This window comes from Thalassophryne amazonica, chromosome 14, assembly GCF_902500255.1.
Source record: "Thalassophryne amazonica chromosome 14, fThaAma1.1, whole genome shotgun sequence".
NCBI lineage: Eukaryota > Metazoa > Chordata > Actinopteri > Batrachoidiformes > Batrachoididae > Thalassophryne > Thalassophryne amazonica.
In genome coordinates, this window is record NC_047116.1 from 10,302,170 (window position 1) to 10,446,348 (window position 144,179).

Genomic DNA, 144,179 nt, shown 5'->3' on the forward strand with positions numbered 1-144,179 from the left:
CGGATGTTTTGGTGGTGATAGCGGGTATTTTGGTGATGATAGTGCATATTTTGCTGGTGACAATGGGTGTTTTAGCAGTTATAGTGGATGATTTGGCAGGGATAGTGTGTATTTTGGCAGGGATAGTGAGTATTTTGGCGGTGATAGTGGTGTTTTTAGCGTGATAGGGGTGTTTGGCTGTGATAGTGGGTGTTTTGGCAGTCATGGTAGGTATTTTGGTGGTGATAGTGGGTATTTTGCTGGTGACAATGGGTTTTGCAGTTATAGTGGATGATTTGGCAGGGATAGTGTGTATTTGGCAGGGATAGTGAGTATTTTGGCGGTGATAGTGGTGTTTTAGCAGTGATAGGGGTGTTTGGCTGTGATAGTGGGTGTTTTGGCAGTCATGGTAGGTATTTTGGTGGTGATAGTGGGTATTTTGGAGGTGATAGGGAGTAGTTTGGTGGTGATATTGGGTGTTATGGCAGTCGTGGTGGTATTCTGGCAGCGATAGTAGATGTTTTGGTTGTGATAGTAGGTGTTTTAGCTGTGATAGTAGATGTTTTGGTAGTGATACTGAATGTTTTGGTGGTGATAGTAGGTGTTTTATCTGTGATAGCGGATGTTTTGGTGGTGATAGCGGGTATTTTGGCAGTGATAGTGGATGTTTTGGCGTCGTGGTAGGTATTTTGGTGATGATAGTGTATATTTTGCTGGTGACAATGGCCGTTTTAGCAGTTATAGTGGATGGTTTGGCAGTGATAGTGTGTATTTTGGCAGGGATAGTGAGTATTTTGGTGGTGATGGTGTTTTAGCGGTGATAAGGGTGTTTGGCTGTGATAGTGGGTGTTTTGGCAGTCGTGGTAGGTATTTTGGTGGTGATAGTGAGCATTTTGGCGATGACAGTAGTGTTTTGGCACTGATAGTGGGTATTTTGGCAGGGATAGTGGGTATTTTGTTGGTGGTAGTTGGTATTTTGGAGGTGATAGGGAGTAGTTTGGTGGTGATAATGGGTGTTTTGGTGGTGAGAGTGGATGTTTTGGTGGTGATAGTGGATGTTTTGTTGGTGATAGTGGGTGTTTTGTCTGTGATATTTGGCTGTGATAGTGGATGTTTTGGTGATGATAGTGGGTGTTTTGTCTGTGATATTTGGCTGTGATAGTGGATGTTTTGGTGATGATAGCGGGCATTTTGGGTGTGATAGTGGGTGTTTTGGCGGTCGTGGTAGGTATTTTGGTGGTGATAGTGTGAATTTTGGCTGTGATAGTGGGTGGTTTGGCAGGGATAGTGGGTATTTTGGCGGTGATAGTGGGTGGTTTGGCTGTGATAGTGGACATTTTGGCAGTGATAGTGCATACTTTGCTGGTGACAGTCTTGTTTTGGTGGTGACAATGGATGTTTTGGTGGTGATAGTAGGTGTTTTGGCTGTGATAGTGGATGTTTTGTTGATCATGGATGTTTTGGTGGTGCTAGGGCATATTTTGGCAGTAATAATAGGTTTTTTGGAGGTGACAGGTTCATCTAACAACATGAGCCCAATAAAATGGTTTCGCTTAATTGGGTTTCTCTGCTGTCTCCTGTCACTGTAGTGTTCCTATGTCAGCACACCCACACCGGACACAGGGAAGGTGCTCTGTGACACGAGGCGGGAGGTGACATTATTTCAGGGAACAGAAAGAATGACAGGAAAAAGGCGGTCAAGCTGTGGTCATGGTGAAACGCAAAGGAGAGCAGTGGCCCGAGTCCAGGTGTGAAGCACGTGGACTCTTTACAAGCCTTCACTTTTCTTCGTCCTCGATCCTCATCAGAAATGTTCAACCACAAAGACTTAATGGAGGTGATGGCCACAGGGAGCTTCTCGAGGAGGACAAATCCACGTCTGTGTGTCGACCAATCACACGAGGTGTGGAACGTGGACGACCGCGTGCTGCCGAACAGACCCGACAATCGGACGACTCGTTGATTAACAAGACGCCAACGCACAACGAAACGGTGTCACAACAAAGGAGAAAAACATCTGTTTAGAGTTTCAGAATGTTTAGTTTAATCGATATGTCCTTCTGCAGAGTCAGATTCTCACTCATGACAACAACCTCAAAACACAGTCCTGAGGCCTCACAGGAATTCAGGGTATGAGATCTCGACCCACGCCATCCAAAACATGAGTAGACCAGTAGATGGATCTCAGCAGACACCTGAAAGAAAATAAGCAACCACACAAAGACAAACAAATAAACGTGTTTTCAAAGTTCTAAAAATGAAATTCCAAAAAAGTCCTCGAATTCCACTAATGCACAAGGTTGAGCCACCCGAATGTTTGCAAAATTTATACTAAGAAGGCGCGTGCGTACCTACATCAAGAATTAATGGTATCTGCCAACTAACAGCCCTCTATGATGTCATAAAGTTAGAGTGTTTGACACTGTAAAATAAGCCACCAAAACTGGTTCCACTCTAGATTGACTCCATTCTCCACAAAATTTCACATCTATCAATCACTTTTTCAGTCAATAACATAGCCTCTGCTGCCCTCTGTCTGTTAGTGGTGGCAACTACAGGCGTGCTACTTATTAAATTATTCCATCTTTAAAAAATCCATCATTTTGATCACGTGCTGAGTGACATTATACCAACATAGTAACAGTGGTGCAGACAGTCACAGCTGCCATGTTGTGGTGGTTTTGCAAAAACACTGACCTTGATGTTTTTATGTCATAAGCGTCAAGACCAACACCAGTTCACCTCGAAGGCCAACAGATCCATTGATGATGCCATTGCATTAGCACTCTGGATAGCTCTCACCCACAGAGAAAACCTGTATGAGGATGGTGTTTAACTCCATCAGTCCATAAAACTGCTCCACACACTGCAAGCACTCAACATACAAACCTGTCTCTGTGGATTCTGCATTTCCTGACCAGTAGACCCCAGCAGATCAGACGGGGTCTCCACACTTCCTCCACAGTCACCTTCAGCATTGGTGTCCCCCAAGGTTGTGTCCTCAGCCCACACCTCCCACACTGTGGTCAAGTTTGCGGATCCCACGCCTGTAGTTGGTCTGATAACTCGGGCTGGGCCGATAATCGGACTATCCCTACTGATAACCAACAACAATGAGGTGGCACACTGGAAGGAAAATTATCTGAATCTCAACACGAAGAAAACCAAGGAAGTAAACACAGATTTCAGGAAAAAACAAGAAAAACACACCACACTGTGCTGTGCATTAGCGGGGCGAAGCTAAAGAGGGCCCAAAGCTTCAAATTTCCAGGAGTCCACATATCTGAAGATCACAGGTGGGACGAAATCACTGTCAAGTCATTCTCAAGTCATGAATCGGCAAGTCTCAATTCCAAGTCCAAAGTCTCAAGTCAGCTTGCAAACAACTGGTGATCATTATGACTTGAGACTTGACTTGGACTTGACTTGAGACTTGTAACTTGCCAATTCATGACTTGAGAGTGACTTGCTGGTGACTTTGTCCCACCTCTGCTGAAGACCTCACCTCTGGCCTCATGTATAAAGGCTCCGTACACACAAAAATGTGTCTTACATCCGTCTCCACGCTAACGTTCAGATGTATGAAAAGTGAAATTAATAAAAACAGATTCATCATGTGATGGCGCCATTATAGCAGTATGTGTGCAGACAATAGCTCCGACTACATTAAAGGGAAACCGGCTCTCACTGCAAATTGCACTGTAAAGTTGGAATGTGATGTACCCGGATGACATTTGGATGATCGTGTTCCACACAGCTGGCATGGCTCGGCTCAAGGTTGACTGGCACACTCCTGACCAATCTCCAGCTCCCGCTGGAATGCTGCTGTTGCCAGGATGCCCAGCGTGGTCAGCACCTGTGTCGGCACAGACAACCCCGGGTCCTCGCTGTACTGCTCTCTGGGCTGACTGCAGCTCTGCGTGCAACTCTACTAACTGTGGCCTTATGAGCCAATTATCATCATTTGCAAGTCAATCCTCGCATTCCCTGAATGCACACTCACCTCGGAGTGCACCATTTGCAAGGTCCTCTAACAACGCTAACGCAGCCATTGTTGGTACCATTTTCCTCATCACTTTGCATGTGCTTTATATCCACCCATATAACTGCAAACACTTGGGTGTGTTAATAGTTCATCATGTGTCTCTGATGTGCACATCACTCTAACTTCTTGTTTTCACACAATTAACAGTTCCCAGGATCACCTCTGTGTGTCGGCAGCGGAACAATAGCCGTGGAAATGTGCGTATGCCAGCCATGAACTTGGCTGGCATACGCACATTTCCACGGCCATTTCACTTTGATACAACTGAATGTTTGCGTGAAGATGGACGTACGCCATGTTTTTGTCCGTACACAGCCTTTCCGGTCGGCAGGAAGTCATGGAGACACAGACTGTCTCTTATGGGAAGGGGGCGTGGCTTCAAGCCTGAGACTAGGTTTAATTTTTTTGATTCATCATTGGTGGGATGTTTTTATACAACTGTAAGCTGTGCTTGTCAAGAGAAATTGCTGTCCTTCTGTCCGTTCTTTCGTCTGTATGGAAAAATCTTCCGCATCCTAAAACAGAACTTTAAAACGCTCAAAATTTATTTTTTTATACATTACTACTGGGAGGTCAAAGATCTGGCTGGCAAAAAAACATGCATTTCTGATATTTCTAAAGGCCTTTTTTGCTGTATTTGGAACGTGCAGAAGCTCTGACATGTTCACATCGCCCACTAGATGGCGATAAAAGCTACTCAAATATGAGGCAAGGCCTTAACTGTTTATTCATGTAAGAATTAAATTTTTGCAGAAAATAAGATAAGCTGACAGCCAAATCAAATCAAATCAATTTTATTTATATAGCGCCAAATCACAACAAACAGTTGCCCCAAGGCGCTTTATATTGTAAGGCAAAAGCCATACAATAATTACAGAAAAACCCCAACGGTCAAAACGACCCCCTGTGAGCAAGCACTTGGCGACAGTGGGAAGGAAAAACTCCCTTTTAACAGGAAGAAACCTCCAGCAGAACGAGGCTCAGGGAGGGGCAGTCTTCTGCTGGGACTGGTTGGGGCTGAGGGAGAGAACCAGAAAACATGTTGTGGAGGGGAGCAGAGATCGATCACTAATGATTAAATGCAGAGTGGTACATACAGAGCAAAAACAGGTGAATAAAAAAAACACTCAGTGCATCATGGGAAACCCCCGCAGTCTAAGTCTATAGCAGCATAACTAAGGGATGGTTCAGGGTCACCTGATCCAGCCCTAACTATAAGCTTTAGCAAAAAGGAACGTTTTAAGCCTAATCTTAAAAGTAGAGAGGGTGTCTGTCTCCCTGATCTGAATTGGGAGCTGGTTCCAGAGGAAAGGAGCCTGAAAGCTGAAGGCTCTGCCTCCCATTCTACTCTTACAAACCCTAGGAACTACAAGTAAGCCTGCAGTCTGAGAGTGAAGTGCTGTATTGTGGTGATATGGTACTATGAGGTCCCTAAGATAAGATGGGACCTGATTATTCAAAACCTTATAAGTAAGAAGAAGAATTTTAAATCTATTCTGGAATTAACAGGGAGCCAATGAAGAGAAGCCAATATGGGTGAAATATGCTCTCTGCTTCTAGTCCCTGTTAGTACTCTAGCTGCAGCATTTTGAATTAACTGAAGGCTTTTCAGGGAACTTTTAGGACAACCTGATAATAATGAATTACAATAGTCCAGCCTAGAGGAAATAAATGCATGAATTAGTTTTTCAGCATCACTCTGAGACAAGACCTTTCTAATTTTGAGATATTGCGCAAATGCAAAAAAGCAGTCCTACATATTTGTTTAATATGCGCATTGAATGACATATCCTGATCAAAAATGACTCCAAGATTTCTCACAGTATTACTAGAGGTCAGGGTAATGCCATCCAGAGTAAGGATCTGGTTAGACACCATGTTTCTAAGATTTGTGGGGCCAAGTACAATAACTTCAGTTTTATCTGAATTTAAAAGCAGGAAATTAGAGGTCATCCATGTCTTTATGTCTGAAACATTCCTGCAGTTTAGCTAATTGGTGTGTCCTCTGCTCATGGATAGATAAAGCTGGGTGTCATCTGCGTAACAATGAAAATTTAAGCAATGCTTCTAATAATACTGCCTAAGGGAAACATGTATAAAGTGAATAAAATTGGTCCTAGCACAGAACCTTGTGGAACTCCATAATTAACCTTAGTGTTATGTGTCGGACGCAGCTCGGAGAACCGACCAGCGTTTGAAGGACCCAGTACGAAATAAGCAGAGCACGGTACAAAGGCTAACTGAATTTAATACATAACAGTGATACATAAAAAATACAAAAGAAAGTGCGGTCTGGCGTGGTGCGCTCCCAGCAGCGCTAACGGTCCGGAGCCAGAAGCTGTTCGGACCAAGGACCCCGCCGACACCCCCAGGTGGCCGCAACAAACCGAGTCTGTGAAAGAAGGAACCATTATGTGAGTCCACACTCTACACACAGAGAGAACACTTAAACGTGTACAAACAGCAAACACTTCCTGGCTTGATTACTAATCAACTTCCCAACCTGCAGGCATGGAACATCCAGTTCACAAAACTCCACTGCAGGGAAGTCGATACATGACTAACATACAGCTCAATATAAAAAGGTGTGAGGGACACCACATTTACTGACTGTATAAATGTTAGTCACAAAATCTAACGTACCTCAGGAAGTGTGCTGACGAGCGTGAGACCTCACCCCCTCCTCTTTCACAGACCGTGCATCAAACCTGGACGTTCTCTGCATCCACTGATGATGAGATGGCTCCCGAGACGACGATCTCACCCGTCTGGTCACAAGGTCGAGTCTCTGGCAAATACACACTGTGCACTCCAGTCTTAAATGCCACCATGTTCCAATCCATGCAGATGCACCACAGCTGTGAGTCCTGAGCGCAGGTGATCAGCCTCAGGTGATCAGGGTGAGGTCCTGATAAACTCAGCAACACAGCCACTCAGTTCCAAATGCAAGCCACCTGGAAGGAAAACAAAAGACAGAAACAAAAAGGCAGCCAGGCCCCCCAGCCATACAACACTTAGTCTGTGAAGAAGAGTCCCCATTTACATGAACAAATTGTAATCTATTAGATAAATATGATTCAAACCACTGCAGCACAGTGCCTTTAATACCTATGACATGCTCTAATCTCTGTAATAAAATTTTATGGTCAACAGTATCAAAAGCTGCACTGAGGTCTAACAGGACGAGCACAGAGATGAGTCCACTGTCTGAGGCCATAAGAAGATCATTTTTAACCTTCACTAATGCTGTTTCTGTACTATGATGAATTCTAAAACCTGACTGAAACTCTCTTCAAATAGACCATTCCTCTGCAGAACAGAGGAATGGTCTCACCAAACAGTTGTGTCCCGCATTTATGGGCAACTTACTTGTGGAAGCAAACATTAAAATTCATTTCTGAAGCACTTGGTGATGAGGTTGGTAAAATATCAATAATGTGACCCCTTTAATCTTGATTCAGAATGGAAATGGGAACTAAATAAATAAAATGCATCACAGTGACAAAGATAACACACAAATGTAAATACACTTTGAAAAAATAGTGTTTCATTTTGTAGATTGGAGCCAATTGTGTGGCTGCAGTCTGGTTCAAACAAAGGTCAAGAAAACAAACCCCATAAAACAAAACCAATAAAACACAGACACGGTTCAAAAAATGTTTCAGTTAAAAATGTTTAATGTGCATAAGAAAAGTAACCACCAGAGGGCAGCAGGAACACACACACACACACACACACCACACACACACACACACACACACACACAACACAACACACACACACACACACACACACACACCACACCACACACACACACACACACACACAGAAGTCAAGAGTGTTTTTTGTCCTGAAACAGGTCACATAAGTGCAAATTCTTCTCTTATCTGCAGAGTCATTAAACAGTTTGGGGCTCCGGTGAGCAGGATGTCAGGAGAAGAAAGACTTCTGGTCCGATTTGACCCAAATTCAGTGGAATGTTTGAGAATCAGCCAAGAACAAAGTCATTAAATTCTGAGAAAAAATAGATAAAAAGTAAAGGTCACAGGTCAAGGTCAAACTCTGGACCAATGCTTGTGTGTGTGTGTGTGTGTGTGTGTGTGTGTGGTGTGTGTGTGTGTGTGTGTGTGTGTGTGTGGTGTGTGTGTGTGCGTGCGTGCGTGTGTGTGTGTGTGTGTGTGTGTGTGTGGAGGGGGGGGGAGATCCACTGTGGTGGCATCGAGGGGGTAAAAAAAGAGCAGCCAAATGAACATCATCTTAATATAATAAGTCATATCTGATTTCCATCCTGTTACACTTAATCAAATAAAAGGGCACTTGGAGCCTTCAGACCTCCGCCGAGCGCTTTCTGTGACCAGAAACTGAATTAAGACCTCATGAAAACGTATTTAGTTACACTGAGTCTGAATCCAGGTCAGCACATTTATAGAAGGATCCATGTTTCCAGACAAATTTTTTTATCTAGTTTTGGGGTAATCCCCCACACCACACACAACACCCACACACACACACACACCGGGACAGCAAAAAAATGAAATCATACGGTTCTTTACTATGGGTGGGCGGAGCCTGCGGGAGAGTGGGCGTAGTCGGCTCTTTAATACAGCTGCGCTGCTGCGCGCGCTCTGCGTTCAGCGGCGCAGCGAGGACCAGCAGCACCGAGCTCCACCATGACGGCACCGGACAGCACCTACGACGTCATCGTGATCGGCGGAGGCATCTCAGGTAGACGCTCGCGCGGCGGACGGCTGTCCGCGCGCACCGCCGGGGCGGCTCGTGCGGCCGGCGGACAACTGTTGCACGGTGTCTGCGTGCGCGCGCGCGCGCTCTCTCTCTCTGTCGGCGCTTTGATTTGCGGCTGTTCCCGCTCCCGAGTGTCCGCGTGCGCATCTGTTCCGCGAAGGCGTCCTGCAAAGAAAATAAAACTGGGCAAGCAAAATGTTCCCCAAATAACCTAGAATTATGCAAATTATTCATTCAGAGGCTTTAAAAAAGGAATTCGACCAATTTGGGATCTTAATTCCTCTTGGTATCTGTAAACTGTTGACCTGCTGGAAATCTGGGTCTGAATTAAAAAAAAAAAAAAAAAACTTCTTTTAATATAAATGTATTAAATGTTTGTAATAACTAGAATTTCTAAATGATTTTGTATTTTATATATTAAGTACACACTCTTCGAAAACATCAAGTACCATATTCTTTTACTTCGTACAGCATCCAATAACAATCCAGGCAACTCACAAACTTCAAGCTTTAAGTCTTGGGATTAACAGGGTGTGAATGAAATGCACAGTTATTCTGTCATGTAACATAATAATAATATAACAAAGTTTCTTTTTTTATTTGCCACAAACAATCACAGATTGATCTGCACATTGATTTGACACAAATTTTACATTGGCTGCAACTCTCCATGTAGTGTGGTCTTGAACTGAGAACCTTCTGCCCTGAAAACAATCTCCACTTGGCCACCACACCCACCTGGTTTAATTATAATAATGGAAATTACAAATACAATCTGTAATGCAGTATAACTGTTTGACCTCCTGACATCATGGGATGGAAGGTTAGGTTTGCCTTTATGACATCATAAGGCAGCATGTATAGCTATTTATTTGTGTTTTGCTGTGCCAAATACTAAGTCTTCGTTTTGGGGAGATGGTGGCTAATAGAAGCAGACTGTTGACCAGAGGGTCATAGGTTCAGTTCCTTGATCAGATAGGAAAATCATTAAGGTGCCCTTGAGCAAGGTCCTGAGTCCCAAAGCTTCTCTGTTGTGCAGCTTAGCCCTTGCGTGGCAGCACCTCAACATCGACATGTTAATGAGCACCTTTAAAGATATAATACAAGAATATATCATTTTTCATCATCATAATGTCCCTGCCCCACGTTTCATCAACTGCTAATTCTGCATCCATGTACAAATCACTTAATCCATAGGTCCATGCTGGTAATGTTTGTTTTTACTTTTTTTTTTTTTAAAGCCTTTAATAGCTAATTAGCTTAGCCTTGTCTAGTCAGTGGTTTTTCATTGATGTGTTTTGCTGTGGTTTATTTTTAACTTTTTAAACAACTGACAAGAAGGCAACTTCAAGTCATCCAGCAGCTCGAAACCAGAAGAAAACATTGCATGTTTTTTCATTTATTTTGTCAGGGATTCCATTTATGATCCTGTGAAGCCTTACGTACCGTCCTGTGCTTTACATTCTGAAACTGCAAGATTCCCATCTTACAAAGAATTCCCCAGGCAATAGGCTCTTTTTAAAATGTGTTGAGAGAGGCAGAGAGGGACTGTAAACTGCTTGACTTGTCCCGTCGGTGACTTGTTTGTATGGACATGGTCTACATGGACATCTATCTTGGACCTCGAACGTTTGACATTGGGTGCATTTCTAATTGTGGCCACCAGGCGGCTGATCCAAAGACAGGTCAGGTTCAGGTCAGTATTGTCCTCGCAACATCATGCTTTTTGTGAACTAAATTGCTGAAATTGCAGTTAAACTCCATTAAGACTTTAAAAATCAGAGATGAAACACAGGTTTTCTCAGCGTATGTTATGATTTCTTACTGTCATGAACCTTCGTAACAGTTTCATAAGTTCACGTGTTGTTTGTGACCTTTGCGTTTTGAAGAACCGGTTATGGAGAAGTTGTACTGGGGTGCATTTCATGACTGTAGATCTCTGGTTTCACATTGTGCACCCTTACAGAAACTTTATCTATTGAACCTGTGACCTTTCGGTTCCTGCTGCTGCTGTCTGTCTGTCTGTCTGTCAATCAGCTGGATTGACCACTGTCTTCCTGCATGACTGTCAGTGAAGAATTTAGGTTACTGTCACTTTAAATACCAGTCAAATGCTACCGGAAAAAAAAGTTAATTTAATCCTGCCGGCTTTCTGCTGCCTGCGGGTCACATTAGGCGGGCGTGATTGTGCCTTTATTTATTCAGCTGACCTTTACCGGCTCACAATAAGGCCCACAAATTCTAATCAGTGTCCAATCAAAGAGGAGATGAAACCAGGCGGAGGAGCATCGCTCTGTCTCTCCTTTTATCTGCACCTTCTGGCGGGTTGTGGTGCTGAAGCATCAACGTTTGGATTACAAAGTTCACTTTGTTTGAATCTTTTGAAGCTAATCTTAACACTTGTTTTCTGCTGTTCATCATTACTTTTATAATTTAAATTTAAAATTTGTTTCTGCTGTCTTTTATTTGCATTTGACATTTATTTTTGACTGTCCTTATGGTTCCAGAATTTCTCTTTTATTACTGTGGTTTAATAGTTTATGCTGTAAATTCTCAACCTAATGTGCACCATAGATTTGTTCTAAATAGCCAAGACATGTCTTGGTCAACCAAGGAAATACATTTTGCCTGGAGGCCTGTTTCACCAAGAAATTGTACCATTTGGAGCATTTTGGGGGGTATGAAACTTTGGGGAATGATCATACACAGACTGAAGTGTCAGCAAATTATCTGGATTTATTTGTGCAATCTGTATTTTATCTCTATATGAATTGAAATTTTAATCTGTATTTGAATTGTGCAACATCCAAATTCCTGCTCAGAGGCAGATCTACCATTAGGGGGTCAGGCATCTCCCCCCTGAAAAAAAAGTGTAGCTTTTTACTTGCAAACTGGTAAGCAATATAATGACTTTCTGTTTGTTGTTTTGTATTGTTTTTTTTATATTAAACACTAGAAATCTTGTAATTCTGTATGCAGCAGCATTAACCAGTCTTTGTTTACACAAAAACTTTACCATATTTTATCACATCTTTGGCTACTGGCCTCAGGGGTGGTGGGGTGGCGGCAAATTTCTTTCAGACCCCACCCACCCCCCACCACCCTCTTAGAGCCGCCAGTGCTGTTCAGCACATTCATGATCCAAAATATCTAAATTTCTAAAACTCAACAAGGATCCCTTGGTTGCCTTTGCACCATCCGTCACCTCTCGTGTTCGAAGCAAATTAACAAGGACAAGAAACAAGACAAAACTGCAACAGTTGGGTGTATTTTACAGTTATAAAAATGGTCATGTAGTCTCAGTAGTTTTCAATGTGTACTTTGCTTCTTTGCTTTATTAGGCAAATGCTTGCACCGCCACCTAGTGGCTATGTTTACATTCCTGTAGCTATGCAGTGGAACATCTGATGGGACCTTCTCTCAACATTAATCGTGCACGTCCGCCTGTAAAGCTTGCAAAGCTCTCGAACGGGGCCCTGTAGGGGCTGCAAGCATGTTCCCAGAAAACTCTATAAATACTTTTGACGGCCTATTTATCAGGCGGCAGCGGAAAAAATCACAGCAGCGGCACATGGGAAATCTCTTCAGCCAAACAGGAATGAAGATGAGATATAAGATAAAAGTCTGAGAACTGGGGAAGTGAGATGAGAAAGTAGAAAAGTTCAGGAGTGCTGTTAAAGTGGGTCAAAGTGTGGAAGCGGTGGTGTTTTTTTTAAATTTATTTTTTTTTTCTCTCTCTCACTTGAACTGAATCAACATGGCAACACAGTGACCTGAACAGGAGTAGAGTTTTGCCAGTTTGTCTGTGGGTCTATAAGACCAGCTGAATCCAGGTTCTCCAGTCATTCAGCTGTAAACGACAAAATTAAACAACTAATTTATGTGCTAATCAAACCTGTTGATTCTGCATTATGAAAGTATGGAGCAGGTTTTTGGGACAGTGTTGGTGTTTGCAAGTAAATGACTCAGAACATGCTGGACGTTAAGTGTATTTGTTGTGGTATACGTGCTTTCTGGGAGAAATGTTTGAGTATATGTGGCATAAGATTTAATTTGGACACGTTTTGGCTGCTTCTTGTAATCCGTATTTTGTGATAATAGGGGATTTAAGGTCAAATCTTCCAACCTGTGCTGTCCTCCTGACATGTTCAGTCCTAATCATGTCTGTCTGCGTCACTCCCAAAGAGAATCATTATCTTCAGCTCCTCTGAGACCGTAGCTACAGGCTTGGAAACTTTCCATTCTGCTCTTGCAGATATCCTTCTGACACAAATCACTTTTCACCGTTCTTCAACTTCTTCACCCCTCTACCACTCCATTACTTTGGATAGTTGACCCCAACTCATCAACCTTCATCATCTCTACTCCTTGTAACCACGCTATTCCACCAGGCTCCCCTTAATTCACACACATGTGCTCAGTCTTCCGTCTCCTGACTTTCATTCCCCTTCTCTCCAGAGCATATCTCCACCTCTGCAGGCTTGTCTCAACCTGCTCTCTACTCTCACTTACAGTTCACAATGTCATCTGCAAACATCGTAGTTCATGGAGACTCCTGTCTGGTAAGGGTAGACTGAGTGCAAGCCATGTTTTTGGTCTGGAGTGGAGTTGGACCTTCTACAGTCAGCTGTGGGAATCTGTCACCATCCAGATGAGTTAAAAAATTAATAGCGATTAATGTGCTGCCTCCAAAACTAAAGATTACTGGTTCAAAGCCCCCTGTGTAGAGGTGGGCGATACCGGGAATTTTGGTATTGAGTCGATACCAAGTAAATACAGGCCCAGTATCGCCGATACCGATACGTTTCATATTTAAGCTTCATAGATCCAAAGGATCCAAAAGACCTAGGATAGAATTTCGCCAAACATTGTACAAAATACAACAAAATACTTTATTATTACAATCAACATTTTTGTTTAAAAAAAAATCACTCAACACAACTTAAACTCTCTTGAGGAGAGGGCTGACAAACCACAATACAAGGGTACGCTGCTCCATGTTGTGTGACACAGCGCAGTGCTGCTCTTACAGACAGAGAGTAGACTTTGATAAATCTCCGTGCACAGCTCAGTGCATGCAGGAGAGAAAAAAAACTTGAGTATCGATCTTTTTACACAAGGATCATTCAATATCAATACTAGCGTTGGTATCTATCAGGATCAGTCCGCCCACCTCTACACCTGTGCTGCTTGTAAATCTGGAGTTTTGTCAGGACGGGCATCCGGTGTAAAATTTCTGCCAAATGAGCAAGCAGGTCATACCAGAGCTGCTGTGGTGACGCTGCAAAAAAAAACAAAAAAAAACAGAGCTGCCAAAACAAGGTTTATGGAAAAAAGATCTTCCTCCCTGTACTTGGCGTGATGTCTTTGCATTGTTTGTGGAGTTTTCTGCAGGAATTAAATTGTTTGCTTGCATTGCGTGTGTCTGTATGTTGGTTAAGATCATGATAAATGTGCTGCTGTTGCTCTTATGTGTGGCGACTGAGAAAAACACATGTAGCCGATGGCTGTTTGCACAACAGGAACCAAACATGTTTGTTTTGCTCTTTTTTTTAAAGGCCTGGATGTGGGATTTGACGCAGGTGTAGCCGTTTCTTCTTCTTTTTGTTTGTTTGTCAGTCAAAATGAGTTTTCAGGCATACGATAGTGTGTTTTTATGATAGCTTTGTTTTAATAAAGTCAGTTCTCAAACTAAAATGTCCCACTTTAAAGCAAATGTTTGACAAAACTAATTACCTGCCAGCTGTGGGAGTTTATATAAAGATAGAATTCATTACTTTTTGATTTATTGACAAAAATGACATAATGCCTGCGCTGATGATGGTAATCTCACCCGTCTGGTCACAAGGTCGAGTCTCTGGCAAACACACACTGTGCACTCCAGACTTAAATGCCACCATGTTCCAATCCGTGTAGATGCACCACAGCTGTGAGTCCTGACGAGCTGCACGTGATCAGGGAGGTCCTGATAACTCAGCTACACAGCCACTCAGTCCCAAATGCGCACCACCTGGGAGGAAAACCAAAAGACAGAAACAGAAGACACACAAAAGCCAGCCAGGCACGCCAGCCACAACACACACCCCACCCTCACGGGAAGCCTCCCGACCACACAAACCTGGCCCGGGAGAAACACCCCCCTCCAGGGACCATGGCTGGAAACCGTATCTGCATTCGTCTTCCAACAGAATCTTCATTTAACAGAACGGTTGATATCTTCTCCTCTGGCTGCATCTTTGCCTTTGTTTCTGTCCGTCACTTAGCACAGGTGTGGCCAGGAGTTCTTAAACCTGTGCGGTCAGCCTTTGTCCAACCATGTTCAGTCTGATTAGTCATAAAACAAAAAAGACAACCATAAACAACCAAACCACCCCCCCCCCCCTCCCCAGGGGACCGTCCCATCAAACCCCGGGAGGAGGAAAAGAAAACACAACCCAAACTTAAGCTTGCAAATAAAACGCTAACACCACCCCCACCCCAGAGGACCGTTCCATCAAACCCCGGGAAGGGGAGAAAAGAAAAACCCAAACTTAAGCTTGCAAATAAAAATGCTAACCCCCCCCCCCCCCAACGACATGTAGGGACCAACACCCCCCAGAGGACATCCCGCCAGCTCCAGGAGTAATAACCACAGCCGAGGTCCCTCTGGGATCCAACGTCACCCACGGGGACTCCCAGCGCCTCCCAGAGGACCATTCCATCAACCCCAGGAGACGCCTCCCCTCATGACCAATGGACCCAGCCCCAGCCGTCTATGGCTAGATGGACCCACAGCCCTTTCCCCCCCAGAGGACACCACAGTCACACCCTGAGGGCGGAAAAACAAAAGGAAAGAAAAAAAAACATACAAACAAAACAACCCCAACCCCACCCCCTTGGCGCAGTGGAAACTGGAAGCACGTCCAGCGTCACCAACCGTGACTATACCCCAGAAGCCAACCGGGAGGAGTGGAACAGCGGTTATGGCAGACGGCACAAAACGGCGCCACTCCTCCGACTCCCAAACCAGCCACGGGTATATTCCACTGCCCCAAACCTCAGCCACGCCGATGGCAGACGGCTCAAAGGCACGCTGAAGCCGGAGGCGGAACAGGGAATCAACAAACAAAAAAAACAACACCCCGAACCCCCCCCCCCCCAGGTGCAGAGGTTACCTGGAAACGCCGGCACAACCAAACTGCACCACTCCAGCAACGCCGACACGTACGGCTCACCGGCTGGAGTCAGAGGAGAGAGAGGGCACAACAAAAAACACAAACAAAAAAAAAAAAAAAAAGAAAAAAACAACCCAATTACCCCCCCCATCACCCCCCAGGGGACCGTCCCATCAAACCCTGGGGGTGAAACTAAAAGAAATAAAAGAAAGACTAACGACTAACATAAAGTTGCTTGGGTCCGTTTATTGCTCCAAACAGACTGCAGGGACACGACCCCAGACACTAATAGTGTAAAAAAAAAAAAAAAATCCCACACAAAAACCAACTCAAAAACACCTACAAAAAATGAACCAACACAAACCAATAAGTGATTTATACTGTCAAGCTCAAACAAATGGAACACACCTGTTCCAACTTAAGAGCTTGACGGTAATGTGACTCAGTCACCAACAGAGGAGCCAGAGTGCTAAAAATGAAAACCCCTTTGGTAACTGAGAAAACAAACTCAAGCTGCTCTTCTGTGCGCAGCTGTGTGTAACACAAACCAAAAATGTGATTCAACTAAATAACACCGGAGCTGACACAACAGACGCAGTAGCTACATTACCCGGGGAAACGGGGCTACGACTGTAACACAGGAAGCACCGCGACCCGTGCCACAGAGCTCCGCCGTGCGCGTTCACCATTACAGACCCACTCCTGCAGCTCCCGTTTAAACCTCTTATCCGGTCGAAGTGTGACGCGAAGCCGTCACCAGTCACACTCCACCACGACCCCGGATAAGGCACAAACACAGGAAACACGGCTGCATGAGGCGCTCAAATCAGTATTCAGTAATGGGTTCTCCAACACGCACCATCCGGGCGGAGAGCACCCGCAACTGATCCGGATAACTTCTGAACGTCTGCTGCCGCCTTCCGGCGCGTTACCGTCTCTGCTACTGCTGGGTCCGTGATGTTTGGCCAGAGACTACTGTTTATTGTGTCGGATCGCAGCCCGGAGAACCGACCAGCGTTTGAAGGACCCAGTATGAATAAGCAGAGCATGGTACAAAGGATAAACAGAGTTTAATAAATATAACAGTGAAGTGATACGAAAACAACAAAGAGTGCGCGGTCTGGCGTGGTGGATTGCGGTGCGCTCCCAGCAGCGCTAACGGTCCAGAGCCAGAAAACTGTTCAGACCCAAGGACCCCGCCGACACCCCCCAGGTGGCCGCGACAAACCGAGTCTGTGAAAGAGAGAATCATTATGTGAGTCCACACTCAACACACAGAGAGACCACTCAAAGGTGTACAAACAGCAAACACTTCCTGGCTTAATTGCAAATCAGCTTCCCACCCTGCAGGCATAGAACACCCCTGTTCACAAAACTCCACTGCAGTGGAAGCTGACCCAAACGACCAACATACAGCTCAATATAATAAGGTGTGAGGGACACCACATTTACTGACTGTATAAATGTTAGTCACAAAACCAAACGTACCTCAGGAAGTGTGCTGACGAGCGTGAGACCTCACCCCCTCCATCTTCACAGACCATGCATCAAACCTGGACGTTCTCTGCATCCACTGATGGGAGATGGCTCTAGAGACGACGATCTCACCCGTCTGGTCACAAGGTCGAGTCTCTGGCAAACACACACTGTGCACTCCAGACTTAAATGCCACCATGTTCCAATCCGTGTAGATGCACCACAGCTGTGAGTCCTGACGAGCTGCACGTGATCAGCCTCAGGTGATCAGGGTGAGGGTCCTGATAAACTCAGCTACACAGCCACTCAGTCCCAAATGCGCACCACCTGGGAGGAAAAACCAAAAGACAGAAACAGAAGACACACAAAAGCCAGCCAGGCACGCCAGCCACAACAGGAAGAAGATGTTGCAGTTCTTTGATTGGCCACTTGAGGCTGGCTCCAAAAGGGAGCAGGTTCTCATTTAAGTTCATGTTAAAATGTCCAACTTTAAAGCAGAAATAAAGTAGTTTACAGCCTGGTACAACCAAAAAAAAAAAAAAATTTGGGTCCCTATAGATGGTTTCCTCCTCTGTAACAACTGTACAGGGGAGGAGGGTCCACTGGTCCTAACCTCTTTATATTATTTGATGGGGTGTATTACAACCCCAAACTGATTTTAAAGTTTTGTTCAATTTACAAAAATAAAACCTATGAGTCTGACATACACCATTAATCATCTTTAATTGTGCTGTTGTCTATAAATCTGTTGAATTAAAAATCCACAAATAATGTTAGGTTAAGTCACCATAATAAGTTTTTTTTTTTTTTTTTTTTTTGGTAATTGCCACAGTTTTGTAACATTACTTAGCTTAACATACTTTAGTGCAACATATAGCCTACCATAAATTTAAAAACAGCTTCAATATGCTCTCCTTATTATTAAGACTAGGGGATCCCAGGACTAGTCAAAGTTCCCCTACAGGCTGTGACTTTTTTTTTTCTTTCAAACTTATCAGTTTAAGACATTTTAAGTCATGAGGTTAATCATAATAAGGGTGTGGTCAATTTGAGTGACAGCTGCTGAGCCCAGCGTCAGACGCTCATGGAGTCTTTAGCTCAGCATTTGCTTGACGCAGCCGCTAGCTGTTGTGGAGGATGTCTGTTGTTTTGAACATTTGTCCATTCACGTTATTTAATGTATGCTAATGGCATTGGCCTTTTCAGCAGCAATTGGTAGCTTAATACGGTAAGACCATTTAATGCATGATTACTGAGAAATAAGCGGCTCACAATTTTTCATGTTCACACCAAAACAGTTATGAGAACCACGTACACTCCCCCAAAATGTGTTTTAATAAACACCTGTACTGAGGTTAGCCTGTTAGCTGAGCATGTCAGTTTTTTTTTTTTATTACACACTGAGCCACCCACACTCCACCCCCTTAATCATTAATGAGTTCATTGTGACGCAGTGTAAGTGTAAAAAAAAAAAAAAAAAACTTGCAGATTTTTATTAGATTCAGCCTAAAAACTGGCCAGGTGTCTGATGCATCAGACGGTGTCCACTAATCCCTGAAGCAGTGCATTTGAGACCCAGTTTCATCATAGTGATGTGCCCCTGAGCAAGATGGTGAACATCATGTGTCCCAAGTGGTCTGAGGTAGGACAACAGTTTTACATATACTATTTATAAAAAAGACTTGTTCAACACTGGTTGTGTAAAACGATTGCGTGAAGCAGAACAGAATGATGGCCAGTGGCACAACATCCTCTGAGGGCAGTTGCATTAAAATGGGACCACTTTAAAATTTGATTGACTTGGACAATGTAGTAGAGTCCTCTAGTGGCGTTGATATCGAACCCCATCTTTGCACCCTGAAGTCGATGGTTTTTCCTTTTGCTTCAAGGACTAAATTCACATTTTTTTACTTGCACGTCACTATACTTTGGTACATTGTGTTGTCACGGTGTCTTTTGTCTTTCACTGGTGGGTGTGCGTCACCTCTGATCCTTGCTGTTAATGTGACTTAGTCCATTGCGACAGAAAAGCTGACTGGAGCAATTTGAAGTCAAAAGTTGGACGTGTGGGACAAAGTCAGTGTCAGAGTGAATGTGAAGTGAAATGCAACAAGAGTAAAACAAAAAGAAACTGGTCCTTTAGGGAGGATTGAGGACAGTTGTTCTGAAAACGAGGCTCATTGAAGAGGACTGGATTCTCTGGAGGGAACTGTACGAAGAGAGGGTTGGAGTCTGTCCCAGTTCTTGTGGATGAGGTGGGGTACACCCTGGACAGGGCTGTTTATTTAATCTGGCCTGCAAAACATTCTTTACCTCAATCCTTACGTTTTGCTACAATGGCTGCAATGGAGGAAGAAGCAAACGGGTTGGATTCTGATTTCAGGTTCCATCTGGTCAACAAGTGCACGTAGAGTAGGTTAGTATCTGTGTGATAAAGAGTTGGGGTACCAGTCCGTAGATCTTGGTTTGATTCCTGCTTGTGCTCCTTGTCTGTGTTCTTGGGCAGGATGCTTCATCTGTGATCTCTCTGTCTACCCAGCTGGTAATAGATGCCAGTCTTGCCTGTGTCAGTAACTTTTAATGACTGGTTTCATCCCCCCTTCCATTGTTTCCTGGATTTGAGTTTTCTGAACAGCCTGGTGTTTCTCTAGGCTCCCACACAGATGACGGGTACATGGCATACCTGTGGCATATCAGGGGCAGCCACTTGGTGAGAGAAGTTGAGTGTTGGGTGTTTTGAACCTGACCAATACGCCACACCCTGGCCAGTGCCAACGGCTTTTCGGAGTTGTGGCGAGTTGCTACATGCGAACTCTTAATGCCAACAACACACCAGGGCCTAGTTCATAAAGCAGTCTAATCTTTTAGTCTACTAAACTTACTTACTCGACGCGGTTAGTTGGTCAATATTATCTGTTTAATCTCCATTTCACGTTGACAGCTAAACCTGTAGATTACCCGTCTAATTTCATCGATGATTTTTACAGTCATAGCAGCCTTGTGAGTGCCGTTGCCAAGCAGCGCCTCAAATGCGTGACAGTTTTGTTTATTTCCACGTTGGTACCGTCTACAATCATGACAGATTCCACTTTAGCAGAGGAGAAGTGACCCCCCCCCCCCCAGCATCTGTAACCTCTCCAATGCATCATTCCGGTCCCTGACACCCCGCTTCCCCCACAAGTCTCTTCTTCCTTCCTCCTCCGTCAAGTGGTGGTACATGATAGCCACCTTTTTTTGGGCAAGATACTTAAGTTTATCAACTAAAATAAGATTAGCCTCCTCTGTACCAGGCTAAAAACTTTAGACGGGTAACGCAAAACTTTAGGCCGTTTAAGTGCTTTGTACAACAATAACGTTAAAAGATTAGTCAACTAAGTGAGTTTAATCCACTAAACAAGATTAGACCATTTTATGAAACCGGGCCCAGGTGTGTGAGAGTCTCTCTAATAAAGATCACGAAAACTGTGTGACCGCCACCCGTTAGAACGCTGGATATTTATTTATTTTCCTTTTCGCAATTCTTTAAATTGAGACTGCCAAAAGCGATCAAAGGCGCTGACATGAGTGTAAACACTCCGTATCGGGTGTCAATGTGAAACAATCAGGATGGCTCCTGATTTATGGATCTTCACATGGACACGGCGCACAAAATGTTTGCTCCGCCAAGTGGCTTCATCTTCACATTTACAGTTGTCAAGGAAACCATTTCTGTCCCCGTCTGTTCCTCAGGTGCAGTGATTTTGTGTGTGTGTGTGTGTGTGTGTGTGTGAATACTGTACTAAACATGTACAGTTTGTGAATACCTGCACAAACTGTACATTTTTTAGTTGTTTATTTTTTGAAACAAGTCCACCAGTGTCTCATTTCTTTATCCTCACAAACGTCAGAGGGAGAGCAGATAAGTGGGTCAACTGTCAACAGGAGGAGGTGTGGAGGAGAGAGGAAGGAGTGTGAGGAGGTAACAGAGGGGAAAGGATGCTGAAGACACAGATTTACCTCCATTAAAACAACCCACTTCATTTGTTACACGTGTGTGTGCTCCCCCCGCTAGGTTTTAAGAATCTGACATGAGGAGCAGGACAATTTGAATTTGCAACATAAATGCATATTCTCACCAATGTAATGTTCTTCTGGATCAAGGGCAGATTTTATATTATAGGTTTCCAAGTCAGAACAACCTCAAGTTGCTTTTTTTTTTTTTTTTGTGCAGATGAATAAAATACACTAAGTACAAATACAAAGTGGTCAAGTTTGTCCATCTAGAGCACCTGATTCTGGCGTCAGCATCCGCAAAACAAAGTGTGACTATTTTATAGTAAATTGTGTCGACCACAATGTACCAAACAAGAGTTGGACTACCAACCCACAGATTCTGTTCAGTTCCAGGTGTTATTGCCTGAATAAAACGTTGATTATTATCACTTACTAAGACATTTCCCTGGAGGTTTCTGTAACTTTACATGAAACCTGATACTCTGACTCGCAGACTGACCTTGAAAGGCGGGTGGTCGGCCGATAATGTAATTAATTATCAGGAACTTCCCACTAGTCCTAGCATTAAGGAGAGCATGTTGAAGTTGTCTTGACATTTACGTTTTGCTTATGTTGCAATGAAGTAGGTTATAAGTAATGTTACAAAAGTGTGACAAAAAAACAAACATGTATTTACCATGAATTACCATAATTGTGGTTTTCAGTTCAACAGATTTATAAACAACAGTACAATTAAAGGTGCTTAATGGTGTATGTTAACAAAATACCTATGTTTATATTTATATATTTTTGTTGTATGGATTGTCTGTGAAATATCTGTGTCTTATTTGTGTTGTTTATGTATTGTGTTGTAACGGACCTACTGAATATGGAAGGCAAATTTCAGATTTCTGATCTGACAATAAAGTATTATCTATCTTATTTTTGTAAAATGAACAAAACTGGATCAGATTTGTTAGTGATTTGAAAGTATTACATTTATTGAACTTTAAAATCAGTTTGGGGTTTTAATATACACCATCAAATAATATACAGAGGTTAGGACCAGTGGACCCTCCTTGTAATTATCGGCCCACTACTTTTGTACGCTCTGGAACAGAGTGTACCCCCCTCTAACGGTGCTCAGCAGCAGCACCCGTTAGACCTCACCGCAGGATTTCTGAGGGTATGTTGGTTGGTCGGTCCAACAATATAATCTAAGATGCTATGTTTCTGTATAAATCTAATATGGTTTGAAGTCTTCTTTTCTTCTTCTTCTTACATTTTGAAAGTTGCCAAGAAATAAATACTTTTAAATCTAAAACCTTGTGTTGTAACCAGATAACATCTCTGAGGTAAGAAATCTCTAAGAGATGTTAGCTAGCTAACTAGCGATCTCGGAGCATGACAGTGACACGGGTTGTACTGAAACCAATCAGACTTTAGTTCCTTCAAGCTAACAGTGCATGAAATGCACGTACGGAGCGACAGCCTCTGGGGTCTCTGTCCTGTCAGGAAGTAACCACATGTTGGCTATGCCCTGGGAACACCGCTCGGGCAACAAACATGACGTCTTGTTGCCCTTATTTGTAGGTAATCTGACCGTCTGGTTTGTTTGAGTAGTAATGGTGGATGTGGTTTGTGTGTGGTTGTGTAATGTAAGTGATAATAACCTGATGGCGTTCCAGGCCCTGTGGGGGGTTATCAGCCCCCCCATCTCTGGCTACTAATGAAATGGTGGGTTGCAAACCATAGATAGATGGTGTTGATGATCAACCATAGCGCCCTCCAAAGTCACGTTCTTATGTAATTATCTGTATAATATTGACCATCTCCCTTCCCCCTCCAAAAATGCTAAGATCACGTCCATATCAACAAATACGAGGTCTCTTAGATAATAAACCGACCCTTTTATTTTTTTTTTAACTATATGGATTTGAATGACATGCGATTACACCAATCATGCTTGAACCCTCGTGCGCATGCGTGAGTTTTTTTCACGCGTGTCGGTGACGTCATTTCCCTGTGGGCAGGCCTTGAGTGAGATGTGGTCCTGCCCTCTCGGCTGAATTCCTTTGTTTCACACGCTGCTCGAGACGGAGCGCATTGCTTTATCAAAATTTTTTCTGGACCTGTGAGGAATATCGAGGTGGACACTATTCGAGAAATTAAGCTGGTTTTCTGTGAAAAGTTTAACGGCTGATGAGAGATTATGGGGTGTTTCTGTCGGTGTAAGGACTTCCCACGGAGTGGGACGTCCTGCAGCGCTTCCAGGCGATGTCGTCGGCCTGTTTCGAGCTGAAAACATCCTAATTTAAGGCTTAATTCACCCAGGACATCGTGAAGAGAACAGAGAAGATTCAGAAGAGGCCGGTATGAGGAATTTATGCGGACATTCCACTGTTTAAGGACATTTTTTTAATGAAAGACGTACGCGCAAATTCGCCGAGTCGTTTCCGTGACGACTCGGCAAATCTGTGTGCGCACGACAGGAAAAACACCTCCGTGTTGAAAACCATTTGTAGAATTCAGGCGGCTTTAATGGCTTTCAACAAGTGAGTAACTGAGAAATTGTTTAACAGCTTGGGCATGTTCCAACTTGCCCCGTTAAGATTTCCAACGGAGGTGTTTTCCTGCCCGCGACCCCCCGCGGTCGGGTCCAGCCCGACATGCGACTCTGCCCGCACGTTCTTTCATTACAAAATGACCGTTAACAATGGAATGTCCGAATAAACTCCTCATGCCGACTTCTTCTGAAAGTTCTCTGTTCTCTGACGACTTACTGCGTCAACAGAGCCTGAAATGTGGAAGTTTTCAACTTGAAACGGCGAGACGCTGCCGCCTCGAAGCGCAGATCGCCGTCAGGCGCCGTGGACCGTCCTTAAAGCGACACTACCAGACCAAAATCTCTCATCAGCCGTTAAAATTTTTTAACGAAAACCAGCTGAATTTATTGAATGGTGTCCACTCAGTTGTGCCTTACAGTTTTGAAAAAATTTTTATCAAACAAAGCAACAGTCTCTGAGCCATTCATAAACAATGAAAAAAATCGACGAGCGGGTGGACGACTCCTCACTCAAAGACTGCCCACAGGCGAATGACGTAACCGACAGGCGTGAAAAAACTCTTGCATGCCCACGAGGGTTCAAGCATGTCTGATGTAATCACACGTGATTCAAATCCATATGGTTTTTGAAAAAAATAATAAGGTCGGATACTTTTCTAATAGACCTCGTATAGTTGTAGTAGTATAGAAATCATTCATGAAGGATTCGTGTGCTCCTTATATTGAACGTCGTTTCATTGAGATGCTGTGTTTTACTACTGTCGTGCTGTGTTGCACAGAATGGGAACACTGAGCGCTGGTTTATGCTGCCTTGTGGTACAATAACCAGGACATGTTGGTGCACCATATATGGAGAACATCAGAAGGCCAGCAGCTGATGTGCAGGGAGTCAACATTTCAAGTTAAACAGTTGATCAAAATCCAGCCCGTTTTCCCAAGTGTAGTCTGGAAGGAGATATGGTAAGGCTGCTGAACAGGGTTCCCCCCCACCGCCGCCTCCTCAGGCTCGGCCAGGTTTCTGCTACTTTATCTGATGGTGTAAATGGAGCCGCCTGCTCAGGCCTTTGGAGGAAGCATTATTCCCAACCAGGGGAGGCCAAGAGATCTATCCTGGAAAATCAATGCCATTAGCAGACGCTCAGTCAGCCTTTACAAACAAAGAGCATCTGTCTCCGTCTCCTGCTTTTTGCCAGCAGTGCTCACTCACTGCACAAAGCAGCCACACGTTGAGACAATGCTTTGATCACAGAGTCACTCGGTATAATAAAGCCTCGATACACATGATGGATTCAAATGTAGCGTTTTTCACTTCAAAGGATTCTGGCTGCAACACTTCTGGTTCTGGTTCATCTGTTCGCCAAAGTGCGATGAAGCTGAGGGAGGAACTGTGCAGAACCATATTCAGTGGTGTGCACACTTCGATAATCGATAACAGATAATTATCAAGATAATGTTTTCATTATCAGATTATCTTTTTAGGATAACTTTAAAAACCATTATCGGACAAATTATCTTCCGATTAATTCTGTCTGATAACTTTTAGACCAATAACAAAGAAACAAAAACTGAACATGCGATAAGCATTTTTTAAAATTTAAAAAAAGTTCAGCACTACCTGTTAAAGTTTTATAACAGATGGACAGTTCTTACTCTCTGCTAATAGAGAGAGCTGCTTCTATGAAAAGAATCTCTATCCTCTGTAGACAAAGGAGGAAATGGACAACAAAAAAAAAACATTTCCTTTAACACCATCCTGATATGCTGGCAATATCACCTAGTCATCCCAGAGGCATACATTTTTAATTTGGTTCAAATTTTAACCAAGCTAATTTTGGACAAGTTATTTAAAATTACGTCATGTCTGAAGTTTTATAAAGTGAAATATCAGATATATGTTTTAGTTTTAAAGTAATGTGCGAATTTTTAAGGTTTTGTGAGCACATGCTGTGCCCAGTGCATTATGTGTAGTAATCTCCAGTACATTCCGACAGGACAATGCATTTCAGACACTCTGTTCAGGCTCCACAGACAACAGCATTAAACTCTAGTGCCTAAAACTCTCATGAATATATTCTCTGGGTTTATAGACGTTATTGTATTTGCGTTTGTTAAATTCCACGCATTTTAAATGTAAACAGACAGGGATTATCTGGAATTTTGTTTTCAAGGCCTCTACTGCCATCTACTGGCCAGTAGTGTCATGGCAGTATTTGCCCTAAGTACTAAGCCTCTGGGAACCAGTAGATGGCAGTGTTGTATTTGTTTTGACCCTGGTTATATCAGATGATTGTCAAATCAACTTTTTGGCTTTGCACTGGCTTTTTTTTTTTTTTTTTTTTTTTTTTTTTTTTTTTTTTTTTACAAATGAAGTTTAAAACAAAACAAAACAGCAAAAAAAAAAAAATAATAATAACATTACAAGACAGCTCTGCAGTGTTTGCACAGGCACAGTGCGAGCGGTTGGATGCTTGTAGCTTTTCAGGAGGATAACCTCCCGACGGCCGACCAGAATAACAGGTTTGATTTTCATTCGACCATACGATCATGATCAGGAAGTGGTCGTGAGATGTTTAAAGCTTGTTACTCCATGACTACACGATGCAGGACGCGCGATTAACCTGAAACTCGGTCCAAAAAATTCCTGCATGAAAAAATCATCTCGCACAGTGTAAAGCACGTTTTACAACATCATAAAACGTGCACACATTCTCTCCACATGCAAACATTTTGCAATGACACTTCCAGGGCTCCGTAAAAATGCCTGTTTTACAAATAAAAAAATGAACACCAACACATGACAGACGTCACCATTAACGCGTTGGTTTACATAATAAATGACTGAACCAATCAGTGTTTAGCCAGAGGCACTTTTACCCAGAATCCTTTGCAATTTGTCTTTGTTTGTTACTAAACCTCATAATTAGTGCATTATTCAACGTTAGATATCTTAGCTATATTTTAACTTTAACAAATGACAGAATGACATTAATGGAGTTATTCTATCAGTATTAATGTATTTATAAATCAAAACCATAAGTCAGCATGACTTTATTTTCAAGACCTCCGCCTGACGGGAGTGTTGTAATTGATAGAGAGCTGGCTCTAGGGCTGCTCTCATGGTGCCTCTGTGTTGGGAGCTTTGTAGTAAACAAGGAACTCCCAGCAGGAGCAGAATGTTCAAAGACAAAAGTGTGTCTCAGTGTGTGGGTTTTGTGTTACTTTAATATTAGTAGAAGTTATTGTGGAATTAAACACTTAAGTTTGTTTAAATGTACCAGAGACAATATTGGAATTTATTTATCGGTTATCTGTAATTTCCGATACATTTTGGGTGGTTTATTGTTTTATCTTAATCAAAGATACTTTCAGTTATCTGATTATTCTGTTATCAAAGTTAATTTTTTGGTTATCTGTGCCCAACACTGACCATATTTTGGTGCTACTGAATCACAAAAAATTAATGTGGATAGTCATTTTGTCAAACGTGCAAAGAACAGTGTTGCACCGTTTTTAATTTTCATATGTGCGCCCTATGGTGATCGTCGATAATTGCTTTGTGCTGTTTGGAGCCAAACACCAACTGATGTCTGAGCAGCTGAAAAGCCTCATGAGAGTTACAGCTGATAAATTCTCTGTGTAGTGATCTGAATGTTGCCGTCATTACACCAAGTTTATGTTTTAAGGGACTTATGAATGTCAGGCCACTACGGTGGTTCTAGTTTTTTAACCTGAGCTCTTAGTCCATGTAAGGTGCTCACATCCTGGACGCTTGACCTTAACAGTGCGTCCTGTAGATTAGATGCATCAAAAAGCAAAGATGAATTCATTTTTGTCATGTGATGGTCCGGGTCCTGTCCAGGGACAAACGCGCCTCCACCCAATAACTGCTGGTATAGGCTCCAGCTCCCCCTGTGACCCTTAATTGGAATAAGCGAGTATAGAAAATGAATTCATTAATTTGAGACAGATGGTCCTTGGATTAGGGAAGAGTGGACCATGTTGAAGTCCATATGGTGGTCGTCAAAAAGCCTGACGATGCTTCCAAGCCGCATTTGTGGACTGATATTTTGTATTCTGTCTACAGGATTGTCTGCAGCAAAGCTGTTGAAATCTAACGGACTGAACCCTGTAGTCCTGGAGGCCAGAAATCGTGTTGGAGGACGAACCTTCACTGTACGGGTAAGACCAGCCGAGCTGATGGCGACGCAAACGCTGCTGCAAGAATCTGTGGCATTTGTAGTAATTATGTTACCAAAAAAATGCACTTAAAGATTTTCTGTCTTCTTTTAGTGAACTCAACCTGCTTTTATCGTACCTGCAGAATAAAGAGACAAAATATGTGGATCTTGGCGGGGCTTACATTGGACCAACTCAGAACCGCATTTTTCGCTTGGCCAACGAGTACAGCATAAAGACGTACAAAGTCAACGAGCAGGAGCACCTGGTGCATTACGTCAATGTGAGTGAGGTTCAACTTCATCTGAAGCTGTTTGTTAACATGTTTACGCGGTCGGACCTGGAACACTGCAATTTTAGCAAAGTGCAAAGCCAAGTGGCCTCTGTGTGCATGTGTGTGCATGTGTGTGCATGTGTGTGTATGGCTTCAATCACAGAGAAACTGGGGAGAGCTTGCATTTGCCATTTGGTGTGCTTATGTATGTTGGGTCCAGGATGAACGCTGCAAAAAACGGAATGTTGATGGACTAATATATTTTTGGATAAATTAGGGATATTGGCTAATGGTGAACAATGGGCATTGATGATTACATTCTGGACTCACACATCATTCCAAATCATTATAGAACTTTGCGTAATTTACCACCCTTAAAAAATGTCAGCTGCCTCTTTGATAAACTGTAATCATGCATTCAGTATATCTGGCCTGTTTTATTTATTTATTTGCAGGGTCTGCAACTCCTGGCCATTGCACTTTGTTTATAGAACTGTCATGCACACAACACTTTTTTCTATAGAGCCGCTATGCGTACAGCACTTTTTGATATTCCCTGCTGCATTTCTTTGCCTACTGTATTCTCTGTGTATATAGTTGAATGTGTATTTTGTCCTTTGTCTTAAATTGTTGTATGAGGTTTTATGTTAGACAAGGTGAAGCTGCAGTTTACATTTTGTTGAATTTTATTCAATGGCAATAAAAGGCATCTTATCTTATCTTAAATGCTACCCAATCTAGAGCCAGTGGATTCTCACAGGCAACATGCTAGTATGAAATGAATTCACTTGTTCAAGGACACGCATGAGTAGTGTGACTGGGAATCAAACCCAGGTCTATATATTGGTTGTCCTACACTTTAACCCAATGAGAAACCTGTTTGATATCACATTGTCTGAGTGAAGTTTTTTTGTTAATAAATTGAATAGTTTTGACCATGTTGAATGGGTTGGTCTTGAAAATAAAGGTCAGTAACGATCTGTGTTCATTGGATTCCTACATGAAAATTCAGTAATGTGTGTCTTCTATAATACATTCCAACTCTGAGATAGAATTCCACTAATGTATATCTAAAAAAGAAGAGCAGAATAGAGTAGACTAGAGCCTCTTTGGTGTCTGGTCTTGAGAACCAGGGATGGTAGGTTGTAAAGCTTTTTTATCCCATGGGAACTCTCCCTACCCACCCAAGCGACTCAAGAAAATGGACAGCATGTATGTGATTTTTACACAATAAGGGTAATAAACAACATATAGAAGAAATATAGTTACTACATAATATTATAGGAGTTAGCTTCTAGAACCTAAATATTCATACAGGAGAAGATTGTATTATACATATACCTAGTCTGTAGACTAGTAATAAAATTAAATTATAGCTAGTAGGCTAAGCAATAAATATGGTTATTTTATTATAGAAACAGAAGCTAAGATGTAATATGTTTTAGGTATCTATCTAAAGTTCACCCTGTTAGCTTACTATAGGAAGACAAAATACATATTCTATATGCTACCTAATGGAAACCCCAAACTTAGATACTATATGTTGATATCTATTTAAAAAAAACCCATGAACTGAAGAATCATTAAAAATCTACACTGTGTTTGGAAAATTCGGAAAAAGGACTGTTTCAAAGTTTAGTGCACATAAACAATGTCAAATGTATATGTGTTGTTTTTAATTCTGATGTGTGCCATTATTACAGTAGACAATAATTGTGGATTAATTGCTGTATCTTGTCTGTGGTATTTGGAGTGTGGACGCAATTTTGTTGTTGTTGCACTCGTGTAATGACAATGACAATAAATCAAATCAAATGTAAAATAAAAATGTAAATCATGAAAATAAGCTAACTATAGCTAGATGAGCTACCATTAAATTAGCCCTTAATAAGCTAACCCTAACCTTGCTAGCCAACAAGATTAAACAAAGCCGGTAACTAGCGTATAAAGTACAATAGCATAGTTTAACCCTACAATAATGGTATTAACAAATACATATAACAAAAAATGTAAACAAAAGTGTGTATTAACGTTAGTTTCCCAAACAGAACAGAACCAACTATATTGTTAGCAATGATAAATGGTGCTGCAGCCGGCTAGATAAGCTAACGTTAGCTGTTAGGTTTAACTAATTGTACCCCACTCCTCCATTTTTAGCACTAATATAATAATATTAATGTAGCGGCTCCTCTGTGGGCTCTTGACAGGCGTGAAATATTAAAAAAAAAAAGGGAGACGGGACCACTGTGGACCGTTCGAGCGCAACAGCGTGGCTCCTTTATTGCACGTTCTCGCTCGCGTTCCCATACACACACACACACACACACACAAAAGCGGGAGCCCTTCGCTCCTCACCTCGCGCCTACGGCAACACAACAGTGCCAACATTAACCCTGTGCAGCTTCACAGTAAATAAAGGAAATAAATAAAGCAAAGACATCAGAAAGTCTGTTACACACGTCCCCCCTCAACACGAAACGTCCTCGTTTCTGGTACCACTGTAAACAAAGCACATACATCATAATAAACAATAACATCAAAAAAAAAAAAAAAACAGTATAACAGACTCCTGAATAATTGGATGTAATTAGCATCCAATCACCATAAAATCATAACAAATGCGCTGCACTGGACTTAAAACCTAATAAAGTCTTTGAGGTGCGCCGGAGGTCGTACCTCTCTTCCCCCACGAGATCGAGTGGGCACCGATGCCCCCAAATCCCCCCAGAGTCCGTAATCTCCATCGCAGCCTGAGACTGACCCTCCACATCCGGGGCCTTGACGACTGGCCGGATGGGACTGCAGGCCAGAGGAGCAGCAGGAGGCGTATGCGTCGGCAGCGGCAGAGTGTATGGCTTGAGTCTGTCATGGTGAACAACCTGGGCTCGTTCCATCGAGTCCAGAGGGTTAACAATGCGATATGTCAGGGCATCTTCCCCACCTGAAGCTAACACCTGAGCAATCTGATAGGGGCCTTTCCAGTGTGGCGCCAACTTGGTCGGTTTTCAGTGGGATTATTCAGCCACACCAGTGCACCCACACCATAGGCGGTGACAGCCACTTTCGTCGTAGTACAGTTTTGCCGATCATGAGATTCTGCCAAATTGAGCCGAGCCAAGCCGAATGCGGACTTCAACCTCTCTGCCATAGACGACACATACTCCGCCTGCGTCCCGCGCCCGCGGTCTCGAATACCTGATGGTACATGCACGTCAGCTGGAACCCGCGCTTCACGCCCGTGCATGAGAAAGTAGGGGGTGAACTGGGTACTGGAATGCTTAGAAGTGTTGTAGGCAAAAGCCACTTGCTTCACATACGAGTCCCATTCACCCCCATGCGACAGCAGCATTTTAGCCAGTTGATCAATCAGATCCTGTTATGACGTTCCACCATGCCATCAGATTTGGGGTTGTATGCTGTGGTGCGTGTTCTTCATGCCCAATCGCTGACACAGGCTCTGAATCACTTCTGCCTCAAACTGGCGGCCCTGATCACTGTGAAGGACTTCAGGGACCCCATGCACCAACACATAATCCTCAAACAGGCAGTGAGCCACCGTCTGCGCTGATTTGGCAGGGCGTACAGATTGACAAATTTGGAGAAGTAATCCTCCACCACTAGAACGTATCTGTTCCCCCTGGAGGTCAAAGGTAACTCCAAAATGTTGCCGCCACCCTCTGTAGTGGACGGGCCGCCTGAGACCCCCCCATAGGTGCTCTCAGTCTGGGAACAGGGCACCGGCGGGTCTGGCAGGCCTCACACTGCTCGCACCAGCGTCTGATGTCTCTCAACATGAAGGGCCAATAGTAAGACCGTCGGGCCGTCTCCCACACTCGCTCCACCAAGAAGTGGGCCGCCGTAGGCTCCCCATGTAATTGTAGCAGGAGCTCAGGCACCATAGATGAGGGGACCACCACCTGAATTTGGTCCTCCCCAGATGCTGTCGGCCGCACAGTCCGACACAGCAGTCCACCTACCATTGCTAGGCGGCTGAAATCTGTTCCAAGTTTCCTCAGTTTGGCAGAGGACCCCTTGATTAGCCGACGAGGTAGTTTAGCCGCGTTCCGTTCCAACAACCCCACTATGGTGCTAATATCTGGGTCCTCCTGTTGCCGGGCCCGGAGCTCAGAGTCGCTCCCCGACAGGGAGTAGGCAGCCTCCGGACCTGAATTGGACACCCCGGAGGTGATGAGCAGCCCGACTCTCCCACGGAGGCGACCGCGAGCTCCCCAGCCGGCCTATCTGGGTGCCCTGGGGGGAGAAGCCGGTCGGCGCGACAGTGCATCCGCGTTGTTGTGCTGGACACCAGCCTTGTGAATCATGACCCAGTTAAACGGGTCCAGCTCTAAAATCCACCTACTCCTACGACCCGTTGGGTCACTGTCCATAGCCATGTTCCTGATGCCCAACAGCGGACGATGGTCAGTTATGATAGAGAAAGTGGAAAGCCCCACATAGTGTTTGAACTCACGCACGGCCCACACGACCGCCCACAGTTCTCTATCAAAAGTGGACCACCTCTCTGCGTTTTTGTGAGGGACTGACTGGCATATGCCACTCTCTCGAACCCCCCCCCCCCATCCTGTGCCAACACCGCACCCACCTCACTGGAGGCATCGGTGTAAACTTTAAAGGGGAGTGCGAAATTTGGCAGTGTTACCACAGGAGAGGAGGTCAGGACCCGCTTAAAGTAGGAAAAGGCTTCCTCACACTCAGTTGTCCATTCAAAAGGCACATTCTTACCCACCAGGTAACTCAGTGGGGCCGCATGTTTTGAGAAGTCCTTCACAAACCTCCTGTAATACGAACATAGGCCCACAAATGCTCTCACCTCCGCCGAGGTACGTGGAGTGGGCCAGGCCCTCACCTTGTCCGTATTACGGGGATCCGGTTGGAGACCCTGCCGAGAAACCACGTGGCCCAAAAAAACCACATGATCCCTCGCGAAATGGCATTTGCTTGGATTCAATTTCAGCCCGGCCTGCTGTATCCTGGACAGAACCTCCTCGATGTGGAGGAGATGATCGCCAAAGGAGCGGCTGTAAATCAGTATATCGTCCAGATATACTATGCAAATGTGCCAGGGCAAACCCCTCAGAACAAGCTCCATCATCCGCTGGAAGGTGGCCGGAGAGTTTGACAAACCCATCGGCATGGCCCGCCACTGGTAGAGGCCCCTGCCGGTTGTAAAGGCTGTCTTCTCACGGTCCTCCTCAGCTACCTCAACCTGCCAGTAACCATTAGAAAAGTCAAGTGTGCTGAACCAGGCCGAGCCTGCTAACAAATCAAGGTTGTCATCCACACGTGGTAGAGGGTGTGAATCTTTAATCGTCACCGCATTAAGGCGACGGTAATCAATACAAAATCTCCACTGTCCCCCTTTCTTCCTCACTAACACCACTGGGGATGCCCAGGGACTGCAACTCTCCTCTACCACTCCGTTTGCCAGCAGGCTAGCTACTTGACGCTCAATCTCAGCCCTTTTCTCGGGAGATGTGCGATAGGGCTGTTGTTTAATGGGGGGATGGTCACCGGTTCTAATGCGATGCGACACCAATCTGCACTTGCCTGTGTTCCTGTCAGACAGGTTGAAAACATCTGAAAACCTCAGAAGGAGCTCTGAGAGCTCCTCCTTCTGCTGCATGGTAATGGGTGACTCATCTAAGATGAAGGTGCTCCTCATTGGCGGAGGTGAGGCGCCCCCAACATTAGCAATACTGGGGAGGGCTACCAGGTCATCTCTCTCCACCGAGTGGAACTGCCCAGGTGCAGCCCCCGCTTCACTTCCACGGCTCCCCAGATGGATTGAGAACACGTGCTATGTGACCCCATCTTTCACACTATTCACAGAGTGAGCTACCACAAGCCCTGTCGACTCTGGGGCATTGGGTTCCAGATACCCTTCAAAATCCTTAGCAGGCAACATAGCACCACCAAGAGAACCAATCGTCACTGGCACTAGGGCCTCACTTAAGGGGGGTATAGTCACAACATTCTCCACTGTCACGTTACAACAGTTGGGGGTGAGCTCCCCCCCTCGCAGCAGTGGCACCACGACATCCCATAATTGCAGTACCCCTCGCCCCAGGTCCAGCAATGCACGGTTCCTAGTCAAAAAATCAAGCCCCAGTAGAACACTCTGAGTCGACTCCCTCAGTACATAAAAGTTATGCTGCCAGCAGGTCGGACCCAATCGGAATGTCACTTCAATAGACCCCAGCGTATCCAACATTTGCCCATTAACTGCCCGAGAACTAACATAGTTCTTTTTCAAAGGCCGGTTCCTCAAAGCGGGGACCGACATTCAAAAATCTGCACTGATCAATGAGACATTAGCTCCCGAGTCGACTAAAATAGGGATCTCGCAGCTTTCCACCACACCCCTGACGTAGGATGTGGGATGATCACAACTGTCCACAGTAGTGGTGCTCTCAGTCACGTCCTCAGTCATGTCATGCCGTACAGGGCCCTCGGTCTGAGCGGCTGGCGTCCGGGCCTCAACCCCAGCTACTGTCCGTTTCCCTGGTGACCGCCTTTCACAGATGCTTGTTGTGGAAAGAAACGCACACCGCGTCTCCTCGGCTCCTCTCTGCGGGACCTCCAACCAGGACTGGGACTCCTGCCCCAGGATGGCCTGGCTGTTGGAGAAAAACTCTGTCGCGAGGATAATCATGAGGCGGGCGGTTGGGAGAGCGTCCCAAGCGTCTGTCCTCAGACCCTCTGGATTGACATGGACTCCCCACAGGCACAGCTACAGCGCCCCCAGATGAAGAGCGAGGACCACGATCTGTCCTGTTGGCATCTCTGGCTCTCAGTCTCTGATTCTCCCGTACAACTCCCTCATTTCCATTCTCATTACACACATGTCCTCATTTAACTTCTCCACGGCCCTCTGAAGGCCATCCGTCACAGACACAGACTGGACAGTTGCACTCTGACCCAGTAAACACCTGTGCTTGAACTCCCACTGTCTCTCTGTAGTGCCCTGGCATTCTCACAGCGCTCGGCCACAGTCAGGGCCTCATCAACGTCTGTTGCGCCCTGCTCCAGGCACTTAGCTTTCAACGCTGGATCTAGGCCGGCTAAGAAACGCCGAAACTTCTCTTCTCGCCGTGCATTGCTGCCGTAGTCTGGGAATGCTTCCGCACCAGGCGGCTCACGTCCGCTGCGTACACCTCCAGGCTCTCCCCCGGAGCACGCACTCGAGCAGAAAGGCTGTCTCTGAAGCGGTCCAAGAGCTGTCTCTGCCCAAACGCTGACCCGAGCTTATCTTTAACAGCAGAATAATCTCTCTTCACCACGTCAGGAAAACTGTCCCACAGCAGAAAGGCCGACTTGCTGAGGCGAGTAGGCAGAATCGCGCCAATTCATCATTACAGTCTCTGCTGACAGATGTCGCCCGATGGCTACCTCCAGCTGCCACCCAGCTGTGAAAGCTCTGGCTCCCATCACCAGCAAAAGGAGCAGGCAGGTCCACTCTAACTTCTCCACCAAGTGAGCTCCTGGTGGTCCACGCCGTATAAGGCTTCGACGGGTCCTCGTCCCCAAACCACATGTCGCAGAAGCACTGAGCTCGTTAGCGGCTAGCTAAACTGAGGCACTAGCTAACAGGTCAAAACTCAAAATAACTGTTCAGCACGAACGCCAACACATGCAACAACCTGCACAAGCGGCCACCGCTGCCACCAATGTAGCGGCTCCTCTGTGGGCTCTTGACAGGCGTGAAATATTAAAATAAAAAGGGAGACGGGACCACTGTGGACCATTCGAGCGCAACAGCGTGGCTCCTTTTATTGCACGTTCTCGCGCGCATTCCCGTACACACACACACACCACACAAGCGGGAGCCCTTCGTCCTCGCCTCCCGCCTACGGCAACACAACAGTGCCAACATTAACCCTGTGCAGCTTCACAGTAAATAAAGGACATAAATAAAGCAAAGACATCAGAAAGTCTGTTACATTAACAAAAGAATTAGAAAAAGGTAAGGCGTGCTGAAATGTATATGGAAACATGATATAAGTACCTTAGTGAAAGGATATAGAGGTGGAACCGCTCCCGGCTAAAGAAAGCTCGGGGCTCATGGCTGCAGCGACATGTAGGCCAGGTTAGCCTTTAACTGGCTCGACGGAGAGCAATAAATTCCAAGTAAGCTAACATTGACATGTTACCCCTGTAACTTGATAATTAAGTATAATGGCGGGTGCAGACTATTCCTTTGTTGAATCATAATAACCAATAATTGTCACTTTTCCTAAAATTGGAGCAACTTTAACTTTTGACTCATTCACAAACTGAAATTGACCGTTGTCACCATTTTTTTTTTCATTTTTTTTTTTTTTTATGTTTTTGCCCCATAACTTTATTGCATTCAGTGACAGATGGTCCAAAATATACCTTTTTGTAATATTTCTGATAAGACAAACAGTGGGTTATACTTTCCAGTATGATTTGAGCGTTTTAAAAGTTTGACCCCTGCCTGACTATAGTTGCCACCCTGGGATGGCCACTGTACATTTTGGTGTCAACCACAGTACACTGAGGCTGGATTGTAAGTGTTGTTTAGTCCCCTTCAGTGGGGCAGATTAGGTCACAGTTAGCTTCAGGCTCATGGACTGTGTGTTCTATGCGTCTCCCGAGCAGCCGGCTGGCCTTCTCCTCATCTGTGTTGGGGACTGGAGATGTAATCTTTGGATGAACGTCTTCTCTAATGCACTCTGTCTGCCTTTGAGTGGTTGAAAGAAAAACAAAAGCAAACAAGCCAGGAGGCGCTGAAGCAATATTTCCTTGTCCCTGTTGTCCTTTGGAACATATCTCATTATTGTTAGACCACGGCCACCCTTAATGTGGGTGTGGTCCTGGAACAGATTGGATTTTATTTCTGCTGTGGACCCTGATCAGACTTCCTCTGCTGTAAGGAAGCTTATCTCAACACGTTGTATCCTTTGTCAGTGATTAACAGTGTCAGGTTCTGGCCTGAGGCCTGGACACTTGTATGTTCCCACACTTGGGGCATTCCTCTTTCTTGCACGAGTGCAGCACATTGCTGGATTCCTCTGATCAGACTTCTTGTTGTGAACATGGTGAAATGGTGTTCATGAATTGAACTGTTGCTAAGAAAAATGTCATTAGTATAAGACACCATTCAAGAAAATTTACACATTTTTGGTTGAGAACCTAAACTAAAGGCAAAACTATCACACAGCAGTGTGTAAATTACCGTTGCTCGAGACTGTCGACATTTCACTTGGAAGTTCAGGTTTCAGTCGAGTGTATTTGAAGAATTCAGATATAACACCTAGAAATGGGGCATGGGGCATAAGGCAGGATCACCCGGACAGGACGCCAGTCTATCACATACTGACAAACAAAACATTCACACCTATGGACAATTTAAAGTTTCCAGTCCACTCAACCTGCATGTCTTTGGATGTGGGAGGAAGCCGGAGCACCTGGAGGGAACCCACACAAACACGGGGAGAACACACAAACTCCGCACAGAAAGGCCGCAGGTGGGAATCGAACCCACGACCTTCCTGCTGTGAGGCTACAGCGCTAACCACTAAACCACCACACTGCTCACGAGGAAGTTTTGTGTTTTGGAGAAAAATGCAGTTTAGAATGGGGATCTAAAGGAAAACTCTTTAAAAACTAAACATGAAAATGGCGTATTCAGACTCTTAAATCGTTAGCACATTGATCGTTCGCAGCAGCCACGGCCATGTTTGCCTCAGCTAAAGAGTCATCAGTCTGCATCTGACTCCTTTATTTACACAATGTGTGAATGCTAAAAAAACCTGGAAAACTAACGGCTATTGGAAAGAATCTTATTTACAGTACGTTTATAATTTTCTTTCACTGTGTAGTCTTGGGAAATAGTTCAAAGAAAATCCGATGAACTCTGTGGTTGGTGCTCTGGTTATGCTTTCACTCCGTTCTCTCGGTTTGACCCTTCACATTATGTTTTGTACCATACGTCCCCAGGATATTGCATTGTGTGCCACAACTGTCTGTGCGCTCACCGGCGTGGCTGTGACCCTTCAGGAGAATTACATTTGGAGCAGGCAGCTACAAACGAATGATTTAATTAAGCGCTCAGAAGTTAACCACTTGTTTTGGCAAGTGGTTTGTTTTCACAAGAGTGAGAAGCAGGTCTGCGCCAAAGAGACTACGTAGAGTCTGCACTCCCAATGCTGCTGCTGAATGAGAACGTCCCTTCATGGACAGCGACACGACGCCTCCTAACCGGGCCAAATATTAACAAAGCTCCTAGATGTTAATGCATTTTAATGGGGATTCCCGAGTGAACACACTTCAGGAAACACACTCGCAAAATACGTGTTAAAATGCCATTCTGACTGGATATCGAGCGAGTAAATTAACATTAAATTATTTTAGGAAAGTATTAAATTTACTCTGACCACACACACAACACACATCTGAAATCTTAGTATTGAAAGTTACACGGATCTCGCTGCTGAGCTGCAGCTGTGTTCCATGCGGCTCCTAAAACCCATTACAATACATATATATATATACACACAACATTATCCTTTATTGATGGAGTTTCATTCATGAAGTCGGTGGTGTGTGTGTGCACGTCTCTGTGTGAGGATGTGACTGTGAGCAGCACAGTGCGAGTCATTATAATCTGCGGACAACGGCTCGTTATTTTAAGGTGCAAATAAAAAAAACGGTCTTGTCGAACACTTTTAGTCACTAAGGACAAGTATTTTAACTAGACATCGGTCTAGCAGGAGAAAATATCAACTAGACTTAATTGAAGAGTTAATGGTCCGTGTCCTCAGACGACACAAGCACGGCAGGAAACACACACCTATTTATCAACCAAATGTCATGTACTTAAGGAAATGTTGTGTCCCGTCTTCCTCCGTTTGTGGCTTTGCCAACATGTGCAGCTTTCCGGCATATTTCAACCTGTTTCTTGATGAGACTAACTGAGCGTCTAACTAACTAACTTGCCCGAAAATTAAAATGGTTCTAGTTCTCAAATATTAACCTCTTTGATCTGCGCCCAGCCAGTTCATCAGGATCTGGGCGGAGCCAAAGGTTTATTGGCACAACATTTAGAGGCTACCAGCTGAAGCATAAAAACCTGCACGAGCTCCATTATTTCAAAAAAGTCTCGGGGACATTAATCAAATCCAGTTTGTTGTTGATGTAGGCTCCAGCATGCCCTTAGCCCACTGCTGTGCTCATGGCGCTCATGCACCGTGAACGTGACCTACTCTTCAGCATTGCTGTGAAATGTCAGCAGCATGATGTTCAACTCCAACGCTTAAAACATAAATCTGCACTCTGCCAAAAGACCGGAGCAGAAAGCTGCTGTGCTGCGAGGCACCACGGCGCCCGACTTCATTCCTCACAGGGTATAGATGCTCCTATACACCTGCGTCTCCATGGATACAATCTCTGACACACACACAACTTCCTGGCTTGTTTCTATGGTAGCGAGCCTCATCAAAGGCTGTTCAGCTGTGTGTGTGTGTGTGTATGAGGTTAAAAGAGCTTTGTTTGTGCAGTTGCTGCCACTGAAGCTGACTCTGCAAAATTTCAGTGCAATGTGACTGTCTGCAAACTAACCAAAAATGCTTGTTTACTGTAAATTTAAACACCTCATAACTATTTCATAGACTTAAACTCATCATGCGCTTGGTCATGTCTGGTGCAGAAATGTACAGAGCTACAACTCTGAGCACCTCAGCAAGGCATCGTTTGGCACCAAGATTTCTCGACCACACGCACTACTCAGCAAAAGTTGGGCAAAGTTGTTGTGTTGTGGGTTTTTTAAATTTTATTTCTTTATAAACCTCACACATTCTGCTTGGGATGACCTGCCACAAATTCAGGGCAGGCTTTGTGTATGCTGCATCTTCAGTTCTTGCTATTGCTGTGTAATTATTTCCATGCTGAGTGCACATTGTATGTACTGTATGAACGCAAAGAACTTGAGTGACCTGCTTTTTGTTGTCACTGAACAAACAAATGTTAAGGAGCTAAACTTGTGGATGTTGACTGCACCAAATGTAAAACCTCTGAAACTGACATTTTTAAAGCACTATACAGTGCACCCAAAAAGTATTCGCAGTTGACATGACTGTGAAGTCTTTTCTGACCCACTGTCCGACGCAACCAGGAGTGCAGCTGACACAGTGCACTAAAGGACCTGTCATGTGAGCAGCTGCTTACAGGCGCTGTGGAGCAGCTTGGGTGGTTGCCTTCAGAGGGAAACATGTCTGAACATGTCCAGGAGGTTTCGCACAGACAACAAATCTGTGGGTGAACATCAATCCTCTGTATTCGGAGCCAGAACCCCCTCTGTTTTCAGGTCAATGCTGTAGTGTTTTTCAAGTTCATTCAAGTATGATTCACTCGAAATTGTTCAATTTTGTGCATAAACCTGCAGTTGCCTCCAGCACAAAATCCTGCATTTTGCTGTTTATGCCTCCTCTTAGCGCCTGGTTCAGGGATGGTGTGTGTGTGGCACAGGGCTTTGGTTCTCTCATACAGCTCTGTGACAAATACATCTGTGTGTCTGCCCTCAAGTGTGCCACATACTGCTTGTTTGCAGATCAAAACTTCTGCCAGGTGTAAAGTTCTATCTGAAGGAGCTTGTGGAGTCCTTCAGTAGACAGAAGCTCTCCTTCTCTCTCTGTAATAACGTGATTTGCCTCTGGATCCACTTGCTCTCTCTGACTTGACTTTGGCTGTTGATCTTTTTTCTCCCTCAGCATCTTCTTCTGCCTGGTCCTTCAAGATACATTGAAACCCAAATAATTGAATTAATAACTGATCAGCATAGAGGCTAATGCCATGAAAATTCAGTAAGGTATATCCAGTGGTGGGCACACTTCCGATAATCCAATAACAGATAATTATCGAAGATAATGTTTTCATTATCGGATATCTTTTTAGATAACTTTAAAAACCATTATCGGATCAATTATCTTCCGATTAATTTTGGCCGATAACTTTTAAACCGATAAACAAAGTAAACAAAGCTGAACAGCGACAAGCATTGTTAAAATTTAAATCAGTTCAGCACCCACCTGTTAAAAGTTTTGTAACAGACAGTCAAAAAATTCCTGCATGAAAAATCATCTCGCACAGTGTAAAACACGTTTACAACATCATAAAACGTGCGCACATTCTCTCCACATGCAAAACATTTTGCGATGACACTTGCAGGGCTCTGTAAAAATGCCTGTTTTTACAAATAAAAAAACTGGAATATTTTACAAAAGCACATTTATCTTTAAACACCAACACACGACAGACGTCACATTAACGTGTTGGTTTACATAATGAATGACTGAACCAATCAGTGTTTAGCAGAGGCACTTTTACCCAGAATCCTTTGCGATCTGTCTGTTTGTTACAAAACCTCAGAATTAGTGCATTATTCAACATTAAAAGATATGTTATATTTTAACTTTGTACAAATGACAGAATTGACATTAATGGAGTTATTCTGTCGGTATTAATGTTATTTATAAATCAAAACCATAACTCAGTATGACTTTATTTTCAAGACCTCCGCCTGACCGGAGCATTGTAATTGATAGAGAGCTGGCGTTATGGCTGCTCTCGGTATGCCTCTGTGCTGGGAGTGCTGTAGTAAGCAAGAGCTTCCAGCAGGGGCAGAATGTTATAAGAAAAAAGTGTGGTCTCATTGTTTGGGTCTGTTGTTACTTTTAATATTACTAGAAGCTATTAAATTTGTTTTACTAGTAGTTGTAAATGTGCCAGAGATAATATTGGAATTTATCTGTTATCGGTTATCTCTAACTTCCGATACATTTTTGGGTGGTTTATTGTTTTATCTTTATCGAAGATAACTTTTCAGTTATCTGATTATCTGTTATCGAAGTTAATTTTTTGGTTATCTGTGCCCACCACTGGGTATATATTATATTCCAATTCTAAGGTGGAACTATGCCAGTATACAAAGGTATATCTAAAAAGGAAGAGTAAAATAAGAGTAGAAAAGAGTAGAGTAGAGCCACTTAGGTGCCTGGTCTTGAGAACCAGGGATGGTTCACTCACAACACAATAATTGTTTGTTCCCAAATGTTTTGAAGGCGCACAGATTAGATTTTGGTCACATATGTGATGTTGCCACAAAAATGTGGTAGTTTGCAACCACAAAAATGGTTACAGTTTCAAGCCTTAGAAAAATATTACTTAATTACTTGCATTAAAGTAATATTAAGGTACTGTTGAAAATATTTGGGTTAGGTTAATTTGGTGTGTGTGCGCATGCAAAGGTGGTGGCCAAGTGGTTAATGCGCTTGGTTTTACAAATCTGTCAAAAATTTCAAAATGTTTTTCATGTTGTCATTATGGGATGTTGTGAGCAGAATTTTGAAGGGAAAAATTAATTTCATCCACTTTGGAATAATGTTGTAACCTAAAATGTGGAAAAAGTGAAACGCTGTGAATACTTTCTGGATTTTGTGTGTGTGTGTGTGTGTGTGTGTGTGTGGTTCAGTCAGTCATAGAACCAGCCAAGAATGTTCAAATGAAAATAAAAAAAACAAACACGCAACTTGTAGTCAACAAAATACTTCCAGTTGACCCTTATAAACTCAGATCACATTGAAGAGGAACCTCCAAATCCAATTTTACTGTATCCTTCAGCCAACCCAAAACCACTTTCAAACTTTGGTCTATATAACCAAGAATGTTAAGATTGTTCCTCCGCTAGTCGCTTTAAATCAGCCAAGAAATTATTAAAGGTGAAATAAACAAAGCAGGCTGAAGTACATCAACGGTTTAGTTACTCTCAACACTAAATACAAATTTAAGACTCTTAATTGATTGATTGATTGATTGAAGGTTTTATTTCGGACATGAAAAACAAAACAAATATAGAAGAAAACAAGCATAGAAAAGCAACAAATCAGTTAGACTCCTAACTATTAGACTCCTAACTATTAGACTATTCCACTTTGATGAAATTGGGCAGGCAAAGATTGGGCCTGTGGGTGGGAAGAAGTTATTTGAATTTGGTTAGGATGTGTTAATGATCAAGGTCAGAGGTCAAGGTCAAATTTCTGACCAAGCTAATATGTAAGAAAGTGTAAATGAGGTCAGACTTTTTAAAGCTTGTGTAACATTTTCTCTCTGTGCCTGATACTTTGTGATTAGAAGTGGGTGTGGCCTCGCTGTGGGCTCAGAGTACTAGTTAATAAGTTATCAGAGATGGACAAATGAACTCTTTGCCGTTATATTTGACGGACTATGACACTGCGTTGCTCGTGTCACGTCTCACAGACCACGCTAGCTGTCATTATCTGAACAACACAGAGTGAAGATCCATGAAATAAGCAGTTTCTGAATATAATTATGAAGACTTTTTTTTTTTTTCTCCTTGAAGTACAGTATATTTATGCTCAATGTATTTTAACCACAGTGGAATGAAAACCATACGTGAGCACAAACATTCAGCGTGGTCACTGGAGGCTCCAACATCAGGAGTCATTCATGGAAAAATAAATAGCTTTTGTATGGCATCCTTAAACTTTAGAGCTCTGTTTTCTGCAGCAGGTTGAACTCTCAACTTCTGTATTTGTGTTTGGTATTTGTAAAAACTGAGGACTCCACTGGACTGAAACTCACTCTGGGGCCAAGAATGGAATGTCGCTGCCAAAGCAGTCAGTCATTTTCACATCCTCATGAAAAAGCTACAAACGTGGCAGCAAAAATTGATTTTAAAAATGACTTGTCAGTCATTATAAAGTAGTTCTTCAAAGAAACGTGCCAAACTGTGACTGATTCTTTTTTTATATATATATATATATATATGGGCGGGAAAATGTATTTATTTAAAGATGTACATCATATCTCTGGGTTCTTTGACTTTTGGTTTCACTAAACGGTCATTTTTACCTGATGGCTATCAAATATGGTCATCGGGTATTGTGAAGGTTTTGCACCCGTCCGGCCGTCCATCTGTCAGTCTGTGCTCGGTATAACTCCAATCCTATTATGGCTAGAGTGTTGAAATTTACAGGGAACGTTCTTGGGACACAGACCTTGGACAAGTTCAAAGATGGCTAACCTTGACCTATTTTCAGAGGTTAAAATGTCACATTGTGTTTGTTTCTTAGGGGCGGGGTGACGGTCAGTCAAAGTAGAGCTGCACTGTGACGTCAGTGGCTTGTTTTTCCAGAATCGCTTCATTTTGTGTGTTTATATACATTTATCATATATTATGTACAAGCTAGCAAGAAATAAGCGCTTCTAAAACCAAAAACACTGTTTATGTAACCTGATGACACCTCTGGAGTCATTTACAAGATATCTAGCATGCATGCTAACTTCCGTTAATTCAAAGCGAACTTCCTATGGAGTTAAATTTTCCTTATTAGTACCTGCAAATACACAGAGGGTGACCTACAAATATTCCTTGATTTGCACATCTTCCGCTCTTAAAATGTAAATATTGTTTGACAGAGGTGCTTTATTGAATATGTACAAATTGTACTTAAGCCAATAGGATCTTAATAATTAATGAAACAACTGCAAATTGTAAAGGACACAATGATGATATGGCCGAGGGTATTTTAGCATTGCATTATATTTATTTTGTTTATCTTGAACAGACATAATGTCAAATAGACATGAAAACTAAGGCAGCAAAAACAGCACAGAGGATCAATTTTTTAAAAAGAAAAAAAAAAAGAAATGTGCTCAAGAAGGAGCAGCAAGAAGCAGAAATGCTTAGAATTGGACCCCTTCTTTTTTGCAGACACTTTTTGAGCTTTGTGGAACTGTAACAGCTCCAATAGTGAATGTGGGTGAAAAATCTTCTGTATATTATAAGCAAAGTGGTGTGTGTGTGTGTGTGTGTGTGTGTGTGTGTGTGTGTGTGTGTGTGTGTGTGTGTGTGTGTGTGTGTGTGTGTGTGTGTGTGTGTGTGTGTGATCACAGAGAAACTGGGGAGAGCTGACTTTTGTCCTTTGGTATGCTTATGTGTTTTGGCTCAAGGATGAACGTTGCGAAAACAAAGTTGATAGGACTAATAATTGGGTAACAGCAGTGAGCAATAGACATTGATATCACCATTAATCAGTCCCTGGTAACCAGACAAGTTCTGAACAAAGGAAATATCTCAACCATGCCAGTTGTAAAACATGACATCGACTAAATGTTCCCAATAATAAACAGAATTACTCACAAAACATTTTTATTTCCTGCACTTTCAGTTAAAATCATTATAGAAACTTTTCATAATTTAATACCACCCTTGAAAAACGTCAGCGACCTATTTTATGAACACTACGCAATGTAGAACCCGTGGATCCCCACAGTCAACACACTAGTTTAACTTGATTGGTTCTGACATTTTAATAAGTATTGGGCTTTTAAATTGATTTAAGTGGCCTAAACTCAGTCGCTGGTTTCTCCTAACAATGCTGTGATTTACCCTGTAGTGTTTACTGTTGTATTACGTTTGTGTATTTCTGAGTTTAGACAAAGAAAACGCAGCTTTGCCTGAAGGGACGGGACAATGTCTGTGCAGAAAGCTGACACGTGCACGAATGCTGGTTGTAGAAGTTCACGCTTAACTCTGACTGCCCGCTGACCCTAGTGGTTGGATTGTGTCCAGCTGTAATTCAGATGGTTAAAAGCAGAGAATAAAAGTCGTGGAACGTACAATAACATCCTTCTTCTCAGCTGGAGCGTGTCGTGTTCGTTGGCTTGTTTTGGTTTGTATTTTTTCTCTTGAGGCATGTTGTGTGTTGGGGAGGCGTGGCTGGATGTTTTGGTGTTCTTTTCTTTTCTTTGCTCTCCAGGTGGCATGAGGGCTGATTTGTCTGTGAAGAAGGTGCTGGCTGAAGAGTCTTCACCCTCAACATCATGGAAAGCACCTGTGCTTGGTGCTCACGTGCAACCTGGACGACTTGCAGCTGAAGCAGATAATTGGATGGCGTTCTGCATTTAAGTCATGTGTGATTCAAGCAGAACTGCCGGGAACTCGACCTTGTGACGTTCGTTTGTGAGACGCTGAGGACCGCGCCTGGGTTTGACACATCGAGCCCGTGAAGCAGGGAGGGGTGAGGACACATGCTGTCAGCACACAGGAAAGGTAATTAAGTGTTTAGGTACTTGTTGATAGTAACTTGGTGTTTTGTTACACAGTATACTGGAATTGTAAAGAGAATTGCGCAGTTTGCTTCTCACTGCTGTGGCGTGAAGGATAAGTGATCCTCCACTTGTTGTGAGAAGCTGCTCATTTGCATAAAGTAAAAAAAAAGGGACACTGACCTGAGTGTGTTGCTGGCAGCGTGTGTTTATTGGAAGATATAGTTGTATCTGTTGATTTACCTCACCGTCTCTTTGCTTCACAGAGAATCAGTTTGTCGTGTCCACCTGGGGGGTGTTTGGCGGTGGTAGGAAGTCCAGGAGCGCCGGCTTTAATCCTTGCGGGCGCTGGAGAGCGAGCCACGAATCACTCCACCAGAGGGACGTTGTTTTTTATGTTTTTACACTTTTAAACACAGGTGTATAATAAATAGTTTTTGTTTGGAACCGCTTTCTGGTTATTTTTAGCGCTGGGTCCTGTCTGACGCAGGTTCGCTCCTCAATCCGCGTCGACACATAACAGAAGTTCCCGGCCATTCCATAATGGACCCAGCGGCAGAAGCGGTTCCTTTTGTCGAAAAAGTTCAGGAACACTTGGAGAACATACGGGAGCAATTACAGCATCTCGCGAACCAAATTAAACAAACAGATGCCCGTGTTATGGAGCTTGCAGCGCAAGCTGTTCTGCTTCCTGCTGCTCCAGCTGCGGCACTATCGATATCGGTGCCGATAACTCCGTCACCCACAGGTTGGAATGCCGCAGTTTTACGAGGCGTATTTGTGGACGGGTTAAATGAGTCATTAAAAGACGAGCTGGCGGTCCGTGATGAGCCAAACGATTTAGACGAGCTAATATCGTTGGTGATTCGTCTAGATGATCGGATGAAGGAGCATGGACGCGAGAGAGGACGCCCGTCGGAGCGTTTTTTTTTTGTCTCGGGGCTTTCCCCGACACAAAGCTGGGCCGCCTCTTCTTCGCCCCACTGCGGCTCCTCCGACGGGACCTCCGGCTCCTCCTATTGACGAGCCCATGCAGCTCGGACGAGTCGAGATTCCTGTATTGCCCCGACACGTAAGCGTCAAGAGAAATAACGGTGACGTAACTCCAAGTGTTCTGGGACAGGCAAAAGAACCCACATAAAAAAAAAAAAAAAAAATACAATAAATTTTTTTTAGCACACGTAAATGTTTGGTTTCTTTAATCAGGGGTTATACTTATTTGGGGAGGTAGGGGCGTATCTGGTGGAGTGATGGGCGGTTAGAAGCCCGCCTGGGCTCACTTACCTGTCAATTGTGTATGTGTTTTTAGGTATTTTCTGTTTGGGTTGTTGGGTCGTTTTGTTTTGTTGTTTTTATTTCTCTACATTCCTAACCCCAACCTCACTTGCCCTTAGACCGCTTGTCTTGTGGGTTGTGGGGTGGTGCAGGTTGGTCACGCTGAGCATTCTCAGAAGACCTCTGCACCTAGGGGGGGGGGTGTTAGAGGCGTTCTTTTTGGTTTGGTTAGGGCCCGGTTCCACTCCAGCCTCGGTGAGCCTTTGGACCGATTGTCGTGGGTGTTGCCGGGGTGTGGTGCAGCGGAGACATGCCTCAGTCGGAGGGGTGGGCCAATCTGTTGCTGTTTGTTATTTCGGTAGTTCCACCCCTCCCGAGTGGCTGGGGTATGGTCGAGTTGGGGCGCCGGACGTATTTCCGGTTCTCCGCTGCGCTTTGGGGTTGGAGCTGGGTTAGTTTTTACCTGTTCCCTTCTCCGGCTTACTATTTTGAGCCGTTTGCCAAAATAGAGCCGCCAAAGGGCTCTGGGAGGGACCTGGGTCTTTCGGGGTGCCGGGGAGGGCAACGGGGTTTATGGTCGTTTATATCCCCCCGGGGTTGTTTTTGGTTGTCCTCCGGGGGTTGGTTTTGGTTTTATTTTGTTTCCCTCCGGGTTCCGCCTCCAGGGTTGATGGGACGGTCCTCTGGGGGGGGAATTGGCTTGGGACCGACCGGCCAAGTGTGACCGGATCTGGGGTTCCGGGGTTGTGGGGAGGGTGCCTCCTGGGGTTGATGATGCGGTCCCCTGGGGGGGCACCGTTTCACTCCATGTATACCTGGGGACCTTTGTGGGATCACGGTTTTGGCTGTTCCTCCTGGAACTGGCAATGAAGGCCTTCTGAGGGGGGGGTTGGGCTCTGCAGGTCATTCTGGGGGGGTTGTTTGATATTTTTCTTTTATGCATCTACGTTTGTACTGTGTTGTGGGACTGTGTTGGGTTTTTGTGTTTTGGAGTTTTTCTTTTCCTCCCGGGGTTTGATGGGACGGTCCCCTGGGGAGGTTTTGGGTGGGTTTTATGTTTTTTTTGTGTGAGTGGACTTGTTCTGGGGAATGTTTTGGGGCTTTTGTTGGTTCCAGCCGGCCTTCCAGCTGCGGTGCCTGTCTTGCCGTCTGCTTCCTGACGTGGACCCCGGAGGGAGGGGCTGTTCTCGGGCCTGGTCTGTTCGGTCGCCGGGAGGCTTCCCGTTGATGGGGGGGTACTGTTGTGTGTTGGGGAGGCGTGGCTGGATGTTTTGGTGTTCTTTTCTTTTCTTTGCTCTCCAGGTGGCATGAGGGCTGATTTGTCTGTGAAGAAGGTGCTGGCTGAAGAGTCTTCACCCTCAACATCATGGAAAGCACCTGTGCTTGGTGCTCACGTGCAACCTGGACGACTTGCAGCTGAAGCAGATAATTGGATGGCGTTCTGCATTTAAGTCATGTGTGATTCAAGCAGAACTGCTGGGAACTCGACCTTGTGACGTTCGTTTGTGAGACGCTGAGGACCGCGCCTGGGTTTGACACATCGAGCCCGTGAAGCAGGGAGGGGTGAGGACACATGCTGTCAGCACACAGGAAAGGTAATTAAGTGTTTAGGTACTTGTTGATAGTAACTTGGTGTTTTGTTACACAGTATACTGGAATTGTAAAGAGAATTGCGCAGTTTGCTTCTCACTGCTGTGGCGTGAAGGATAAGTGATCCTCCACTTGTTGTGAGAAGCTGCTCATTTGCATAAAGTAAAAAAAAAAAAGGGACACTGACCTGAGTGTGTTGCTGGCAGCGTGTGTTTATTGGAAGATATAGTTGTATCTGTTGATTTACCTCACCGTCTCTTTGCTTCACAGAGAATCAGTTTGTCGTGTCCACCTGGGGGGTGTTTGGCGGTGGTAGGAAGTCCAGGAGCGCCGGCTTTAATCCTTGCGGGCGCTGGAGAGCGAGCCACGAATCACTCCACCAGAGGGACGTTGTTTTTTATGTTTTTACACTTTTAAAACACAGGTGTATAATAAATAGTTTTTGTTTGGAACCGCTTTCTGGTTATTTTTAGCGCTGGGTCCTGTCTGACGCAGGTTCGCTCCTCAATCCGCGTCGACACATAACAGAGGCAGACGAGTTGCTCCCTCATACCCAAACAGATTCCGCTCGACATCCCTCTCTTCCTTGTTTGTTCCCTCTGCCAGCATCACCATGGTGACAGCCATGTTGTACTGCAACAACAGTCAGTCCACATTTACCCCCACTAGTCTAAACAAGCAATACGCACTTAAAAAGTCGCCCTCAAACTGACACCATAGCTCTGTTACAGATGGATCATTAATGTAGTTTATTATTGTGCAGCAGCAGGATTTTACTTTGCGAACAATGTAACTGATTTTGGTCATGTTTTGAATTTGACTATGATGGACTTTTTTTGCCTACACATACGTATGTATATATGTATGTTCTTCATCTGCCCTTTTTTTTAAAACCAGATGGTCTCCATATTTAGTGTCATGTGTCAAAAGTGAACTTTATTATTTTAATAAACAAAAGTTAGCATGTACTCACAGTATATTCCAGGTTCATTTGGATCTGGATCTATCCCTAAATCAGGAATATTTTCAACAACTGAAGTCCTCCACAAGCCTTGAGGCCCAGTGGTGCCTGTGTTTATCACCGGATTCCGTAGCGTAAAGCCAATGAGTCTACAACTCCCCTGAATGAGTTGCCAAACGGATTTGGACTTCTTACCCAACTACGAGGTCTGTCCGTAAAGTATAGGTCCTTTTTATTTTTTTCAAAAACTATATGGATTTCATTCATATGTTTTTACGTCAGACATGCTTGAACCCTCGTGCGCATGCGTGAGTTTTTCCACGCCTGTCGGTGACGTCATTCGCCTGTGAGCACTCCTTGTGGGAGGAGTCGTCCAGCCCCTCGTCGGAATTCCTTTGTCTGAGAAGTTGCTGAGAGACTGGCGCTTTGTTTGATCAAAATTTTTTCTAAACCTGTGAGACACATCGAAGTGGACATGGTTCGAAAAATTAAGCTGGTCTTCAGTGAAAATTTTAACAGCTGATGAGAGATTTTGAGGTGATTCTGTCGCTTTAAGGACTTTTCACGGTGCGAGACGTCGCGCAGCGCTCTCAGGCGGCGTCATCAGCCTGTTTCAAGCTTAAAACCTCCACATTTCAGGCTCTATTGATCCAGGACATCGTGAGAGAACAGAGAAGTTTCAGAAGAAGTCGGTTTCAGCATTTTATCCGGATATTCCACTGTTAAAGGAGATTTTTTTAATGAAAGACGTGCGGGCGGATTGCAGCGTCGGCTCGCAGCCGCCGCGACGCTCCGCCACAGGAAAAACACCTCTGTTGGAAGCCTTGAGGACAAGTTGGAACATCTCCAGCTGATAAACAATTTCTCATATACTCACTCCACTGAAAGCCATCAAAAGCCAACTGGATTTAACAAATGGTTATCAACACGGAGGTGTTTTTCCTGTGCCGCCGCGCCGCGTCGGCTGCGTCCCGACGCGCGGACCCGTCCGCACGTCTTTCATTAAAAAAATCTCCTTTAACAGTGGAATATCCGGATAAAATGCTGAAACCGACTTCTTCTGAAACGTCTGTTCTCTCACTACGTCCTGGATCAATAGAGCCTGAAATGTGGAGGTTTTAAGCTTGAAACAGGCTGATGACGCTGCCTGAGAGCGTTGCGCAACGTCTCGCACCGTGAAAAGTCCTTAAAGCGACAGAATCACCTCAAAATCTCTCATCAGCTGTTAAAATTTTCACTGAAAACCAGCTTAATTTTTCGAACCATGTCCACTTCGATGTGTCTCACAGGTTTAGAAAAAATTTTGATCAAACAAAGCACCAGTCTCTCAGCAACTTCTCAGACAAAGGAATTCCGACGAGGGGCTGGACGACTCCTCCCACAAGGAGTGCTCACAGGCGAATGACGTCACCGACAGGCATGGTAAAACTCACGCATGCGCACGAGGGTTCAAGCATGTCTGACGTAAAAACATATGAATGAAATCCATATAGTTTTTGAAAAAAATAAAAAGGACCTATACTTTACGGACAGCCCTCGTAAGACCAGTACCCGTTTACAGCTGAGTGGAGTGGGACAGTGTGGAGGAAACGACCAAGGACGCTGACTGGTAGTGTGAAAATCTACATATAGGTACCTCAGCTCCTTAGTCCACTAAGATGCCTGTTCAAGCTTACGACTGATTAATTGGTTAATATTTGGCCTGTTGTCTTAAAGGACATGTCACACGAAAATCACAGCAATTTAGATTTAGGCTCTTAGTGGCCAGCCGGTGATCCACCGGGATTACTTTGTGCACTTCCGTGACCTGTTTCAAAGTATACGGCATTCGCAGCAAACAGCTACGGAGACATCTGAAAACAAAGTACTCGTGAGTACTCGAGTGTTTCCATCAAGTGACGTAGCACCTAGAAGCATCCCAGCATGTACTTCAATGCAGCTGCTAAGCCTTTGGAGAGGGGAAAACTTTGGAGAGGGGATTGGAGAGGGGAAAACTTATACGCAGGTGCGAAAAATTATAGGCTGTTCATCTACAATGATCTCCAATGATTTAAAATGGACAAAAAAAAAAAAAAAACAGTGACGCGTAGAAGAAAACAGAAAACAACCATCAAAATGGATAGAAGAATAACCAGAATGGCAAAGGCTCACCCATTGATCAGCTCCATGATGATCAAAGACAGTCTGCAGTTACCTGTAAGTGCTGTGACAGTTAGAAGACGCCTGTGTGAAGCTAATTTATTTGCAAGAATCCCCCGCAAAGTCCCTCTGTTAAATAAAAGACGTGCAGAAGAGGTTACAATTTGCCAAAGAACACATCAACTGGCCTAAAGAGAAATGGAGGAATATTTTGTGGACTGATGAGAGTAAAACTGTTCTTTTTGGGTCCAAGGGCCGCAGACAGTTTGTGAGACGACCCCCAAACTCTGAATTCAAGCCACAGTTCACAGAGAAGACAGTGAAGCATGGTGGTGCAAGCATCGTGATATGGGCATGTTTCTCCTACTATGGTGTTGGGCCTATATATCGCATACTAAGTATCATGGATCAGTTTGGATATGTCATAATACTTGAAGAGGTCATGGTGCCTTATGCTGAAGAGGACATGCCCTTGAAATGGGTGTTTCAACAAGACAATGACCCCAAGCACACTTGTAAACAAGCAAAATCTTCGTTCCAAACCAACAAAATTAATGCCTCGCAGATGTGAAGAAATCATGAAAAACTGTGGTTATACAACTAAATACTAGTTTAGTGATTCACAGGATTGCTTAAAAAGCAGTTTGAACATAATAGTTTGAGTTTGTAGCGTCAACAGCAGAAGCTACTATTATTGTGAACACCCCCTTTTCTACTTTTTTTTTACTAATAGCCCAATTTCATAGCCTTAAGAGTGTGCATATCATGAATGCTTGGTCTTGTTGGATTTGTGAGAATCTACTGAATCTACTGGTACCTTGTTTCCCATGTAGCAATAAGAAATATACTCAAAACCTGGATTAATCTTTTTAGTCACATAGCACTACTATTATTCTGAACACTACTGTATGGTGGTTTCACTCTTTCTTGACAAACGGAACACAGCAGGTCAAGGTAAATTCCAGCCTATCCCAAATCAAAGACATCAGTACTGGAGCACCACAGGGATGTGTGAGCTCACCTCTCCTTTTTACTTTATATACTAATGAGCATTCAGCCACGCACCCTGGGAACGACATTTTTAAATATTCAGACAACTCAGCAATTCTGTGCTTACTTCAATAGAATTATGATTTGGATCTCTATCATTCAGACGTAAAGCAGTTTGAGTGGTGTGACTCCAATCACCTCACTTTAAATGTTAAAAAGACAGAGGAAGTCATTTTTGATCCATATTTAGTCAGCAATCACAACCCTGTAATTGTACACCAGCAACCAATCACACAGGTGCAACCATACAAATATCTTGGTGTCTATGTAGACAGCTCCCTTACATGGAACACTCATGTTGACTGGTTATGTTTCCGCATGAATCAACAACTCTACTTTCTGCTGCGTTTGCGTTTGCATGGAGTTGACCACAAAATGATGTTACTGTTTTATCAGGCAGTTGTGGAAAGCATTATAAGATATGGCATAACCACTTGGTTTGGGAAACTTTCTGTGTCCCTAAGATCAAAACTAAACTACCATGTCCTCACAGCAATGAAAATCATTAGTCTGAAACAGTATAACAATCCTCAGTCAATCTTTGATCAGTGTGTGATGAAGCAAGCGGACAGAATTCTTTCTGGCCCCTCCCATGTCCTACACACACAATACGAGTTGCTACCATCAGGCAGATGTTTCAGAGTCCACCACTGGAGACTGAACAGATAGAGAAACTCCTTTGTTCCTATATCAATCACTGTCCTTAACAAACACTGCTAACAATCAGGTTCAGTACTGTGTTAGTATTTGTATGTCTTTTACCTATTTATTTATTTTTGTTACTTTTTATTCACTGTTATTAACTGACTGTCTTGTTCTGTATCTCTGTAGGGGTCATAATTTCTGAGAAGTCCAAGACAAATTTCCCCACGGGGACATTAAACTATCTATTCTTTCTTTTCTATTCTATCTATTTATTCTTTCTTTTCTATTCTATCTATCTGTTCTATAAATGCCACATCCTTAGGAATGCCAGACAACCTACATGAAATGATTGAGATGACCTGACTTGTCTGGGTGTACAGAGGAGAAATGCACATGTCCAGGGTCTTGTACAGGATAGCTGGGCTGCCAGGGTTTGCAGTAATGTTTTCAAATTTGAGGCATTTTTGTGCATGTTGAGACCAAAAGTGCATGGTCCAGAGCACAGGTTTGTGTTGACGCCGGTGGTGGGTGTGACAGAGGAGGATGCAGAGGACATGTGGAAACGACCCACCTGATGGCGCCCCCTAATAGGAGCAGCGGGAAGATGATCTTGGAAGTGTCTCGAGGCCCTGGAGTTCTGAGCTGATCTGAGGAACCATATTTTCAATTCAATTTCAATTTATTTTCATTTATATTGTGCCAAATCACAACAGAGTTGCCTCAAAGCGCTTCACACAGGTAAGGTCTAACCTTACCAACCCCCATAACACAGCACCATAGTGGTGCTATGTTATGTAAAAGCTGAGTCAGTCGCAGCAGTTGTCTCTTTTCTCTCTCTCTCTCACTCACACACTCACACACACACACACACACACACACACACACACACACACACAGTGAGAGTCACAAGGGTCTGAAATGTCCCTGCGGCGAGTTGAGGGCAACATCAGTGTAAAGGTGGTTACATCAGGCACACGACAGATTTTGTTCCACATAAAAGGGAAAACGCAGTGAGGAGGAAAATATCAAAACCCCTCTGGTTTTTGCAAAGCTGGACATCAGTCAACACAAATAATCTTTGATCCCTTTTGAATTATTCTCTCTGCATTAATAAATCATTTTATATGGTTGTGAACTGGAGCAACAGTCAGTTTTTGAACAACGTGGGATTGTATCACGGACACTCTTATCAGCACTTGATGCCTCAGACTCTTAGAGTCTGTCGTAAAAATATTGCGTAACTGGTCGTGTAGTGCACAAAGGGCTTTCTGCGGCCAATAAACAGCTTTTTTTCTTTATTTATTTCTTTCTTTCTCTTAAGAGTTGCTCCTATTTAACCTTCCGAAGTCCACACACTCTGACTCATTGGTAAATTTGACAGCACTCGCAACAGAACAGTCCATGATTTATGTTACAACCTCATGTAAAGTCTATTGTGGCCTCTTTATCAAAACATTTGAACTGCATGTTAGATGTGGAACCACATATCATGATAATCATTCATATATAATTTATCTCTTCCGGATACCATGAAAATTCAACTCCCGGATGGAAGATATGACCTTGTTCAAGAATAATAAATGACATAAATTATACAAACAGAAGAAAAGATAATGTCAAGGATTAAGTTAAACATTCACTCCAGATTATGTACTACATAGTCAGTGTGAAGAGTATTATGTATCACAATCGGTGTATTGTAGTGCAAATAAAATGTACAAAGCAAAAATACATTTAAGATGAGAAAAATTAAATTATAAACTATTATAAAGGTTTCAGGTTTGCATTAGAAGATTCAACTGTGTCATAAACATGACATAAGTCACTGATTCCATTTAAGTCTTCTGTGAGTTTAATGTGACACGTAAAGCAGTTGGAAGCAGTTATTCTAATATTGCTCAACACGGTTTTGTGTATTGATATTTTAATTTGTATTACAACATTTTCTTTCAGCTGTTCCCGTTAGGGGTCGCCACAGCAGATCAGTTGTTTCCATCTCACCCTGTCCTCTGTATCCTCCTGTCACACCAACCACCTGCATGTCCTCCCTCAGCACATCCATAAACCTCCTCTTTGGCCTCCCTCTTCTCCTCCTGCCTGGTGGCTCCATCTTCAGCATCCTTCTCCCTATATACTCTGGGTCCCTCCTCTGCACATGTCCAAACCATTTCAATCTCACCTCTATGACTTTGTCTCCAAACCGTCCCACCTGAGCTGTCCCTGTATGTTCATTTCTAATCCTGTCCCATTCTCATCACTCCCAAAGAGAATCTCAACACCTCCAGCTCCGCCTGCTGTCTTTTTGTTAGCGCCACCGTCTCTAAGCCGTACAACATAGCTGGTCTCACTACTGTCTTATAGACTTTCCCCTTCACTCTTGCTGATATTCTTCAGTCACAAAACACTCCTGACACCTTTCTCCACCCACTCCACCCTGCCTACACTCTCTTCTTCACCTCTTCACCGCTTTTTCTAAATCCACAAATACACAATGTAACTCTTTCTGGCCTTCTCTGTGCATCTCCATCAGTATTCTCAGATAAAACATTGCATCTGTAGTGCTCTTTCTCAGCATGAAACCATATTGCTAATCAGATCTTCACCTGTTTTCTAAGCCTAGCTTCTACTACTCTTTCCCATAACTTCATGCTGTGGCTGATCAACTTTATGCCTCTGTATGTTATGTGGGCCGCTGAAGAGGAGGTACTGCTGGCCCACCACCACCAGAGGGCGCCCTGCTTGGAGTGCGGGCTCCAAGCAGGAGAGGGCGCCGGACCCTGAGGAAGTGACAGCTGTCATTCATTCCCTGCACCAGCTGTCACTCGTTCATCATCATCATCACCATCTTAAAAGCCGGATCGGGACTCCACCTCCTCGCCGAGAAATCGACTACCGTGAGGTACACTTCTCTGCTGATTAACACGTTGTGTAGGATTCTGAATTTCTGTTGCAGCCGGTATCCTGTGGTGTTCACCCTTATCTGGGAAGTGGCGTGGAGCGTGACGACGACAACCGCGCTACAGAGAAGTGGACACACTAGGAGCTGCACGAGTGTGTGATTCGGAGGTGGAGGTTCTCCTCCTACTGTGCACAAACTGTAGACCACTGAGTGTAAGGAGTTACACTCATTCATCTTTTTTCTGCTTTCTGCCAGCAGTACCAGGGTCGACAGCCGAAGACAGAGGTCACCTGGGGATTCGGGACTTGGCGGCTCCGGTGTTCTTCAGACCGTTGGTGGTGGAGGCCGTGTGGGACGCGGTCTCTCTCTCGTCGGGGTCTTCTATCTTCGAGCCTGCCCACACGTCACCTGGTGTTCATTGACTTTGCAATTTCTGTACATTTAGTTGTGTTTTGTCACAACAGTAAATTGTTACCTTTTGGCTTACTCATTGTCCGTTCATTTGCGCCCCCTGTTGTGGGTCCGTGCTACGACACCTTCCCAACACTGTAGTTACTACAGCTCTGCACATCACCCTTGTTCTTAAAAATAGGAACCAGCACACTTCATCTCCACTCCTCAGGCATCCTCCCACTTTCTAAGATTTTATTAACCAATCTGGTTAGAAACTCCACTGCCACCTCTCCTAGACATTTCCATGCCTCCACTGGAATGTCATCTGGACCAACTGCTTTTCTGCAGTTCATTCTTACTAATCTGTTGCACTTCCTGATTTACTCTCTCCATATCATCTACCCTTTTCTATTTTTCTTCATTCATCAGCTCCTCAAAATATTCTCTGCACCTTTTCAACACACTCTCCTCACTTGTTAGCACATTACCATCTGCATCCTTTACCACCCTAACCTGCTGCATATCTTCTCCAGCTCTGTCCCTCTGTCTGGCCAATCGGTAAAAGTCATTTTCTTCTTTCTTACTATTCAACTTCTTGTACAGCTCGCAATATGCCTTTTCCTTAGCTTTTGCCACTTCTCTTTTCACCTTATGCCGCATCTCCTTGTACTCCTGTCTACTTTCTTCATCTCTCCAACTATCCCAATTCTTCTTTTCCAACCTCTTTTGCCTTATGCTTTCCTGGGCATCTTTGTTCCACCAAAAAGTCTCCTTGTCTTTCTTCCACTGTCCAGATGTCTCACCCAGTACATCTGCAGTACTTTTCCAGTTGTCCAAAATTGCTTCCCTTCCATCCAGTACCTGTCTCCCCTGCTCACTGAATTTCACACAACAGTCTTCCTCCTTCAGCTTCCACCATCTGATCCTTTGATCTCTCATTCTTTTTCTTCTTCTTCTTCACGTCTAAAGTCATCCTAAAAACCACCATGCTATGCTGTCTAGCTACACTATCTCCTGCCACCACCTTAGTCTCCAATTTCTTTTAGCTTGCATCTTCTACACAGAATGTGGTCCATCTGTGTGCACCTTCCTCCACTCTTATGTCACCCTGTGCTCCTCTCGTTTCTTAAAGTAGGTATTCACCACGGCCATTTCCATCCTTTTTGCTAAATTAACTACCATCTGTGTTGTGGCTGGGTGTCTGGCGTGCCTGGCTGGCTTTTGTTTGTCTTCTGTTTCTGTCTTTTGTTTTTCCTTCCAGGTGGCACGCGTTTAGGACTGTGTGGCTGAGTTATCAGGACCTCACCCTGATCACCTGAGGCTGATCATGTGCAGCTCGTCAGGACTCACAGCTGTGGTGCATCTACACGGATTGGAGCATGGTGGCATTTAAATCTGGAGTACACAGTGTGTATTTGCCAGAGACTCGACCTTGTGACCAGACGGGTGAGATCGTCGTCTTGAGAGCCATCTCATCATTATGGATGCAGAGAACGTCCAGGTTTGATGCCATGGTCTGTGAAAGAGGAGGGGGTGAGGTCTCACGCTCGTCAGCACACTTCCTGAGGTACGTTAGGTTTTGTGACTAACATTAGTACAGTCAGTAAATGTGGTGTCCCTCACACCTTATTATATTGAGCTGTTATGTTAGTCGTTTAATCAGCTTCCACTGCAGTTGAGTAGGTGAACAGGGTGTTCCATGCCTGCAGGGTGGGAAGCTGATTAGTAATTAAGCCAGGAAGTGTTTGCTGTTTGTGTACACCTTTGAGCGGTCTCTCTGTGTGTGAAGTGTGGGCTCACATGATGATTTCTTCTTTCACAGACTCGGTTTGTCGCGGCCACCTGGGGGGTGTCGGCGGGGTCCTTGGGTCCGAACTGTTTCTGGCTCCAGACCGTTTGTGCAGCTGGGAGCGCACCGTATTATCACCTCACCAGACCGCGCACTCATTTGTTGTATTTATCACGCACTGTTATGTCATTAAATTTTGTTATCCTTTGTACCGTGCTCTGCTTATTTTATACTGGGTCCTTCAAACGCTGGTCGGTTCTCCGTCCTGCGTCCGACACATAATAATCTGCCCTTCTACATTTCTGTCCATCATCCAATATCTACCCATTACTTCATCACCTCTGTTCCCTTCGCCAACATACCCATTGAAGTCCACTCTTATCATCACTCTTTCATGCTTCAGCACAGGAACATCCCACTAGTCCAAAGGTTCAGATCAATAAATGAATATTATTTGATACTAGGTTTCAGTAGGCTGCACCACTAGCTGTATACTTGCATGTGCTTTTCATTTCAATTAAAAAGACATTTCTTTCATCTGTGATGCAAGAATGAACGTTACTTTAATAAAAAAGTCACTTTGTTTTTAACTTTGCTGGTTCTAAATATGCACCGTACAATGTCATACAAAGTATTCCATAATTAAGACTTGGCATTTAATTCAAATGGCAATTATTCAACCTTCACGTGTGACTGAATTGCAATGTTTGACTACTAAACCTTCAGACCAGTGAACCCTTCCCTTGGGCACACTGTCCACCACCTCGTCTGACTCACTCCAGAAATTTTCTTTCTCCTTCTTCTCACAACCTACCTGTGGGGCATATGCACTGATGATATTCATCATCATCCCTTCAATTTCCAACTTTACACTCATCACCCTGTTAGACACTCACTTAACTTCCAACACTCTTACCATACTCTTCCTTTAAATTGACCCCAACACTATTTTTCTTCCTATCCTCACCATGATAGAACAACTTGAGTCCACCGCCTATGCTCTTGGTCTTACTTCCCTTCCACTTGGTCTCTTGCACATACTTCTATCCTTCTCCTCTCCATCATATCATCCTGCTCTCTGCCTTTATCAGTCATACTGCCAACATTCAAAGTCCCGACTCTCACTTCCACCCTTCTAGGTTTCCTCTTCTCCTGCTGTCTGGACATTTTCTTCTTTGCCCAGCAGTAGCCCAATTTTCGCCAACACCTTGTTGGTCAACGGCACCAGTGGCGGTCGTTGTTAACCTGCACCTCGACCAATCCGATATGGAAATTTGATTTGTGCTCTGCATCTTTAATCTGGCTTGTTTTGCATCTGATGCCCTTCCTGACGCAACCCTCCTCATTTATCCAGTGTCACTAACCGAATGGTCCCTGCTAAAAATCGGTCTGCCCCGCCTTCACTGCACATGCATCATTTCTGTGCTTCAGCCATGGTTCACTGATTATCTCCTCGTTTCTGCTTCAAACTACCTCCAGTCATCATCATCAATCTCAGCGACAGATATCTGAAGCTTTTCTACAACAATCATTTCCACATCATTTCATTATAAAAGACGGAGGAAGTGATCAGAGCACTGTAGCCAGATGAGTTGCTGGTGATGCGTTCACTGCGCCTCTGTCATTTCAAAGCATCAGTAGCAAGTCGACTCACTGATTATCGCCTCATTTCTGTTTAAAACAGCATTGTTTCTGCTTCAAACTGACTATAGAATGATTTAAGAGGTTTTATATTGTCATCTGATGGTTAATGATCACATTATTCCCTTTGATCATTTTGGATGGAGAGAGTCAGACTCATATGAGCTGCTGTGGTCCCAAATGACGTATGCGCAGTGAAGATAGGGCGGACCAATTTTTAGGGGGAGACTGTTCGGTCTGTGACACCGGACTTGGGACTGGCACTCAGATTGTACTGGCTGCACAACCCGTGATTTGGACTTCTGAAATTTAATTACAGAATTTAAAAATCTGTTTAGAAATGAAATAGAAATATTGTCGCTGAGTTACTTTGGACAGCTTATTAAATATTCTGTATATACAAAATTGATTAAATAGGATTTATTTCTGTCCATATTTTAATGTGTGTGTGTGTGTGTGTGTGTGTGTGTGTGTGTGTGTGTATGTAAAAACTGCTGACCACAACCCAAACATAGCCTCGGTGGCTCCTTTGCATTTCTATTGTCAGTCATTGTTTGCTTTTGAATTTTGAATACAAAATATGACTTTGCTGATGTTTTTTGCTTGTTGTTGCTCCACAGCGGAAGTCATACCCGTTCAAAGGCTCGTTCCCTCCTATGTGGAACCCCTTCGTCATTATGGACTTCAACAACCTTTTCAGAAAAATGGATGAAATGGGTAATGAGGTAAAATTAACTTTTCTTCATTCGAACATACGTTATTAAACTTATTTTTCTTAACATTATTTTTCTTGGTCCCTGGACCTGTTGATTGTTTTTCCAAAAATCTGCTGCCTAAATTTAGCTACTCTGTCACATATGTACAAACGTTCTACAGTGAAGGGGCCGTAATCTCCACCTGTACGTGATGATGTCACTAAAAAGTTCTCAATTTGGGGTTTGGATTTCAATATTAAAGGGGTCATTTTGTACAGATAGTCAGTAAACTAATATAGGTGTTTTAAAACTGAAATTAAAAGTTGCAGCCAAAAGATCCAGATAGTTGAGCTGATTTACAAAAAAAAAGAGAAAAAAAAAATCAGCTTTCCCAGTGATGACCTTTTTCTGCCATCTTAAGAGAAAAACGGCTGTACGCCATGTTGTTTTAGTGTCGTTTTATCTGTAGTGGTGGAAATCTTAGTGGATGCGTGTGGTGTGGTGGAATTTAGCTCGGTGGGCGTTATATTGTGTGGTTTAAATTTGCTAAGCGGACACAGTCTGGCTTGCTGGAAGTCGGCCTGGCGGGCGCGGCATGGCACAGTGGAAGTGGGCGCAGCAAGTGGAATCTTGCTACACATGGAATTGGAGACTCGGCTCCGCACCGTGGAAAATTCTACAGCTAGCCAGGCCCCTGTAGTCGGTGCGGACCAAGGTAGCTTAGCCGCCGTTAGTTACCCCCTGGCAGATCCCGAGCAGCCGGGAAAGCAGGCCGACTGGGTGACTGTGAGGAGGAAGCGTAGCCCTAAACAGAAGCCCCGTGTACACCGCCAACCCGTTCACATCTCTAACCATTTTTCCCCACTCGACGACACACCCGCCGAGGATCAAACTCTGGTTATTGGCGACTCTGTTTTGCGAAATGTGAAGTTAGCGACACCAGCAACAATAGTCAATTGTCTTCCGGGGGCCAGAGCAGGCGACATTGAAGGAAATTTGAAACTGCTGGCTAAGGCTAAGCGTAAATTTGGTAAGATTGTAATTCACGTCGGCAGTAATGACATCCGGTTACGCCAATCGGAGGTCACTAAAATTAACATTAAATCGGTGTGTAACTTTGCAAAAACAATGTCGGACTCTGTAGTTTTCTCTGGGCCCCTCCCCAATCGGACCGGGAGTGACATGTTTAGCCGCATGTTCTCCTTGAATTGCTGGCTGTCTGAGTGGTGTTGGAAAGCCTGGAAAGCTTCTGGGGAAAACCTGGTCTTGTTAGGAGAGACGGCATCCATCCCACTTTGGATGGAGCAGCTCTCATTTCTAGAAATCTGGCTAATTTTCTTAAATCCTCCAAACCGTGACTATCCAGGGTTGGGACCAGGAAGCAGAGTTGTAGTCTTACACACCTCTCTGCAGCTTCTCTCCCCCTGCCATCCCCTCATTACCCCATCCCCGTAGAGACGGTGCCTGCTCCCAGACTACCAATAACCAGCAAAAATCTATTTAAGCATAAAAATTCAAAAAGAAAAAATAATATAGCACCTTCTACTGCACCACAGACTAAAACAGTTAAATGTGGTCTATTAAACATTAGGTCTCTCTCTTCTAAGTCCCTGTTGGTAAATGATATAATAATTGATCAACATATTGATTTATTCTGCCTAACAGAAACCTGGTTACAGCAGGATGAATATGTTAGTTTAAATGAGTCAACACCCCCGAGTCACACTAACTGTCAGAATGCTCGTAGCACGGGCCGGGGCGGTGGATTAGCAGCAATCTTCCATTCCAGCTTATTAATTAATCAAAAACCCAGACAGAGCTTTAATTCATTTGAAAGCTTGTCTCTTAGTCTTGTCCATCCAAATTGGAAGTCCCAAAAACCAGTTTTATTTGTTATTATCTATCGTCCACCTGGTCGTTACTGTGAGTTTCTCTGTGAATTTTCAGACCTTTTGTCTGACTTAGTGCTTAGCTCAGATAAGATAATTATAGTGGGCGATTTTAACATCCACACAGATGCTGAGAATGACAGCCTCAACACTGCATTTAATCTATTATTAGACTCTATTGGCTTTGCTCAAAAAGTAAATGAGTCCACCCACCACTTTAATCATATCTTAGATCTTGTTCTGACTTAAGTCTTCTATTTCCATACCATAACAGTATTCCCTGAAAACTCCCTTCTGTCTGATCATTTTTTAATAACATTTACATTTACTCTGATGGACTACCCAGCAGTAGGGAATAAGTTTCATTACACTAGAAGTCTTTCAGAAAGCGCTGTAACTAGGTTTAGGATATGATTCCTTCTTTATGTTCTCTAATGCCATATAACAACACAGTGCAGAGTAGCTACCTAAACTCTGTAAGGGAGATAGAGTATCTCGTCAATAGTTTTACATCCTCATTGAAGACAACTTTGGATGCTGTAGCTCCTCTGAAAAAGAGAGCTTTAAATCAGAAGTGTCTGACTCCATGGTATAACTCTCAAACTCGTAGCTTAAAGCAGATAACCCGTAAGTTGGAGAGGAAATGGCGTCTCACTAATTTAGAAGATCTTCACTTAGCCTGGAAAAAGAGTCTGTTGCTCTATAAAAAAGCCCTCCGTAAAGCTAGGACATCTTTCTACTCATCACTAATTGAAGAAAATAAGAACAACCCCAGGTTTCTTTTCAGCACTGTAGCCAGGCTGACAGAGTCAGAGCTCTATTGAGCTGAGTATTCCATTATCTTTAACTAGTAATGAGTTCATGACTTTCTTTGCTAACAAAATTTTAACTATTAGAGAAAAAATTACTCATAACCATCCCAAAGACGTATCGTTATCTTTGGCTGCTTTCAGTGATGCCGGTATTTGGTTAGACTCTTTCTCTCCGATTGTTCTGTCTGAGTTATTTTCATTAGTTACTTCATCCAAACCATCAACATGTTTATTAGACCCCATTCCTACCAGGCTGCTCAAGGAAGCCCTACCATTATTTAATGCTTCGATCTTAAATATGATCAATCTATCTTTGTTAGTTGGCTATGTACCACAGGCTTTTAAGGTGGCAGTAATTAAACCATTACTTAAAAAGCCATCACTTGACCCAGCTATCTTAGCTAATTATAGGCCAATCTCCAACCTTCCTTTTCTCTCAAAAATTCTTGAAAGGGTAGTTGTAAAACAGCTAACTGATCATCTGCAGAGGAATGGTCTATTTGAAGAGTTTCAGTCAGGTTTTAGAATTCATCATAGTACAGAAACAGCATTAGTGAAGGTTACAAATGATCTTCTTATGGCCTCGGACAGTGGACTCATCTCTGTGCTTGTTCTGTTAGACCTCAGTGCTGCTTTTGATACTGTTGACCATAAAATTTTATTACAGAGATTAGAGCATGCCATAGGTATTAAAGGCACTGCGCTGCGGTGGTTTGAATCATATTTGTCTAATAGATTACAATTTGTTCATGTAAATGGGGAATCTTCTTCACAGACTAAAGTTAATTATGGAGTTCCACAAGGTTCTGTGCTAGGACCAATTTTATTCACTTTATATATGCTTCCCTTAGGCAGTATTATTAGACGGTATTGCTTAAATTTTCATTGTTACGCAGATGATACCCAGCTTTATCTATCCATGAAGCCAGAGGACACACACCAATTAGCTAAACTGCAGGATTGTCTTACAGACATAAAGACATGGATGACCTCTAATTTCCTGCTTTTAAACTCAGATAAAACTGAAGTTATTGTTCTTGGCCCCACAAATCTTAGAAACATGGTGTCTAACCAGATCCTTACTCTGGATGGCATTACCCTGACCTCTAGTAATACTGTGAGAAATCTTGGAGTCATTTTGATCAGGATATGTCATTCAAAGCGCATATTAAACAAATATGTAGGACTGCTTTTTTTGCATTTACGCAATATCTCTAAAATCAGAAAGGTCTTGTCTCGGAGTGATGCTGAAAAACTAATTCATGCATTTATTTCCTCTAGGCTGGACTATTGTAATTCATTATTATCAGGTTGTCCTAAAAGTTCCCTAAAAAGCCTTCAGTTAATTCAAAATGCTGCAGCTAGAGTGCTGACGGGGACTAGAAGGAGAGAGCATATCTCACCCATATTGGCCTCTCTTCATTGGCTTCCTGTTAATTCTAGAATAGAATTTAAAATTCTTCTTCTTACTTATAAGGTTTTGAATAATCAGGTCCCATCTTATCTTAGGGACCTCGTAGTACCATATCACCCCAATAGAGCGCTTCGCTCTCAGACTGCAGGCTTACTTGTAGTTCCTAGGGTTTGTAAGAGTAGAATGGGAGGCAGAGCCTTCAGCTTTCAGGCTCCTCTCCTGTGGAACCAGCTCCCAATTCAGATCAGGGAGACAGACACCCTCTCTACTTTAAGATTAGGCTTAAAACTTTCCTTTTTGCTAAAGCTTATAGTTAGGGCTGGATCAGGTGACCCTGAACCATCCCTTAGTTATGCTGCTATAGACGTAGACTGCTGGGGGGTTCCCATGATGCACTGTTTCTTTCTCTTTTTGCTCTGTATGCACCACTCTGCATTAATCATTAGTGATCGATCTCTGCTCCCCTCCACAGCATGTCTTTTTCCTGGTTCTCTCCCTCAGCCCCAACCAGTCCCAGCAGAAGACTGCCCCTCCCTGAGCCTGGTTCTGCTGGAGGTTTCTTCCTGTTAAAAGGGAGTTTTTCCTTCCCACTGTAGCCAAGTGCTTGCTCACAGGGGGTCGTTTTGACCGTTGGGGTTTTACATCATTATTGTATGGCCTTGCCTTACAATATAAAGCGCCTTGGGGCAACTGTTTGTTGTGATTTGGCGCTATATAAAAAAAAAAAAAAAAAAATTGATTGAAAATTGATTGATTGACCACTTTAATCATATCTTAGATCTTGTTCTGACTTATGGTATGGAAATAGAAGACTTAACAGTATTCCCTGAAAACTCCCTTCTGTCTGATCATTTCTTAATAACATTTACATTTACTCTGATGGACTACCCAGCAGTGGGGAATAAGTTTCATTACACTAGAAGTCTTTCAGAAAGCGCTGTAACTAGGTTAAGGATATGATTCCTTCTTTATGTTCTCTAATGCCATATACCAACACAGTGCAGAGTAGCTACCTAAACTCTGTAAGTGAGATAGAGTATCTCGTCAATAGTTTTACATCCTCATTGAAGACAACTTTGGATGCTGTAGCTCCTCTAAAAAAGAGAGCTTTAAATCAGAAGTGCCTGACTCCGTGGTATAACTCACAAACTCGTAGCTTAAAGCAGATAACCCGTAAGTTGGAGAGGAAATGGCGTCTCACTAATTTAGAAGATCTTCACTTAGCCTGGAAAAAGAGTCTGTTGCTCTATAAAAAAGCCCTCTGTAAAGCTAGGACATCTTTCTACTCATCACTAATTGAAGAAAATAAGAACAACCCCAGGTTTCTTTTCAGCACTGCAGCCAGGCTGACAAAGAGTCAGAGCTCTATTGAGCTGAGTATTCCATTAACTTTAACTAGTAATGACTTCATGACTTTCTTTGCTAACAAAATTTTAACTATTAGAGAAAAAATTACTCATAACCATCCCAAAGACGTATCGTTATCTTTGGCTGCTTTCAGTGATGCCGGTATTTGGTTAGACTCTTTCTCTCCGATTGTTCTGTCTGAGTTATTTTCATTAGTTACTTCATCCAAACCATCAACATGTTTATTAGACCCCATTCCTACCAGGCTGCTCAAGGAAGCCCTACCATTATTTAATGCTTCGATCTTAAATATGATCAATCTATCTTTGTTAGTTGGCTATGTACCACAGGCTTTTAAGGTGGCAGTAATTAAACCATTACTTAAAAAGCCATCACTTGACCCAGCTATCTTAGCTAATTATAGGCCAATCTCCAACCTTCCTTTTCTCTCAAAAATTCTTGAAAGGGTAGTTGTAAAACAGCTAACTGATCATCTGCAGAGGAATGGTCTATTTGAAGAGTTTCAGTCAGGTTTTAGAATTCATCATAGTACAGAAACAGCATTAGTGAAGGTTACAAATGATCTTCTTATGGCCTCGGAGAGTGGACTCATCTCTGTGCTTGTTCTGTTAGACCTCAGTGCTGCTTTTGATACTGTTGACCATAAAATTTTATTACAGAGATTAGAGCATGCCATAGGTATTAAAGGCACTGCGCTGCGGTGGTTTGAATCATATTTGTCTAATAGATTACAATTTGTTCATGTAAATGGGGAATCTTCTTCACAGACTAAAGTTAATTATGGAGTTCCACAAGGTTCTGTGCTAGGACCAATTTTATTCACTTTATACATGCTTCCCTTAGGTAGTATTATTAGACGGTATTGCTTAAATTTTCATTGTTACGCAGATGATACCCAGCTTTATCTATCCATGAAGCCAGAGGACACACACCAATTAGCTAAACTGCAGCTTGTCTTACAGACATAAAGACATGGATGACCTCTAATTTCCTGCTTTTAAACTCAGATAAAACTGAAGTTATTGTACTTGGCCCCACAAATCTTAGAAACATGGTGTCTAACCAGATCCTTACTCTGGATGGCATTACCCTGACCTCTAGTAATACTGTGAGAAATCTTGGAGTCATTTTTGATCAGGATATGTCATTCAAAGCGCATATTAAACAAATATGTAGGACTGCTTTTTTGCATTTACGCAATATCTCTAAAATCAGAAAGGTCTTGTCTCAGAGTGATGCTGAAAAACTAATTCATGCATTTATTTCCTCTAGGCTGGACTATTGTAATTCATTATTATCAGGTTGTCCTAAAAGTTCCCTAAAAAGCCTTCAGTTAATTCAAAATGCTGCAGCTAGAGTACTGACGGGGACTAGAAGGAGAGAGCATATCTCACCCATATTGGCCTCTCTTCATTGGCTTCCTGTTAATTCTAGAATAGAATTTAAAATTCTTCTTTTTACTTATAAGGTTTTGAATAATCAGGTCCCATCTTATCTTAGGGACCTCATAGTACCATATCACCCCAATAGAGCGCTTCGCTCTCAGACTGCAGGCTTACTTGTAGTTCCTAGGGTTTGTAAGAGTAGAATGGGAGGCAGAGCCTTCAGCTTTCAGGCTCCTCTCCTGTGGAACCAGCTCCCAATTCACATCAGGGAGACAGACACCCTCTCTACTTTTAAGATTAGGCTTAAAACTTTCCTTTTTGCTAAAGCTTATAATTAGGGCTGGATCAGGTGACCCTGAACCATCCCTTAGTTATGCTGCTATAGACGTAGACTGCTGGGGGGTTCCCATGATGCACTGTTTCTTTCTCTTTTTGCTCTGTATGCACCACTCTGCATTTAATCATTAGTGATCGATCTCTGCTCCCCTCCACAGCATGTCTTTTTCCTGGTTCTCTCCCTCAGCCCCAACCAGTCCCAGCAGAAGACTGCCCCTCCCTGAGCCTGGTTCTGCTGGAGGTTTTCTTCCTGTTAAAAGGGAGTTTTTCCTTCCCACTGTAGCCAAGTGCTTGCTCACAGGGGGTCGTTTTGACCGTTGGGGTTTTACATAATTATTGTATGGCCTTGCCTTACAATATAAAGCGCCTTGGGGCAACTGTTTGTTGTGATTTGGTGCTATATAAAAAAACTGATTGATTGACATGTAGGAGTCTCAATACAAACTTCTGTCACTCAATATTTCGGGACTGAAATGAGTCTTTTCCTTCCTAAGTTTTTCCGATAGTAGTATTTGCTACTTTCACTGTTGAGGTTTGTTTACGTTTTCCTGGCGGTATGATGATTGTGTAAACAAACTCAAAATGCCATTAAAAGATGTTTTTAAACTGACCTATAGGGCAGCTTTTCACTTCGGTCAATATAAATCTCTGCACAAAGCAAACACCGTTTTCTTTGGCTAAATGTTTGTTTCCTGTTTATTTACTTCAGATCCCGGCAGAGGCTCCGTGGAGAGCGCCACACGCGGACGAGTGGGACCAGATGTCCATGAAGGAGCTCTTTGAAAAAATCTGCTGGACCAAGTAACGGACACACCCTCTAGTTTTTAATCACATTATTAACCAATATCCACTGTAACCTGCCAAAATGACGCCTGGAGCTGACGGGTTTAATTCAGACTAATCTGTAACTTTTGGAGGTGTCATGAATTCCATGTTTTACAAAAGTTGACTCTTAAGTCAGTTGTTTCAGCGTTAGTTGTGTATCATTTAATGAGTTTAATGAGACTTCACGGCTCAGTCACGTGCACTCACTCAGTGTTTGTGCACCACATGATTTTTGTGTATCCTCATTTGCTTTTTCTTTTTATGACTTGTATCAGAATCTGTAAACAAACTTGACAACAAACCACGAGTATAGAAGCATGAAAAGTTTTGGGAACCTTTAATTTTCAGCACCTATAATGTTTGTATTCACATTTTAATTTAAACATTTCTACAATTATTCCAGATGTTGGTGGTCCACGGTACAGCTTGGCTAAAAATGTGACTTACTGTAGAAGAAATACTTTGCTTCAAAATTCATTTGGATCTCAACAGGGTGCCAAAAAGGGGAGAATAAGGAGAAGGATTTTAGGGACCCATGATTGACAGGGGCCAGTAATACAATTATAATACTGACAAAATAATATGGGAGGTGGCCTAGGAAGATTTTTTTTTTTTTTTCATGGGGCCTAAATCCCTGACAGTGCCCCTGGAGCTCAATGTTCTTCTGATGGATTCGTATGAACATAGCCGTCTTGTTCGGTTCAGGTTTAACAGATCTTTCTTTCCTGTTTCCAAGAACTGTCCGTGAGTTTGGTAAACTGTTCATCAACGTGAACGTGACCTCAGAACCCCACGAGGTATCGGCTCTCTGGTTCCTCTGGTATGTGAAACAGTGTGGAGGAACCATGAGGATCTTCTCAACTACTAACGGAGGACAGGTGGGTGTCTTTCGTATGTTTGTCTAACGTCAAATCACATGTACGAAGAAACACAGCAGGGAAAATGCGGAATCAGTGATTCCACAAAGATGACAGCTTCTTCTAGAAAGGCACTGGACTCTGACTTTATCTAACACCCAGTCCAGACATTTATGGACAAGGCAGACAAAGCCATTTTTCCAGTCTGTTGGGATGGTACCAATCTCCCACATGGAAGCAAAGGTTGCCTGCAGCACAAGAAGTTGTTCAGCTCAGATAACACAGATCCCTGGAGCTTTACCTGCCTTCAACTGTTTCACCACGTTCACTGTTTCATAGACATTTGGTGGTTCACAGCTGACTGGTGGATCAGTCACAAAAACCCTGCACCAGAGCCGAACATCACTGTGGCGGGATGATCAGCTTGGTGCGACTGCTCCAGGTGGCCGACCCAGTGGGTCAGTCTGCCGTAGCGATGCCTTCACTTACCCTGGCTGCAGTGGGATGAGGTGTAGGTCTTGAGGAAGGTAATGCTGTAATTCCTCTTTCAGTAGAACCTGAATCACTAGACCACAGATGGCATCAGCTGATCCCAGTTTCTTTTAGCAAATGGCTCCATGTCTGCCCTCAGTGCATTATTAGCCCCCTTTTTCCAGCTCCTTCTTGTTTGTCTTTTGGTTGTCTTCAGTTTCTTGGGGTTATCACAGTGGATCCAGTACATATCCACATTCAGAGCTGGCACAGGTTTCCCAGCAGAATCCCGTTATGATGTACCTTCAGATTAGGGTGACCACATATTGACTACTGGAAACACCAGAACACTCGGCCCGGCAGATACTCGAAGGTTACTCCAAGATACCTTTATAATTACAATACATTTAAAGTATGTTTCCTCTGCATGTACAGAAAAGTGTTATATTACAAAATACTATCTATGACCAAAGACACAAATTCAGAGAAGCTTCTCAGAGAAACCAGGACATGTCCTCGGAAAACCGGATGTTTGGTCACCCTACTCCAGTTGTACTTGGAGAAATGGTTGCAGACGCTGGTACTCCCTTGGCTCTGTACTCCCCGGCTTTTCTTCTGAGATCTGACAGGATCAAGTGCACACAGAGCAGCATAGACGTCACTGTACATACTGCAATGACCGCCATGCTAACCATTAGCTAGCTATGTCACATTGGTGCAATTGTCTAAAAGTACACTATAAACTGTTCCAAAACCAAAAGATTAAGAACACAAGCCGAGCACAGTCGCTTCAGTGCCTTTCCAAGAGAGTGAGTTTGGGTTCAAATGGATCTAATCAAGTCATGTACTCATGAATTAATGTCACGCTGCTACTTGCTAAGTTTAGACCTTAGTTGCGTGAAGTGCCTTGAGGCAGCTTTGTTGTGATTTGGCGCTATATAAATGCAATAAATTGAATTAAATTGAAATTGAATTATTCAAGAAGTGATTGGGACTCGATAATTAAACCGCCATCTGAGGTGTTGGCTGGATGCTGACCAGTGACAACTGGGTATCTTTGGTATTGGTTTCTTCAGATCTTCAGAGAATCCTTGGATACTGCTGGAGTGACAGATGTCTGGTTACCCCCCCCCCCCCCCCCGCCACTACACAGATGTTACATATCACAGACTTATCCCTCTGAAAATCAAACCACAGTCGTGGTCACTCTTGCAGGTTCAACTTTAACTGTTCCAATGATTGATGGCAGCCTTTAGTATCCTGGTCCTGCAGGGGGTGCCGCTCAGCATGTGATCTTTGCAAAAAAAAACAAAAAAAAACTTCTTGCATAAGTTAAAAATGGCAGCGAGGTGAGTTGGCCCTGAAATGATTTAATCCGCCTGCTTCCTAAATCTTGCTTTTATTACCCTGGAGGTCTTGATCCGAACAGGATCCGATTGCACGGAAACAGGTTTGGTGAAGCTTGTGCTCATTCTCCTTCCTTTCTGGCTGACCTTTGACCTCTCCATCCACATGCACAGGAGAGGAAGTTTGTGGGCGGGTCCAGTCAGATCAGCGAGTGCATGGCCACCGAGCTGGGGGACCGCGTGAAGCTGGACTCCCCCGTTTACCGGATCGACCAGAGCGGCGACCTGGTGGTGGTGGAGACGGTGAACAAACAGACCTACATGGTGAGAACCTCATCAGAATCAAATCTCCTCTGCAGATGTTGTTCAGGACTAGGTTCTGGGTGTTCTGTGAGTGCACCCTGCAGTGTGGTGGGAGCCGGAGTTGGACCATCTCGGCTCACCCCCCAGCGTTGGCAGCCCTGCACCACCCTTTCATGCACAGAGATAATATTGCACAACTGTCAGGAGCCTGACTTTTAGAGAGGTAGTGAATCAGTCAGGAGGGAATTATGTATTCATTTACTGTAGTATTTTGTATTTATCCTTTTCCCAGCTGTTTGCTCTGAATATGTAATTACTGTATTTTCCAGAGTGTAAGTTGCACCTTTTTTCTGAGTTACCAGTTCTTTAATTTGGGATTTTTTTTTTTTTTTGCATTGTTGTCATGTAATCTTTATTACTGGCATTTATTCATTTGTTAGTTTTATTTTGTTTTGTGCTTCAATTCATGGGAAAGTCCTGTAAAAATGGCTGTTGTTGTTAATAATAATAACTGTTATTTGGGGGGGGGGGATTTCGATATGTGTTACACCAGAGTATAAGTTGCAGGACCTCCCAAACTAATTAAAAAAAAACTCCAGAAAATATGGTAATTAAGTTAATTAATGCAGTCGACATATAAGTGATTTAAAAAAGTGCAGCAGTGAAACATTTGTCACTTTTTTTATTGCTTATGTGTTTGGAATTTGATTCTCAGTTTTTCTTACTCAAATGTCTTTCAGTTTTATTTTGTCCTTTTGTATAGATTTTTCTGTCTGATTTTTATATGTTAAACTGTTATTTTAGTTGTAAGAGGATCATTCCTGACATGTTTAGTTTCTCTATTTATTTTCCACAACTCCTTGCTGGTTTTTGGACCATTTTAATATACTACCTTTAGTTGGGGGGGGTGTTGTCACCCTTTAACCGTAGTTTTTTGCTAAACTGTGGTAAAATTTCCACCCTCTCTTAAACCATTCCTTCAGTCACACGGTTGTTGATCTTGGTTTCCAGGATTGATGTATAAAATCAACTCCAACTAATCTAATCAAAGATCGAAGAACCAAACAAACCAGATTACCATGACCGCATTTGGCAGATACTGGATCAATTTAAGTTGCATACTGAGATCTGGAACCTGGACTTCGTAAAGAGTCTGTATACTTGATCAAAAAATAAACTCAGATCATCTTGAACTGGATTTTTGTCTGAACTCAGTTGTTTACTGTAAAGAAGCTGTAATGGGTTCCAGGGTCTGATCTGGACTGGGTTCCAGGGTCTGATCTGGGTTGTCATCCAGATTGAATTGGTGCTTTAACATTTGACAATTTTCCAACAAGGCTCATACGAGCTTCTGTAACTTCAGTTAACACTGAACACACACATTTAATCTTTACAAATATTTATTTTGAATCTGTTTCATAACAGAGTAAATTTGTTTTTTGTGGTTAAGATGTGAGCTGCAGACTCGGTGCTACAGGACGTTTCTCTACTGCCACCTACAGGCTGTGTGTCAGACTGCAGCTGTGATGTCACTCTTTCTGTCTGCTGTGTGTCTCAGGCCAGATATGTGATTGTGGCCACACCACCGGGTCTGATGCTGAAGATGCACTTTAACCCCGAGCTGCCCCCGCTGAGGAACCAGCTGATCCACCGTGTGCCCATGGGCTCCGTCATCAAGTGCATGGTCTACTACAGAGAGAACTTCTGGAGGAAGAAGGGTGAGAAGGGTGGTGCATGAACTCGATGAAGTATGCTGTCATACGACATGCGCGCTGCTGCCATTTGTTTTCCACTCAAAACCAGTGGTGGCTCCAGAGGGTTTCTTCATGGTGGGGCTATAATTTGCAAGTATTCATTCTAAAGTTGATTCTGGGGGCCTTGTACATGCAGCTTGTTAGTTCACACGTAATACTATAATTTGTACTTTTGCAAATTTGAAAAGTTGCAGAACAGAAAAAACTACACAGCTGGCAAATGCTCTCCTTTAGATGGCGCTGTTCTTCTTCACTCTTTAAGCATTGACCTCTTATTTCTCAATTCCGCCAGGTTCTGGTTAATGAATGAAGTTGTTTGATGAGAAAAATGTTTTTAATTGTGGTAACATAGTAGAGCAAAAATGTATTTACTGATTTTAAATGTAGCTTGTTGTTTGGAACATGAACTTGCTCAGATGATCTTATAGGTACTGTGGACAGTGGGGGGCGCTATAGGACCAGATCAGCGAGAATATTTAGGCTGAACATGCAAAATGTAAAATGACAAATATTAATTTGGTAAATGGATGGCATTTTTACAGCACATTTCCATCTGAATCAAAGCACTTTATATTGATGCCTCACATTCACTCATTCACACACATACGCTCATTCACCAATGTCAGGGTGCCACCGTGCAAAGTGCTCAACTGCACTGGGCTTTGATTTTCCAGTCTGGCAGGGATTTGAACCAAGGATCTTCTGCTCTCAATCCCACCGCTTAATTTATTAATTAATTTATTGCTGGGGCTATTGATTTTTTTTTTTTTTTTTTTGAGTTCAGCCATTTCAAGGCCTGCTCTAGTGCCACTTCTGTTCAAAATGAATAAAAAAGCTAAATATATTCAATTGTTTAAATACTGTACTTATTCTAGAAGGTCACCTATTGGTGTGTAGTGCTGAAATAATTATTCAGTGCTAATTAAATATCTGATGATGTGTTGGGATCTGCAGCATGTCGAACATTTTATACACTTACGTGAAGAATTATGGTTATTGGGCCCCAAACTTTACTGGTGGTTTGTTCAAACCAGAATTAAATCTGTCGGCAGCGGTTTTGTAGCAATGCTGACTCTCTCTCTCTCTCTCTCTGTGTGTGTGTGTGTGTGTGTGTGTGTGTGTGTGTGTGTGTGTGTGTGTGTGTGTGTGTGTGTGTGTGTGTGTGTGTGTGTGTGTGTGTGTGTGTGTGTGTGTGTGTGTGTGTGTGTGTGTGTGTGTGTGACCACGTGACGTGACTCTACAGTCTCACTCATTCCTTTGGTCCAAGTCAGGTTATGGGATCAGAACGCGGCTGTAAAGTCTGTGTGTGCCTCCAGGTCTGTGTGGAACGATGGTGATTGAGGAGGAGGGCGCCCCCATTGGCCTAACGCTGGATGACACAAAGCCTGATGGGACTGTTCCCGCCATCATGGGGTGAATATCAAAGCAGATTTCTGTTAAACGTCTCACGACGGTGTTGCGTTTGTCCTAAAAGCCACGTCTCGTCTGCAGGTTCATCCTCGCCCGGAAGTGCAGGAAGCTGCTGAGTCTGACCAAAGAAGAGAGGTAGTGTAGCTGCACAGCGGGCGCTGCAGGTGAGCGCACTCACGGTTTCTCAGAGTTTTAATCTAAACTGTTGTTTAGGTTGAAGATGATCTGCGAGATTTACTCCAAAGTGTTGGGCTCCACCGAGGCTCTGCATGTGAGTGTGTGTGCAGATTAAAGTTTAAAGAGTGGTGCTGCAGAACCACAGGCTGAATGTTTCCGTGTGTGTGTGTCAGCCGGTGCACTACGAGGAGAAGAACTGGTGTGAGGAGCAGTACTCAGGAGGCTGCTACACGGCCTACTTCCCCCCGGGCATCCTCACCCAGTACGGAAAGTAAGTCTGTGCAGCTCCTGCAGTGTCTCCAGAAAAAAGCGCTTGATACACACTGAGGTGATGCATTCATTAAAATAAAAACAAAACATACAACAATAAATCGGTTGGTTGTCGGGCTAGGAAAGAAATTGCTGCTGGCCACGCCCCCTCCCTTCAGGGAGTGGACCTGCATCATCTCTTTGCGTCTCATAGAAGGCAGGTGACACAGGTGACATATGTCCCTGAAAGATCAAATGAGTGGTATCAGGTCGAAATATTGTTTAGAGCAGGAACATTTCCACAACAATAGCAGATCTGTGGAGCTTTGTGGACATTTAGCACTAAAAAAATGCACCACATTTCAGTGTAAAAGATAACACATTTAGCACAATGTAACTTTAAAATCCAAACCTTTCACCACCTGCTGTGTAAAGATCAAAATGATGTACTAGAGCTCCTGTTGAAATTCTATTTTGTACCTGCATTAAAGGTAAATGTCCACCAGGTGGAGATATTCCATTTCAAAAACCTTGGGACATGAGGATGTGGTGCACATGGATCATACCGGATCAGCAGTTTATGTTCTCGGTTTGGATAAATGAATGTTATCTAAGCTCCATCGTACACAACTTAACATAAAAATGGCTGTTTTAGCATCAGGAGAGATCATCTGTGTCCCAACAAAACATTAAATGTTCTTGTTTCACAACCTGAGCACCTTTTGTGCAAAAAAAACAAAAAAACTAATTCATCCAGTCCTGTTTGTCTCTCTGCAGAGTGCTGCGGGAGCCCGTCGGTAGGCTGTACTTCGCCGGTACGGAGACGGCCACCGAATGGAGCGGCTACATGGAGGGAGCGGTGCAGGCGGGCGAGAGAGCAGCCAGAGAGGTCAGTATCCAAACACGGTCATTTCTGTAAAAAGCGAAAAGTTCCAACCAGCCGGAGCCCGGAGACAACTGGTGTGCAAGTAGCTCCAGAAAACTGTTGATGCCAGTTTAGTGTCAACATTCGGCCCAAATGTGTCCACCTCCAAATACTTCATGCTATGCTAATCATCAGGACACATTATAGTTTTTTAAAAAAACAGACTTTTCTCAATCTGTGAAAGATATCCAAGAATTAAACAAGCACTAAAACCATCTTTAACTGGACCAGCCAACAGGATTTAGTTATCAATGCACTGCTCAGTATAACCCCCCCCCCAACACACACACACACAGATATCGGTGTTTGTGTGAGACTGATGTCCCGCCACAGTTACACTGATTTGTAATGTTTTCCTGTGTCTCCAAACACATTTTTATTGGCTGACATAGTAGGATTTTGACCAATTGTTCACTGCGACTTCATCTAAAAATGGCCACTAAAGATGACCTCATGTTAGGTGAATGCTGGTCATGCTGACTGGCTGATGGAGCATCGCATCCCACATCGGTCGGTCATGTTGCATGAAGATGGATATACAACCCCAGTTCCAATGAAGTTGGGACTTTGTGTAAAATAAAATAATAAAACATAATAAAAATAAATAAAAACAAAATACACTCATTCATCTTCAACCGCTTTTCCGGGTTCAGGTCACGGGGGCAACAGCTCCAGCAGGGGACCCCAGACTTCCCTTTCCCGTGCCACATTGATCACCTCTGATGGGGGGGGGATCCCGAGGCATTCCCAGGCAAGTGTGGAGATATAATCTCTCCACCTAGTCCTGGGTCTTCCCCGGGGTCTCCTCCCAGATGGACGTGCCTGGAACACCTCCCTTGAGAGGCGCCCAGGAGGCATCCTTACCAGATGCCCGAACCACCTCAGCCGGCTCCTTTCAACTCTACTCCGAGCATCCCACAGATGACTGAACTTCTCACCTTATCTCTAAGGGAGACACCAGCCACCCTCCTGAGGAAGCCCATTTTGGCTGCTTGTACCCGCGATCTAGTTCTGTCGGTCATGACCCAACACTCACGACCATAGGTAAGAGTAGGAATGAAGCGTCACCAGTAGATCAAGAGGTTCGCCTTTTGGCTCAGCTCCCTTTTTGTCACAACAGTATGGCAGAGCGAATGCAATACCACCCCTGCTGCGCCGATTCTCTGGCCAATCTCGCGCTCCATCGTCCCCTCACTCATGAACAAGACCCGAGGTACTTGAACTCCTTCACTTGGGGCAAGGCCTTATTCCCTACCCGGAGTAGGCAATCCATCGGTTTCCTGCTGAGAACCATGACCTCAGATTTAGAGGTGCTGATCCTCATCCCAGCCGCTTCACACTCAGCTGCGAACCGATCCATGAGTCTTGGAGGTCACCGGCCGATGAAGCCAACAGGACCACATCATCTGCAAAAAGCAGTGATGAGACCCTGAGCCCACCAAACTGGAAACCCTCCTCCCCCCAACTACGCCTTGATATCCTGTCCATGAATATCACAAACAGGATTGGTGACAAGGCGCAGCCCTGGAGGAGGCCAACCTCCACCAGAAACGAGTCCGACTTACTGCTGAGCACCCGAACACAGCTCTCGCTTTGCGAGTACAGAGATTGGATGGCCCTGAGAAGGGACCCCCTCACTCCATACTCCCACAGCACAGAACAGAATACAATGATTTGCAAATCCTCTTCAACCTATATTCAATTGAATACACCACAAAGACAAGATATTTATTGTCAAACTGATAAATTTTATTGTTTTTGTGCAAATATTTGCTCATTTTGAAATGGATGCCTGCAACACGTTTCAAAAAAGCTGGGACAGTGGTATGTTTATCACTGTGTTACATCACCTTTCCTTCTAACAACACTCAATAAGCGTTTGGGAACTGAGGACACTAATTGTTGAAGCTTTGTAGGTGGAATTCTTTCCCATTCTTGCTTGATGTACGACTTCAGTTGTTCAACAGTCCGAGGTCTCCGTTGATGTATTTTGTGCTTCATAATGCGCCACACATTTTCAATGGGCGACAGGTCTGGACTGCAGGCAGGCCAGTCTAGTACCCGCACTCTTTTACTATGAAGCCACGCTGTTGTAACACGTGCAGAATGTGGCTTGGCATTGTCTTGCTGAAATAAACAGGGACGTCCCTGAAAAAGACGTTGCTTGGATGGCAGCATGTGTTGTTCCAAAACCTGAATGTACCTTTTAGCACTGATGGTGCCATCACAGATGTGTAAGTTGCCCATAACACACCCCTATACCATCACAGATGCTGGCTTTTGAACTTAGCGCTGGTAACAATCTGGATGGTCTTTTTCCTCCTTTGTCCGGAGAACATGACATCCATGATTTCCAAAAACAATTTCAAATGTGGACTCATCAGATCACAGCACACTTTTCCACTTTGCGTTTGTCCATTTCAAATGAGCTCGGGCCCAGAGAAGGTGGCGGCGTTTCTGGATGTTGTTGATGTATGGCTTTCACTTTGCACGGTAGCATTTTAACTTGCACTTGTAGATGTAGCGACAAACTGTGTTAACTGACAATGGTTTTCTGAAGTGTTCCTGAGCCCACGGGGTAAGATCCTTTACACAATGATGTCAGTTTTTAATGGACTGCCGCCTGAGGGATCGAAGGTCACGGGCATTCAATGTTGGTTTTCGGCCTTGTGTAGAAAGTTCTCCAGATTCTCTGAAGCTTGATTATATTATGGACTGTAGATGATGAAATCCCTAAATTCCTTGTAACTGAAAGTTGAAAAACATTGTTCTTAAACTGTTGGACTATTTTCTTTCATGCAGTTGTTCACAAAGTGGTGATCCTCGCCCCATCTTTGCTTGTGAACGGCTGAGCCTTTTGGGGATGCTCCTTTTATACCCAATCATGACACTCACCTGTTTGCAATTAACCTGTTCACCTGTGGAATGTTCCAAACAGGTGTTCTTTGAGTGAGCATTCATCAACTTTCCCAGTCTTTTGTTGCCCCTGTCCCAGCTTTTTTGAAAGGTGTTGCAGACATCCATTTCAAAATGAGCAAATATTTGCATAAAAATAATAGTTTATCAGTTTGAACATTAAATATCTTGTCTTTGTGGTGTATTCAATTGAATATAGGTTGAAGAGGATTTGCAAATAATTGTATTCTGTTTATATTTACATTTACATATTTACATTTTTCCACAACGTCCCAACTTCGTTGGAATTGGGGTTGTACATGGATCTGTGGGGAATTCTGATGCCTGTGATGGGAGTAAACCAGCACAGTGTCGTCCCAGATCCAGACCCCTGGTTTAGAGGATCACCTTAAGTGTTCCCCATGGCAACAACATGATGTGGTCATTCTTAGACGGATCACAAATTTTCATAAACCAGTTCAAGTGAATGAGTGACAAGGTCCCAAACTGTTCCTGACTCACCTTCTGCAGTGTGACAGTGTGTGTCGTACAAAACGTTGTGTTCTGTTGCAGATCTTGTGTGCGATGGGTAAAATCCACCAGAGCCAGATCTGGCAGACGGAGCCCGAGTGTGTGGTGAGAGAAATACTTTTTTTTTTTTTTCCTGCAACGTCTCTCTTCTGAGTGTAAACACTCTGATAATCATAACCTGTTCCTCTGCCAGGACGTCCCTGGGCTCCCCTTCATCACCACCTTCTGGGAACGGAACATGCCTTCAGTCGGCGGGTTCCTCCAGTTCTTGGGTGTTTCTACCTTCCTGTCCGTTGCCGTGGCAGCCAGCATGGTGGCGTACAAGAAGGGCCTCCTGCCCCGGAGTTAAATTGCCAACATCCTCTGCAGCTCAAGGTTCAAACCTCAGCGGACGCTCTTGTACTTCTCGTGCATGACTTCAAAGTCGCGACGTATCTGTTTGAAGCAAAGAAGGAACGTTGAGCCGACGCACCACCACCGTTCACTAACGGAGAGCCTGCTGCAGGGCGACACGTGCCGTTTGTCGGCACGACTCTTCAAACTACAATCACAAGCAAAATAATTCCGAATCAAGAGGGTTAAAATTCCACACGTCCACTTTTTTTATTAAGTGTGTGTGTGTGTGTGTGTGTGTGTGTGTGTGTGTGTGTGTGTGTGTGTGTGTGTGTGTGTGTGTGTGTGTGTGTGTGTGTGTGTGTGTGTGATCACCGGTGCTGATTTATTCTGAAAAGCAGCTGTTTGACTTCCTCTGACATCAGAGATGAAGTTGAATAAATTCTGGATTCACGGCGGCGGCATCGCGACCAGACGGTAAACAGCATCAGAATGATTGGATGTTTTTTGTCACAAACAGGTTTCGTATAATTTCGCCTCGACTTTTATTCAAAATCTATATTTGTAACAGATTAAAGGAAGTGCAATCATCTGCAGACACAAAAATCGTTGTGAAAATTACAAATTTAGAAGAAAAAAAATCTGAAATTTTGAGATTGAAAATATGAAGTTCTGATGATGGGAGAAAAACTAGAATGGCACTCAGCACCAAAATTCTGAGTTTCAAGGCTTTTTGATGAAAAACCGTTAGTATCTGAATCTGATCCGGATCTGTTTGGTCTCGGTCTGTGCGCCGACTCCAGCTGTGTGGGGTGGAGAGAATCCCGTGGTTCTGGTCGTGTTGGTGTCGTGTCTGTTGTGCCTTAATGGAAGCTTCTTTTCTCTGAAGTTACTGTGACGCTGTCGCCTGCACAGGAGGTCAGAGGTCAGATGGATTGGGTCGCTGCTGCTTCAAGTTCTAGTCCCGTTCTCATCGCTGCGGGAACATGCGGCATCCTGCAAATACTTCAGTCCTGTCAGATTATCAGGAGGCAAAAAGTAACTTCTGTTCGCTCTGAAACATAAAAATTAAGTACAGGACCTGTTGGTGAAAATTCATATCAAATATTCACAAGAATATGACGTAAATTTGAAAAGACTTTTTTATCTTGGTTTTTTTTTTTTATTGTTTTGTTTTTCTGGTTGTTTATCTTTTTCCAGTCATTTATATTTACTTACATATTTATAATTATTCTACTTATCATACATTTTCAAAAGCACAAATTTTTTTTTTTTTCTTCTATAACATCACTGATGGCAAAATGAGTCAAAACATAGTACAATACTCATGCTGTTTTTACTCTGTTTGGATATCTGGATTTTTTTTTTATTGTAAAATTATTTTTGTGACAGTTGTCTTTTGAAAGATTTTGCAGTATGCCAAATGTATTTTTTTTTTTTTTTTTTTCTTATTTAATGGTATCCACATTCTGCAACATATTGACACTAAATATGGAAATAGTACAATGACATTCAAATAAAATAAGACTGACATGCTGAATGTTCCAGCACCAGGTTACACGAGTACTTAAATTTGTAAATTTTGTAACTTATTTTTTGCTAATTTATATAATTTGATATTTTAAATATGTTTAACGCAAACAGAAAATGTAACATGCTACAGCTTTAATGTTTTAAAAAAAGTAATCCCATATTTTGTTTTTAATATTGACACAAATCTAATCTTATACATTTAACACCAACATAAAACTAATGCTGCACTTAATTTTCATATTTCAACGCAAATCTAATCCCATACAGTGGTGATACTGACATAAATGTAACCCTACACCGTTTTCCCATAAAATAATCCTGTATAGTTTTATAATTACAAATATATTAAATCTGAGGGTCACAAAACATTTGTCATCTCTTGAAGTAAATATTTGTTAAATATTAGGTCCATAATCATTTTGTTAAAACGTCATTAATATTTGCTCAAAGTACTGAGATTTTTAAACTCTTGAAGATTTATGAGACCTGATTAATTTCCCTTCATGTCTCTGCAGCTCTAATTTGTTTATTACGGATTTTTTTTATATAATTTTATGAAACATTTGCACACAGATGGGTTGATGTTCACCTGAAGGCATTTTATTTTTGAATTAAGAAAAAGAACTTAGTTTCAGAGTCGGACATCCCGTGAACAGAGGTTACTCTGTTAAACTATACGGTGTGAAGAACAGAACTCTGATAGTTTCTGAAGAAGAAAAGCATCCTGTTCTAACGGCGGCTTCACGTTCCGGCCTCCTGCCCTCCTGTGCACACGAGCCTCCTCGTCTTTTCCTCTCTGTGATTCCTGAACAAAACTACACGATAATGTGAAATAAATCTTTGACTTGTCTTCAACTGTTCTTTTTGTCATTATTTGAGATGCGATTGGTCACCACCACCTGACCTTTATTTTTTGGTTTGTTTGTACCCAGAGTCAGGGTTGGACTGGGAACAAATTTCGGCCCTGGCATTTTTCCTCTGGACCAGCCCACTATTGGCCCGACGAATCCACCCCCAAACACGCACACCCACCCGTCCATACCGAACCCCCAATGAACAAATACTATACACCTAAACACCATGAACACACACCTAAACACACACTTTCACTGTCATTTCACCTTGATCATAGTACAAAATGCGGACCCGGCGCCACGAGGGGGCATCCTGATAACATTAAAGGCTATTACATATTTTGACGAAATTACAAGTTTAAATGACTATATATATATATATTTAGTGTTTGTTTTTCTGGTTGAAATAAGATATAAATAATCTACCAGACTTCAAAAAATATACAAGTTTCCATGTTATTTTATTTGTCTAAAAATAAATGTCTGAGGTTAAACAAGAAATTATGTTATCTGAAATAACAGGTGGTTTTAATACAGATGAAAGGTTTCTAAAGAACCATTTATTGATTTATTTACCTGTTTTAATTACAAGTGTTCTAAACTTTTTAACAGTAATCAGAAATTTTGAGGTAACAACAACAAAAAACATTTCAGATCAGTGGTTTCTGCCACGAGTCTTCCGTGTTTTGGCCCGACGCGTCGTTTCTATTGGACAACACGAAGGTATGTCACAGCTCAGAGTGTCGAAAGTTGGCGCACCTCATCTCGACAGAACACCGGCTCTGTGGTATGCAAGAGATCACTTGACCGAGCGTCTATACGTTCAAATAATAAAAAAATACTGTCTTCACTCTTAGTCAGTCTCTTACAACGGTGCAGCATAAATACACGAGCTTTCCAGAAGCGCACGTCTCCTCCGGTGTGCACTTTTTTTGGGGGGGGTCGACCCCGCCCCCTGTGATATATATATATATATATATATATATATAATTTTTTTTTTTTTTTTTTTCTGGCACTGGGTCTGACAAAACGGAAGCCAAAGCACACAAGCGGAAAAAGTTTTTGTGTGTGTGTGAGAGAGAGAGAGAGAGAGAGAGAGAGAGAGAGAGAGGTAATGTGTAACTACTGCTAGGATTCACACAGCAGCAAATTAAGGAGCTGAAGTCCGTAGCTGTTGCATTTAAAGATTAACAAAAGTAAAGCACAGTTAATTAAGATAAAAAACGATTCCAACCTTGCATCAGTAGAAGAGCGAAGAGAAGTCCAGGTGCCGAGGACTCAATCCATTCACAGGGGCGGGAGCGGCCGCCCGCTCTTCCTGCAATCTGATTGGCCACCCTGTATGCTTCTCCATTGTTATTGGCTGTTGGTCATGTCAATCATTGTGCTCGATGTAAGTCTCTGTTGTGTGATGAAAGGGAAACAAAACTGAAACCTAGAATAAGACTGCCGTGTATGAAACACTACAGAACTTTTATTTTGACACAAATTCAGGAAGTGGCTCTGCAGCTGCGCCGATTAAATGCTGTATCTTCACCAATCAGGGATTTTCCTTGTGTTGACAGCAGCACGCGGTTCGAGAACACTGTATATTTCCATAATCTCTATAAATACGGGACGGCCGGTCCACGCACGTCTAAACGTGCAGCGGCCCACCTGGCAAATGCCCAAAATCACAGATTACCAGTCCGAGCCTGCCCAGAGTGCAAAGTTGCTTGCTGAAGTGTTTGCTGGTTGTGAAATCTGTTGAAAATGTTCAGCTTGATTTCTACCTGCAATTCTAAGCACAGCCACTGGGGGGCAGATGAAAACCATCAATGCTGATTGCACGATCAGAAATATTTGTCAGATTAGCTTCTCTGATGTGTTGTAATAGGTTCTGCTTGCACGCGCGTGCACGGTGCTGTAGAGCTTGGCTGCTACGTGTTAATCCTGCAGCAGGAGTTGGACATGGTGTCTCTGTTCCTGCTGGATGACATATGGTACTGATGTGGTTTTTCATCACGTCAGTCTGATCGGTGTTGGCCAGAGGCTTATACAAGCCTGAATTGACACATCAGGTTAAGTCGCTGCTTTGTGAGGCCGGGTTCTGGGACTCAGCTGTGCTGCACTGCCGGAAAAGTGTGGGATCATATTTGTGTCAAAAGGATCAAAGACTGTTTCTGAGGTATCAAATGGAAGAACAAATTTTAAATAAATTAATTCAACAAAAATTACTAAGCTTCAATGTGCAGTTTAATTTCATAATATACAGTGTATCCAGAAAGTATTCAGTACTAAATCTTATCCACATTTTATGTTACAGCCTTATACCAAAATGGATGAAATTCATGATGATGTTTTGTTTTTGGTCCCGTCAGAATCCTACACACAGTACCCCATAATGACTGTGACAAAAGACTTTTATACTAAGGTGATGGCCAGCGGCCACTAGCCCTAAACTTCACCAAAAAATTGCCAAGCTTCATGTTACAACTGCATGTTGCACAATCATTTTTGCTTTAACTTGTTTTTTAATTTGATACTTACTTTTGACATAACTCTAACCACCGTATAGTTTTAACATGTTTGATGTCCCATACCTAAAGCTGTTGACACAAATCTAATCTCATCCTGTTTCACTACTGACACAGATGTTACTTATTACTGATGTAAATGTAAGGGCAACGTGCCAAAAAAAACCATGCAGATCCACATTCGATGTGCTTTGGTGACCCATGGTGAAAAAGTAAGAAGCCCATAGGACTTAACTTTTATTTGGAGGTTTAATGCATTGGCACACATCTCACTCCTCACACTGTAATACTAACACAAATGTAATCCCATTCTTATAGTTTTAATACTTTAACACAAATCTTATCCCATACTGTTTTAAAATGGATGCAAATTTAATCTCATATATAAAACATAATTTAATGCTATCATGAATGTAATTCCCAACAAAGTCATAAAAATTTGACAAAACTCAAATCACTTTGACACAAATGTCATTCTCTACAGTTAACACACTGACACGTTTAATATTTTTTGACACAAATACTGCATAGTCTTTTAATACTCTAATAAATGTAATACCATACTGTTTTAATACTAGCATAAATGTAATACCATACCGTTTTAATACAGGAAAATGTACTGCCATATTGTATTAATACTGGGAAATGTACTACCATACTATATTAATACAGGTGTAAATGTAATGCCATACTGTATTAATATAGGCGTAAATGTACTACCATACTATTTTAATACAGGCTTAAATGTACTACCATACTGTATTAATACAGGTGTAAATGTACTACCATACTGTATTAATACAGGCAAATGTACTACCATACTGTATTAATACAGGCGTAAATGTACTACCATACTATTTTAATACAGGTGTAAATGTACTACCATGCTGTATTAATACAGGCGTAAATGTACTACCATACTGTTTTAATATAGGCGTAAATGTACTACCATACTGTATTAATACAGGCGTAAATGTACTACCATACTGTATTAATACAGGTGTAAATGTAATGCCATACTGTATTAATACAGGTGTAAATGTAATGCCATACTGTATTAATACAGGCGTAAATGTACTACCATACTATTTTAATACAGGTGTAAATGTACTACCATGCTGTATTAATACAGGTGTAAATGTAATGCCATACTGTATTAATATAGGCGTAAATGTACTACCATACTATTTTAATACAGGCTTAAATGTACTACCATACTGTATTAATACAGGTGTAAATGTACTACCATACTGTATTAATACAGGCAAATGTACTACCATACTGTATTAATACAGGCGTAAATGTACTACCATACTGTATTAATACAGGCGTAAATGTACTACCATACTATTTTAATACAGGCGTAAATGTACTACCATACTGTATTAATACAGGCGTAAATGTACTACCATACTATTTTAATACAGGTGTAAATGTACTACCATACTGTTTTAATACAGGCGTAAATGTACTACCATACTATTTTAATACAGGGGTAAATGTAGTACCGTGCTGTATTAATACAGGCAAATGTACTACCGTGCTGTATTAATACTGGCGTAATGTACTACCGTACTGTATTAATACCTGCGTAAATGTACGACCATACTGTATTAATACGGGCGTAAATGTACTACCATTCTGCTTTAATGCTGGCGTAAATGTACTACCATTCTGTATTAATGCGGGCGTAAATGTACTACCATACTGTATGAATACGGGCGTAAATGTACTACCATACTGTATTAATACCTGCGTAAATGTACCACCATACTGCTTTAATACGGGCATAAATGTACTACCATACAGTATTAATACAGGCATAAATGCATACATGTCAACCTATATGGATTGTCTGTAAATTATACAGATTTTTCCGAGTTTCAGAGTCATACGGACGTACAAATAAAGTTTTACGGATATTGTTTCTGTTGTAATTTTTTTTTTTTATATATACTGTTTTTCTTAACTCTGCGGACTTTCGGCCAGCCATCCACCATCTTTGTACTCCTCATTGAAGCTGTGTGATGATGTGCACAATGTGAGCGTCCAATCGGAATTGGTTCACCATCACATGGTTTTCTAATATCCAATCGTAGGGCAAAGCAGTCTCAGATGGTAGGGCCAAAGATTGTTAGGAGCAGTGATCTGTTACTCTGTGAGTTCTTGTTTCTGTAAAAATAGAACAGCTGTGTGACACTATATTCATGGGAAATATACTGAGTTTGTACAAAATACCTACAATGTACTTGTAGACATTGATTTTATTGACAGCAAGCAATTTTACTGTGGAGCAAGAGGATTTAACTGTGAAGGACTTCCACCATAAAAGAGCCAATGGAGATCCCTGGTGTTAGTTAATATATGGACAAAGCCCCAGTTATGTGATACCGCTATGCAGTTGTGTGTACTGTAATAAAACTGATTTTGGTGCGATTTAGGAGGTTATGAGGATTTTGTGTTGATTTTATGGATTTTATCACTTGGTTATACAGGTGGACCCTCAAAGGGGTTGACATGTATGTAAATGTAATACCATACTGTATTAATACTGGCATAAATGTATTGCCATACTGTATTAATACAGCCATAAATGCAATACCATACTGTATTAATACTGACGTAAATGTAATAACATACTGTATTAATACAGGCATAAATGTACTGCCATACTGTATTAATACTGGCGCAAATGTAATACCATGCTGTATTAATACTGGTGCAAATGTAATACCATGCTGTATTAATACTGACATAAATGTACTACCACACTGTAGTAATACAGGCATAAATGTAATACCATACTGCATTAATACTGGTGTAAATGTACTGCCATACTGTATTAATACTGGTGCAAATGTAATACCATGCTGTATTAATACTGGTGCAAATGTAATACCATGCTGTATTAATACTGACATAAATGTACTACCATACTACATTAATACTGGTGTAAATGTACTACCATACTGCTTTAATATGGGCAGAAATGTACTACCATACTGCTTTAATACGGGCAGAAATGTAATACCATACAGTATTAATACAGGTGTAAATGTAATACCATGCTGAATTAATACTGGCGTAAATGTACTACCATACTGTATTAATAGTGGCATAAATGTACTGCCATACTGTATTAATACTGGCGTAAATGTACTACCATACTGTATTAATGCTGGCATAAATGTAATACCATATTGTATTAATACTTGCACAAATATGCTACCATACTGTATTAATACTGGCGTAAATGCAATACCATACTGTATTAATACTGGTGTAAATGTAATACCATATTGTATTAATACTTGCATTAATGTAATACCATACTGTATTAATACTGGCGTAAATGTAATACCATATTGTATTAATACTGGCATAAATATACCACCATACTGTATTAATACTTGCATGAATATACTACATACTGTATTAATACTGGCGTAAATGTAATACCATATTGTATTAATACTTGCACAAATATACTACCATACTGTGTTAATACTGGCATAAATGTACTACCATACTGTATTAATGCTGGCATAAATGTAATACCATATTGTATTAATGCTGGCATAAATGTAATACCATATTGTATTAATACTTGCACAAATATGCTACCATACTGTATTAATACTGGCGTAAATGTAATACCATATTGTATTAATACTTGCACAAATATGCCACCATACTGTATTAATACTGGCGTAAATGTAATACCATATTGTATTAATACTGGCATAAATATACCACCATACTGTATTAATACTTGCATGAATATACTACATACTGTATTAATACTTGCACAAATATACTACCATACTGTATTAATACTGGCATAAATGTACTGCCATACTGTATCAATACTGGCATAAATGTACTGCCATGCTGAATTAATACTGGCATAAATTTACTGCCATATTCTATTAATACTGGCATAAATGTAATACCATATTGTATTAATACTGGCATAAATGTACTGTCATACATTATTAATACGGGCATAAATGCAATACCATACTGTATTAATACTGGCGTAAATGTACTGCCATACTGTATTAATACTGGTGTAAATGTACTACCATACTGTATTAATGCTGGCATAAATGTACTGCCATGCTGAATTAATACTGGCATGAATGTAATACCATATTGTATTAATACTGCCGTAAATGTAATACCATATTGTATTAATACTTGCATAAATATACTACCATACTGTATTAATGCTGGTGTAAATGTAATACCGCACTGTATTAATACTGGCGTAAATGTAATACCGTATTGTATTAATACTGGCGTAAATGTAATACTGTATTGTATTAATACTTGCGTAAATATACTACCATACTGTATTAATACTGGTGTAAATGTAATACCATATTGTATTAATACTTGCATAAATATACTACCATACTGTATTAATACTGGTGTAAATGTAATACCATATTGTATTAATACTTGCACAAATATGCTACCATACTGTATTAATACTGGCGTAAATGTAATACCATATTATATTAATACTGGCATAAATATACCACCATACTGTATTAATACGGGCATAAATGTAATACCATACTGTATTAATACGGGCATAAATGTACTGCCATACTGTATTAATGCTGGCATGAATGTACTGCCATATTGTATTAATACTGGCGTAAATGTAATACCATATTGTATTAATACTGGCGTAAATGTAATACCATATTGTATTAATACTTGCACAAATATGCTACCATACTGTATTAATACTGGCATAAATGTAATACCATATTGTATTAATACTGGTGTAAATGTAATACCGTATTGTATTAATACTGGCATAAATATACCACCATACTGTATTAATACTTGCGTAAATATACTACCATACTGTATTAATACTGGTGTAAATGTAATACCATATTGTATTAATACTTGCATAAATATACTACCATACTGTATTAATACTGGTGTAAATGTAATACCATATTGTATTAATACTCGCACAAATATGCTACCATACTGTATTAATACTGGCGTAAATGTAATACCATATTGTATTAATACTGGCATAAATATACCATCATACTGTATTAATACGGGCATAAATGTAATACCATACTGTATTAATACGGGCATAAATGTACTGCCATACTGTATTAATGCTGGCATAAATGTACTGCCATGCTGAATTAATACTGGCATAAATGTAATACCATACTGTATTAATACTGGCGTAAATGTAATACCATATTGTATTAATACTGGTGTAAATACCATATTGTATCACTGTACAGCTCGTGACAATGTGCAATAACAGCTTACATGCTCAATATGTCACAGAGCAGATTGTACGGACTGCAGTTGATGTCCTGACCTCTTAACCCCCCCCCCCCCCTTGCTGGTCTTGCATGCTGGTTCTTCGGTTACTGAACAGAAACAATTCAAGAACCAGAGCAAGTTTCTGCAAAACATGTTAAAGCTTAGAAAGACATCGTACAGAAGTTCTTAAACCAAACAGGCGACTCCCTAAGAAACCATCTGCAGAACGTGATGAACTCAGTGATGTCACTGCTGATATTTTTGCAAAACATTGGACTGCATTTCCCAGCATGCCACAGTTTGAAGATTTGTGGTTGATATCTGCAGGTCTGGTGTTCTGAGGTTTTCAAAGGTGTTAAATTCATGTCAATGGACCAAATACAAACCACACGTTCGCTTTGATGCAGCAACACGCTTTCAGGTGGTTTTCTCTTGTGGCCACGCCCACAGGTCATCATGATTGGCTGTTATTGCTTCAGCAGAGTTCTGCACTCTTCGTGTTATTGAATAGCTAGCTGAAAAAACACGACGTCCTCCTTAAGGCTCAGGATTTCCTCCTGTGTAATGCAAAAAAAAATTTTAAAGATAAAATGAAAGCTATTGAATAGACGGCAGTATATCACAGCTAATGGAGTCGTCATGTTCTCAGCTCACCTGATGCTAACTGCAGGCTGCTGATGAATCAGCAAGAGACAGTGGAGCTTTCCCAGCATGCAGCTGGCCTGCGGCGCTTCTCCTCGCTGCTACGGGCTGCTAGCTTATTGTTCTGGGCTGCTGAGACTTCTGCAAGATTTACTCCAGGATCCTCAGCTGATCACAGCAGCTTCTCTGCTTAAACGCTCCACAGCGGCTGGAAGAGGAGAAACGCGTTTGAGGAGAAGTTATGAGCCTGTATTTCTTATGCTAGCTGTGTGGCGTGTGCTATAAGGAAATGATGAACATTCTGTATTTTGGTTACTTTAGGTCTGGTCCTGATGCTTTAGCCTCAAAGAGCTGATCTGATCTAAAGCCGTCCAATCAGCAACAAGAACTGCGGATGTGTGCGTAGGTGATGGAGAATGACAGAATGACAGCAGAGTGAGTCATCTGTAGCGCTCTCACGATCTTTACAAAGCGAGAAAACGTCATCGTGATGATCTTGAGGGAACTTTATGTCCATCTCAAACTGTCAGGGTTTGAGCTCGTAACATATATTTTCTGCTTTTTCCATAAAACGCACAACTCTTTCACATATCTGGACGCTACATAAAACTGGTTAATTGGAAACATTTCAGGTTAGATGAAAGATGAAAGAATTTATTACTCAATAAGGAACATAATTTAGACATTAAGACAAAAAGTGACAGCGATGCAATAAGGTCAACGAGGAATTAAATGCTCCAAGACGTAGCCAGGGTCATGTAGATGTAGTACGTAGGATTTAACTGAACATGTTTGTGGACTGTCAAAGCTTGACTATTTTGGAATGCATTCGATTGCAAGTCCAGAAATCTGAGTTGGTATTTGTGACTTTTGGTCAAAATGCATTCTGGATCATCTGGAAATCATGGTTGCCTGCAGCAAACTCATGGGGAGGGACATCGAGCTCCTTTCTGCGATATTTTCATCTTCCATCTTCCATACTGTCATAGGTTTGCGATCCATTGCTGACTGACAGCAACACAAAGATCCACAACTCGAGTTAAAACCCGCCATCAAACACAATATACAAATAAAATGGCTCAATTCAAGAGTGCACCGCCATATTGCTGTGATGTCAACTCTCAGAACTTCACGGATCGTGACCAAGTTTCTGACTTGAATGTCTGTTCCATTGCACATTTCTGAATCTGAGCTTTTCGTTCTCTGATTTCAGTAGAATACACCAAAAGAGCACAGCACCAATGATTTTTGTGCACATGCACTGTGGCGTAGTGACGTGCTGCACTATGGGTAATGACAAAATGGAAAATGGCAGCATGTGGCAGGAAGTAGCAGAGTCGAAGGCCGGCGGGCGATCCGGTGGAATCAGACGGTGGCAGTTTGTCGCTCTGAGCCCTGAAGGTCGGCTCATCTCTGCACCCAAGTCATAAATAACCGACTAAATAATAAATCCAGCCGAGGCTGCAGTGGAGGGACGGAGAGTCTTAATCTGTTAACCAGGAACCACTGCAGTACAAAGCCTGGAACTCACACGGTACCATCGGCACCCCGCTGCCAAACGAGCCGTTGCAATTGAGGCAGACAAACACGTGAGACATCAGCTGCTCCTGTCTTATTCCCAGCTGGTCCAAACGTCGTCTCTTCGAGGGGAGAAACATTTAATTGCAACTTCACTCCAAATTAGTCCACGCAAATGGCGTCTCAGCTTAATGCCATTGTAACGTCTTATTTGAGTATTCTGCCTTGCTGCGGGGTCAAACTGCTGCGTGTGCACACGTGCTTCCATCTGCAGACCATCTCATGGAGACGTTTAGATTCACAGCACATCAGAGTCCAGAAGAACTACAACAAAAAAAAAAGGCTGTCAGCGGAACAGGATCAAAGGCCAAGTCAGTACAAATACAGTATGTGGTCAGCAGCTCTGAATATGCAATTAGGTGGAGATACGTTTGACATGAACGGTTTTCCCTGCAGCAGTAACGGAGTGTGGGTGAAGATGAATGGATGAGTTTGGTGTAAAAATGGAGCCCGTCCTCATCGACAGGGGAGCAATCTGCAAAAAGATTCAAAATACTTTCCACCAAACATCTGCAGACAGCAGCAAAGGCTTCTTTAGAGCACCCCCTGGAGGTCTGTGTCACCCCCCTGAGGCCTTCAGATTAATTTGCATTCAATTATAAATCCAGTCGAATTTTGCATTTGAGTGAAAATGCAAAGTTTCATTGAGACGACACATTTGAAACACTGGAAACATGAATCACTGCAAACGAAACCCTATTCTCCTTTTTATGTGATCATTTTTAAAAAAGGGCTGATGGATGTCTGCAGCCGCCTCCACGTTGGTCCCATTTCAAACGTTCAAATGGTTTGTTCAGGGTTTCACAAATTCCAGGTTCAGATGACGACTCTGGATTCGGGGACGGGACCTGGCTCTGCTCAGAGGCAGTGTCCTCTCTGTTTCTCTCTCGCCATCGTCTTCCGCCATTCACACAGTCCACTGGCTTTGCAGGCCGAGACTGTGGAGAGGATGACCTCACCTCTGACGGTGGGGGCTGAGCAGCAGGAGGGATGGAAAAGTGGGAGGAGGGAACGCTGGGACGGGTGACAAGAAGGAGAGCAGGAACAGAGAGCGAGAGGCTGCAGGGGCGTGCTGTTCATTCTTATCTCCTCTGCACCTCCATGAGGTGAATTAAACATCAGAGATGCATCACTTCAGGCTGTGGTCACGTTATCGCACCAAAACGCATTTTCTCTCTACATCTACCATTATTGTATATGTGGAGCAATGTGACGTACACACAGTAGAGGTGCACATCATAACATCACATTTAATGAACTATGACCTTTTGTATGTGCGGCCAGCGGCTGCATCCCAATTCAGGCCCTGTATCCTTCAAAGGCTGCATGCGTCACAGTGGCCTGACTAGGCTGTCTCACTTCAAAGCCTCCTTGGAAAGCAGCCAATGAATGCAGCCTTCTTTGTTCCCAAAAATGAAGGATACAAGACCCCAAACAATCCCATGATTCATTGCAGTTTTTTCAAGACAAAATGGTTGGTAAATAATAAAACAAATAAACAAAAATAACCAACATGGCAAAGTTGGGCTCCATATGTACAACTGTAAATAAAGTATAATTAAATATTAAAAAGTGATGACTAAACTACAGGGTGCACTCAATATGCTAGCTTGTCTCATGTGGCTGTCACTGTTGCCGGGCAACAGGGGGTTAGGGGCAGAAAAGCTAATGTTGCAACAGTAAAATGCACCATGGGCTAGATAGAACATCTCGTTTCAGAACATTTGGTTTGGCCTGTGCAGTCTCTGAAGGCCGGATCTTCGCAGGTGCACTCTAAGAAGTGTGCAGCCCCTGAACTGGTACACAGCCAATGAGTGTGGCATAGGACGACGAGACGCTAATGCTAATGGCATACATGTTGGATTTTCCAAAAGTTGTGCAGCACAAAAATATCTAAAGTCTAAAGTAAAAATGAATAAACTGACATGAGGAAGTGCCCACTTTCAAACCCAGCTTTTTTTTGTTTGTTTTTGTTATGAAAATAGTTTGAAATCTGAAATAAGTGGAGCTAATCTAGTCAAGCTAATGACATGCTAATACTAGCAATAGATGGAAGACAGAAGAAACTACAGCGCCACCAGCAGTTCTGAAGTGGTTAAAAAAAAAATAATCGGGGACCAAAACAGGGCACTTGCCAAAAAACCCGCAATAAGGTTGACGCCCCTTTAAGGAGGCTTCCCACCTTTACGATGTTTAACACTATGTGCATTGAACTGTAGGACTAGGTGAGTCCCGTCGATGTCTCGCTGACATCAGGCACTATGTCGAGGTACGCAGAGCCGAGAGGCCCACGATGCTTCGCAACATTTATTTAAAACGTTCAAAATTGATCTGCCGTTGTGATGCGCGGCATTGTGTCGCAATGATGTATTGGTGCATTTTCTGGATGTCTTCTTTCTCTTGTGATGGCATTTTTGCTGAGCTAAAATTATTCGTTAAATATCCTCCATATCCCACAATCCCGTGTCTGAGCTAGTTAAAATCCCCCAACTATAAACTAATTTACGCCTGAAACGTCTCATTTTCCACTTCTGCGACTTATGTCACAAAAGTTTACATGTGAATCCTGCGTTCTCTTTGAGACACGCCCACAGAGCTGGACTGCACCATTTGCAACATGACCCTGTAGGAAAACAAGGTGTTGGAAGAGGGAGGGGGCGTGGCCAGCAGCAGCTCCTTTCCATTTAAAGCAACAGGCACAAAAACCAGCAGGAGGTTTAATTTTGCTTCACCTCAGTGTGTTTGTCGTATTTTTGGTGACAAATTTTAATGTCTGTTTTCAGGACACTTTGTGGCCTCCGTTAGCTTGGTGTCCGTGCGCGTGTCGTGTGTGTGAGGTTATGTGGGCAGAAGCTATAGCCTGGAGTCCTCTAACCCCTGACCTCCCGTCCCTCCTCCGGCTCCCTGTTCCTCCTGCCCTCTTCCTCCTTTCACTCTGCTCCTCCATCTGCCTCTTTTGCTATCTCCCTCAGCGCCAGCTCAGAACTGACATTTGGTTCCACGCTGCAAGCAGCAGGACAGATAGAAAGTCAGATAGAAGGGAAAATATGGTGGAAGAGTGAGAGAAAAAGGAGTGGCGCTAAGAGGCTCGGAGGAGATGAGAGAGAAACTGGTGATAACAACGAATGGAAACTGGGATTGGTGAGAACAATGACAGCAGGAGGCAAGGAGATGAAAATGAGGATGCAAAAAGCAGACGGGGTGATGGGGGGGTGGAAATTAGAAGGGAGAAAGTAAGGGGGGAGTGGTTTCTATGGTAACCTGTATTTGTGTGAGTGTGGAGTGAGGTGGGAGTAAGAAAGGTGGAAAGAGAGAGTTGTGTTGTGGTTTAATTGCAGTCTAATCTCCTGCAGGTCCATTCTGTCCTCCTCCGCCCCCTCAACACTCCAAAAACATTCAGCTGCAGCCTGACGTCTCTTACGGTCCGGAAGGTGAAAAGCTGAAGTTGCAGGTTTCCAGCCAGCAACTGATGACAGATAACACGGAGAGGAAGAAGAAGACGAATGTGCTGCAGGATGTGCAAAGTTTAGGGAGCACTCAGCCTTCACGGGGGCCTTGGTATCCTCCATCTATCTCGCTTTGGTGCACAACGGTTGCACATGACATCACACACCTGTGTGCACGTGTGGTCCTCCAGCATATCAGCTGGATACGCCTCCGACGTGCAGAGGTTCAATTTACCGCAAAGACAAACTGTGTCCGCTCGAGCTCGTACAAAACAGCCATCGTGTGTTCAGGCAAGATTTTAGAATTCAGTAGAGAAGACTACAAGGCAAGAAGATCCATGGGTCAAAGGCCACCTGTGACCTAGTCTTGTGCCAGAAGTCTACATGCAGATTCATGCCGGACCTGCTTAGGTGACCCCGGAGAAATGGAAGTAGCGCAGTCGGTAAGACGACATACTGGACCTGCAAGAGATACTAAGGCTAGTGGCTTCCAGCTGCGGGTTGGGTCAGGTCTAGGCAGACAACCAGTCCATCCCTACCTCTTGAAAGTAATCATCGATCTACCACAGCCAGGTGAAATGTGGCCATGTCCTTGGCCTTCCCCAACCGCTGGGGTCCTCAACAATGAGGCACCTATGTGGTGGATCATACATGGAGAACCGCACCATGTTCAGTCACAATGCAATGATCCTAAGTAACTGTTCATTTGACGCAGTCATTTCCAACAAATCCCAGGCTCCTCTGAAGAAATCTAGTACCAAAGACATCCAGTTGTCACCTTAGGTCACTGGTCAACATCCAAATCTAGCAACAGTAGAGTAAGACAGGAAGCACCAGGGACCTTAAAGTCGTGTACATTCATTCTCCTGCAAAGATGTCTCTGCTGCCAGGCTCATCTGTCCAATGACCTCATCGGCCCATCAACTGTCCAAGGTGTTTGTCGATCTCAGAGGCTGAGGGGTTGAGAGAGAGGAACCTGACTGCCGAGGTTTCCACACAGTTCGTGGTATATTTAGTGAATCTCATTTATACTTAAGCCATCGTTCTGAAATTTTGTGAGTAGGAAACTAATAAAATGTACAAAACATATTTTATTTAAACAACAAGGTGACATGATCCAGATCCAGGCTGACTACGGCTTCTTGGACTGAACTTGAAGAGCGATTCAGTTTTCTGAATAGTGACATTCATGTTTCTGGGTTCTCTGCCTTTGAGATCAGGAGATACCTGGAAAGAGTTTAGTGGAGTCATGAGGTCACTGGACAGGGTTAGGGTTACTGTTTGATGAAGCTAATATCTTTGCAGGTCCATGTCTTGAGGGTCCTGGTGCTTCCTGTCTTACTGTACAGTCGTGAGACTTTGATGGTAACCAGTGACCTTAAGGCTAAGACCTTATGAAGTCATGAGGTCATTGGACAGAAGGCTTTATGATACGGATGTCTTTACAGGAGAACAAAGTTTGAAGCCTTTGTGGTCCTGGTGCTTCCTGTCTGTTCCTTACTGTATGTATGTGAGACTTTGACACTAATCCCTGACTTAAGGTGATGACTGGATGTCTTTGGTACTGGCTTTCTTCAGCGGATCCTTGGATATCACGAGAATGAGTTTGTATCAAATGAAGGCTTAATTAGGGGAACTATGATGAGGAGTATCACTTGCATTGTGAGGAAGCATTAACTATGACATTACAGCCACATGGCATGTTTCTCTGTGATGGTCTAGTGGTTAAAGCGTTGGGCTTCAGACCAGAGGATCCTTGGTTCAAACCCCAGCCTGACCGGAAAATCACTAAGGGCCCTTGGGCAAGGTGCTTAATCCCCGAGTTGCTCCCGGTGTGTAGTGAGCGCCTTGTATCAGTGTGTGAGTGTGTCTGTGTGAATGTAAGGCATAATTGTAAAGTGCTTTGAGCATCTGATGCAGATGGAAAAACGCTATATGAATGCAGTCCATTTATGATGAGTGTTAAAGACACCAATGGCTGGAGAAGGCCAAGAGGACGGCCATGTTTCACCTGACTGCAGTTGATAGATGGTTACGTTGAAGAGGTGGATGCAGCAATGCACGCTACCAGTGCATGCTGCCTTACTCGAATGAGTCCCAAAGAGGAGGAAGGACACTGGCACTCGGCAGGAGGTCTGGTTGAAGATGCGGTTGAGGAACCTTTCGTTTTCTTCGACTAAGAACACGACGACACGTGTTGTAAAGTAAAAACAGTCGGATATTTAGCAGAACACAGTCAGACCACAGAGGTCGGCGCAATGAGGCGCCACAAGCATCATTCCATGTTGATCAGAAAAATAAATATTCCGTGGATAACTCAGAAAACACCTGGTTTATGATTCCGGGAAAATGTGGTGACTGTGAGCCGCGTTAATGACTTTTGTCTGCACTGTATTTGAATAGATGGCATGAATAATGAGAGTGGGATGCATTTTTGGCACCTCGCTCTCGCCGCGCCTCTGTGCACAGAGGGTCATTTGTATTGATTAGAAACTAATGGCGCGCGGCCCTGTGGATTTTGACATTGCTCGCCCGGAAGGCGTGTTAGCGTGTTAGCCTCAGCCAGCCAGCACCTCGTGCACCATGTTTTGGCACGGCTAATTCCGTGAGTGTGTCCGGGCTGCTGCTGCCTGAGTGGCTGTATGTGCTTTTTAATCGCCTAATTCCCTGCAGAGTGGAGCGGAGAGGTGGTTTTTCAGCCAGTGGGGGTGAGATGAAGCGTTCAGCACTTTCTTTTACTGCAGCTCCCAAATCCAATCCTTTCTTCTGGCCTCCCTCTCCTTTGAAAGCTCGGCAGAATCAGTTTGAATATTCCAGCTATTTTCCGGTGCGGGGAATCTCCTTAGCTGCTCTGTTTTCACCGGTGACCTGAATCCACGAGCTGCTTGTGTTTCCCGGGATTCAGCGCCACAGTCTAAAAATGGCAGCGGTTATATGTGTCATATGCACATTTCTGTGCTCTTATTCTCTGATTAAGTGTCACATTTAGAGGAAAACAAAAGTCTTTCTGCTCACGGGCAACAAAAAAAAAAAAAAAAAAAAAAGAGGGCTTATAGTTTTGATTTTTACATTTTAGACAATTATATATCGAGGAAACCGGGGCACAGTGAATCAGTCACTGTATCTGCAAAACTACATATATATTTTTGGATACATTAAGGGTAAAACTAAGTGGGAAGTGAAGTCAGTTTTTTCCTGTCAAAAGTAAATTTTATAGATGTCAGTGTCTTTGTATTTATTTATGGCCCAAAAAACTATTAGAAGACTAACTCATCCAACCGATGAGCATGTGTTATGTCTTCTCCAGACTATCAGCTATTTGATAACATGACTCGTGTGTCACATGCACCCGGGGCACAGTGAATCAGTCTACAAAGTAATTTACTAAGCCCCAGGATCAAGTGAATGACAAATATTACTTGTTGAAGCTCATACATTTATTTTTCATTTATTGCATCCCACTTTAACTTATACATTATTTCTATAATTTGTACATATAAACAACTGTTTTCACATTTGAACAGAAATGATGACAGTTGTATTTATAATAGTTTCTAAAGGACTTATATCACTATATAAGACACACACATTACATTATTCTGATTGATTGATGATCTTTGATCCTGTTAACTAATCTCAGATCCTTATCTTTGATTCATCCCTGATTTGAATGTTTGATCTTGTTCATTTATTTTTAATGCTGGTCTTTGATCTTGATTTCTAAACTTTGATCCTGATCACTCATCTCTGATCATTTTCCTGATCTTTGATCTGAACTGCTGAAATTGCATCCCACTTTTTTAAACTCATACATTTATTTTTCCATGAATTATTTCTAGAATTTGTGCATATAAGCAACTGTTTTCACGTTTGAACAGAAATGATGACAATTGTATTTATAATACTTTATAAAGGACTTATATCACTATATGACACTCACACATTACATAGCTGGTTTGTTGGATTATAGTTTGTATATGCATCAGCATATATTGCATAATTTTGAAGAAATCTTTCTAATCATATTTTTTCATTGTATTCAAAGTTGAATCAAAAAGTTTAAAATCGATTTTAAACACCTGTAAATTGCACTTGGGGAGAAATAAATAACACAGCTTTATAAATAATAACTTGCTGTATTAAATCCACAATAGAATGACCTATGCCTATGCATAATGTGTTTATGCTGCCACAAACCGATCCACTGTGCCCCGGTTTCCCCTACAATTAGCATGCTTGTGATTACTGGTGCTATAAGTCCAACAGCAATGTTAATATTAACAACAACAACAAAAAACACTTTTCCCTCAGTTTAATGGGCAACATGTGCTGATATATGAAATCATTTTGGGAAACATTGTTCATCACAGTTAACAATTTCGCCGATTCAGTCCACGAGCCAGCAGACTGTTTGGACCACAACAGTTTATCTACAGTGACAAAACAACACTGCAGAGTGAACCACCGCCAACATCGAGACATACAATAACTCAGACAGCGCTCAACGTGTCAAACATTTTTTTTAATATGACAAACGCAAAATCTTAAAATGTTATTGGGATTGTTTTTGGCATCAGAACAGTTTTGCTGTTTTTTTTTCAATGTTTGGTCCACAGTAAAGGTCAAACAAGGTCAACATCCATTGATCCTATAACTGGAGACGTACATATCCACATAACCTAAAACAGTCATTTTAGTGCAATTTAGTGCAGTCATTTTTAGTTCCTTTAGAGAAATGATCGGAAACTCTCTAGAACATTCAGGCTCAGTTGAGACAAGTCAAAAGATTTCAGGTCTAAATACTCAAACTGTATTAGATTGAAGATTTGATCTTCAGTTCCAGTGGCTGTACTTTGACCTTGTCTGGGCTTTGATTCTGATTAGTGATCTTTGATCCTTTTGATTCATCCCTGATTTTTATGTTTGATCCTCTTCACTCAAACATCAACCTTTATCCAGATTTCTGACCTTTGTTCGAGATCACTTATGTTTTGTAATTTTTCCCAACCCTTGATCTTGTTCACTAAACTTGGATCCTGATTGCTGTTGTTTGAACCTAATCACCTAAACAAATTACTGTACTTTGGCAGTGTCTGAGATTTTATTCTGATTGATTGATGATCTTTGATCCTGTTAACTAATCTTAGATCCTTATCTTTGATTCATCCCTGATTTGAATGTTTGATCCTGTTCATTTATTTTTAATGCTGGTCTTTGATCTTGAATTCTAAACTTTAATCACTCAAATCTGATCATTTTCCTGATCTTTGATCTGAACTGCTGAAATTGCATCCCACTTTTTTTTAACTTTATGCTGGTTCCTGTACTTTGACACTGATATTAGTACTTGATCTTTGATCATAATAACGCTTCTTTTCTCCCACTCTTTGAACCTGGTCACTCATATTTTATCCTGATCTGTGATTCTGGTTGCTGATCTTTGATCCCAATATCTGAGTGTTGCTCCTAATCACTTATCTTTGATCATTTACCCAACTTTTGATGCTAAGTACTGAAATTGCATCCAAATTTTTTTTACTTTACTTGCGGTTACTTGCCTTTGATCCTTATTACAGATCTTAGTACCTGATCTTTGATATTAATTACTCATCTTTAATACTGAGTTTTTATCCTGATCAGTCTTATTTTATCTTGATCTCTGATCCTGGTTGCTGATCTTTGGTCCTAATGATTTATCTTTGATCATGTTCTTGACCTTTGATCCAGTTGGCTGAACGTAGATCCTGATCCTCATTGGTTTGGTCTTATAATGAGGGTAAAAGAAGCTGGAACAAAAATAAGCAGTAGTTGTCTGTCCTTTGATCTGGAACTACACCAAAATTGCATGCATTCTTCCTTGGACCCTGGTCCACCCCTCCACTAGTGTTTACGAATGTCAGTTCCAGAGTTTTTGTACAACTCCAATTCCAATTAAGTTGGGACATTGTGCAAAATGTAAATACAAACAGAATACAATGATTTGCAAATCCTCTTCAACACATATTCAATTGAATACACCACAAAGACAAGATATTTAATGTTCAAACTGATAAAGTTTATCGTTTTTGTGCAAATATTTGCTCATTTTGAAATGGATGCCTGCAACACATTTCAAAAAAGCTGGGACAGTGGTATGTTTACCACTGTGTTACATCACCCTTCCTTCTAACAACTTCATTGGAATTGGGGTTGTACAATCCCATTAACAAACCAATCAACATACAGATAACATGACCCCGCTGATGAAGGAACTGAGGCTGTGCTGCTTTTGATTTCACAGATACTCCTATAAAGTCTTTTTATCGTCTTTCAGCAGGTTGGTGGATGTGGACTGTGGTCCTGGTGGTCTGATGAAACTTGGACACATGAATATGGAGTGTGTATTCAGAGCCTGGTAGGAAAACACTGAATCTCTTGTTTTTGGATCAAAACGACGTCTGAATTATCCGTCAGCTTTGTCGTGGGTCTTTGTGTTGAACTCACCTGACGTGAGTCATTGTCCGTCCCTCAGAGGTTCTCAGAGATGTTTATGAGCAGTAAAGATGTTGGATGATGGTGGAGAGCTGTGGCAGGCACATGGCCTGAGGCTGAGATCACAGCAGATGAGAGCGATGAGCTCATCTGAAGCAGCCTCGGTGCCATTGTGAACAGCAGGGAGTTGCTGAGCTCCAGCTTCCCGCCGAGCGAAAATGGGACATCTCTACAGGCTGGTGATGGCTTTATGCAGACGTCTGTGATAATGTAGGCCCTCATTCACTACCAAACCCACACACACGTTCCTGAGGACACATAAACACCTGCTCGTATCACGTGCAGCGGAGCGGTAGAAAATGAATTAATTCATGGTCCAAAATGTAATAACTGATGTTCTTGTGTCTTGATGGAGATCATTGTGATGTCCAGAAGAGAAGGGATCTGTTGAGGTCTTTGTTTTATATTACATACCTTGGCAGAGGTATGTACTATAATGAGTGCTACTCAAATTTCTCAGTTATTGAGAAATTAAGGTTTGGGGTTTTTATTTATTTATTTTTATTCATGTTTGATGGTAATATTGACTGTTGTGTGATTTTTCAGCAGGATACCGAAAAACAACAAAAAAACTGATTTTCAGCAAAATCTGGTGATATTTTTGTCTTAAATTAATCAGATTGCATTAACATAGTAGAGAAACTAGATGTGCACTCTGAGAGCACTATGATGTTCTGTTTCTCATGCTATTTGCTCTTGTACACTGATTGAATTAAGGTCCCCCCCCATTTACAGATGATGGGGGCCACTGTGCTCATTGGGACCTTCAAAGCAGCAGAAATGTTTCTGTATCCTTCCCCAGATTTGCGTCTTGAGACAATCCTGTCTCTAAGGTCTACAGACAATTCCTTTGACTTCATGCTTGGTTAATAATATACTTGGTAAGGATGATCGGTGGAAAGAGGATGCACCTGAATTAAATTTTGAGCTTCATGGCAAAGACTGTGAATACTTATGTGCATGTTATTTCTTAGTTTTTATTTTTAATAAATTTGCAAAAGTCTAAAAAAAAATTCACATTGTCATTATGGGGTGTTGTGTGTAGAATTTTGAGGAAAAAATCAACTTAATCCATTTTTGAACAAGGCTGTAACATAAAATGTGGAAAAAGTGAAGCACTGTGAATACTTTCTGGATGCACCATAATAATAACAAAAAATAATCCTGCATCTGTTGTAGACCCTAGAGAATGGTGTGTGTGTGTGTGTGTGTGTGTGTGTGTGTGTGTGTGTGTGTGTGTGTGTGTGTGTGTGTGTGTGTGTGTGTGTGTGTGTGTGTGTGTGTGTGTGCGTGTGCATGTGCTCTGATTCTCGTCACCATATCCACACACCTAATTGCCTTTTTTCCACTTGATTGTCTGAGTACATATTTGCTTTAAGGAGCAGTTGAGCAGGTGAACATAATGAAGTGGCCACTTCTGTGAGTGATGTCTACTTTTGGAATGAACAGAGTTTGGGTCTATTTAGTCTGTCATTCATTTATTTTTTATTTTTCTTTTTGTGTTTTTTTATCACTCCATTCACTCTCCCGCTTGTTACCGATTCTATTTATGCTTATTATAAAATACCCCTCCCCCCCCCCGCCTCCCACCATGTCATCTGTTAAAAATTTAAATGTTATTTGTGCAAAATGGAGCAGAATTGAAAGTAGGTGCTTTAAGGAGCGCCGCAGTGTGGAATGTGCAGCAGTCTGCAGACACACAGTGTGAAAGCAACTGCAGGTTTGTTCACAACCAGCTGTCAGTCTCACACACACACACACACACACACACACACACACACACTGGAAGCTGTAAGACGTCTTTGACAGCCACTTTTCCTCCAACACAGTTCTCTAATGATGCATGTGAGCGCAGCATTTGATCAGAGCAGAAACAGTGACAGGAACAGACTAAAAGCTTTCCTTCCTGACAAAAAAAAAAAAAAAAAATCCTTATGATAGACATTGTCAAACTGAACAAAACTATTTCACATTTTTCATGCAGGAATTTGAAATAAATAAATAAATGTATTGACTTTAATTGCAATAAATCACATTATGTTCCATCCAGTAATGATGCCGACACAGTGTGGGTGTAAATTAATCAAATACACAAACGCAGCTTTAAAAAAACATTAGAATATTGTGAAAAAGGTTTTTTTCATATATATCAGAAAGTGAACATTTTAGATATTCTAGATGCATTACATATTAACTAAAATGCTTCAAGCATTTACAAATTTGTAATTATAATTGTGGCCTGCAGCGCCACAAAACAAGAAGAAAAAATAGAGGCTCTGATGGTGGTTAAAAAGGCAACCAAAGAATTACACACAGAACTGCAGAGACTCATGAAGCCTGAAGGCCAGAGACAGGAAGTGATGTCAAAATAAAAGCACCAAAGACAAGCTAACGTGGAGAGAATTAAAAGATGACACGGAGAGTAAACTGGCTCTCTCTCCGTGTCGAGAGAGGGTGTCTGAGTGAGAGTGTGCCAACCACAGGCCGTACGGGCATCTTTCAGGCCGTTCACAAGGACGGGCGCGAGATGACAGGATTCATCACGGATCCCTCAGAGATACTGAAATGAAGGGACGTGTTCCACCACTTCTGCATGAGAACAGAGTGTAATAGTACACCAGAAACACAACGTGATCTGTAGCTTTAGCTTTGCGCGGCCACACATATTAATATTAATATTATACAGAAGGCATGATGGCAGCGTGTAACTGGAAGATACGCATCGGTTTGTGAAATCCCAGATGACAACACTGTGATGTTTTCTGCGGCCTAACGTTAAGAAAATAAACACTAACCTCAGGTCAAGTTCGGCACAAACTTTTGAGATGATTGGAAACAGTTTGTTGGAGTTATGGACAATTTTCTGTTTATGCACAAAATGTTGATGGATCTGTTGGATATTTAGGTCGAAGATGTCTCAAGAAAAAAGTGCTTTTTTTGTAGAATCCAGTGTGCTTGTTTGCGGTGGAGGTTGGAGTTACCTTTGAGGGAAAAGAAGTTAGAAGCTGCATTTCTAATAGTAATGTTATGTGCCGACGCGGGTTGAGGAGCGGACCTGCGTCTGACTGAACCCACCGCTAAATAACCAGAACGCGGTTCCAAAAAACAAAACAACTTTATTTTACCCCTCTTGTGCAATACTCAGTGTACAACATAAAAGTGTGTTTGTCTGGCGGAGTGAAGGACGGCGCGCTCTCCAGCGCCCAAAGGGATCGAAGCCCGACGCTTCTGGACTCACATTCACCACCAAACACCCCCAGGTGGACACGACAAACTGACTCTGTGAAGGATAGAAGAGGTGAGGTAAGTCAACAGCTACAACTAATATCCTTCAAAGGCACACACTATCAGCAACACATTCAGGTCTGAATTTAAGCTTTATGTAAATGAGCAGCTTCTCACAACAGGTGGAGGATCATCAGTCCGCACGCCACGGCCGTGAGAAACGAGCTGCACAATTTTCATCAATGTTCAAATATACTGCGTAACAAAATACCAAATTACTATTAACACTTATTCAGACAATCAATCACCTCTGATGTGTGCTGACAGCATGTGTCCCTCACCCGTCCTCCTTCACAGGCACGATGTGTCAAACCCAGGCGCGGTCCTCAGCGTCTCACAAACGAACGTCACAAGGTCGAGTTCCCGGCAATTCTGCTTGAATCACTCATGGCTTAAATGCAGAACGCCATCTCATTATCTGCTTCAGCTGAAAGTCTTTAAGTTTGCACTTGAGCATCATCCACAGGTGCTGCAAATCATGCTGATGAGGGTGAAGGACTCTTCTGCCAGCACCTTCTCCACAGACAAAAACCAGTTTGCATACCACCTGGAGAGCAAAGAAAAGAAAACAACACAAAAACATCCAGCCAAACCCCCTAACACACAACAAGTAAACTGCAACACATGAGAAACAATATCCGGAATAATGATGATAATGATGAAACAAAAGCTCTGTCTGTGTGTGTGTGTAAACCTGAATATTCTCTAACTGCTTCTCACAGACGTGTCTTCACGGAGGAGTGCACAGACAGAGTAATTGTCTTTTCTCCTCCTTTGTCTGCAGCACTCCATTAAAAATGTGTCCATTGCATTCTGTCAGTTTTTTAACTCGCTTGTCTGGGAACGGAGCACAGCGGCGGCCACGTGAAACTCAACACACACACACACACACACCACTGTTTTTCAATTTAGTGTGTAGATGCCACACTGAAAGTGAAAACATTAATATTTTAATCCCTTTTATTTTTATTCTTTAAGCAAATGTGCAGTTTGTCAGAAGGCACATTGGAGATTTTATTCTGCGTTCAAGTGTCAGCAGTAAACCATATGTTCCGTTGTTGTCGATGGGAGAACAATGCTGTTGATTTATGATGTTGATTTATCCTCAGTGTTCTTCAGAGACTTATAGCAGATGTAAAATGTTTTTGGGCACAGCTGCAGCATCATGAAAAACTCAACAAGTTTTTCTGTTTTGCAGCTCTGCATTCAGACAAAATCCTTCCGGCAGGGTTGTGTGAACTTGTGACTCTGTTATTTGAGAAATATAATTGGTGTGAAATAATAATAAAATGTAACATTTACATCTCTGGAGTCTCACTGCCAACCACACCTGCTCCTGATACATCATAAAACCAGCATTCACTAACTGCCCAGCCGGTGGCAGCAATGTTTATGAGATGTCAGACAAAACAAAGCTGTTTTTTTTTTGTTTTTTTTAATTAAACTGATGTAACAAACACACATGAGATTTTCCAGTGTTTGTCCTCCTTATGGAATAGTTTTGACTGTGTTGATTGTTAGGTCTCCAAAGTAAAGGTCAAACAAGGTTAACATCCATTGGATTCTATGACATATGACGTATGTTACCCCATAGCATGATAACTAAGCATGACAGATGGTGCAAACTATTCCATTTATGAATCCTATTAGCTCAACCAACAATTTCCATCACTTTTTTTTACCAAAATTGAAGGAACTGTAACTTTTTACCCCTGTACAAACTGAAATGGACCTTTGTCACCATTTTTTCTGTTTTTACCCCATGACTCCAGAACATTCAGTCATAGATAATCCAAACTATATCTTTTTGGAATCGATATGATCAGACAAATAATGTGGTATAATTTTCAACATGATTGGAGCTTTTTTAAAATTTTGACCCCTGTGTAATTATTTATTGACCCCTATAGCTCATTAGAGGTCAGCTCCAGGATGGCTCCATATCTGAAAATAAACATTAGTTCATTTAGAATATGTGGGCAAATTTTATCACAAAATGAACAATTGTTATGGAAATTTTAGCTAAGCTGCTCCACTATACTTGCTGTTGCCTCCTCTTTCCTCTTCACCTTCTCTGTCTTCCTCGCCTCCTCTCCCCTCCTCCCACCTCAGCTGGCCGTGTCCCTGATAAGGAGTCTGCAGACGGCTCCTCTGCTGCAGTCACAGAGACAGATGAGCCTCCTCTGGCTTCCTCCTGCTCGTGCACGTGCACAAACGCTCCTTGTGCTCATTCATTGTGTCAGCGTTCCAACAGGATCCAAATTATTCATCCATTCTTCAGCGGTGACGTCCATCGGTCCGCACTGATTGATTTGTGCTTTGTTAATAACATTAGCAAACACACGTCTGAACTACGGTCAACTAGCCGCGATTATCAGGATGAATTCTAGGGTTTTATTACTACTATCAACTACATATCAACTACCATCCAACTTCTCCCAGCTACATTTGACTACTGTTATCTCCACAGATGATAACTGTGGACTTTCTGATAACACATCAGCTATGACCTGAACACAGCGGATAAACTAAAATGGTCTTTTCTTAAAGGAAATGTTCATTTTTAAGATTTTAAGACATTGTTAGAAAATCAAACCTCTGAGTGTTCTCCTTGCCTTTGATGACTGTCTTTTGACAGACGTCCAGGTGGGACTACATTCATGTGCTGGACATTTTAAATAAGACATTTTTAGCCCTTTTAGCTGAACATATTTTTAAACCTCTTCATATTAACATACTTTTCCTCTATTTGTGGCAATATGACACACAGTTCACTACGTTTTCAGACTAGATAGCAGCGTGTGACCACGCAGTGGACATCATCACCGCTAAACCTGGTCTTTGATCCTGATTTTTTAAAAGACTGTCACCATATCCCAAAATAGTCATGTTAGGAACGTTAGGGAAATTATATTTTTATGAAAAGCTGTTGACTTGTAATCTTGATCAGGATTATTTATCTTTGATCCTGACCTTTGATCTTGATTGTAAAACTTACATTTTGATTGCTGACCTCAGAACCTGGACTTTTTTTTTACTAATCACTGACCTTTGAACTTAATGGTCTTTTTTCACATTCCCTTTTTTAAAGGGGGTGGAGGTTCCTGGCCCAAAATATAAACTTCCCTTAATGAACAAATATTTATTTTAAAAAATTACAAAATATTTTAGTAAGTACTAGAATTTATTTAGCTGAAACACCATCAGGCAGGAATCCTGCAGCAAAACATGCAACAGTTTTCCTAAAGCCTCCTACTGGGGTGGTTGTGTTCATCCTGCTCTTAAATAAAATGGAACAGGCTTTGATTTTGACTCAGCCAGAGGCACACGAACGCTCCAAAACCAAAGGCAGCAGAGGATATCATGAAGCAGCGCCGCCATCGTCTGCCTCTGTGATGTCACCTGGAGTGCATCAGCGAGCACGATGGTGTGACTCACGCCTCACAAATAGCTCCCTGCTCTGGGATGTTTACGACGATGTGAGCAGGACAAACACAGTGCTTTCAAGAGCTAGTAAACCAAAACCAAAAATCCATGCGTGATGTTTGAACAGGTGTTTAGCAGTTTGGCGGGGAGGCTCAGTGGAAAAAAGACTCCAACGCCATTCCATCCCACACAGTCACCGTCCTGCAGACTGGTGTCTATCAACGTGTCCGAAGAGTACAACAACATTTAGGATGATACACACCTCATAATATCTACATAGGCCACCTGCAACTGTTAAATGTTAAGATATCAGATAGTCTTGGTTGGAAATGGTAGAGTCTGAGTTTTCTTTCAGCCTGTGGTTGTGTAATTCTGTAGCTTTGCCTGGTGCACTGGTTAATCTACTTAAAATGGATCTTGTCTGCTATTATGTACTGAAATATACATTTCATGTGGAAATCAGGTACACATTTTGGTTTGCGGCTAGACACATACCGGCATACCAATCGTGGCAATCGCTTGGTGGCAGTGTTGTATAAAGTACCAGAAAAACACACTTAAGTAAAAGTACAGATACCCATTTAAAAAATGACTTTGGTAGAAGTTCAAGTAACCGATTGAAATGCTACTCAAGTAAAAGTCTTAAAGTATCTAGTATTTATTGTACTTAAGTATGACAAGTAATGTACAACTAAATGTACTCAAGTATTGAAAGTAAAAGTACAAGTAAATGTTAATAATCATTAATGGACTGATTTTTTTTTTAAAGTTTATCTAGGCTTGTAAATGACTGGTAGTATTAGTCAAAATACTGAAAATTGTGCACATCACACAAAAACACTTCAGAAACAAAGTTTCAAAACCTAAACGAGAGTAGGCTACTCACTGTTCACAGGAAACAGTTATTTATTTCTATATGTATTTATTTATTTTCACTGTTACATGGTTTTATCTTTTCTGTTGTTTTGTTTCATTAGGTTCTTTTTGTCTCTTTCTCTAAAATTGTATTGTAACATTATTAGTCTATTATGATTGACTATTATTGTCTATTATGTAGACTACTATTGTTGTTGCTATAATATATGAATAAAAATAAATTTTAAAAATTACAATTTGACTCTTTTATGACAACGAACACAAATCAACACAAACGTGCTAATGCAAACAGCTTAATGCTACCTTTAACATTGAAAACGCCATAGACATGCTAACGCGTTAGCATCGGTCCCGTTTTTAAGTTATAAAATACATCTATGAACTGTTTCAGAAGACCATAACAGGTCGGTTTAACATAAAAATATTAAATATTACTCACAGACATATACTCTTCAGGGTTTTAGCGAGAAAAAAAATTAGGATAAAGCGAAATAAAATCCATGAATCGTAGATCGAAGCACTGCTTCGACCTGCGAATCACTGCTTCGACCTGCGAATCATTGCTTCAATTGGTTCAAGGTTCAAAGCAAAGCCGCACTGCAGAAAAGTTTATTACAGACCCGCTGCAGGTCTGTAATCAATATAGAGAAATTATCATTTTCCTGACAAACACCCCCAAAGTGTGCAACTGCAAAAATGCCTACTGGACATGCCTCATGACAAATCGGCCTGACTTTGTTGCAGTAACTAGTAATCAGTGGTGTCTCTGGGTGAAAACACGACTTTGTGTGTGTGTGTGTGTGTGTGTGTGTGTGTGTGTGTGTGTGTGTGTGTGTGTGTGTGTGTGTGTGTGTGTGTGTGTGTGTGTGTGTGTGTGTGTGTGTGTGTGTGTGTGTGTGTGTGTGTGTGTGTTTTTGTAACGAGTAATGGCATGGCGCATAGAAAATGTATCGGAGTAGAAGTATGCAATTAAGGTCGGAAATGTAGTGAAGTAAAAGTGAAAGTAAGCTGAATTTAAAAAACTCAAGTACAAAGTCTCCCAAAACGTACTTAAGTACAGTAGTGAAGTATTTTTACTTTGTTACTATACAACACTGCTCGGTGGCAAGGAAGACTGTCTCTTAATCAATTCCTGGATGGGAAAATCTACATTTGTGGTCAATCTAGAGATGCCTGTGCATGGGTTTGTTTAACGTGGGAATGTTGTTGCACGCCGACAAACACATGGTCTGTGACAGATCCTTAGCCTGGTCAGATTGCTGAAAAACCTACATTACAACCCATTACTTCCTCCGCCTTAGCCATCATTGAGGACGTCTTGTTTTACCAGAGCCCCATTTGCCATCTCGTGTTTATGGTCTTTGTTGGGCTCTCATGGTTACCATAATGGCCATGGGGAACACAAGGTCCCCAACATATTTCACCCCAACAGGCAACCCGACATTTGATTCATTACCCAGGTGTCACGGCGTAGACGAGGGGTTGGTTGAACCCAACAACATACCAATGATGTGCTACTGACATTTTTGGGGAGGTACTACCCCATTAAGCCTTGCACTAGAGCCATCTAGCAATAGAATGTTGCTGATCCGTGTCTTGACAATCATGACGTGGGTTCAGTCATAGCCACTCAGTGTCTGGGCACCAGTACTCAGAGAGATCTTGTACCTGTAGCCCCATCCTTTAAAAATCTATGTACTCTGTTACACTGAGACAGAGAGCTGCCGTTATACATGATAAGGCCCAAATACTGACTACAAACTGCTTGCTGTGGAGTGAAGATCTTGGAGGGAGAAATCTGACTTTGTAACTGACTGAAAACAACAGACACCTCTAAGTGGTTCTCAATCCCACTCCACAGGGACCCTCACCTGCGCATTTTCCATTTACCAAAATGAGCTAATTAGCTTTTTGCAAAGCATGGGATTTATTATACATCAAATACAGAGCAGGTAGCTCAGTGTAAGTGGAACTGGCCTGTCTATATGTAGACTTGGACTCAAGCCCCACTCATGCTGTATATCGTTTCCTTGGACAAATCACTTCATCTGCATTGTCTCAGTCCACTCAGCTGTAAACAGGTACCGACCTCAGCTGGGGAAGTAACGTGTGCAGGGCTGGCATCCCATCCAGAGGGAGTCATAGACTCTCATCCGCTTCACTCTATGGAATCCGGAGATAAGCAATGACACCAGTGGCCTCAGGGCCTATACAGGACTTACAACTATGTGTCCTATGTGACTTATTTCCATAAACAAATCAATGCAGTACAACTCCTGCTATCGCTGAGCAGACCCGTGGCTCAATACTACTCTGACCATTAAAATTATATAATTGCATCAATCATAGAGGAACCATAGAGGCATTGAACACAAGCACAAATATCAGTAGTGCTTTTTTGCAGCTAATACCGATTTTCACAAAGCATTTCTTTTGGTTGACCAGGCTACTCTCTGGAACAGCCTGAGCATTTATGGAATCCTTAATAAGTTGCTAGACATCATAACCTCCCTGTACACAGATGTGTGGAGTGGAGGCAGAATTCCTGACTTCTTCCCAGTGAATACTGGTGTTCCTCAGGGATGTGTTCGAGCTCCTACACTGTTCAGCACTTCCATGGGCAGGGTGTTGAGTATGGTTGTGGAAACTTAGGTGCCTTTGTACAACCCCAATTTCAGTGAAGTTGGGACATTGTGTAAAATATAAATAAAAACAGAATACAATGATTTGCAAATCCTCTTCAACCTATATCCAATTGAATACACCACAAAGACAAGATATTTACTGTTCAAACTGATAAACTTTTTTGTTTTTGGGCAACTATTTTGCTCATTTTGAAATGGATGCCTGCAACACATTTCAAAAAAGCTGGGACAGTGGTATGTTTACCACTGTGTTACATCACCTTTCCTTCTAACAACACTCAATAAGCGTTTGGGAACTGAGGACACTAACTGTTGAAGCTTTGTAGGTGGAATTCTTTCCATTTCTTGGTTGATGTACAGTAGTGTTCAGAATAATAGTGGTGCTATGTGAATAAAAGATTAATCCAGGTTTTGAGTATATTTCTTATTGTCACATAGGAAACAAGGTACCAGTAGATTCAGTAGATTCTCACAAATCCAACAAGACCAAGCATTCATGATATGCACACTCTTAAGGCTATGCAATTGGTCTATTAGTAAAAAAAAGTAGAAAAGGGGGTGTTCACAATAATAGTAGTGTGGCATTCAGTCAGTGAGTTCGGCAATTTTGTGGAACAAACAGATGTGAATCAGGTGTCCCCTATTTAAGGATGAAGCCAGCACCTGTTGAACATGCTTTTCTCTTTGAAAGCCTGAGGAAAATGGGACGTTCAAGACATTGTTCAGACGAACAGCGTACTTTGATTAAAAAAGTTGATTGGAGAGGGGAAAACTTATACGCAGGTGCAAAAAATTATAGGCTGTTCATCTACAATGATCTCCAATGCTTTAAAATGGACAAAAAGAAATCAGAGACGCGTGGAAGAAAACGGAAACAACCATCAAAATGGATAGAAGAATAACCAGAATGGCAAAGGCTCACCCATTGATCAGCTCCAGGATGATCAAAGACAGTCTGGAGTTACCTGTAAGTGCTGTCACAGTTAGAAGACACCTGTGTGAAGCTAATTTATGTGCAAGAATCCCCCGCAAAGTCCCTCTGTTAAATAAAAGACATGTGCAGAAGAGGTTACAATTTGCCAAAGAACACATCAACTGGCCTAAAGAGAAATGGAGGAATATTTTGTGGACTGATGAGAGTAAAATTGTTCTTTTTGGGTCCAAGGGCCGCAGACAGTTTGTGAGACGACCCCCAAACTCTGAATTCAAGCCACAGTTCACAGTGAAGACAGTGAAGCATGGTGGTGCAAGCATCATGATATGGGCATGTTTCTCCTACTATGGTGTTGGGCCTATATATCGCATACCAGGTATCATGGATCAGTTTGGATATGTCAAAATACTTGAAGAGGTCATGTTGCCTTATGATGAAGAGGACATGCCCTTGAAATGGGTGTTTCAAAAAGACAATGACCCCAAGCACACTAGTAAATGAGCAAAATTGTTGTGAAAGTGTAGTGACACGGACCCACAACAGGGGGCACAAATGAACGGTCAATAGATGAGCCAAAAGGTAACAATTTAATGTTGTGAAACGTGCACAACGAACATACAGACAATCTCAGAATATAATTACAGTCAAATTACAAAGGTGACGTGTGGGCAGGCTCGAGGATAGAAGACTTCTGTCCTGAGAAGAGCCGGAACAACACGATTTCCGCCCCCACAGAACCTGGTGAATACTGGAGCCGCCAAGTCCCGAATTCCCAGGTGATCACCGTCCCCGACTGTCGGATCTGGTACTGCTGGCGAAGAACAAAGACAGTCAAGTGTGGGTGTGTGTACACCCAGTAACAACAGCGGTGGGAATGCCACCTCCACCTCTCACTCAATACTTGCAGCGCGTCCTCAGAGGAAAAAGAGTGCCGTATTGCACAGCCTCCACAAAAGGACCGGAACTCCTGCAAACACTCACAATAAACAGATTCTCAATATTTCCACAAAGGCTGAGGATATTACCTCCAATGAAGTATGATATCTCGGCGATGAGGTGGAGATGACGTCTGGTCTTTATGGAGTGCGATGATGAAGAATGTGTGACAGCTGTCAGGAATTAATGAGTGACAGCTGTCACTCCCGGCTGTGTCCGTGGCGGCAGCGCCCTCTCGTGCCTGAAGCCCGCACTTCAGGCAGGGCGCCCTTTGGTGGTGGGCCAGCAGTACATCCTCTTCTGGCGGCCCACACAACAAAAATCTTGGTTCCAAACCAACAAAATTAATGTTTTGGAGTGGCCTGCCCAATCCCCAGACCTAAATCCAATTGAGAACTTGTGGGGTGACCAGTGTTGCCACAGTTACTTTGAAAAAGTAATCCAATTACTGATTACTGATTACTCCTTGAAAAAGTAACTTAGTTACTTTACTGATTACTCAATTGTAAAAGTAACTAAGTTAGATTACTAGTTACTTTTTTAGTTACTTTCCCCAGCTGCTGACAACAACCTTCTGCCACCTCAACATGACAGTGATACCTGTTTTGCCAAAACTCACTTTATAGTCACCCTTTCTTGACTTCAATGAAAATAAATACTTGTTTTATAAAAAGTAAAATAATCTTTCTTGACCTCATATTTAACTGTTGACAGCACTGTAACAGTAAACTTGCAATTTCTAACCTACATTGTTTGTAAATGTAACTATTAAATTCTAACATTTTTCTAACATTTAAATTCTCTATAAACATTTTACTTGTCAAAATTATTATTATTTCAAGTAGTATTAGTAGTTGTAGTAAAAAAAAAAAACGGCTTCAAAACTGGACCTTTAATCTAGAGGTGTTGTGAGCGAGGGGGGCACATCCCTGCCCCACGCCCCCATTCCATCTGGATTCGCCCCTGCTTTGGCGTTTGAGCACAAAGAATGGATAACATTTATTTATGCAGAAAACAGGACCAGATTTACAGGTAAGAAAGTTTTATTGTGTTTTCACATCATGTGGTCCTCAGAAAGACAGTTTAGGTGCATTTGAGTGGAAAATATAGTTGTTGACACGTCGCAGAGGATCAGCTGTTTTTAGCGAGCAGATATGGAGCGGCTCAGCTCAGAATTCTAATAAAGGAGAAAAATAAAGCATAAAAATGACTTTGTAAAGCTCAGTGCAGGTGTGCTGTTGTCACCGCGCTTTAAGAGGTGAGGACGAGTCGGAGCTGATGAAAAGCTCACAGCTCGCTTAAAGTGGACAGTTCAGTCGAACCCCGACCCCCTCCCCACGGACCAAGTTTAATGCTGCTGTCGACCCACAATGCAAAAATAATAGTAACACACAGTGACTTGGAGAAGTAACTTTAATCTGATTACTCATTTGGAAAGATTAACGTGTTAGATTACTCGTTACAAAAAAAAAAAGTGGTTAGATTAGAGTAACGCTAGTAACGCGTTACCGGCATCACTGGGGGTGACATCAAAACAGCTGTTTCTGAAGCAAAACCAAGAAATGTGAATGAATTGTGGAATGTTGTTAAAGAATCTTGGAGTGGAATAACAGCTGAAAGGTGCCACAAGTTGGTTGACTCCATGCCTCGCAGATGTGAAGAAATCATGAAAAACTGTGGTTATACAGCTAAATACTAGTTTAGTGATTCACAGGATTACTAAAAAAGCAGTTTAAACATAATAGTTTTGAGTTTGTAGCGTCAACAGCAGATGCTACTATTATTGTGAACACCCCCTTTTCTGCTTTTTTTTTTTTTTTTACTAACAGCCCAATTTCATAGCCTTAAGAGTGTGCATATCATGAATGCTTGGTCTTGTTGGATTTGTGAGAATCTACTGAATCTATTGGTACCTTGTTTCCCATCTAACAATAAGAAATATACTCAAAACCTGGATTAATCTTTTTAGTCACATAGCACTACTATTATTCTGAACCCTACTGTATGGCCTCAGTTGTTCAACCGTCCGATGTCTCTGTTGTTGTATTTTGCGCTTCATAATGCGGAACACATTTTCAATGGGCGACAGGTCTGGACTGCAGGCAGGTCAGTCTAGTACCTGCACTCTTTTACTATGAAGCCATGCTGTTGTAACACGTGCAGAATGTGTCTTGGCATTGTCTTGCTGAAATAAGCAGGGACGTCCCTGAAAAAGACGTTGCTTGGATGGCAGCATGTGTTGCTCCAAAACCTGGATGTACCTTTCAGCATTGATGGTGCCATCACAGATGTGTAAGATGTCCATGCCATGGGCACTAACACACCCCCATACCATCACAGATGCTGGCTATTGAACTTTGCACTGGTAACAATCTGGATGGTCTTTTTCCTCTTTTGCTCGGAGGACACGCCATCCATGATTTCCATAAACAATCTGAAATGTAGACTCATCAGACCACAGCACACTTTTCCACTTTGCGTCTGTCTATTTCAAATGAGCTCTGGCCCACAGAAGGCGGCGGTGTTTCTGGATGTTGTTGATGTATGGCTTTCGCTTTGCATGGTAGAGTTTTAACTTGCACTTGCAGTGACGAACTGTATTAACACCCACACGGCAAGATCCTTTACACAATGATGACGGTTTTTAATGCAATGCCGCCTGAGGGATCGAAAGTCATGGATATTCAATGTTGGTTTTCGGCCTTGCCGCTTATGTGGAGAAAGTTCTCCAGATTCTCTGAATCTTCTGATTATAGTATGGACTGTAGATGATGGAATCCCTAAATTCTTTGCAATTGAACATTGAGAAATACTGTTCTTAAACTTTCTATTTTTTTCACGCAGTTGTTCACAAAGTGGTGATCCTCACCCCATCTTTGCTTGTGAACGGCTGAGCCTTTTGGGGATGCTCCTTTTATACCCAATCATGACACTCACCTGTTTTCAATTAACCTGTTCACCTGTGGAATGTTCCAAACAGGTGTTCTTTGAGCATTCATCAACTTTCCCAGTCTTTTGTTGCCACTGTCCCAGCTCTTTGAAATATGTTGCAGGTATCCATTTCAAAATGAGCAAATATTTACACAAAAACAATAAAGTTTATCAGTTTGAACATTAAATAGCTTGTCTTTGTGGTGTATTCAATTGAATATAGGTTTAAGAGGATTTGCAAATCATTGTATTCTGTTTTTATTTACATTTCACACAACATCCAAACTTTATTGGAATTGGGGTTATATTTTATGCAAATGTTGAGCGATGCGACGTGGTGACTGCCAATCCAAGTGAATGTAGCATGACGGCAGCGTGATGTACACTGGTTACTTGTTGGTTATATTTATAGTTATTTAAAACAAGTCTATGTTTAAACTGTAAAACATCAAACCTCAATGACATTTCTTTGTCATAAGGGTTTGACAGTGAAATGTTAAGAATCATTGTCATTTTTATGTATATATCTGCAGATATATTGAAAATGTGAATTTTTACTCCCTTATATCAGTGTTGTATCAGCCCACAAAAATCCACATCAGTTAGGCTCTAATCAGAAATGTATCTGTGCTGAAAAATTGCTGACTTTGAAGACACTCCTTTATCTTGGCAGTGACATTCAAGTCTCTGGGTCCTCGACTTTTGAGATTGGGAGACTCTCGGAAAGAGCTTCATGTCTGGACAGAGGTGTTTGATGATACAGATATCTTTGCAGGAGAATGCAGGTCCAAGTCTTGAGGGTCCTGCTGTTTCCTCTTGTACTATAAGGTTGTGAGACTTGGACACTAACCAGTGATGTAAGGTGATGAGTTGATGTCTTTGGTACACTTGCTCTCTTTGGAGGATCCTGTGGTACCACTGGAATGAGTGACTGTGTAAAACCAGCAGTTATTTGCATTGTCAGGAAACGTTGGCTACAGCATTTAGGAGATGTGATACATTTCTCCGGGCATGATCCAGCGCACAGGTGCCTCACTGTTGAGGACCACAGCAACTGGAAAAGGTCAAGCACAAGCCCACGTGTCACTTGGTTGCAGCAGATAGATGGTTACTTTTGAGATGTGAGGATGGAACAGCTACCTGCCTGGGAGGTTGCTATCCACGACCATAACCAACACAGTTTCAGGGTGTGGTGGATACTGCAGTGCTCTGCAGACTCGACTTCACCAGATGATACAAACCTGATTCTAGGAGCAGAAGCTCAGAATTGCCCTTTATCTATTCTTCAGGAGAGTGTGGAGGCCAAAGAGGATGTTAAGGATGTGGTGAGGAAGGGCATGCAGGTGGTTGGTGGGATAAAGTGAGATGGATTTGGTGTGGTGCCCCCTACTGGGAGCAGCCAAAATAAGAATAAGAAGCAGCGTTCCACTGAGTGCTCATGTAGTTTAAGATATACCTGTTCCTTGTATGTGTAGCTGTTGTGAGCTGTACAATACAAACACGGCACTGCTCAAACTAACGGACATCAGGTCTGGCTGGGATTCCTCACGTTAGCTTCACACACCAACAACCCACCAGCTGGGTCCAGAGACGCGCGTTTGTTGGAGATAAGATAATTTTTTTCTCTGATGTCCTGATTTCTCAAACTCTCAAGCCAACTGCTTTCCTGCTCGGTCACATCACAACATCCCCACCTCAAAATACACATCCATGCCATCGCATGATGCATGAGGCCACAAGCCTCTGAGAGGCTTCAAATGGCCCAAATAAAATAGATTTTTTTTTTTGTCCCTACAAAAACAGCCGTGCATCAAGGGACACAAGCAGAACAGCGACAGTTTTTATAAAACGTATGTATAGAAACCATAAAAAAAACACAATCTTTTTAGGTTGAGTTTACTAATACTGCTTTAATTATTCACCTGGAATTAATAAGGAATCACATGGGAATATAGTTTCCCTGTGATCAGCAGTTAGCATAGGCTTAAAGCTACAGTGTGTAAGATTGAGTGCCACCTAGTGGTGAGGTTACAGATTGCATTATGTCATTGATGGTTACAATTTTGTATCCCTTTAAATTTTTGCTTGCCTTCTCTTGTAATAATATTTATGATCCTCCATTAAATAAAAACAAGGGTTTTCAAACTCCTTAGTCCACACGACCAACTAGTAGGCGGTGTGGAGCAACTGCTGATTCCTCTTTTTTCCATCAGGCTTCCAGCCACGCTGTGAAATGTTGAAGCTGAAGTAAATATGTCCCTTTTGGGCTACTGTATCAACATGGCGGCCTCCACACAAGGCCCGCTCCCCAGTAAGTACGAAGGACGGGGCTCCTTCTAAGCTCATGAAAATACATAGATTTCTTGTTGCAGGTAATTAATTATACACCAACTAAACAAATGGTTACAACTGCTATAGTCCATTTCTGGCAATAAATGCCCCTAAATCTTACACACAGCAGCTTTAATGGAGGGAGTGGATTAAAAAAAAAACATTTTCGTAAGTAACTCTAGAAAAGTAAACTCTGTAATTTGTAGTTCTGTTAGATGCAGATGAGGACCAGTGAACCTCCTATTTTGGGTCATGTTGGCATCTTTTAACATGCAAAATAATAAAGCAGGTGAGATGCCTATCAAGACTTATTGCTAATCGCAGAGTCCTGATGGCCACTAGAGGCCACTGTTGCTCATATCCCAATCGTTCCTTTTAAATATGAACAGATACAATTGTATTCTTGTATTTGCTTGTATTGTATTCCCCAATAATTCAACTCAAGGTGCACAGTTTGTCTGCAAACAGGCTGACAATATGACTCCTTATTTGACCTTTGTTCAGCTGTATGATTCTTTCTGAACTGATTCATAATCCTGTGTCAGATTTCACCCACTGCCACACCTCAGCGTGTTAATCTTTAACGGCGACACCTAAAGTCATCGTGCTTCTATCGTCTCGTTCACTTTGTGACACAGATGATGATGATGTGAACATCTGCTTAATAATGTTGCTGTAAACTCAACAGTCCAGTCAGTTGTTCATGGACTGGGGGTGGACGCCCCCCCTGAGGGTGCCTAACCATTCCGGGGTTGAGAATCAGGGGAAAAATGTGAACCACAAAAAAAGTTAAGATAATTTCATTCATGTAGGAACAATAAACCAAATTGTTTCAATGCTGCAGACTGATTAAAACTCAGCAAGACTTATTCACAAAGCAAAATAACATAAAGACAGGCTGTTTTTTTGTGGGGGGCAGGCGGTGGTGGTGGTGGTAGTGGTACAGATGATGATCTTATTGGTCACAATCAAAACAGGACAGGGAATCAGAGACAATTCATACCCTCCACTGGGTTGAATTGGACAACCAAAAAGGGCCATTAAAGGACATAGCCTTCATACAAACCACTAGGTGGCAAGTAAATGCTTCACATTAAATTTTACAGTAGCTCATTTCTGTAGGCTATCCGCTTGACAATAGTTGAAAACATTTAAATAACATTAGAACATATGCACAATTGTTTCCTTGCAGTATGCGAATGTGAACAAACTCAGAAGATTATGCACCCCAAAACTGTTTTGGAAGAGCGCCAGGACGTGTAACATTAGGTCTGAGCTGCCGAGCAACCTTGCAGATTACTCACTCTTGAATGTCTTAGGGTGAGGATTAGAGTTTAGTTTTACTGAAAATGTATGATTTGATCTTGAAATTTTAATGGTACTTTTCATTTCTGGTGCACAACTTTGCGCTTTTTTCTAATACAAGCGAACACGATGGCATCACTACTTTGAGATTTTCCTGATGTCTTTGCTGCTCATCGGGCTCCAGATATAGCATACAATTAGCAGTCATGCTAATTTCATGCAAATATGAAGTGGCCAGCGGTTTAAGTGCTCTTGTTTCCACTGTGGAAGGTTCATGGTTCAAGGACACCCCCAGGCCATTCTCTAAGTAATGCGGAGTTGCGTCAGCAAGGGCATCTGACTAAAACCTATGACAAAACTTGTGGCACCCTTGAGTGAAACAAGAGAGACGGCAAAGGGAGTTACTATGAATAAATGCATTTAACAAAAAGCAAAACATGCTACAGAATGATGACACAACAAAATAAATGTGTATTCCTGTGACTGCGAGTTACACATATGTAGTCTATGGCGCTGCTACATGAGACATTTTGCATACCAGACAGTGCGCACTGTGAAAGCAGAAGATAAACCATAACAATGATTGAGCGTATGTCTTGTGCAATAGCAGAATTCTGATACGTCCAGGCCCAATTCTGGGATTTGCATTTGCATACTCTTTGGAACCACATTTAGGGATGTCAAAATCCAACCCATTGTTCGCATTGTGCCACCTGAGTAATGGATAATCATTGCATTGGGGCAGTGCATTAGTCAAAGTAGTACCTCCCCCCACCATACACACAGTACTACTGGGCATGGGGCCAAAATATCTCATACCTGTAACCACATAATTTTTTTAAATACTCTAGGTGCTTAACTAATGTTTATGACTGCAATGGTAAAAAACAAGTCTGAGGAGTGGACCAACAACATTCTACTGCTCGATGGCTCTAAGGCAGGACTTGATGGGGTAGTTACTGCCCCAAAAATGCCAGTAGCACATTACTGGTATGTTGCTGGATGTCAAAACCCAACACCTCATCTGCATTGTGACACCTGGTTAATGGGTTGCTTGTTGGGGTAAAATACGTTGGGGACCTTGTGTGCCCTGTGGATGGTATAGTAATCATGAAGAACAGGAACTCGAACATGAGATGGCTAACAGGGCTCTGGTAAAACAAGATGTTCTCAACTGTGGATGAGGCGGAGGAAGTAATGGTTTGTAATCCAACGGCTGTGAAGTCAAATGAAGGCTGCAGCAGGTCCACAGACCCCAATTGTCTGGGATTTCCCAGCCATCGGCTCAGGCTAAGGATCTGTCAAGGACTGTGTGTTTGACAACATGAAACGACATTCCCACGTTAAGCAAACACATGCACTCTGGATAGACCCTGGATGTAGATATCCCGTATGGGTATCATGGGAAACAATCTTCCTCGCCACCAAGGGACTGCCACGAATCGATGATGATGGAGCACATTTAAGTCCAGTGTTGCTGTATTGGTTTGTTGTCTGATAATCTGGGTATGACATCACTGAGAAATAATCAAAAATGAAATTCATTGTCAACAATTAAAAAAGCAATATTCAATTCAATTAATTTTCATTTATATAGCGCCAAATCACAACAGAGTTGCCTCAAAGCGCTTCATACAGATAAGATCTAACCTTACCAACCCCCAGAGCAAGAGTGGTAAGGAAAAACTCCCTCTGAGGAAGAAACCTCAAGCAGACCTGACTCAAAGGGGTGACCCTCTGCTTGAGCCATGCTACAAACATAAATTACATAACAATTCACGGACGAATATACAAGAAATGCTATTGGCGCACAGGACAGGAGGGTCGCCAACACAAATACAACTCCCATCTCTGGATGGAGCTGCACCTTAAACAGAGAAAAAAAACGTTATCAATTAGTTGCTGCATCTATTGATTTTAGTACAATTAAGGCACATACCAAAGTATATACATTTAAAAAAATACATGGAAAACACAATAAAGTGATTTTAAAATTTCTGGTCAATGACAAATGCAGACTGACATGAAGCAAAACTAAGATAAGAATCTGAGTAACAGGCTTGGACTGGTAATCTGTGATTTTGGGCATTTGCCCGGTGGGCCGCTGCACGTTTAGACGTGCGTGGGCCGGCCGTCCCATATTTATAGAGATTATGGAAATATACAGTGTTCTCGAACCGCGTGCTGCTGTCAACACAAGGAAAATCCGTGATTGGTGAAGATACAGCATTTAATCGGTGCAGCTGCAGAGCCACTTCCTGAATTTGTGTCAAAATAAAAGTTCTGTAGTGTTTCATACACGGCGCAGTCTTATTCTAGGTTTCAGTTTTGTTTCCGTTTCATCACACAACGGAGACTTACATCGAGCACAATGACTGACATGACCAACAGCCAATGACAATGGAGAAGCATACAGGGTGGCCAATTAGATTGCAGGAAGAGCAGGCGCCCCCCCCCCCCCCCCAAAAAAAAAAGTGTGCACCGGAGGAGACGTGCCCTCCTGGAAAGCTCGTGTATTTACGCACCATTGTAAGAGACTGACAAAGAGTGAAGAGTGATGACAGTATTTTTTATTATTATTATTTGAACGTATAGACGCTCGGTCAAGGTGACTCTTGCATACCACAGAGCCGGTGTTCTGTCGAGATGAGATGCGCCACTTTCGACACTCTGAGCTGTGACGTACCTTCGTGTTGTCCAATAGAACGACGCGTCGGACCAACACACGGAAGACTCGTGGCAGAAACCCTGATCTCTACAAAATGGATTGGACCAATCCGATTGGGTGCAGAAACCACTGATCTGTACAAAACATTAACGTGTGACAGGACTGCCATTTATAGAGCGTTTTCTGAAGAAAAATCATTGGAAATGTTTTTTTGTTGATTTGTTACCCTCCAAAATTTCTGATTACTGTTAAAAAAAGTTTAGAACACTTGTAATTAAAAACAGGTAAATAAATCAATAAATGGTGTTTTAGAAACCTTTCATCTGTATAAAACCACCTTTATTTCAGATTAGATAATTTCTTGTTTAACATAAGGAACCTCAGACATTTATTTTGAGACAAATAAAATAACATGGAAACTTGTATATTTTTTGAAGTCTGGTAGATTATTTCTATCTTATTTCAACCAGAAAAACAAACACTAAATAAATACAAATTTTATTATAAATGCAAAAGGAATAATTTAACAATGACTGCAGTGTGATTGTAAAGTAGGATTTCTGTGACATAAACCTCATGATGTTTTATATATATAATATATATATATATATATATATATATATATAGTCATTTAACCTTGTAATTTTGTCAAAATATGTAATAGCCTTTAATGGTATCAGGACGCCCCCTCGTGGCGCCGGGTCCCGCGTTTTGTACTGTGATCAAGGTGAATGACAGTGAAAGTGTGTGTTTAGGTGTGTGTTCATGGTGTTTAGGTGTATAGATTTGTTCATTGGGGGTTCGGTATGGACGGGGGGTGTGCGTGTTTGGGGGTGGATTCGTGTCGGCCAATAGTGGGCTGGTCCAGAGGAAACAATGCCAGGGCCGAAATTTGTTCCCAGTCCGACCCTGCTGAGTAATAATATTTTTTCATTTCACTGTGACTTTAAGATTACTTTGAATGCAATGGCGGTATTTTCTGAACATTTAATTACAACTCTTTCCCTCCTCTTGGCTTTCAATACGCTGGGGAAAAAAAAACGCTTAAGGAAACTGCGGTTTTTGGATCGCTTCCCCGGCACCTCCGCTCCGCCATCTTGGTTCAAAGCCGATAGACCTCAACAGAGATCCGCGGGAAACGGCTGGGAGCCAAAATGGAGGCCAATGGAGCAGTTTCACAACCTCGGTGTAGGAGGAGCCTGTCTCCTGAGGTGGACGTCAGGGCGCAGACAGAGCAGGAGCAAAACACAAGTGGACGGGCACCCCCGGAAAACACGAACCCGTGGATGGGAGGGATGCGAAGGTGCCCGTAACCCACCTGGATTGGCGCTGTAACCGGATCCCAGTGCTGTCACGCAGCGGCGGAGGAGTTTACTGTCATGTTTGTTTGGCAACCGGGTTTGTTCTGAGGCAGCCCGGGGGAGCGGTGGCAAAGGCGGGGTCGAACCGGCGGACCGCTAAACTGGATTACTGAGGTCCCCCCCCGGTGCCGCCTCACCCTCAGCGACGCAGCGTTTGTTTTAGGGGAGGCGGGGGTCGAAGCTGGGATTTAGAAACGCTTCTTGAAAACTCTTCACCTCCCGCCGCTGCGCCGGGTTTGTCTGTCAAACGGTCAACTGCTCGTGGCCTTCGTCTCCCCCGTTGGGCACAATCCGGATTGGGACGCATATTTCGGGGATCGTTTCCCCCCCAGCCGGGGTCGGACTATGGCGGACGACGACATTCTCTTTGAAGATGTGTACGAGCTGTGCGAGGTCATCGGCAAGTAAGTGAAACGCGTCAGTGCTTCGTTTCACTGCTTCACCATTAGCTTCGGTCTCAGGCTTCAGTTAGCGACACTAATAATAAAAAAATTGGTTCCACTCGCACCAGGAGCGACATGGGGAACTCTTAATTAAAACAAAAAAATTAGTTGACCCCGAAAATCGTGGAAAAAGCTCATATATTAGGATGTCTTCATGTTAATCCCATTATGTGACTATAAATCAATGAATATTGGACTTGTGTGTATGATCAGGGTGTACACCCAACAACTAATGTTTGAAGACATTTATTAAAGAAAATGACCGAACTTTGGTTGTAGTTTCTCTCTTTTTTTTTTTTTTTTTTTTCAGTTTTTAATTACTGGAAGTTGAAGGTGTTTGGGTTGTGGGAAAACAGTTGCAATGTGCCCGTAGGTCCGGCTGTAATGCCTCTGGCTATATCAGGTATATGTTTCTTGCAATATGTAAAATATTTTGGCCCATAATCAGAATTATACTGCTGTGTGAAACATCTCAAAATCTTAAAACAGTGACCTTTAAGCAGAAGTATTGTTCATAGTTATACACTTTTTTTTGTATTTCAGAAAACTTAAACCTTGACCCTTCTCGTAATTCTGATCTTTACCCTAAACCATTCAAGCTAAAGTAGTACTACTCAGCTGAGACATTAAGTTTAGACCTTTGTTATAACATTTGAAGTACACACTGGCCTTTCAAAAATGGCAGTCAGTTTCAGGAGTGCAGGGGTTATAGCCTCAGATGACAGTTTGAGAGTGCAGGTTATTCCGAGCTTGTCCACATTGGCATACTGCACAGACACACGTATGTGAATTCTGCACAATATTGGTTTTGGTCCACTTTTGGACTAGACTTGCCCTAGTCTTGACTGTCCAGGCCGTTTTTGATTCCACCCACTAAAAACATGGTCTGGATCCAAGCATTTTTACTGTGAAGCGGTGAGGGCACCATCATGTACTTAAAACAGACCAGCGGCCACTGATTGGATGAGAGCTTCTCCATCATCATCATTGCAACAAGTTGTGCAGCAACCCAGTGGTTAATGCACTTGGTTTCAGTGTGGAAGGTTCCTGGTTCAAACCACATCCCTGCCTCATTTCTCCATATTATGCGGAGTTGCGTCAGGAAGGGCATCCAGCATAAAACTTGTGCCAAGTCAACATGTAGATCCATCTTGGATCTACTGTGGTGATGCCGAGTGACAACAAGGGAGCAGACAAAGGGACTTACTCTCCTCTTCCATTTTAACGCCCTTTTTGCCTTATAGCATCTAAGTAAAATGAGTGGTGGGGGGGGGGGGGGGGGGGGTGGAGAAGCAAAACAAGAAGAGAAGACTGAGTTTTTCACTGCCGTTTGTGGGTGGGGCTTATTTTCATTAAAATTGCATCAAACTTTAAAATTTCATTAATTATACTAGAAACATTCTGTGCATCTTTATGAAAATAATTCAGACATTTGTTCTAATATCTATTAATGTGTAGAATTTAACGAGGATCTGGATACAAGTTCCCATCCAGTGGAACAAAATGCATTTTTTTAATGAAGTGAATTTATTTCCATAACTCTACAGTAACAAATAGGATGAGAATGGCCATGGCAGAGTACTGTACTCTCAACGTGCCCTTTTGGTTTGTTGAAGTAGGGATGAAGTACCACACAAGTTTGAAAGAAAAATAAATGTGCCACAACACATACAGTTGTCATTTTGCCTGTCGGATGCAGCTGTTGGAGAGTTTAGAGATTTGTCGAGCGTGTCACCTGTCCTGTCAGTAATGTTTTACAAGATCTCATAGATCTACTTTGTGTGTGTGTGTGTGTGCGCGCATGCGACATATTCACATAAAACATATTTTCAGTGTTAAATGAATTTTGAATTGAGATTTTTTTTTTTTGCAATTGTGCTTATCACCCTTGAGCTTAGATTTCTATAGCATAGTTTCTCTTTTTGACTCTGTGGTATTCTGTGCACTTTGACCTGGCACAAACTACCAGCTTGCACCAGAGATTAAAGGTGTGCTCTGTCAGTAATGCACCCGGCACATCTGGTGATTGTTAGAGGCTGGAGGTTTCTTTCAGGCTGCTTGGAATAATAATTCACTCCGCAGCTAAAATGAGAGCAGAGCACATCTCAAGGATGTAATTTTGGAGAGAAGTCTAAACATTTAAGCAGGCCGTGTTTGTCTGTAATAAATTTTATTTGGTATTATGCAAATATAATAGAAAACTATAACATATGCATTACCTTTTTATAGGAATCTTATATTATATCATAAATCAAACAAAAAAGCCTTTTGCAACTCTGTTACAGTGTGACAGGTTAATTACAGAATGGCTGCTGTGATTACGTTTCATTTTCTGCCCTTCGCTGGAACAGCAAGAAACACACATCTTGGAATGTCACCATTAATACGCTCACATTATTATTATTTTCTCTGATAACACTGGAGCAGTTTACAGCTTCTCGTTTGTTTTGAAGTCCTTTCACCATTCCTCCAAAAGACATCTTTGACCCTGTCTTTATGATCTGGAGCAGATGATCTAAAGTGCATAGTGCAGGTACGCTAAGGTGTCACACTATGGGTCGACTAAACTGATCAGTAACGGATTGAAATATTGTTTAATCAGTGTCCGGTGGATTTGGGGGTCTGATGGATGAATGACATCACATTTCCACTGACAACACAAGGTATTCAACAGAACAGTTTTCCTGGTTTCAAGACATATATGTGCGTTGCGGGGAGCTGGATTTGAGCAGGATTTTCCGAGGTCTGAAAGCAAATGTAGCTAGAATCCAGCTAGCTCAGGGATCATGACACTATACTTCTTTACTACATTTGTGTGCTAACAGTGTCCTCTCCACTGCGGTGGTGTTCAGTCCGGGTGCAGCAGCGAGGACAGCAAACAACCGTCTTCCTCTGTGGTGCTTTCTCGCCAAGAGAGTGTGCCGAGTGCACTCTGGATAGAAATGCGCACAGCTTACCTGTCTTTTTTTTTTTGTCTGGCCTTGGCTAAGTGAACAGCTGTAATTCATGTTGATACGTTGGGAACTGTCCTCTCTCCCCTCATGCTGAATTCATACCCTGCATTGGAGCTTTAGCCAATCAGAAGCCCCTTCTGAAGCATCAGACAACCACAGGATATGAATGCATGAGTGTTGTAGCGGTAACAAATACAGACAGGACAAAAGGTAAACAAACGTGCATCCACCGGGAAAGCGCTCCGTCTTATGTCTGCTCAAAGTTGTGAGCACATACAAAACTTTCTGATGGACTCGTTGGACATCAGCTGACAAGGAACACATTTAATGAGTTAGAAAACAGAGAGAGACAGAGGGAGAGAAAAAGTGAGAGAGGGAGAGAGAGAGAGTGAGAGAGACAGGCAGAAAAAGAGAGAGAAAGTGTGCTGTCTTTTCTCTTTAAGTCTATACAAATAAGGCTATAAAAGTACAAGTACTTAATTCTTTCACCAAAACATCAAATTTAGGCTTTCATTTTAGATACACCTTCTGGCAAATTGTAGCTCAACTTACAGGTCTCCTTTTTAAGAAAATCCTCATATAATGTCAACAATAAGGATAATAATAATATTAAAGCAAACAGAGCTCTGGTATTGGATCGGAAAATAATTGGCAGATATCCAAATTCAGGTATTGGGATCGGATCGGAAGTGAAAAATTGTGGATCGGTGCATCCCTAATTGGCACAAATATAAGCTGTGGCCTTTTTTTTTTCGTTCCTGGCTATAATATGAAAAATATGAGTTTGTCTTATAATCATGAACTTTCCTCCTCCTGCGTGCTGCCCCTGTAAGGTGCTCAACTGCACAGCGGGAGCAACGTGGGGATTAAGGACATTGTGCAACAGTCCTCAGTCATTTTTATGATCTGAAGGGGATTTGAACCAAGGATCCTCTGGATAAACTCTTGACCATCACCTCCCTTCAAGACTGTAGTAGAGTTATTTAGCACTGTTTTGAGTGGGAACTCAATCATTGCAGTGGTATGTAACTTAGTGCTGCAAAATTGACTGTGCACAGTGATTGAATTTGACACAGTTCCCAGTCCAGTCTTTTGTTCTCAGATACTGCGAACAAGAAAAGATACAATGACTTTGGTTGGTAGGATGACACTGCTGCAGCGGGCAGCAGGTTTTACTCACGGTGCTGCAGCCGACAGACTGCTGTGTTACTGTGCCAGCTGGCTGCAGAACCTGCACCACACCTGGGGCTTTCCTGCATGATGTCACAGTGCGTCATGCAGGAACTGAGGAAGAGGATAAGCAGAGTGACTGTTGAGAGAGACGGTCCCGTTGTTTCTGACACTCAACTGAAGATGACAGCTGAATGAGTGAAGGAAAATGTTTCGGCTTTGACTGTCATCAGAGCCGTTGGTCTGGAGTGAGGCACTTCATTGGGCGAGCATTCATAAGATTTATTTCATTCATTTAAAAGCAGAAAAGCAGAAATGAGTACATTACAAGACACTGAATGAAAAGGAGCAGAGAGAAGAACATGTCTTATATTTTATAAGATCCATGTGAATTGGGAGCTCTGCAGACTCGACAGACGCCGTCACTCAGCGGCTCGACTGGTTCTGAGGCGTGCTGCAGTGTCACAGAGATGGTTGGCTGTTTGATGGGGTGATAAGACCTGAACTCTGCAGTACATGTTTGGGCAGGCCTGAAAACAGACTGCGCTCTTTTTATCACAAGCAGTGACGGCGTCTTTATCTTTCCCAGTTCCAAGCACACCTTTGGACCCTGTCCAGTATATAACAGTATAATAACCACAAGCATGTGTGAGTACACATGGGATCAGTGCACCAGGAACTCTTTGAGTCCAGAACAGTCACTGCACTTGTTTTGAGTTTTTTGAGTTACAGCGTTTTTCGTTGTAGTCCACAGATGTGCTGTTTAAATGAGAGTGCATCTGTCCTCATTTGTCCCGCTGGTTTTTATATGGAGATGTGCTGCTGCAGCACTGAAGCAGCAGATCTGGTTTTTGGAGCTGAAAGAGACTGGATTAACAGCAGGGAAAATGAACAACCCCAGTGTGGCGGCACCTGGTCTGCAAACTAAGCATTTTATTTTTTATTTTTTTGCCAAAGTGACAAAAAATAAACAAATAGGATCATTTTTATGGCTCCTACCAGTTACACTTAGTGCCACATTGTAGGAACATTCACTCAAAGAAATGGTGATTTGATGATTTTATAAGTTTTCATTTCTGACCACTAGGTGCCAGTAATGTAAGTTAAATGTGTGGTAATGCAAAATAGCAGGTAGGAGTACACACTCCTGTCCAGTTAGGGGCAGTAGTGTGCTAATAGGTAGCCAACTCCCAAGAGACATTAAGAAACGACTGGATGCACAAACTCTAAATCAGATTAGACTGAACCCCGAAACTACAAGGAGTGAAACAGCATCTGTCAAAAATAGACTTTGATCGTATTTGAAGTGAAGCAGAGTGTAAATATGTTTGTGGAGCATGCTGCTGGTGTGCCGAATAGAGAAGTGAAGCAGAGTGTAAATATGTTTGTGGAGCATGCTGCTGGTGTGCCGAATAGAGAAGTGAAACTGGGTGTAAATATGTTTGTGGAGCATGCTGCTGGTGTGCCAAGTAGAGAAGTGAAACTGGGATTTATTTCAGTGTGCAAAATATTCCTAAGAATTGCAGTAAGATTGTGGGCAGTGATCCTGTGCCCTCCTCTGATGTGGACTGTAAATGATGACTTATAATGAGTGTATTTTGTGTTTAGTCAGATTGTCTTCATCTCACATTTTATATGAACATCTGAGATAATTGTGCGGCAGCATGGTGGCCAAGTGGTTAGTGCACTTGGCTTCAGTGTGGCAGGTTCCTGGTTCAAACCCCACCCCTGCCACACTGTCCATGTAATAAACTGGAGTTGCATCAGGAATGGCATCCGGAGTAAAATCTCTGCCACTTCAGCATGCAAATCCACATCAGATCTGCTGTGACCAATGGATAGTAATTGAGATAACTGTGCAAAATATGCAAAATAAACAGGTAGCAGGCAAAGAGGTTTTCACTGCAGGGTGGATGTTTAGGTCACTGTGCCTGAAAAGCAGCGTTATGTTGAACGCTGCTTTGTCCTACTGTGTGTGTGTGTGTGTGTGTGTGTGTGTGTGTCTGTGCACATGCATCATTTCATGTGCACGAACAGAATTTAGCCCGAAGTTCTTGTTTGTAGAGCTCTGACCTCGGACATAATCGTGTGTGTGTGTGTGTGTGTGTGTGTGTGTGTGTGTGCAGTGCTTCTGTCTTGTTGCTGTCACATTGATCCAGCATGTTGTGTTAAGTTGCATCCGGAAGCTCCCCCTAAAAAAAAAAAACAAAACAAAACAGATGACTTAAGGCTGGGAGAAAATAAATAGAGAGGTTGGGACCAGCGCGATGATAAAGTAAATATGGGACGTGAGAAGAGAGATGTGATGAGGGAGGTTGAGGCGCACCATTAGTTTGACTCGCATGCTAAGAGACGTCTTTGCCTCGAGGCTACGCACATTTGTAGTTCTTCATCTTCTGAAAAGTTGTGTGCATGAATCACAGTGAAGGACATAACGCGGCGCTGTGCAAAAAGAAAAATGCTCAACTTTTTCCTCTCTCTCTGCCCATAAGGACAAGGGCATTATAATCAGCTTGGTGCGTCTTCACAAACAGATGTCACAGATGTTGATCTGTCGTGGCTCTGCTGTGGGGTGGGTGAACTAATGTAAATTTGCCTCTATGAAATGTGTAATTTTAGTCCATTTCAATGATTGATGTTTTTTTAATAAACTATTTAAAGCAGCAGTTTATGTCATACGTACCTCAATTTATTTTTAGTTTTTGTAGAGTTGCTGACAAGCAGCGTAATCAAAGCTGATTATGGAGTAGAAGTAAAGTTAACGCTAATTGGCAGCAGTACAAAAAACATATTCTCTGCTTTTCTTCTGCTTTTAAAATGGCATTCTGCACTTCATCTCTGCTTCTATATTTGTATTCTAAACACGTTCAGGTCGCATTGTTGCACATCAGCTCACAATACAGGGAAACACTTCAAAATAAATCAGCACTGTGAGGTTCAAGGTGACAATACTCAACATTCAAACATAAATTCAGTTGTATTTAATTAATACATACATGAGTCCTTTATGAATCATATACAGTATATAAAAACTGTTAGTCACACTTTCTTGTCTGTGCAATAACTAGAACAAAATCAATCTGGTTTTCACCAAAACTGAACTGGATGACTTAAACGAGTGTGTCTGTGATGAGTTTGAATTTACAAAGATCCTCAAAGCCCACCACAGGGCCAGAGGTGGGGGTGTCTTATTTTTGGCACATACACATTTAATTTTGCAGGTTACTTAAGGAAGAAGAAATCAATGAGAAATCATTACAAAGCATTTCAGTTCAATATTTAAGTTTCTCTGTGAAGTAGATGAAGGAAAATCCTACAGCAGGTAAACTCAGTGTTAGCTGACTTGGAGTTCTTTTATATCTAGTTAATAATGGCTATAATATACTTGCCGAGGTACTTGGTACTCATTGATGCCAAGTACCAATACGAATATTTAATGATACCATTGCAGTTTTATGATGACTTTGAAAACATGTTTTATTCATCAGTTGTTCCTTACTTTGTGATTGTAACTGCTCCCAATATCATTAGCTTTGCTTTTATTTACAAACATTTCACTTAAATCATGGAACTTCACTTTTTGACTGCAACAAATTGTCCTTTAACATTAATTTTGTGTTTCTTAACAAAGATGACACTGCCAGACATCTCACTTAAAAGTAACCCATGGACTTCAGCACTACAAAATATACAACACCAATAACTGAACTAAAACTGTCCATCACTAACTATTCATGTCCGTGAAGACTAAAAGCCTTTTTTGAAAACGCGAGGGATGGATTCATTTTGATGAAAAGAAGCTTCTCTGCTGTTATCAGCTGTGAGACTTTTTCTGGTTTTATCTACAATATGTGACACTGAGATAAACAGCCTTTCACTCCCCACACTATTTTTTTTTACTTTTAATTAAATACACGTACCGGTAACATACACAAATACAAATCGGAAATGTTTTTTTGGAACATGTAATATTGATGAGCACGGTGTGCGCGCACATGCACACACAGTGTTGTGTGGCATCTCCACAACACACGGAGGCAAAATGGAGTAATTTTAACATAAGTTTATTTTTTCTCTGTGGATTATGGGATAATTTCCTCGCATTCAGAGAGAATATCCCGTTGCCTGTGGTAAATGAGCTGTTAATGAGGCGCAGTGACTCAGCTTCTTGCCAAAATTACTCACGAACCTGATGGACAATCTCCGCCGCTGAAACCATGATCTGAGTTCTGACGAAGGAACTGGCGCAAAGTGCAGTGTCACAGAGGAACTTTTTTCAGCCACACAAGGAATTAAAGTATTTTCAGATGTTTTTTTTCCAAACTCAGGAGGCTTTGTGTAGATTATTTTCCTTCAAGATCGTATGATGATGAATTCCACTGAAACGAACGAGTAAGACTTTATATTTACTGTGTGTGTTAATTTAATCCACATGATGGACAGCAGCTTTCAGCCCAGTAATGGACAGCATTGATGGGTGTATTTCAGCTTATGAGTAAATTACATGAAAACCTGTTGTTGTTTTTGTCAGTCCGGCTGCTCCCGATAATGTTCACGGTCGCCACAGTGGATACAGCCAGATCCGCATTGGTATTTGGCACAAGTTTTACGCCGGATGCCCTTCCTGATGCAACTCCAGTTTCACCTGGAGAAACGCACACAGCTGCTGGAAGAGGTCTCCCATCCAAGTACTAACCAGATCCTGTGCTGCTTAGCTTCTGAGATCTGATGGGATCAGGCTGACACAGAGCAGACCGGCTGAAAATTACATGAAAGCTTGTAGAAATACACAAATTAGCCACGTCGTTGTTTAAGCCACAGTGTTCAAAATGTATGAAAAAAGTAGCGACTTATAGTCCGGAAATTTCAGAGCGTGTGTGTGAAAATCCCACATTGAGAGATTGACATCATGCTGCTGTAAAGGGGTATCGGGTCTAGGGATGGGTATTGATAAGATTTTATCGATATCGATGCCATTATCGATTCTGCTTATCAATCCGATTCCTTATCGATTCCCTTATCGATAAATCTTGTGAATTTTGTACTAAAAGTAGACTTTACAGGTTTTCTATGTATTTCATTGAGTCTTAAAGTAAATAAATATGAAATTGGTCACTGTGTCCTTGATGTCTGGACATAAATAAAAATAAACAAAACGGTGTTTCGCTTTGAAGTTATTAATTCAGACTGGATTGTATCGTTCTAACTTGACTCCGCAGAGAGCGGCGCAGCTTTTGGAGCTGTGTGAACAGAACGGAGGACGATTCTCCTTTCTTTCTTGCAACAAGACAGGAGTCCAGTTAGCAACTTTAATCCACAAAAGTGACTCACAATTGACATATTCAGGGATGAAAGTGGTGAAAACAAAAATAGCCGAACCCAAAATTACCCCCCAACACCACCTGCATGAAAATGTTTCAATTCTAGAAGCTCTGAAATGCAATCTGGGACTATTCCAGACAATAAACTGGAGTGAGTGCAGAATCCATTTAGTGAGGAAAAACAACTTTCCTTACTCAAATTCATTCCAGTAGTATTCTGCTCTTACCAGGATGCAGCAGTTTTCTATCTTGGCAGATAGTTCTGGAGGAAATCACTGAAGAAATTAACACATTGAAAATATGGTTTGACCGAAACAAACTGTCATTAAACTTAAATAAGACAGGGATGAAGTGGAGGTGTAAGAGTCACTAGGTGTTCACAGGAAACACTTATTTATTTCTGTATGTATCTATGTATTTATTTATTTATGTATGTTCATTGTTAGTTGGTTTTATATTTTCTGTTGTGTTTCTATTCAGGTTCTTTTTGTCTCTTTCTCTAAAATTGTATATAATAACTAATCATTAGATTATTAATATATAAACAAAATACATTTAAAAAAATTACAATTTGTAATATATTTGACTCTTTTACGACAACAAACGCTTGACAGCTGCAACTGCTTAATGCTAACTTTAACATTGAAAATGCCATAGACATGCTAACGTGTTAGCATTGGTCCCGTTTTTAAGTTATAAAATACATCTATCAACTGTTTCAGAAGACCATAACAGGTCGGTTTAACATAAAAAAGGTAAATAATACTCACAGCCATATGCTCTTTAGGGTTTTAGTGGGGGAAAAAAAAATGAATCAACGAAGCAATGATCGAAGCACTGCTTCGATTGGTTCAAGGTTCAAAGCAAAGCCGCGCTGCAGAAAAGTTGATTACAGACCCGCTGCAGGGTCTGTAATCAATGTAGAGAATTATAATTTTCCTGACAAACTCCCCCAAAAACAACGGCCACTCTGAAGGACCGATAAGGGAATCGTTAAGTAAAAGGTTTTGATGTTGGTGGATCGAATCATTTCTTAACGATACCCGAAAGGAACCGGTTGTCGATACCCATCCCTAATCGGGTCACGGAGTATTAGAGACTATTATGATTACAAGTATGAGTAAATGAATACAGGATCAGGCTGATACTCAATACTGCTATCGGGATTGATGCATCCCTATCACCATGAAAACTTTTGTGTCGGGGCTAGCTTTGATTCTATGCATGTTAGCGAGGTGATATGATCAGACAAGAGGTCAGTTTCAGCAGAGTTCCGGTTCAGGGCACAACGTAAACAAAAGTCATGAAGTATGGACAACAAGACAACAACAAGAGAACGTGTCATCATCATAATTCCCCGTGAACCCGCTGGATCAACACCATCCACATCCTCGTTAGTCATTGTTTACGTGCGTTGTAAAACGTCAGCTGGTACCGCGGTGCATTCTGGGAAGCGCAGGGGCCACCAGGGCATTATGGGAAACGCTAAAGTACAAAATGTTATGGATCTTATGCTGAGTTTTCTCTCCTTTGTTTGAATCATTATGTTCCACATTTGGTGGGTTACAGGTGAGTGTCTGTGCAACCTTAACGTGATCAACGCTGTGCAATGTCTTTGTTTCCAAGACTGGGAAGGTGACATTATCCTGCCTGAACTATAAGGGCACTCATTAAAGCACACACCTCCACCAGCAGTCACTGACGTTCATCACAAGCACCTGGCAGCATTTTCAAGCGAGCAGTAATTGGTTTGGTAATGATCGCCATCTGGATCATCAATAAAAATAAATGTCTTCTTCCTTATGTAACAAGCAATATGAAGATCATTAAATGGCTTTTCTAACGGTCCCGTTAAGAAGCAAATGAAAGTAATAACTGAGGCTGCATGTCAGTGGTAATGATAACGCTGCTCCAGTCACAGGCCATTCAGAGGTGATGCGATGGCATCCGCGTCTGTCTCAATGTGCGGCGTGTTGGTGTTAATGGAGCCACAATGGGACGAAATATTTCCCCACTGAATGCATCAATGGCGGGACGAAATATTTCCCCACTGAATGCATCAATGGCCTCACTGTTCTGTTTGGACTCTCAGTGGATTTTAACAGTGCACTTTGTGCTGTAACGGATGATGTTGTTGAACTCACATTCTCCATTGCCAGTAAATAAATTCCTCATCATTTGCATTCCTTGTCCCAAGTTGGAGTGTCCAGGGTGTGTTCTGACCGCTGAGTGTAATGAGTGCAGGCCGGGTCCAGAACTTTTCAGGTGTTTTGTGTGTGTTACCCTGATGGGTTAGCTGAGTAATCAGGTGGGACTGGATCACATGTGCAGCAGCCTTTTTCACTTTGCTCTGGAAGCATTGATTCGGAGCAGCACGTTTCTCTTTGGTGCTTCTTCCTTCAGTAGAGTGGTGTGTTTCCTTTTCCTGTAGATGGCGCTGTCTCAGGGTCTCTTTTGGGATTTGTGTATGTTTGCAGGTGTCTGTGTTGATGTCACATGGACCACTGGCCTACGTTAGCATTGTTTTATTTGATGTATTTATAGACTTGATTTTCTTCTGAGGTTTAACAGGAGGAGTGGTCTGGTTCTGCTGATGATCCGTCCATATTGTGGCACCATTCTTTTTTTGTCCTGTATTATTTGGAGTGTAAGTCACATTTTTTTACTAGTTTGGGAGGTCCTGCGACTTAGCGATGTATGTCCCAAAAATCACACAGTCATCAATTATAAAAATAAGTATAATTACTATTTATATCAGACTTTTACAGGAATCAAAGCAATAAACAAATAAATTCTAATAATAAAAGAATAAATGGCAATAATAATAAGTCCACGACAACAATGCTCAAAAATCCCAAATTAAAGATCTGATAATACAGAAAAAAGGTGCGCCTTATACTCCAGTAAAGACAGTATATGTTTGGTTGTCCTAACTTTGCGTTCTTAATACAGTTCAAAACTTACGTCACAAATGTGTCATTGTTCAGAGACTTGATGATCTTGTTTTGAGCTTTTTGTCATATTAGTTCTCTTTGTTTTCAGCTGTACCGTAGTGACGTGATCACCATATGGTAAATGAACTGGAAATAGTCTGCATTTCTGTCACACTGTTCCATTTGGAACATACACTCAAATTGCTGTACAATGAAGACACACACACACACACACACACACACACACCACACACACACACACACACACACACACACACACACACACCACACACACACACACACACACACCATACAAAAATGACTGGGATTTGAACTGAAATCTAAATCTGTCTGGATTAGAAAAGTTCTCAAAAGAACATAGAAAGACTTTGCTTGAGAAAACTGATAAGATGTAGGTGTGCCAAACCACAGCTGAAATTTTATGCTTTATTTTTATTTATTTAATGTTTTTTGGAGAATATCCTTCCTTCTCCTTTCCATTGGTACAGTTTCTGCAGTCACAGTCACAGAAGCCAGCAGCTCCTTCACAAAAGAGAAAGGGGGGAAAAAGCCACAGCAAAGAAAATATCTTTAAAAAAATATATACGAGGTCTGTCCATAAAGTATCGTACCTTTTTATTTATTTTTTTTAACTATATGGATTTGATTCATATGTTTTCACGTCAGACAAGCTTGAACCCTTGTGCGCATGCGTGAGTTTTTCCACGCCTGTCGGTGACGTCATTCGCCTGTGAGCACGCCTTGGGAAGGACTGGTCCCGCCCTGTCGTCGGATTTTCATTGTCTGGAAATGGCGGAATGATTTGGGGTTTGGACATGTCTATCTCGGCTTTCAGTGCTTACCAGTCCAGTAAGTATCAGTGAAATTGTGGAGAGCTGGACATGTCCAAACTTGTCCTCTGACACGCTGAAACGGAGGTGTTCCTTTGTCTCACTTCCAAATGAATCGGTCGTGACGCGCAAAGCCTCCGCGCGGCTTTCCATGACAAAATCTCTTGTTAAAAGTGAAATCTGCCGGGAAATGGCTGATGTCCAGCTCTTGTGATAACCAGAGAAAGAGTACACGATGGTCTCGTATCCACAGAGCCATCAGCTCAGAAATGGTCCGGTGGCTTGTGCCGTGTCATCGCAGCTCGGAGCGCGGCGCGCTGAGCGTCCTTAAAGGGGTCCTTAAAGCTGTAGTAACAGACCTTATTCTCTGTGAAGCCTGTAAAATTTTCACCGAAAGCCAGATACATTTTTTGAATAGTTTCCAGGTGCCAGTCTCTAACAGCTTCTGAAAAAATTCTGATGGAAAAAAACCCCCCAAATCATTCCGCCATTTCCAGACAATGAAAATCCGACAACGGGCGGGACCACTCCTTCCACAAGGCGTGCTCACAGGCGAATGACGTCACCGACAGGCGTGGAAAAACTCACGCATGCGCACAAGGGTTCAAGCTTGTCTGACGTGAAAACATATGAATCAAATCCATATAATTTAAAAAAAAATAAAAAGGTACGATACTTTATGGACAGACCTCATATAATTATTGCTCATTCTCACTTGGACAACAGCCTCCAAAAAGAAAACAAAACCTGGGCACTAACTAGTTTGGAATCATGGTTTGTTTTGGACTCCTTCCTATGTGGAAATGTGTGCTTCCAGCCAAGCTGAGCTTCGGTTTTCCATGTTGCTGTTGTCAATGTGATGCCAGGACGAGGGAGACCCAAAATTTGCCCACTCAAGATTTTTTTCCTTCTTTTTATTAAACCACTTTGAGTCTTCATGTGTCAGTTGAAGAACGTGATGGTGGTTGGGAGTGGATGGACTCTGGGTCCTCAGCGTTGTGCAAACTCATCATTTTCTCATGGGTTTCCACCTGGTGTGTGTGTGTGTGTGTGTGTCTGCGCCCGCCCGCCCGCGTACACGTACACCTAGCACACAATGAGATTAGAGCAGAAAGTGTGCTGGAAGGCTGCTTCCAGCGCACACAGTTACACTGAGAGGACGTGGCAGAAGGAGCTCGTACTCCAACTGCTAAATATTTAAGCCTCCTCATCGAACTGGTGGAAAAAACCCTGGACCTGCCTCCGGCAGCCCTCATTGTGCTCCCACCATTAAAAAAAAAAAAAATTGCATTCACAGTCCAAACTACGACAAACTGAGTGCAGACATAGCTTCCTCCTCCTCTAAAGCAGAATATGTCACTGTACAAAACGTCTGGTGTTTATAGAGTGATTACAGATGACGTGGATCATGATTCTCGGATTTTCCCAAAGCGTCATCGCGTGGTGGCACTGCTACCCTTTGAAAGTTTCTCCTTCTTGCTACAGATGCAAAATTTAAAATAACAACCCAATTTTCTGAAGGTGCACAATAATAACATTTTAAGGTCATGGTAATGGGAAACTTTTAATACGAGGTCTGTCCAAAAAGTAACGGACCTTTTTATTTTTTTCAAAAACTATATGGATTTGAATCACGTGTGATTGCATCAGACAAGCTTGAACCTTCGTGCGCATGCGTGAGTTTTTTTCACGCCTGTCGGTTGCGTCTTTCGCCTATGGGCAGGCTTTTGTGAGCACTGGTCCACCCCCCTCGTCGGATTTTTATTGTCAGGGAAATGGCTGAGCGACTGCCGCTTTGCTCTATGAATTTTTTTTCAGAAACTGTTAGAGACAGCCAGTTGGAAACCATTCGATAGATTCAGATGGATTTTGGTGAAGATTCTGTCGGCGTCACACGGATTAAGGAGTGTTAAAACCTTTTTAAAGACGGCCCACAGCAGCGGAGGGCGCGCGGCGCACCATCGACAGGCTGGAACGACCAGATCATTTCTAAACTGAACGCTGTGTTGATCTGGGACATCGTGTGACTACCCGTTATATATACGAAAAAGTTCTATTTTTATTTCTCAAACTAATGTTTGGGCCTGAAAACAGGTTGGTCTTATTTTTCTACTCAGGTTTGAACTTTGAGAGTGTTTACACACGAGGGAAAAGTGAGAAAATGTTCATGTCTGATTGAGAAAAGTGTATAAAGTGTGTAGTGAGGGGTTTTACAGCTTTAAAACGTCTATAATAATTGTAAAAATTAACGCTGGCCACTTCGCGAATTTCGCATATCGCGGCCTATTTTTAGAACGTAACTCCCGCGATAAACGAGGGACCACTGTATTAACTGTAGTACCCACTGCACATTTTTTTGCACTATGTAGGAGGACATGGGCATGCATGAAATAAATGTTTGATGTAGGTATTTTTTTACAGTAAAAACATTTATTTCTTGCATGAACAATACTGAATGATAAATACAATATTTCTATTAAGTAACATTGTTTTCTTCTCCTGGAACATGTAGTACTTCATAAAATTTTGCAAATCATCTTGAATGTTGGTGTTTATATATATACTCAACAAAAAATAAACGCAACACTTTTGGGTTTGCTCCCATTTTGTATGAGATGAACTCAAAGATCTAAAACTTTTTCCACATACACAATATCACCATTTCCCTCAAATATTGTTCACAAACCAGTCGAAATCTGTGATAGTGAGCACTTCTCCTTTGCTGAGATAATCCATCCCACCTCACAGGTGTGCCATACCAAGATGCTGATTAGACACCATGATTAGTGCACAGGTGTGCCTTAGACTGCCCACAATAAAAGGCCACTCTGAAAGGTGCAGTTTTGTTTTATTGGGGGGGGGATACCAGTCAGTATCTGGTGTGACCACCATTTGCCTCATGCAGTGCAACACATCTCCTTCGCATCATCCGTGAAGAGAACACCTCTCCAATGTGCCAAACGCCAGCGAATGTGAGCATTTGCCCACTCAAGTTGGTTACGACGACGAACTGGAGTCAGGTCGAGACCCCGATGAGGACTATGAGCATGCAGATGAGCTTCCCTGAGACGGTTTCTGACAGTTTGTGCAGAAATTCTTTGGTTATGCAAACCGATTGTTTCAGCAGCTGTCCGAGTGGCTGGTCTCAGACGATCTTGGAGGTGAACATGCTGGATGTGGAGGTCCTGGGCTGGTGTGGTTACACGTGGTCTGCGGTTATGAGGCTGGTTGGATGTACTGCCAAATTCTCTGAAACGACTTTGGAGACGGCTTATGGTAGAGATGAACATTCAATACACGAGCAACTGCTCTGGTTGACATTCCTGCTGTCAGCATGCCAATTGCATGCTCCCTCAAATCTTGCGACATCTGTGGCATTGTGCTGTGTGATAAAACTGCACCTTTCAGAGTGGCCTTTTATTGTGGGCAGTCTAAGGCACACCTGTGCACTAATCATGGTGTCTAATCAGCATCTTGGTATGGCACACCTGTGAGGTGGGATGGATTATCTCAGCAAAGGAGAAGTGCTCACTATCACAGATTTAGACTGGTTTGTGAACAATATTTGAGAGAAATGGTGATATTGTGTATGTGGAAAAAGTTTTAGATCTTTGAGTTCATCTCATACAAAATGGGAGCAAAACCAAAAGTGTTGCGTTTATATTTATGTAAATAAAACAGAATACAGTGATTTGCAAATCCTCTTCAACCTATATTCAATTGAATACACCACAAAGACAAGATATTTAATGTTCAACCTGATAAACGTTTTTGTGCAGATATTTGCTCATTTTGAAATGGATGCCTGGAACACGTTTCAAAAAAGCTGGGGCAGGGGCAACAAAAGACTGGGAAAGTTGATGAATGCTCAAAGAACACCAGTTTGGAACATTCCACAGGTGAACAGGTTTAATTGGAAACAGGTGAGTGTCATGATTGCGTATAAAAGGAGCATAAAAGGAGCATCCCCAAAAGGCTCAGCCATTCACAAGCAAAGATGGGGCAAGGATCACCACTTTGTGAACAGCTGCGTGAAAAATATAGTCCAACAGTTTAAGAACAATGTTCTCAATGTTCAGTTGCAAGGAATTTAGGGATTCCATCATCTACAGTGCATAGATAGATAGATAGATAGATACTTTATTGATCCCAGAGGGAAATTCAAGGCATCCAGCAGCTTACACATTAAACAAGACACACATAATATAATATAATCAGAAAATTCAGACAATCTGGAGAACTTTCTACATGTAAGTGAGAAGGCCAAAAACTAACATTGAATGCCCGTGACCTTCGATCCCTCAGGCAGCACTGCATTAAAAACCAACATCATTGTGTAAAAGATCTTACCACGTGGGCTCAGGAACACTTCAGAAAACCATTGTCAGTTAACACAGTTCGTCGCTACAAGTGCAAGTTAAAACTCTACCATGCAAAGTGAAAGCCATACATCAACAACATCCAGAAACGCCGCCGTCTTCTCTGGACCCGAGCTCATTTGAAATGCACAGACGCAAAGTGGAAAAACGTCTTTTTCAGGGAC

At 42.3% G+C, this 144,179-nt stretch overlaps 1 protein-coding gene across 2 annotated transcripts; it reads left to right on the top strand.

Moving 5' to 3' along the window:
- The first annotated feature begins 8,635 nt into the window (after positions 1-8,635).
- Positions 8,636-81,343, top strand: mao (monoamine oxidase). Of its 2 annotated transcripts, XM_034186161.1 has the most exons (15): positions 8,636-8,749; positions 28,020-28,114; positions 28,257-28,394; positions 61,499-61,603; positions 69,487-69,578; positions 70,339-70,480; positions 72,451-72,600; positions 74,138-74,297; positions 75,650-75,746; positions 75,825-75,878; positions 75,957-76,014; positions 76,094-76,191; positions 76,947-77,058; positions 80,563-80,625; positions 80,714-81,343. In XM_034186161.1, the coding sequence occupies exons 1-15, from the start codon at positions 8,695-8,697 to the stop codon at positions 80,867-80,869; spliced, it is 1,575 nt and encodes a 524-aa protein (XP_034042052.1). In that variant the 5' UTR covers positions 8,636-8,694; the 3' UTR covers positions 80,870-81,343. The 2 variants fall into 2 exon arrangements, with proteins under 2 accessions (XP_034042052.1, XP_034042053.1); XM_034186162.1 differs by lacking the exons at positions 8,636-8,749; positions 28,020-28,114; positions 28,257-28,394 and adding an exon at positions 57,412-57,466.
- Positions 81,344-144,179: the final 62,836 nt, after the last annotated feature.

Bases quoted from the DNA above. Each gene is read 5' to 3' on its own strand.
- mao (XM_034186161.1), top strand. From the start codon at position 8,695: ATGACGGCACCGGACAGCACCTACGACGTCATCGTGATCGGCGGAGGC. The intron at 75,879-75,956 runs GTAGTGTAGCTG...ACTGTTGTTTAG, and splicing joins AGTCTGACCAAAGAAGAGAG to GTTGAAGATGATCTGCGAGA. The intron at 76,015-76,093 runs GTGAGTGTGTGT...TGTGTGTGTCAG, and splicing joins GCTCCACCGAGGCTCTGCAT to CCGGTGCACTACGAGGAGAA.